Below are 129,126 nucleotides of genomic sequence, written 5' to 3'. Positions count from 1 at the left end.
TGCTGACATTTTCGCCAAATTTTTTTTTCCTTGTAAAACATGACAGAAAAGCTAATGCAGTTTGTGTAGACATCAGAAAGCCACAATGGAATTACAGCTCCGCAGTGCAAATTCATCAAGGCATGTGTGTGTGAGGGTTGTGAGGGAGAAGGGGGATGTAATGCAACTCCCTGAATACCTCTCTTTGCCACTTTGGTCGAAAACATCTTAAAATATCAGCTGCTTCCCCACTGCTGTCTCCCTTCTCCTGCAGGAGACTTCTTGACAGATGAGTGGCAGAAGAGACGCTGTTATTTATAAATCGCTGTAAACATTTATGAAGTGCCAATCACACATCCTAATTCAGCGTGACTTGAGATTTTACATCCACAATGCTGTTTATTTTTAACTTATGCACTTAAAACATCAATCTGTAGAAAGATTATGAGGAAAGTAATATTATCACATCAAATACATCCACACTATGATAGAGGAGTTGCATATTTAGGTCTAAAACCTATCAGTCAGGCTCCCTGTTTAGACCTCTCTGTTAAATCCTGCGCTTTTGCCCGTGCAAGTGGCGGTGCTGCCACAGAGCGCCATGTAGGTGAGGATGCCCTCCTTCAGCCTGCACACCATGCAGACTTCTTTTCAAAAAAAAAACCCACAAACAATCCAAAAAACCTTCAGTTTCTGCTCCTCTGCCCTGCTAGCCTTAAATCTGGTTAAGGTGCATTGGCTCATGCTTGCTGTTGAGTAAAGCCAGACACACAGACAGTTACGGTGGCTCAGCTGAGGTGTGGTGTGTAACTTTCTGAGGCATGACTCCTTGGTCATGAATCCCAGGGCTTTCATACCTGAGTTCTGCCAAATCTCACTGCATCTATTCCAGGTGCTAAAACTTCTGGTTTCTCATTCATCTTCTCACAAGTGCTGCTGGCAGCGAAGAGGAGGCAGAACAAGGTGGTCTATATTCCCACCCACTGTGCTATCCCCAGCCCATCTTCCTTGCTGGTGTGAATTAAAATGCCAGTTCTGATAATGGAGATGCCCCAGCCAAGAGGGGACAGCAGCAGGCGGACACTGCCTAGATTTCTCAGTCAGTCTGTAAATCTTTACTTTGATAGTAGCTTTGAGTCAGACTCAGATTTGTAAAACAGCTAGATTGCATTCATGTGTGGTGCCAATTTTAACTGCAACATGTTGAAAAAGTCTAGTTAAGACGTCAAGCGAGTATACAGATTTCTAGAATTTGATACACTACCAATCATACAAATTTTTCATATATGGCTGTATTTCAGGTTATGCTGTTTTATTACAGTGGCTGAATATACGCTGGCATTACCTGTCATCTGCTAACCTATTGAACTATGTATCTTCTCAGGAGCAAGGCTCATATATAACACCTCATCTTCTCCCCTCTCTCCACACACACTTTAAATCCCTTCCCTAAAGACCAAATCTTTGCCCACGTGGCTTTCAAATCCTGCATTCTCATTTTCAGGATCTACTCTAACCCTTCTTCTGCTGGTGTCACACATCACCTGCCAGTCACCTGCCCCGCCTAGGCTCTGCTAATTCCGTTCCTCATGTGCTGTTATCCCTCCTAAGTGCCTGATTTCCTATCCTGCCCCTTGTAAATGAAAAAGCCCAACTTTGGCCTGCACATAGTATAACTTTCCTTCTCTAACCCATCCTCTAAAACATGAACCAACCTCCTTTACTCATAAACCAAAACCTGGTCTGAGTGTCCTCCTCTGTTTGGTCTGCATTTTGTCTTTTTATGCTGGATAGCTCTGTAAAGAAAAACATGAGTAAAGGAATATGTAGAAAACTATGAAGACTGGATGAAACTGTGAAAAGGAAGGAAGGCTTCTATTTTTTTATTATTATTGTTTTTTATTATTTTTTTTTCAGCACAGACACTGTGTAATATGCATAGAATAAAATGAATTTTCCACTTGGAAGGGACTGCAAGTTCCCAAGAGCTGTAAGTACATCTACTCCGTGTATGTACTGTTACAGGGCTCCAGTGAAGTGCTGGCACAGTTCACCACCACCAAACAAGAAATAACTGTTGCAGCAGCAGTGTTGTACGTGGTGCTGTGGAGATAACCTCAACCCACTCCAAGTGTGCTGGCATGGGCACGAGAAAAACTCCAGCCACAGCACCACGGATTTACTGTGAGTTACATTTTCCTCATGGGCTTTCTCTAGGCAAAGACAAAGCAGACACTTGCTTCTGGCAGCGGATTCCTGGGAACAGCGACATAGCTGTGGTTCTGCTGCCTGCTTCGCCTGTGCCAGAGCCCTGGAAAGCGAGAGTTGTTCCCGTAGCTGAGGGTGGAGCCAGACGTGCAGGGCAGCATTGCTGAGAAAAAGAAGAAGGATGACTCCTTCAAGTAGAGGCAATCACCATCCCTCAGTGGGTGCATGAACAAGATCAAACCATGTCAGGATGCTTACCTCCACTCCTTTTGTTCCCCTTCTCTCTAATTGTAGGGCTAGAGCAGCCTCAGCCCCTCATCCTTGGATTTTGCTAAGTCTGATGTTGCTTGTGTTGTCGAGAGGCTTCAAGCTTGCTCAGTTTACCCAGTTTTTCACAGGTTGTTTGAGGATATCACTATCCAAACAGAGGTCTGAGCAGCTTGGGCACATCTGTATCAGGTTTTAAATAAACACTTGAACCATCAGGGAGTCTTCTGCCACACATCTTTTCCAGCACCGGCAGAATAGGACACTTGTTCCGTACAAGCATGTTTCATGCTGCTCACATCAATTTTCTGCATGTTTGTGGTGTAAGATGCTAGTTCTCAGAAGAAAAACAGGTGGAAAAAGCAGCTGTTATCTTATGCAACAAGTTGGTGAATGCAGCATTGCAGAGACTGTGCTGGACAGCTGGTTTCTCTGTTCCCTCACAGCAAAGATATCAGAAATACTATTGTCTCACTATGCTTTGCTTCAGCCCCTAGAAGTGAAGCTACAGATTCAGAGAAGCTGAAGATGGAGGCAGGCAGACAGGTTTGGAGATGCACGACTAAAGGGAGAGAAGGAGAAAAGGGAATCAGTAGAGTGGACGCTGAACAAGAAGCACCTGAGAAGACTGTATAATAATAGCAGACTGTATAATAATAGCACAGAAATATTGCTGTGTAATAATAGCACAGAAATAGCACCGAGATGAACAGGCTGAGTGGCTTCACGTAGTGCCACCAGAATGTGGATTCTGTCCTTTTTTGGGTCAGACAACCAGCAAGATCCAAAATTTGTCATTTAGCTTCATGGCACTTTTCATCCAGATTCAAAAGAGGTGTCAAGAGGTGAATGAGCAGGCTGATACGGACAAATGAAGGTAAACTTTCAGTTACCAACCAAAAAAAGACTCAGAAAAACATTTAAACTGGCTGCAACTGAACTTAATGCAATTTGTAGAATTGGAAAGGATGATTTTTTCTAGCCAGCACTGTAATTGAGCTAAAGATATTTGTTCTTCTGTGTATGCAAGTACCTGCTGAAGCAGCTGCATAAAAATGAAGTCATATTATTTGTGATTAAAGATTTTAGGGGCAAATTCTACTCTGAGCTACAAGGACATAAATTTGAAGTAATTCCAGTGAAAGTTGTCATCATCTAATTATATCAAAACTCCATAGAGTCCTTTTTTTTCTTTCTTTTTCTTTTTTTTATCCACATACCAAGACCTGACTTTAGACCACCAAAGTTTTTAATGGATTGAGGTCCAGCAACCTGTTTTGTTATTCGTGCTGTGTTTCTTTTCTGCTGCAGAAAGTAAGACTCTGAGATGCTCAGAATGATGTGTTGTTGGGATATCTTTTTATTCCAAGAGATATGGCTAAATCCCAGACTACAAGATCTTCCTGTTGATGGTCTTTTTCATCCTCCTCAAAACTATGAGACCATGTGGAGGAAGAGGACAGAGACATGCCCCTGTGCTGCTGTACTGGACAGGGACTGCTGTACTGTACTGCACTGGGGCTCCAGACTGACCTCAGGTCAGGACTGTGACCTGTGGATGAGTCCTCACAGGTGCAGGTACACCCCTAAGCATCTCTGGCCATGAATAAGTCCACTCCGAAGCAAAGTGCACCTCAAAGCCTCTGTGGCCACAAATAAGTCCATGCCACAGCAGGTATACCTTGCGGTGTCTGAGTCTGTGGATAAGGCCGTGCCAGAATACCTCAAAGCATCTGTGGCTATGGATAAGTCCACGGCACAGCAGGCAGAGCTCTGAAGGGACTGCGGCTCATGGTTAAGGCCATCCCGGAGCAGGCACACCTCTAAGGGGCTGTGGCCAATGGGGAAGCCCAGGCTGGAGCACGGGAGAGGGGAGGAGTTCACTGCAATGTTAAACCGTGTAGCCTGGTCTGAAGGGACCAGGGATGGAGATTGTGATGGATATACCTTTAAATTCTTGCAACCCATGACCTGAGTTGCATATTACAGGAAGTCCTACAGCAGGAACCACTCAACCCAGTGGAGGATGAGCCTTGCAAGACAGTTCAAGTGCAGCAGTGACCCAACCTGAGCTGGCTTTGGAGCTCCATAAGTCCATGCAGCTCACTGCCTCTCCTGCCCTGAGCAACCACCACAACAGACAGAAGCTCAGTCATGGATTAAAACAACTCAGTGGACATTTTAAGAACCTTTCACAGGGGTGGTCCTTAGACTAAGGGAATGATATCGGTGTATTAATTGAAGGGTGGATACATTGGAAAGTGTGGGACCTGAGCATGACATAAACAGTATGGAATAAGCGATGATTATTGCCATGGTTTGTCTGGGATAGAGTTAATTTTCTTTGTAGAGGCTCACACAATGCTGTGTTTTGGAGTTTTATAGAAATAATGGTGATAACCCACTGATGTTTTGGTTGTTGCAGAGCAGCACTCACACAGAGCCAGGACTGTTCTGCTCCTTGTGCTGCCCTGCCCGCGGGGAGGCTGTGGATGCACCAGGAGCTGGGAGGGGACACAGCCAGGACAGGTGAACCAAACTGGCCAAAGGGATATCCCACACTGTTTGGTGTCATGCTCATAAATAAAACTGGGATAAGGAAGGGGGGACATTGGGAGTGATGGCGTTTGTCTTCCCAAGAAATCACTGTGCATGCTGAGCCCTGCTTTCCTGGAAGTGGCTGAACACCTGCCTGCTGATGGGAAGTAGAGAATGAATTCCTTATTCTGCTTTGCTTGTGTGTGTGGTTTTTGTTTTCCCTAGTGAACCGTCCTTAACCCATGAGCTCCTGAACTTCTACCTTCCCAATTCTCTCCCCCATCCCACCCGGGGAGAGTGAGCAAGCAGCTGGGTGGCACTTAGCTGCCTGCTGGGGTTAAACCACAACAGCTACCTTTGGATTTGTTGTACATTTGCATAACAATGTTGATGACTTAGTAAACCTTAGAAGGTAAATTCTGTAAGGATTCTGTTTCCATTCCGTCTAGCCAGCAAGGGCTGAAATTTGTAATCAGAAATCGCTTCCCTGCAGTTTGCCTGACCTGGCTGAAGTCTCAGTCTCAGCTGGCATTGGTTCAAGACCCGGTGTAATTCCTTGCTTTTACTTCACCTTCCGAACATTATGCCTGATGTTGGGAAGATTCAGAGGAACTGTCAGCCATTTCACCTGATTCCACTCTTTATCCTACTAGTCTGAACAGTTTTCTTGTCATTGAAAATTTGCTTGGAAGAAAAGAAACAGTATGTAAAGATACAACATATAAAGATACCCAAACATCCAGAGGCAAAGTGAACCTCTGACTCCACACATACCCAGAGATCCTGAGACTTCCCTGAATTTTGGCTTCAAAGCCAATGGCTATGGATGAGCTAGAGCAAATCTTCTGGAAAAATGTAAAGATTTTGAAGTCTTTAGTGATGGAAAATCTATTACAAGCCTTGCTGAATTGTTCCATGGTTAGGTTTATCCCTCCTGTAAAGAACAATGGTTATCATTGAATACCTTGCTGAGAAGATGCCCAAAAGCTCTAGATTCCAGGTTAGACTCCCCATCTTCTCATGCGTCTGCCTACATTATTTCTTGCACTTCACCTTACTTTTAAGCATGCAGAAACATGCACCGTTTTCTTGCACCAGGCTTACAGGCAGATATTGGAATAAATTCCCTATCAGTGGGAGAATCTCTCCCATAGAAGAGCAGATTAGCTAACAGTCTGTTATCCTTGGAAACAGGGTGGGAGAGATGGAGTGGTCCGGAGGTCCTCACCTGCCCTATTTACAATCTGACTAAGTTGTCCCCTGAATTTTTTCTCTCCCCTTTTTACTGAAGCCATAATTTGTGTCATTAGCAAAATTTTCAATATCAACTTCATAGTTAGTTCTGGGTCATTGTTAAAAACATAGTTAAATACTGCAAGGTTAAGAAATGATCTCTTTGGGCCCTCATTAAAAACCCATCAGGTTGATAAAATTTTCCCCATTTATGGTGGCATTTTCAGACCTAGGAGCTAGTCAGTTTTTAATCAATTTAGAGTAATACAAATTCAATACAGCTTACATTAATTTCCTAATTAAAATGTCAGGTAGCATGAAGCTGAATACCTCTGGAAAGTCTGTAATATCAGACCCATTTCCTTTACCAGCCAAACTTGTAATTCAGTTTTAATTTCACCAGATATTTTTTGCTGACTGGTGTTACTCACATTGTCCTCCCTTAATTTTAATAACTAAGACCTGTATGAACAGTTAATCACATCACTCATTCCATCTATCTCCTTAAAAATGTTGATATGGTATTAGCTGTCTTCCAATCTAACATTTCCAGCCTTCCCAAACCTGTTGAAACAACGCGCATGTGTCAGAGAGCTCCTCGGCCTGTACATTTAAAATTCTTGAGAGCAAGGTATAAAGAACTGATGATTTCACAGTGACTTTTGTTAAACTTTGCTTTTTATCATCATCTTCAACCACTGCTAAAAGAGAAAATATATTAGCTTGCCTAATAATACCTAATGTTTCATGTAATGATACCTAATGTATCAATTTCAGGGTTTTTTTTCAGATACTTTTTGAATGGTCTTTGCTCTATTACTCACAGTTCTATCATTTCCAGATAGTAGTACCATTTCCAGCAACAACATTAGTTGTTGTTCAAAGGACTTAATTTCTGAGATGCTTAACTCATTCCTTACTGTTAATTCTGCTAGCCGTGGATTTCTTTTCTTTTGATTCGCCTTCTTGTTTTTTGGTTTTTGTTTTTTTCCTAAAATCTCTGTTTCTTTTTTGTCTCCCATGTTTTGTAGAATCACAGAATCATAGAATCATTCAGGTTGGAAAAGACCTCTAAGATCATCTAATCCAACCTATATTTGCATTTATACCCCTTCTGAGTCTGTCTGTTCTCTGTTAACTAGAATTGCCTCCATTCTCAGTTGGATTGTGGTTTTTAAAGCATCTCCCTGAATGTTTTAGGCACTTCCTAATTATTATTCCCTTTGCTATTTATTTTCTTTCTTTTCAGCTGATTTAGCTTTTAACTGTTTTCAGCTTTGTGAGACTGGCTTTTTGCTTTTTGTTTTTTAAATTACCAAGTACATGTATGGCTGTCTGGTTACATGTCACAAATAAAATCAAGTCATGATACCTTGCACTTAAGCAATCTCTTTAACTTCGCGTTAGATTTCTCTACAAGCCAAGACTGAGTCTAACACATACTCGTTTCATGTTAGAGACAGAATTTTTGGGGCTAGGAAAGTAATCTTTAGTTAGCAGAACTTTTCACGTTACGTTATTAACCTGAGAGGATATCCTTCCCGACCCTTCCTGAAAGTACGTTTAAAAGTGAGACTGTAGACATTTGGCCATGTTTTTAATGAAGTATAGGTATGAAGAAGACCAACATGTTTTGAAGTATATTTTAAGAGTGTGGTCAGCTTAACCTACTAAGTTCTGTTCGTGCTGGGCTTTTTCCATTTGAAACTCAGCTGAACTCGTTCCACCTACAGAACTTTGGTGCAAAATAGATAGAAAATGCTTTTGTCTTTATGATATTAAGGGATTGGCATTTGGAGGTATTACCTTAGTAGCCTGTGAACTTCTTAATATTTCTCAATGTGTTTCATCTTTATAAACCAGCCATACTGAAGCAGTGATCCCTAGAAAATCCTTGTGTGTTTATTTAGGAGGCATGGTTATTTGGATCCTCAGAAGCTCATGTGGTTTCTTCATATTTTTGCTGTAGAAAGGAAAAAAATACCAGTCATGACAACAGGTTGGTATGTTGGTAACATTCTGCTTTTTTTTTTTTTTCCCCACCTTCTTCTGAACTTACTGCCTCATTAACAAACGTCTCAAAATAGAAAGGATAATCTCTGTAAAGATATGCAAAGACTCATTTTGGAATGTCATTTGAGACTCTCCTCACTAAATGCTGTCCACAGACTTTGCTCTCCAGATGAAAACATGAAAAGATGTTCACAATTAATGTTGATGGCAAGCATCTCCTTAATAATGTTTTATTTTAAAACACTCCCATGTTTTAAACAAAGACAGTATATATGCCTTCCAGGGGAAAAAAGACATCTCTATAAACTACCCTATTTAAAACTTAAAATATAATGAGAGGGAAAAAAACATAGTAATATTTGACAGACAAGAACATTTTACTGATAAGCACAGTTTATTTGTGCAGTGTTGGCATTAAAGCAGGATACAGTGAGTAGAAGGGAAAATGCCATTTGTATTAGAAAACTCACTGTATTTTAATTAAAAACTTGATTTATGTGGATCAGATTTATCTGTATTTTCACTATCTGGCAGAAGTAAAAAGAGTCTCGTAAACTTATAGTTGCTTCAAGCAACAGGGGTCAAGCAATGCACCATTTTACCATGTGGTTGCTTTAAAACAAGTTGGGGACCGACTGAATATTTTGCCTAGGGGCTCCAAGAAGAAAATTGTTGCGCTCCAATCCACTCCTTGGAAATAAGTTAACAGCAGTTCTCTTGGAGATCATGATGTTATTTCTACTCTGTAGGACCATTAGCAGTGGTCTGTTTGAAGGTCTATGCCTTTCAAAGGGAGATGCAGTTGGTAATTTATACTCTGATTTTAAAGTTGACTGCAGTTTATGGGCACTACCACCATTTTTCAATAAGTTATAGATCAAGCAGTTATTAAGTAAAGATTGCAAGATTAAGCATGTGATAAATTCACTCCCCTGGGAATCACCTGGCAGCAAATACCAGGCCCCGCATTTAATCAAGTTATCAGAGAAGCTGAATTACATGAAAATCTTTTTAAAAGAATATCAATTCAATTAATATTTTAGACAGCAAAAATATACAAATCATAATGAATATTTTTATACCTACAAAGATTTTTTTAACCCACTCAATACCTAACACAAAATACTTTGAGATAGCACACTAGTCTTACAGTTTCTGGTCTTACCATAAAATAATAGTGGGAGAAGCAACTGTTTTCCTATGTAGGAAAACAGATGAACATTTAAAGATGTGTCACTAAAAATATACTTCCAGATATATCACTATACGAAGTTGGGACAAAAAAAGTAAGTATCTATCCCTTAATTCATGAAGCAGTTACTTACATTCTAGAATCTTAACATGTTTGCATGACAGGGAGGTACAGTGGTGCATATACTGTTGTCTTTTTATGTCTCTTCATCTTTTTCTGCCTTCCAGTGCATATTCCAAAAATTCTTCTCACTCCTTCCACAGGTACTTCTGGTCAAATGCCTATAAAACGAAGCATTCTCTTTGTCTGTTTTGTGGCTTCTGAAGTTTTATTTCCCTCTATCACAAGACTTAAAGGCACCATATTCTACAAACTATCACATTTAGATGCAGTGAAACCCCATGTTACTGCGCACTAATGTAATAATGAGAAATGTAATTAAAGTCACTACTATAATAACATCTTATCGGAATGCACAATGAAGATAAACTTGCTTATTCCAGAGACAGAGGGCTTATTGCATAGGAAGCAGTTTGTTCTGATGGATTCTTTGATCTACAACCAGTATCTTTGTTAACTGGGAGGGTGGGGAAGGGCTTGGTATATATTGCTACATTTTCCTTCAGCTGCCAAGCAAAGAATAATTAAAAATAAGGGGGGCTTCAGGATCAAAGAAATGGAAAAAGTTACGTTGCCTAGTGGCTGAGGGAAAAAGTTTTTAAAAAGATCTTCATTAGTAAATATTTAGATGGCACAGATGCTGAATAAACACCTCGTTTAGCTAGACTTCAGCAGAACAATTACTTTGTGAAAAAAAAAATATCAAAAGACTCAAAAGAAAAAAATAAAACTAGGTTGGTGGCAAGTATGTAAACTGTATATAGAGATACCGCAACTATGCACAAGGTATCAAGTTTTCTTCATAAAGGGCAAGAAATTGCTCTGACTCATCTCTCCATATTTTGTACACAAATGAGACTGGATGGCAACTGAAAGCCTCAGAGACGTTTCAGAAGTCATTCCTGGGAATGGGGTGAGATAGTGTCAGCCCACTGGCCCTTGGCACCATGTATCTCAAACACGTAGGGTCAGCTAGCTCCAGTCTTTCCCAAAGGGGCCACTAAGAAGCTCAGGGAAATAAAGAAGAAAAGGAGTGATTTCTTTTTCTCTGCTTAAGGCATGCCAAAGCTAGAGCACAGCATTAATAGTTTATTCCAAATGCTTAAACACTCGGTGCATGGTTCCATGTTTGCAGAGTCCAAGTGGAAATGACTCAGCACGAAAAAAAAAAAAAAAGAAAGAAAAAGAGCAGGCTGCCCTGTTGTAATTCACATAATTAAAATATTCTGCCTAAATGCATTACATCTCCCCACACACATCAAAGGCTTGTGTTTCCTCAAACTCTCCATTTACATTTAGGGAAGCCAGAGTTCTTAAGCTCTTAAGAGAGAGTAAATATGATGTGGCCTGGGCACCTCTGCCTTGGTGTGGATAACAAATCACAAGGCTGTGTAAAATACAAGGTCCCAGGCAATGATGCCTCATATTTAATACGTACTGCAGCAGTGCCACAGCTCAGTTACCCTTTGCTGTGCTAACAGCAGTGCACCTAATGCTGTTTGCATGTTAGCCTGTATTGACATGTGCCTGCAATAGGGCACCTAGGTCCCTTAATGATCTACACCACCACCAGTCCCACTGCGTAGGAAAACGAGGTTGTCAAGGAATCAGCACAGGAATTTATATCCTAGCTGGGGGTGAGTGATTTCTGTCTTACTTGGGTTTTGAAGGGTCGGTGGGGAAGAGCTGGGAACTGGGAGGCTTCCTAGAGGGGTGGCACTTCAGACAGGACAAGGGCCTGCTGTGCCACTGGTGGTGGTAGGTTGGGGCTGCCCTTCTTTCCTCCTGGATTAGATAAAAATCAGTGAAGACTTTCTGCACCAGTTTGTGTGAGGAATTCACTTTCTTACCTAGCAGCCTCCATGTTGTGGAGAATGCAGGTGGAGAGGCTGCAATATAGGGAAATAAGGACTCGTAGATCCTGGTGTGAGGAGAGCAGCAGCCGTAGGTTTTGGTCCAGAAAAGAGAGTTACAGTCATAGCAGGCCATATCAGGTCAAGGAGGCCAATCGATGCAAGCATGGAGAATGGATAGAAAGGCAGCAGTCTTAGGAGAAAAGCTGGATGCTTTTCTCCTTCTAAAGCCTTCTATAGCCCTGTTAGCCAGGCCTAGGCCTAGGTCAAAGACACTGGGGATGTGAGAGGAGTGAGGTAGGGGCCAGGCTGTGGTGGTAGTACCCCCTGTCTCTAGGTGTCAGGTCAGATCTTTGCCTTAGGGGACAGTTTTCTGGCTCCCTGTGTGACTGACAGGGTCAAGAGCCTTTCCTGGTGGGGTCAGCGACTCCAGAAGCTGGAGTCTCTCACCTGGCCCATATTCCCCATGTCTGATGCCTACAGAGTAGCCTCATATAGGGTTAGTGACGTGGCTCTCTCTCTATACTGATGGTAGGGAAACTGTATGGCAATTTCTGGATTCATTTTTATGTTTAGGGGAGCAAAGCCATTTGGAGTCAGCTGATAGAAAACACATGTTGTGGAGGTGTGTTTCAAGAAGCACTTGACTTGCAAGAGGGCTTCACAAGGGACTTGCAACCTCGTTGTAGGAAAGTGAGCACCAAACCATCTTCTGAGGCAGGTAGGAAGTAGAGGCTGTGTTACTACAGTAATGTAATGGTTACAGCAAAACGGAGCAGAGAGGCTCTGGGTTCTCCTTAGCTTAAAAAAAATTAACCCTTGGTACCACTGAGCTATTGTTTAAATTGGGCTGTTTTTCAGCAGAAGGTGCAAGACTCTTGAGGACACAGACTAAGTGGAGAAGTGCAGAAGTACTTTTTTTTTTTTTTTTTACGGAGGGACATGTTTGAAAATGGAGATTCTTGGTTCTCGTCCATGTGCTGGGAACTGCTTCACAACACTTGCCTGTCAAGTCATTGAATAAAATGCATCTGCAGCACTGGAAACAAGACCCAGGACTCCTTTCCCAAGAGGATATTTAAACTTTTCATTGGAAAAGATTTAAACTTTTCATTGGACATATTTTGTCAGCAATGATTTTATTACTCAGTGGCTATTAATCATATGCCTTACTGTGGCATTCATATTTCAAGTCATTAGCCTTTTACTTTCTGGCAAAAATGTAGTAGATCTGTAAGACTGACTGTTCCCTGCTGTTGAAAAATCCATGGCATCATAAAACTTGAGAAGTCTTGCACTAATACAATCAATTTACTAAATGACATCTATATTTGAAATGCAGTGTGCATGTATATTGCTTCACAACAGAAAACAAAACACTGGTGGCAGTGCCTGTTCTGGCAATTGGTGAGTTTCTTGTATGTGAGGGTCTGTTCCCTCTGACTTAGTGGCACCTACAACTATGAAGCTGTGTTGCCACATAACATTTTGTTGTCAGGTTTGTATCTTAGCAAAATTATGATTACATCTTTTTTTTGTTGTTGTTTTTTAATTATTATTACATTATTTGTTGGTTATGAAAGATAATGTTTGCCATTGACTTTACATCCAGTGAATGTTTCCTATAAGCCTTTTTGCTGTGTAAAGCAAAGGCATAGGAAATGTAAGCCAATTTATTTTGAAGCTCTTAACTGTCTTACTGTCTACAGAGAAAACTGCCACCGTATGTGCATTGCTTACTTTGATCTCGTCTCTTCCTTGAGAATGAAGAATTAATCTATACAGGATACAGTCCTAACTGTATGGGATTCAATTGTGAGTGAATATAAATGCAGATCACATTAGGAGTAACATGTTGACAAGTCTCCAGAAGAACATGGAATCTTAAATGAAAGAATGAAGCTTTTGCGGAGCTAGGAATGTGAATTTCCTAAGAAACTTTCAGCATCCTTGTAAATTACTGTCCAGGCACAGTTGAGAATATCAGTCTACATGCTTTCTAACTTTTCCTAATTCTGAAGTTATCTGACTGAGCTTTATGAATGACCACTCTGCAAATGTTTTCCCAAAACATTTTGCTTGATGGAAAAATAAAAGCTCTTGCACATTGCTCAATCTGGTGCAACTGTATTATGCATTAGATTTGCACTTAGTAGCAAAAGTATTCTCCCCAAAGTAATCACTGCACATAATAAAACATCCTTAAAGTGGGGAGTTGGTGTTGGGAATTGACTGGTGTTGACTGTACACCTACTGAGCTATATGCATAATGTTTATATTAATAGAGAGGAAAGGAGCTAAAACCCCAGGATTTTTAGAGCAGCCTGCAGAAAGGGTAAATGGGGTCAATGAAATCACTTCATCCCCCCTGTGAGTGCTTGTTATTCACTGTGAGGAGCTTTTATTCCAACATATTCAAATCTTTTGCCCTAACACTGGAAAATTCAGAAGTCTTTTTTTTTTTTTTTTAGTGTAAGTAAGTTATCATGCCCTTCTTCCAGACTAGGGATAGATTGATGTACTGTGTAATCTTGAATAAATCAGAATTTTCCAGGAATAGAAAGAATGCTTCATTATTTTATAACCCAGAGAAATCAGTAGATGTAAAATCAGATTCCTTTAAACATGCAGGTCTGTTCAAGCCACTCCTGAAATTCCTTTGTAATGGGGGAGGGTGCATGCAGCAAGAGCAACCTTCCCTCACTGTTTTCTCTGAAACGGTTTCAATATTAAAGGTACAGCATCCATGGTTTGGGGGAACGGAGTGGGCCTTGCACTGGATTTTTCTTCCTTCCAGTCCTTTCAGTTTTCTAAGTGTAAGGTGCAGTCCCGTTCTCTCTCCTTTGCATGGTTCTTCAGGCGGAACTCGTTTCTAGGGTATCTGAGCAGTGACTCTGTATTTGGGACTTTATCATTATCCTCTTTTATTATCTGGAGAAGGCAACATACAGGGTAGGAAGTTAGCTGTACCATTAATTAACTCCTTTGATAAGTGAACCAAAAAGGTCCATATTTTTTTTGCCACGGGATCACTCGCACTATATGCAAATAGAGGTGTGGGTGTAAGAATTTCAGACATATCATGTAAGTTGAGGCAATGCATGAATCTATGAATAGTGCACACAAAAGTTGCATAAATCTTACATATTCCTGTGCAGTCAGCTGTTTCTTCTGTAGCTTTCTAGCAAATACTTGAATGAGATTGCTTGCTGTCTCCTTGATGAGACTAATTGGTACTTTTTGTAGTCCCACTGCAACACTCCTACAGAAAACTGGTCATTTTTCTTCTGTTCCTGTTCTTACGAAGCATTTTATTGAGAAAATAAATTGTCAAGAATAGTAGAATTAGACATAACACCAGAAAACATTTTTCTTAGACCAGAATTTTATTGTTTGATTGAAAAACATTAAAGGCTGCTCTAACCTCATCTGTGCTTAAACTCTCATTATCACGAAAGCTTCTACCAAGCAGAATCTAGCCAGACTTGTAAAACTACTAAGGAAAAGCTGACACAGTGGATTAGCACTTCCAAAACTTATGACTTGGCTTAAAGACTGGAAGATGGCCATGGATATGGTTTTGGTTTTTTGTTTTTTTGGCAACAAGATACAAAAGTTATCAGCAGTTCTGATGTTGAGACCTTAAACGGCATCAGACCTAGTCAGCCAAAAAGAGTTAGAAATTCCTTGTGGTTTTGACCTGGTTCCTGGTTTGACAGCAGATGATTGAGTGCATGCAGCAGGGTAGCTCATGACAGTCTGTGCAACTGAGGTTGCAATGTGGCTACAGGATGAAGCCTGTCCTTGACATAATTGAATGACTCCCATAGCTAAACCTCTCTCTACTTAATGAAGATAGGAAGATAAAGATTTGTCCCACATGTGGAAAGCTGCTTTCCAGAGACCACGTAAAGTGAATTTGCCAAAACTGTTTGCAGAACTGAATGACTCTTCATCATCCTGTGGTTCAAACAGCTCTTCTGATCTCCAGTCCAAAAGCTGACACTCGGTATTTCTCTTTGTTTTGTAACGGGATCTTTATACAGACTCAGAATAACCCCAGATGAAACATTAGAACATGGCAAAAAACAGATGGGAATTCCAGAGTTAATGTCACCTCATTCTTAAAGAATATTGTACAGAACATGCCAGCAACAAAGGCTTGGATTCAGTCTAGATTTTGAAGCTCAATCTACTAAAACAACAAACTTCTGAAAGTTCAAAGGAGGACAGTGATCTTAATCTTGATAGCAGAATATGAAGACACAAGGAAGGTAGAGACTGACAGGTGGAAAGGCATAGACCTGAGAGGGACTTAAGGTAATGTAGGTAAGAGGGAACACCTGTGGCTATGCCATTTCTGGAGGACATGTCTGTTCTGCAACTGTTTCTTGAATACTAAGTGTGTGCATAGAAAGAGACTGTTTTAAATTATTTGTATAATTTGCTGTTTGTATGGCAGTGCTGGGAAGAGTGGTAGAGTTGTAGACAACTGATAACCACCCACAGTCTGTTAGAGAGGTTATGACCGAGCAGTGTTTATTGATGGTATAACAAGCCCTTAGAAAAGGTATGAGAACTGGGAGGCCCGATGCAATACCTGGGAGCTGCTGGAAGTCTATTCAAGTGGCTTTCCTCATGACTTGTCTGAAGCATTTCCTAGGGGCCTGCTGTAAGAACGCTTACAGAATCAGAATCACAGAATCACAGAATCATCTAGGTTGGAAGAGACCTCCAAGATCACCTAGTCTTGACCTAACACTAACAAGTCTTCCACTAAACCATATCACTAAGCTCTACATCTAAACGTCTTTTAAAGACCTCCAGGGATGGTGACTCAACCACTTCCCTGGGCAGCCCATTCCAATGCCTAACAACCCTTTCGGTAAAGAAGTTTTTCCTAATATCCAACTTAAACCTGCCCTGACGCAACTTTAGCCCATTCCCCCTCGTCCTGTCACCGGGCACGTGGGAGAACAGACCAACCCCCACCTCGCTACAGCCTCCTTTAAGGCACCTATAGAGAGCGATAAGGGCGTTACATTGCAGGTGGCCAATGTGCCTGGCTGACCCACAAGCTGTGCTGCTCTGTGCTGCTGCAGCTTGACTGCTCCCATTTGCCTAAAATACATCAGGTTATTTCTCATGACTGCAGTTAGGCGTCTGCAGTGCATTGAAGAGCTACTGTGCTGACCAGTTTGCTGGTTTGAAATGTGCTAGGCAGTTTAACTTCTTTCTTCAAAAATGAATGTGCTGCTGTTGGCAGCTATGGAGTATTCCTACCCGTGGATTCCACATCCAGCAAGAGTTCATCTTCTGCAGAAAGGGAGACATGGAGCATATTGCTTTAGCAAAATAAAATCTACCCATGGCACTAATTAATGTGTACATACCAAGGCTCTGTGTGTGTGTGTGTGTAGTATGAGAATCTGGCAAACAGTCATCTTACAGACTGATTCACTGTTACCTGCAAGTGTATTAGTACTTGGACAACTTCTCCAAGCAATCCAAACAAGGGGGAACTGGATTTCTTTTTTTGTTTGTTTGGTTTTGTTTGTTTGTTTGTTTTTTAAGCCAGGGAAACATCTGTTTAAGGGAGTCAGGACAGATAAACAGGTCTATGAAATGAATGGATGTATGAAAAGCAAAATGGATTTAAAAATATTGAGGAAAATGGAGAGTACTTAGCTCTTTCCCTTCTGATAGATCTTCAAAAAATGAAATCATATTCCAGCACACCCTTCTCAGCTATGATCTCACAACTATTATAGCAGCACGGTCATATAAAAATACCATCTGTTTTTCCAGCAAGAAACAAAGGTTTGTCTGTATCTTCTCCCCTGAGCCCAAATGACCCCCTGGGCTAGCGTGGTCGAGACTCCCTTATGTGCTGTTGGCTAACGCAATAGGCACGACAGCAGCATCCAATTCTTAACCTCTGAATCCCTGTTCCAAAGAGGTAGATAACTTATGGTTCAGCTGGCAGGGTGCAGACTTCAGCAGTGCTGGAACACTACTTTAATTCATGCCCCTTGAGCTATAACAGACGTGCCACTGCATCCCTAAGTAACATACACGGATCATAAATAAGGTTAGATGTTATTTTAAGTAATAAACACTGAGATACAGAAACTTCATTGCAGTCTTCTGTCTTTGCTTGTCTCTTCATTTGGACTATTTTTAGTTTGCAGTCAGCGTGATGACTGTGAAGCCAAGGAACACTTGGACAATAGGTACATAAATAATTATGGATAGGTCTCCAGAGCCTTAAACATTAGCAGAGGGATTCAAGTTAAATACTGGCTGGGACTAGTCAATGCCTTGGAGGTATTGCTGTGTATGCTTATACATATTAATATAATTTCATTCTCCCTGGTGAAACACTAACCTGGACTTCTCCGTAGTGGTGGTGCTTGGAAAGTCTGCACAGGAGCTTTGGGAGTTGTAAATCGGTACCTTATGGAGTGCAGTTCTGCAAAACGAACTGGAGTTGTCTTCTGTATTTGGCTGTTTACACTCCCCAGTAGTGATCTCTGAGTACTATAAAGTGGCTGAAAACTGATTAAAATTGTGTTATTATTCATTTCAGAGTTACCCTGCTTTGGGATAATGCTAACCAAAATCAGTTAGGGATACTGAGCAAACCTCTAGAAAACACATTGCACATCAGCAGGACACGTCTGAGAGCAAAAAGAGAAAAATTTTGTTTTTCCAAATCAAATTTAAAACATGAGTTAACAAATGGTTTTTAAGGATAAAAAACTAAGTGTGTGTCAGGGGATTTTGTTACTATTGCTTTCGGTTGTGATAAAAAATGGTAACGGTAAAGAAATCTTGTGTAAACTACCGAACCTTTTTAGATAACTTTTTTTTTGTTGTATGTTGTTCAAAGACAAACTCTCTGATATGAAGTAGACTCAATGAAAAAGTCCCTTATGAAGTGTTAGTAAGTAGTGCAGAAAAGTGAGTTTTTACGTAGGTATATTAAAAACTTTTCTTAAGAATTGATATCTGCATTTGTTTAACGCACAAACTAGGAAAGCATTGATGTTGATAAGAATGTAGCAGAGTCTCTGAAATTACTTTGTTCTGGCATTTCTTTGGATGGCTGGATCATGCAGGAGCCCATGAGTAATCTGAAAGATTTGTGTCTGCATGGGTCAACCCTACAAAAGCAAGGACAGGAGGAAAAAGTAAAGGTTCAGATTCCACTGAAATACAAATTGTGAGACTGTATCTCTGCAAGTCTATAAAGAGAATAATGAAGAAAAGTTAGGCACGATTTGAATGGCAGGCTTTGTGATGAGGGAAGCAATCTACTTAGGCTCAACTTTGGTTCCCTACACAACCTCTGCAGTTGAGTAGGACTACATCAAACTGGAAGCAATCAGCCTTTCTCCCACTAGGAACAACTTGCAAATGTTCCACCAGAGCCTCCCATCCCGTGTTGTGGCACTACATAAAACCAAGCGGTGGCTTTGGGATACATCAAGAGGTGGTGCCAGGACTTTTTTTGCTGGAGGTCTGCACCTTCAGCTCTTGTCTACGCTTGAAAAGAGAAAACAAAAAGAAATTTAAATTTTTATTTCTTACCTCAGAAAAGAGGTCTCATCAGCAAGTGACAAATCATTCTTTGAGCTTGTGGTGAGTTCAAAGCTGTCAAAAGGGGAAGTCCTCCTTTTGCTGCTTTTTACCGTGTGCCTGCTGGAGCACACAGTGAGTCATTTTGAGTCACTGAAATGGCAGAAAAGGATCTCAGAAGGCAAACAAATGGAAGATGGCACCCTGCCATTCCAGTGAACTGAACTGGCCTGAGGGAGTCTCCAAGCAGCCGCAGAACAGGTGTAGAGGGAGCTGGAACGCTCCTCGGTACGGCCGTGTGCAATTAAACCAGCACAGCTGCTTCTGAAATAGTACCTAGGAGCATCTTCTGCTGCTTCTGGGGTTGCTGCACAACAAAGCTGAAGTATGTTGTGCCTGAAAGAATAGCACTCGCAAGAAACATATCCCTTGATTTTGATGTAAATAGTAAATACCCCAGAGAGAAAGACTGGCACCCGGATCTTCCTCAGCCTGAGGTAAGCACTGTGATAAATGAGGTCGAGTCATGCTTCCCTGCTGGGCTTTATGCACAACAGCACACGGTGGAACAGCTTCAACAGAAGGCAGTTAGAGAACACCCCCTGGGACAGATGGGTTTGGTCTCCCTCCAGTGTGGGAATTTGCTTTTGGTCTCCCGTTCCTTAGGTGCAGATTTGGATCAGTAGAGCAGTAGGCAGGCTCCTGCTCTGCTGAGGGAAAACTTCAGCGGGATTTTCTAAAAGGCTTCTACTCCTCCCTACCCTAAGAAAAAGGTTCTGGGCTGTGCAATGAGCCGACAGATCTCCCTGCGTGCTGAACAGGCTGTTATTAGACAACTCCGACTAAAGCCAGCAGGCTGCTGGCAGGCTGCACGCGGTATTTCACGCAGGTAAAAGGTGCCTCGTTTGGGATTCTGGATTCCAGTAACCTCGAGGGCAGACACCCACCCGGGATCTTGATGGTTAACTTCTGAAGTCATGTGTTGGATCTGGTCCAAAAGTTGTCACCTGATGTGATCTTCATGGGAAAATCAAGATACATGGTTCCAAACGTCCCATTGGCTCAGGCAGCTGCACGCAGATACTGGAAATAAACTACACTGAGTCACTAGCAAGAATCTAAAAATTTACAAGATTTAACACAAAAAAAAATCCTCCTTTTAAGGTAAATGCTTGGGGAAGATCAGGGTGTGAATGACTTTCTATATTTCATACAAAGAAAAAGCATCTCTGATCTCTGACAGCTACAGACTTGTATTAGATGTATTAACTTTTAAAGGATCTGGTTTCTGACAATTCTAAATGAGTTATGTTTTCCATCACTCTGCCCCTGACATTTCTATAAAACTTTTAGGTTCGTGTAAAACGTTCTGGTGTCACAGACTGTTGCCGTTGTGTTGGGATTATTAAATACTGTAATTTGTGTCTCTGCTACGTGGCCATCTCATGTAAAAAATCCATAAGCCAGTGTGTAGCTTCTTTTCAAAACATCTTATTATCCTTCACATTTGCTTAGAAGTGAATACTTGTCATTGTGCTTCCTTTTCTCTGCATTCATTAAATATATGGACTAAGTTAATGATTATCTGTATGTTGATATGGGTCTCAAGATGCATGGGGACTTAAGAGCGCTGACCCAAATCTGAAATTTGCCAGTATTAAACATCTTTGCCGTGCTGTAGCCTGATCTGAAGACATGGATAAGCCATGGTAAAATCTTCTGTAAGTTCCTCATACACACTAAATTTCATTGTGAACAAGCTCCTATGCACTTTAATTTGCACAGTGCAAAGGCAGTTTCTGCTCATCTTTTATTTGCTCTTTGTTGGGTTTTACAAAGCAGGCACACCTTTGCCTCAGAAGTGTGGTATTTATATATGGCTGACAATACATGATTAGAGGAATGCTGATAACCGAGCAAAATCCTAAAACCAAGCATGAGTCTAAGCTTCTGTTATAGCACTGCTGGAGTCCTGAGCTCCTGTGACAGCCTGGGCTTGGGTTCCCTTAAACAACAGAGCAACTGAACCTGTATCGTACCACTCTCTTTGGATGCATTGACCATTCCACCAAGAGGGAAAAAAACCCAAAAACATACACCTGTTTTAACTTTAGCTGATAAAGGAGAGCATAATGTCCCTCTTTATCCTTTGTCTCGTGTACACTATCCAAACTTCCAACTTATAAACAGAAGGTCTATCAATCAAATTGCCTTAGCCACACAACTTATTAATTCCTGAATCAATCCAATGAACTAAAAATACGTATTTAGGAAAAATAGTCCTTATATAAGCAAATATCTCCTCATAGCACATATACACAATGTGGGAAAATGTCAGAAAGGCGGCTACTTTTTTCCTATGTTCTTCCTACTTGGCTTTCTAATTCTGAAAAGTGAATTTATATTGAAGCTTGGTATGTATAGTCTCCCATATCTTTGTGATTCCTCCATTGCTCCTTAATGCTGTTCAGAACTGGGACCAGGAGGCCTACTGCAGATTTCAGTGACCAGGGGTGGAAGAATAATCTGCCTGCTAGCAGGCATTTATGGATTAGCCTGCTAGCAGGCAGTTATGGATTAGCACATAAAGATGAGATACGATTTGCCAAAGGGTTTCGTAGAGGTTAGATAACAACTGAGAATCTTAGAAAGGGAACCTGAGTTCCAGACTCTGAAAATTGCTCTGTCCCCAGTCCCTACTTGTTTTAAACCATGGCATTTCTGTCCTAACCTTATTCTTGTGGTGGACTTGGCTTACTGAACCCCTTAAGCTTCCCCTTCCCTCATTAGTAATGTTTCTTTTTTCCATCCTTAACTGATCTGTCTCCTTTCTCATTCCCTTGCTCTACTCTTTTTGCTGAGTCCACTTCCACTGCTGTTCCTTTCCCATTCCTCGTGCAGTCTCAGTTTCCCATCTTCCATTTCACTCACTGGCTTCCAGTCTCAGCCCCAGGCTGGCCTCCTTTTCAGTTTCTCCCCACACTCTTTCTGTCCCAGTTTACTCTTTTTTTTTTCCCCCCTCCCAGTTCAACTTTTCTCCCCACTGCAATGGAGTGTGTCAGGCTACACCTGCACAAGTAAACTAAACCTGTGCCAGGTGTCCCCCAGCTGCCCATGCCTGTCAGCATGCTCTCAAAGTATTTTTCAGGCACAGTTTGGCAGTCAATGTGGGTCCAGAACTAACTCCAACGGATGTTGGAGTTTGGATGTGGCAAGCCTGCTTTGAAAGGCAGCTGGGGAGGAAGATGTAGGTGTTTGGATGTGACCTGTGCCATGTCTGTTGACCTCAGAGACAGAGAACAGACTCTGGACTACTAAGATGTGTAGTGACCTTTATCCAGGGCTCAAATTTACTGAGATAATTCCCATTTCTCCCTTAAAAGAATTCCCTGCCAACAAGTTCCAGTGTCCAACCCCAAAAAGCTCAAATATGGTAAATCTAGCCTTACCTCTGCATCTCTCAGGTTGGAAGATAATTTTTTTTGGTGTTGTTGGAATGACCTATGCACAGTTGCTAAAGGAGACAGCTCAATAAAGAGAGAGTTACTGGAGCGTTAATCTGCATTTTTTTTTTTAAAAAAAGCTTTGTAGAATATACTATTTTTTTTAAAATTCATAAACTTAGCACCCCCTTTCCAAGTTTTGACATCCAACACAAAAGCAGAATTTCTTAAAGAAGAAGTCACCAGATGTTTACTTACCATGCAGAAAACAATGCATGACCTAAGTCTCATCATTTGAAAAAGGTGAACTATGTAGGTTAAAATTTAAAATAAAGTCAATTTTAAGATAAGACGAGGGAAATTTTAGGAATCTGCTTTTGAGAACTGCTTTTGGCAACTTGAATTAATTATAGCCAGAGCTGTTACTGTCCAAGCTTGATCAGGGCAATTTATTTCACCAAAACTGAGAAGCTCGTATTCTATTCAAGCAATGTCAGCAATGAATCATGATTGATTCCACAGAAATGACAGAGACGTATGTGAACTAAGACACAGTAAAATCTGCAAAATAAAACCAAAGATATTTTTGAGAATTTATTCCAGCACTTAAATTGACAGAAAACTGAGGTAACCCTAACAAAAGCAAAAAATATTGCAGTACACCATTGCAGAAGACATAAGAAGAATCACCAGTTAAAAATGTGAAAATACAACCATATGCCCTTCATTCTTTAAATCTGTTCACATTTGTATTCGTCTTTCTTTGTTGGCAGTCCACAACTGTTCTGAAAGCACTGAAATTGAGTACTGTAATAAGGTATGGCACTGCTAATAAGACTTGAGATCTTTCTCTCCCTCTCTGATCTCATTTGAAGTACGAGAACTTCAGATTGGCATTGTCGATGCACAGGCCCCCAGTGTGCCTAGGGGCTCATTTTTGCATGCTCTGCATTAGTTTTCCATGCCCTTTTCACTACACTTTCGGAGATGCCAAGGACTCCTAGCCTTCAGCATTATTCAGCAGTATTAATTAGTGTGTATGAACAAAACATATTTATAAAAGACAACATTTTAGAATGAAATGTGCTTTCTTTCTCTTGGAACTCCTATAGTCTAGAGGCGATTTGCAGTTTGATCTCAGACAAACTATTTCAGCTTCAGACAACAACATTTGGAATGTCAAGAGACTACTGAAAGTCGTTAGAACAGCCTTATGAACATTACTGTTATAACTCAGTAAAACCATTTAATGTTTCCCATAACACTGAATCTAAATACACATTAGAGCGAGCCCTGATTGATCATTCCAAGTTGCAATATGGCCGTATATTTCCAGATACTACAGAAATAAGTGGCTGTGGTCATTTACAACGCAGTATCACACCTTGTAGAATAGAGTGCCTCTTTTTAATTTGTATAAATTTCACTAGGAGAAATTCCAAATGTATGATGAGACAAGAGCAGACATATCTCTGTGAGTGAGTTGATAAGACATGTTAAAAAAGTACTATTTAATAAAATAAAAACCTGGCTACCAGATAAGAAAATCTTTTTTGGAAATGCTTTCTCTTTTCAGAACATTGTAGAAATTCCCTGTTGACAATCTTACAAAACACGTACATGCTGCAAAAAGGAAACATACAGCAGGAGCAATGAAGAATTACCTCAGCTTTCATCACCGCTTAACTTGATTGAAATTGTTCTCATGTTCCATTAAGTATAATAATACATTTGGAAAATGTAAATAACCTAATTACATTTTCTTGTTTCAAGCTGCCAGGCACCAGTCATATATCGCAGTCGTATAAAAAGAAGATCCCTGCCCATCTGCAGCCAGCTCCAAAAGGGAACTAACTTAGAACCTGTGATTAATGAAGAAGAAAATCAGAAGGACATTGTTAGAAAAAATGAACAATGGCAAAACATACTTTTACTAGTCACAAACCTCTGCATTCTCAGCACATTCAGCACTACAAACTACACCTTAATTGTCATAAAAAATATTACAAAAATATATATTAAAAATATATTGCCTTATAGCAATTACGTTGTACAATGAGTGGCAGCAGCAGTAATTCAATGTATGCCACAGGATGCACAGTATTCTCTGCGACAGGGCTTTGTTCAAATAAATAGGAACCTGAATACCAATAGTTAAGCAAATGATTTCTGAACGACTTTGGAAAGTGTTTGGAAATTGTCTTTGAAAGACAATAACCTCCCTATCTCTTACAGCAATAAAATGAATTTGCCAGTCTTCAGGCAAGGTAAGGAACACACACCATGAAATCAATTCCTCTTCCATCTCTGCCAACATTTGTGCTAGGTGGCACAAATGGAACTGTATTGAAAGAAAATATTCTCTTTTATAGTAAAGTTGGTTTAGGATGTTCTCTACTTGCTTGCACCCTTTGTCACCGTCACAGTTCATTATACTTTTTGTTGTTCAGGGGTTTTGTTGAGGAGAAAAGATTCAGCTTAAAAATAAAATGTTATAGAAAAGAAAAGGAACTGCATTTGATCAGAGGAAGTAAGCAAGCAGAAACGAGCAGTACCTCTTAAGTTGTTTTTTTTCTACTGAGAAACGTATAAAGCTATTCTTTCTAGTACCCTAGTAACAGAGATCTCTGTGTAAGTTTCAAAGAATCAAACAAAATCTTAAGAAGAGAGGGTGCTCTAGAGGAGACCTTAATAGACGGGTTGAGAATTTTGGAAGGAGAGACAGAGAAACAGAGCTGAATCAATAAACAATGATGGTCAGGCTTCCTGCAGAGCATTTTACAATTGCACTATTTTTATTAACACATTATTGCAAGAGGACTTGCTGAAGCAGTACTCTATCCTAGCAGTATAATTACCTATCTTTGTCTCCAGTGTTACCCATTCACCTACTCTTCCTGTGCCTGTGCTACCATGCCATATCAGAAGGCGGGCAAAGACATGAAATTCAAAATTTTTATGGAAAGAAGGCTGTGTGCTATCAAAATTGGATAAAACAATCCACTCTGGGAAGACCCTCAGATATTTTATTTGGGAGTGACGCTTAAGGAATCTTACCAAGAAAAGAAACCATTTCCTTACCTTCAATTTCAGTCCAGTTGACAGCAACTTCTGCTATAGGTATTCTCAAGTGCTGAGCTATGTAAAGAAGTTCTACATCAAATGCCCTGAAATAGAACAGGAAACAGCAATATAGAGTGATATATATTTCCAGAAGGAATGTGGTGGTACTGTTAATTAAATCCTTAGCGTAATTTAAAACAGGTTGGTGCTCAAGTTATGAAGTTCGTACCAATTCCCTACAGGTCTGATGCACATGAAAGGGAAAATAACTTCCTTGACTGAATGACTAAGAAAATAGCCAACGTACAGAAAACAATACTTCACTGCACTCTGTTTCTGAAGGTGTGTGTCATGCTGAGCTCAGACCACTGCTCACTTTTCATTCTGTCACAATCACGATTTAGAAAATTTTGAAGACCAAGCAGTCAACTGTGCAATGTCAATCTGCATCTCTACTACTTTCATCAGAGGACGACTACCCACTGTGTTTTTATGCTGATATGATACTTCCTCCTTGTACTTTCTAAGTGAAGAATAAAGGCAGTAGCACAGAAGTGATTTGAGAAGGTAGTGTACATAACAGAGCCTGAACAACAGCTGTACGTTACCCAGTGACCATTTAATGTACAACATAAAAACCCTAAAGACCTGTCTTTTTGTTTTTTTCCTGCACAGTTGTTCATAGGCTGTGCAGCAAAATGAATTGGGGAAGTGATCCTACGCTAATTAAGTCATCTGACCCCCTTGTCTAGTTTCTCCAAAATAAGCTTTAATCCTCACTGTTCTCTGCACAGAAAATTGTGAGCTTCATTCTTACAAGTATATGCTCAAATAGTCCCTCAGAACTGAAGCACTGAGGCTATCAGTATTAGAAAAGTGCTTTGGCAATGGTAGCTTATAATGCTTCTGTAGAAATCAGCATATAAAGTTACCGGTAGTTGCTGTTGACAAGGCTGAATGCAAATCACAATTATGAAGCTTTTGGTGATGCTGGTTACATTTCTTAAATTTATTGATTGCTAGGTCTTTATTTTCTCCCATTGCAGTCTTCAGTTTCCAGTAGGGCTGTTCTTGTTCCTTGCTGGTCATTGAAATTCAAGCTAAAGACTTCCTCTCTCATAAAAATACGAAACAAAACAAAAACCACCACCTTTTTGATTTTTAAAGACATTAGTCTGTATTAGAAGAAAACTATTAATGGCCATCCATATCTGATTTCTGTTAGATTCAAGATATATTCAAACACAAGTTCATTTCCCAGGGAACTAAACCTTGAAGGTCAAGGAATTGGAAATGTTCTAGCCAAGCTATTGGTAAGGTTTCCAGTTTGAAGCCAGTGGAACAGAAGTTGCAGAACAACTTACATAGGTCTTCAAAATACTGCTGTGAGGCAGTCAAATACGATTCAACACTAACCCATATTTTTTCTCTGTAACTTCATACTTTTAGAATCTCCTTAAATTCTCCTTGCTAACTCCAAATCAATTGTTTTTTGAAACGAGAAAAAAATAATAATCTGTTGCCATTGGAGAAAATGTATGCAATAAAATAATTAAATAATGTAATTCCTTCGTGCTTCAAGTGTTGTTTGAATTCAAGCCACTAGTACTTCCATTTATACAACAGCTGTGGGACAGAAAGGTGGTCAAGAGCAAGCAAAAAGACATACTTTAGCAGGTGGCTAGCCAAATTCAGACATTACTTCCTTGTACTTCGATCCACCCTCTCCTTTCATGCAGTGCAGGCTATTTCTGCAAAATTATTAATGAATACAACAAGAGAAGCGACTTTGAAGTAATTATTCAGGTATGACATGTACACATAAGTTCCCACTGAAGCACACAGGCCTGCTGGTGAAATTGTTACCAAACACACATCAACCTGAATTCACACGGTAAGTACGTGTAAACAGAACTACTGATACCACTCTGAACAGCATTAAAACATGCAAAGGCAGCATAAACAGAAATTATCTAGAGACTAGATATTTTATATAGAGAATTTAGAACCATTATTCAATTTTGATTAGGACGCAGACCTTTTAATTGTCACAAAAACAGTTACAGGAATAAATTTATGTATTTTTTTTCCTCAGTCAACTGAATCTGTGCCGAGCAGCCTTGCCATTTTGCTGTTTTCTTTAAATTAGGGCTGAATATTATTTTATTAATTATGCCATGGTCTCTTTTACTGAAATTGTACTACTTGATTTTTTGCTGACATTTTATATTTGTAAGCCAAAAACCCATGAATTCACCTTTGAATGTTTATGAGTCATATGTATTAAGAGTCAATCTAATTTTGCAATACATACTACTTAACTGACTAAAAATCTTAAGAGACACAGAATAATTGTCTGATGAATTATACTATATGAACTGCTCTAAAAATATTACTCCATGAAGTATTAGCCTGGTGAACTAATGGTTGTTTGCAACAATTCCTATGGACAACCAATTACCGGAATGTCAGCAATATACATCAGAGTACAGCAACATTAAATAGTTTGGCGAACTACAGTGCTCAAAGTATAAAAGGACAGGAATTAATCAGGTTGAACGCTAATATTGTTACATGTGGCTGTCATTTGTGTGACAGTGAACATATCCTGAAATATAAAGAACTCTATTCGAGGCTGAAAGGAGAATGACTTTTGTAGGATGCTGCTGGGGTACTGTTTTCCTTCAGCTGTTCCCCGCCATCTTCCAGCACAAACCATATGCGTGCTAAAAGAGTTAATGAGGGAATATGGGTTGTACTGTACTCAGTACACTGATGATGCTACGCTCAGACTGCAGACCACCAAATCCAGGCAGCACAGAAGTACTCAGTTTCCCTAGCCAGGATTTCGGCGTGGGTATATTAGCTGGAGCCAGCTCTAGAGATCAAAGCAACACCAGTGGATGAGCCGATGAGTGCAATACACGCGCTTTGACATGAAGCAGCACGTCAGCCACTTGCGAGTAGTTAACGTGTGACAGAACCACTGTTGGGAAGAGCAGGGAGTTGTTCCCACCGTGTACTTCAGGGGATCCTCCTGCAGAGAGCAGATGTAGGCGCCTCCTGGGCGTGGAACACAGATCAGAGCACCTACGTTTGGCTCTAGCTTGAATGAATTCCTAGAAGTGCTTAACACTCTTCCTTGATCACGTAGAAAGTTCAGGCTCTAATTTAAGTACCTGAAGTTACCCCAAAATACACGGTGTGAACCATTTCCCCACCTACTCCTAATAGTGGCTCCATTATGTGTTAATTAACACAAACATGAAGTATAAAACACAGAAAAACTTTTCCGTGTGGTTGTGTTTATGCTAAATACTTTTGATTAAGTTACAATTTAAGGCTATGCTGGCAAAAACTCGGTTGAACACCAGGTTGGTAGGTGTTTAGCTGAATTCAGTCCCTTTTAAACCGAACCTGCAAAATGTTTCAACTTATATCTATCCTGCAAATTTAATCATTATTTTGAAATTGCTGTTTGGCTTTGTTGGTCTAATATCAAAATTTGTTGTTTCAAATATCAAAATTTGGCCTTCTGATATACCATTGCAACAGAAATTTAGAACTTTTCTATAACTAAGACGACGTGTTGTTCCAGCAAACTCTTAAAAGGCAGACAAAACTTTCAATGGCCAAAGAAAGAATGAAATATACTGTCATGCTCCAGCTGTACTGGGGCTTTTGAAAGCCCACGTGTGCCTGCTTGAAGCAGGATTTTTTTTTACTTCTACAAGACAAAACAGAGATAGTTGTAACAGCGAAATATTTTCGTGTTGATTAGATGTCCATAAACAATTCTACTTGTCATGCATAAAAACAGGAAAAAACAATTCATTCCACTGCTTGTGTTCGTCTACAATGCTGAAGAGGTGGAAAAAAGTCCTTCCATACCAGTATTTGTGTGTTTATCTAAGCAATGAACGCTTCTTTTTCTGTAAATTTTTTTTTACACACTCACATTTAGAGGTTAGTGACAGACTGAAGAAGCGAACATGACTTTTTATACTGAATTTTTGTGTTTTAAATGTGAAAAAATGGCTTGTTCAATGCACAAGGCATTTTTTTAGACAAAAGTAATAACATTTTCATCTATTGTATCAATATTCTAATCAATTTATCTAATCAATGATCTTCTAAGTTGCTTAATATCATTATAAATTGCTACTTTACAAAATTATGTCAATCAAGCCAGAACAAAAACTGTGTTTTGAATTTCCTCTCATTTTATCAATATTCCAGGTAGGATAATAACTGCTGCCATGTCTAGCTCTTCTGTGTAAGGAAAGAAAAAATTCTGGCTGGAAGAAAGTTTTTTTTTTCTTTTTTGTAGTCAGAAAAAATATCAACGATCAAATTTTGGATAGGAAAATTCTGCCAGTGAGGCAATTGAATTTCCCACTTCTCCTCTTGCACATTATAATTTAACATAGAAAGTTACACTTTTCCAGGTCAAAACTACAGATGCAGAAGTAAAGCTTCTTTTGGAATCTGAAAGTGAGTAATTCCAACCATCTCTATTACGTTTTTAAAATACCTCTTTTAATTTTCTTTTAAGTTTTAATTTAAAAAATGTGCTCCATCCATTTGTGAAAAATAGATTAGTGGTATAATCAGATTCAGAACCTAAAACACAAAGCATATGCTCTCTGTTCAAAAGCTTGCTCTCATTTCAAACTAATGTCAAAACTTTGCTATGTAGAAAGTAAATTTCAAGAATGTTTAGTTTGCATTCATATACATACAGCCATCTCTCCAAAGAACAGTTACACACAAGAAGAAAACACTCGCAAAAAAAATATTTTGTGTACAAAATAAGCATGACTTCTCAGTATCAAAAATATAAACAGTTTCCAGCATCTATTAATTTTTCAAATGCTTTCTGAACTTTAGAGTTCGAGTAATAAAATATTCCAGGAAATATCTTGGTCTCTTTTGAAAAATTGTTATGATTCTCATCACTGTAACGATAAAACAGTATCTTTCTCTGTATATTTCAGTTTGCTTTTAAGATTTCCTAAATATAAGCATCTATAAATTAAATTCAGCATAGCAAGAAGGCAACTGTGGTCTTAATTTTCTAGTATTTTTAACATTAAAGAGGTGATACACAACTCAGTGTCAACTGGAAGAGAAAAGCACGATGAAAGCAGAAAAATGTGGAGGTCTGAGCAACTAGCTTTTCATTTCTACTGCAGCTGAAATTTGTTTATTTCCTCGTGATTAAATTAATACTGAAACTGTCAAAGGCAGACACAGGATCATATAAATGAAGATCATGACGTCCTGTCCTGTTGCTACCCCCCTTCCATTTTTTTCCTGTGACAGGTGGATATGGAAACACAAGGCTCCATTTAAAGGTGGTGCTAATCGAACACTAAAAACACCATCAGCATTTGTTTTTGGTGTCTCTGATAACAATCGAAGTATGGAAACTTAAAAATCTTTCGTTCTCTCCTGCCTAGCAGCAGGATAGCTATGTTGCTTACATTGAGCAGAGTGCGAGACGTTCAGTTTCCAAGAAAGAGATTGTGCTCCTAACACTCGCTCTCTGAGTGAGGTGTGTTATCAGCCTGCTGAGAGACATGCAGACAAAACACCTGTATTATTTCTTGGGTAAGTGTTGCTCTGCCTTATGGCAGTATTGACAAGATCCAGCACTTCAGTGCAGTCTACTGCTACCCAGTGCTAATTCAGCACTTAGGCTCCCTGGTATGCAAAGACACTTGAATTCCTTTTTCTGAAGGGAAGAATTCTCTGGGCTTTTTGTCTACAGAAACAAGCAACATTGCCCATATGGCCCAGAAATTGACCTGCCTCAGATACAAAATTGGGTTAGTAGTCTTCACCTTAATCCACAATGTTCAGGATTTACTGAATAGTTTTGTATTTTTAATGCAATTGATGCACAAGCAACTTGACATTTTTCCTACATATTGTGACAGCGTGAGTGGAATTTACCCTGCTGAACTCCAGTTACCTACAGAGATAGCTCCTTCAGTACAAATCGTCCAGCATCCCTCTGTAGTCAGAGGCAGGAAATGGGCACTTGTTGGCCACACTTCATCTGGCATATTTTAGAGGCCTACACTAGAAAGAAACGAGTGATACCCTAATATTGTCCCTTGTTCTTTTGCTTCAGATGCTAGGTGACAAGCAGACGCACTCTAGATGAGATGGAAGGAAATCCGGTCCTTTGGGTGCATGTACTTATATTCTAGCTGAGCAATAAACTTAATTCAGGAAGGGACTATTAGAAAACCAATTTTATAGCCATTTTATATTAACATCTTATTAAATATGTCATATATCAGCGTTTAGTCTAAATACGACCTCCTGTACGAATTCACTCAACTCCGTAGCACCTCCAGAAATTGGAGCCTGACAAAACTTGAGCAGGAAGGCTCTTGCAGAACCTGCAGTCATTCTCTTAAACAGCTTACCACACGCTGGTTCAGCAGCAGGGAAGCCCGTGACAGACTCTATGACCATGCTGCTTGCTCTCGGATGGATACGATCCTATTAAATGCTGCTTGTTTGCTGCATTCTCCAGCACTCTCCTCCCTTATTACCAGAGCATCTGAGCACTGAACTGAAATCTTCTTTCAGTATTTAACTAATGGGATTTTAAGATTCAAACAGATTTTAAGATTCAAACAGAATCAACTGATTTCTTTAGATACCAAGTAACACCACCGCAGTGATGGAGGGGTGGTAATAAATGTAGATTTCAGAGCCTTTTGTCCAGTATCAACATGGAGGTTTCTCTCCAATTCCTTGCCAATGATCTAAGTACTAATGAGTTGTTCTGTGACCCAGTTAGGGATACTATATAATACTGAATACTGAGTTCATCAGGCAGCTGTAGGAAGAAGGCTCCATAGTCCTTCCTCTGACAGCTTCATACTCACCAGGTGACAGAACTTCCATGCCACAGCGTCTAACCAGTTTTTATTTTCGTTTTTACACACCAGCTATATGATGGAAACATATCAGAAGCCAGTTTTATTTAAAATAAGGAATTTCTACTACTGGATTACTTCAGATTATTACATTATTAAATACAAAGAAATCCAGTGCATGGTCCTGTGAGATGAATGGCTGATGTCTCTATACCATTTCCTACTGCAGCTGTCCCAACTGTCTGTACACCACAGACATTTCACTTAAAACAACCATTTCCTTCAATATACTCGCTTTTCCCACATGCTTATTTCTTTCTCCCCGAGTTTATTTCCAGATCTTGCAAATACTGACTGGGAAAGGGACAATAATCTGTTTTGTGCACTGAAATGTTAGCTTCCACTTGCGCAAGCTGGATGTTAGCTATGGAGCTGATGAGTAACTTTTGAGTCCATATTGTAGTATTTTCTTCAGCAGTGGCAAAGCCTTTCATCTTGAGATCTTTACTGTTCTGTCAGATTTGGTTGAAATTAGCCAATAGGTATGAAAATAAAGGGAGGGAAGCACAAGAACTGCCTGAAAGACAGATGAATGGAAAAGCAGACAGTATATTGCCTGTTTTGGCAGAAAATTAAAGGAAATAAATAAATAAATAAAAGTATTACTTTTGGCAGATTTGTGACTTGGAAGTATCTGAAGAGCTGCTTTTTGGAAGAATTTGAGCTGTTCTTTTTTTTGACTAACAAAATATTCTTCTTCATGAACCAGCAAGTTTCAGATAAAAAGGAAAACATTTATGGGATTGGTTTATGGATTATTGTAAATAAAAAAGCAAGTACTGAAGTCTAATTTTATAACAGCACATAAAAGCACAATGTATTAGCACACCAAGTCCTGAAGTGCTGGTGTGTTCCACACTAGCAATAAAATTACTATAAAATAAATTAGCAATATCCCTTTATCACTGCCTGTATTCTTGGATAGTGGGGTACAGGTGACAGCATACAGCACAATTATTTTTATTCTTTTGTTCCTTTGCTGATAGAGAATACAAGTGGCAGAACAAATCTTAAAGCTCTTCTTTAAGAAGTTGAACACATTTTGTATGTCTGACCAGTAAGTAAAATTACATTCAAAACACTCAGTTTAAAACATCATAAAATTGATGATTGCATTTTCACAGATTAAAATAATTGTTTTAATTCATTCCTTTCAGTGTTCCTTCTTGAACCGCTTAAAGAGTAAAGTTAAATAGGATAATTTTGAGATGTGCACTTCTGGGCCATGGATACATGTTTAGCCACGTATTAAGAAAATTCCTGAATATGAAATTTACACAATTTTATTGGTGTTGGAGTTAGCAGCACAAATAAAGATTCTAGCTCAGCTATGGTTTTCTTTATGGCAATCAGGAAACCTCTCAGCCAGGAAAGCAATTTTGCAGATGCTGGACACACAAAATTCCAGATTCAGTTTAAGAGAAGCTGCATCATACGCATCAAATTTGTGTGCTCAAACACTACCTTCGCAAGCCCATTCTCTACGAGTGATAAAGCGTGACTACCACTGCCAAAACTCAACCTAAAACTAGATGTAATGGATTTTACTGAGACTGTGGGATTAGGCATTTTTTTGGGAACACTGGTCAGCAATTCTGCTCCCTGTAGCAAGCAGTAGCCTGTGAAACATTTTTTTGGATGAACACAATAATTTGAAAAGATTGATTATAATTAAACTTGGGGACTGTCGTGATGCTTTTGAGCAATAACTGTGGACTAGGAAGTTTACAGAAACTCTGGTATTTATGGGGAAACAGCGTTTCAGTCTCATAACAATAGTCACGACTATAACTCTCATAAGGGAACTGTTCTAGCTAAATTATAAAGAAAGTTCTAAAGTAATTCAAAGATCATACATCATTTTCTAGTGCCTTAAATTAATGAGATCTATCAGTAGCCCTCTCGTTAGATATTCCAGCCAGAAAATAAAGGTATTTCCTTTTTCTTTGAGCCTTTAGCAATTACCAATATCTTGTCAGATATGGACATTAGGAAAAATGCTTTGGTTAAGGAACACTCAATTATGAGGTTGTATTGCATAAAAATAGTTTGTTAAAAGTTTTGAATAGGATTTATAACCGTCAACTTTCCACATCACAATATCAGCTTCTCTCCATTTCTTACTCAGCCTTTAGGGCTCATATCTGTAAAAGGAGAGAGGACTCTTGGAAATAAGTAATGGAATATAAGACCAAAAAAAAAAAAGTCTGTTTGGGTTTTCTTTCTTTTAGACGTGAAGAGAGAGGAGAAGAGTCCACTCTCCTAATCAATCACCTATTGGTCTGACAAGGCAAAACCAATTTGTACTACTTCTGAGTACTACAAAACTCTTTCTACACCACATGTCAAAGTAAAATGGACTTGCAAGGCATCAAAGAGTCAACTGTTATCCAAAATCTCTGCAACGTGGTCTTACAATTCTTCCTGCAGTTTACATTGGATGCTATTTTAAAGTCAAAACTTAGTTCAAAACTCAGCAAGTCCATCTGTTTCCCTTATCCCTATCTTCACAAAAAGAAAGAGTGAAATGAACTAATTCCTGAAGTAGATCTTAAGAATAAAATAGAATTCCTAGCAAATACCAAGGTATTTTTACTATACAAGTAGTACTGTAATTCATCAAGAAACTGGGCAGCTAGGATTTATGCACAGACATTGTGTTTCATAGTAGCTGCAATGCTGGAATTACTTTTTCAAAACCACGTTCAATACGGAAAAGAAAAAAACACAACAAAAAGAGAGTTTACCAGCGTTCTACATGAAGAGTTGAGAAAGTCCGCAAGGCAGCTTCTCTGGTTAAGAGTTTAAATCCACACTGCGTATCCCTGATTTCTTTGACACACAGAAACCATACAAGGAAGTGGAACCCGTACATAAGGAGAGTTCGAAAATATGAGCGCTGTGAAAAAAAGACAAGAAGTTAGATGGCTTCATTTATGTGATGAGTGAAGTGTTTCAACAGAGCTGGCTTTACAGGACAATAAACATGTTTTGTGACAGCTTTCAAAGGCTGTAAACTATTTTTGTTTAGCACTGGAAGCAAGCCAGAACTTTTTGATTCTTACAGTGAAACGAAGTTAGAGCTGAAAAGGAACAACTTGCTGGTCAAGTTCACGCTTAGAATATAGGCACAGGATATGAAAAGTCCAAATTCTTGTTGCTGCTTTCCCTAATTCAGAGCAGCTTTCCATTCCGTACAATAACATACCAAACACAGCAGAAACCCAAACCTGGATTTCAACTCAGATTGAGTGATACAGTCTGTGATTTCCAGGGAACTGGGGGTACCAGGAAGAGGAGAGTGAAGGAGGAAGGTGGAGTGGCATGCTACATTGCTACTCCACTGCGTGTATCTGTCTGGTTGGCTGAACAAGTCCAACAAATTCAAAAGTTAACACAACCGACACTGGAGAATAAGCCAGCAGGGCTGCATAAAGACTGTTATTCTTAAGGATATACAGTAAAAACTACCCAGGTTCCAGCTGCTACTCCAAAACATTTCTTTTGAAAGTTTATTGTTATTCCTAAAAACCAAAACCAAACAACAATAAAAAACAGGAGCATCCGTTGTTTGCAAAACACTTCTTTCATTAAAGATTCAATGATCTCCAGAGATTACACACAATGTGTTAAGGCACTTAAAGGAATGCAATTAAAGAATGGATGTTTTTTTTTCAGCATGTGATGGACCAAGTAACAAACAGGACAGAAGTAACAGCTGCTGTGTAAGGTAATTTTTCATTTTATATTTCCAGCAATGTTCCAGTCACCTCTTTTGTTCTTTTGCAAATATATTTTATGTTCCTGCTACAAGTTCTCACAGTCTATTCTTTGGTTACACTTTTGCCCTTGACATAATAATCACACAAATGTGTTTGTCCATGGAATCCAGAGGTCGGCCTCTGGGTTTGCAGAGATCACTCCTAGTCTTGTGTTCAAGACAGCTCCTAAACAAACAGGACTCAGACCCACAAATCACTTCTGAACTCACTGCTGAATTAAGCTGAATTTAGATTATTGTATTTAAGACAGCAAGCCAAATACCACGCAAAATCTTTATGAGCCAACAATTCATCTGTTAAACATCTCTGGGTGATAAGAGATGCCTTTAAAGCTAATAATTGCAAACCTCAGTTGAAAAATGGGAAGATGTTCAGCTTATTATGTAACGGCTTTTGGCTTAAGGAAATTAAAGTTCATACCTTATGCCTCTTAGAAAAGAGCTCTCGCCCTGAGCTAATGGTAGATCTGGTGTGGATTTTTTGGCTCTGTTGGTGAAGGTGAGCCACCCTGTGACCAAGAACACAACACCACTTACTAGTCCCAGAAGGAAAGCTCTAAGAGGCTGCGTGACTGCCATCCTGTAATAGCGTGCGCTTACTTTGCAAAAAGGAGCTCCTGGGTTATGTTCATTGCTCTCAGGACTATTTATGCCTTTATTTATGGACTCATTAAAGTGCATTAACAATTCTAGAAGCAGAACAGAAATCTTGATGTCTTGAGACTTAATTTAAGGGTGAAATTCTGGTCTTAATAAATCCCACGTGGCTTCTTATCACAGCTTCATTCTACTGTCCTAGATGCCACTATGCCCAGAGAGAAATCCCAACTTCTCAAACATTATTTTGCATCTTTTTATTTATTTATTTATTTTTAATACCTATTGCCCTACTCAGCAGTTTTTTCCCAGTATGGTTGTCTCTCATTTCCAGACTGGGGACAGCTGGGGTGATGAAACGTGCTACATATTTTAAACAGAACATTGCTACCTAATCAGTTGATGATTCCCTCATCAAAAAGTCAGAAATAGGGGGAGAAACAAGAAGCAAAGGAGGGATACTTTCATCCTGCAAACTCTATTTTTGCATTAAAAGATGAAGTGCTGTTCCAATTCTTCTCCCTTACCTAGCAAGACCCTTCAAAGATGCTAAGAAATATGAATGCACTGAAGAAAGTTCATGGATATTCAGTGCCTCAACACAACAGGAAGGAATTCTGTGGGCTCCAATTTATTAGCTACATGGTCTCCATCTAGCTACATGGTCTTCACGTAGTAGCAACATTTCTAGGACTCACAGGCTAACTGTAAATGGTGTATTCTGTCCCACAGGCATGCAAGTTCCATGTCAAAGATTCATTCTTATTTGTGAAAATTATGTGTTGGTTTTTTTTTTCCTCCTTTTTTTTTGGGTGAGGATGCTGACATACACACACCAGTATTTATAAGAACTCTTTTCAAGTGAACTGCTCCAATGCTACCTGATAAACCGGAAGAAAAAAGATCTACCAGGTGCTGCACAACTTCTTTTGGACTTTTTTAAGGATTTTAGTATTTGGGTATATATATATTAGTTTCAAGTATCAAACATCAGCATAAACAAAGCTTACTCTTGAGAATATTCAACACGATGAGCATATCTAACGATGCTCAAAAATATTAGTCCAGCAATGCATCTGTTGCAATACGAGTTCCATGCCTGTGCTTTGTCAACTATTGTCAGCCAAGATATCAGAAAACCAGATGCAAGATAAGACTGTGCCTGTGCATCACTGTTTATTCCACAAGAGCCACGCACTGAACAGGACTGTTCAGAAGATTGAGTACAAACTCAAAAATTTTACTATAATACAGAAAAATTACAGTACAGTACTTTCCCACTGATTGAGATACTCTTCAAAGTTTATTGCTAATTATCCCTAACTCACTTAGAACAGGCCTCAAGATCTGTAGATAACAAGCTCCTGCTGTGGAAGAGAATCAATGAAAGTGAACTCATCAGTTGCCTTCCACTCCACCACTACTGGCAGAAAACATACACTTGAACAGAGACCATTCCACTGTAGGAGCTTTAACTCATCAGTCGCAAAATGTTAACTTCTGCAGACTGTGCCTAAAACTTTACTTCCTAATGACAGGAAACCAGAATGGTCTCTAGCAACCAGTTAAGTCAGGAACTTGAAGCTCTGCTTGTAAGATGTTCTCAACTAGAAAAACCGAATCCTTCAATCGTAACACTAACTGAAACCAGTTCAAAGTTGGTGGTGCCTGAAATCTAGAACACATCCATCTTATGTAAGGGAGCAGCATATGCTCCACTCATGGCAAGCGTTTTCTATTTTTCAGCTTCCATTCTTTTACAGATCTTGCTTATTTAATTGTAAAACCTGTAGAGCAGATTCAAATAACGGAAATATTTTGAGTACTAGTACACAGAAAGAAAGGGAAACAAACCTTTGCTATTGAGTCCTTTTCCAGATGAGCTCTAGAACCACAGGAAATAGCCATCTGGTTCTGTGCAGGAATTCAAATTAAAGAATTAACAGTTAAACTAACATTTTCTGAATCATTGGAATTTTCTGTGAATCTCCACGTGAAACCTCTATGAGTAATGATAACAGTATAATAAAAACTTCAGAGGCGTATACTCTCCTGCTTCCTGTAGCTGCGCTTTTTCTACTGCTATATTCCAAGGCTAAAATAAATCTTTTTTACAACTAACAGATCATCTAAAGGTTATTACATTTTGTATACGGTACATACAGATTGCTACAATTTATTCATATCTGGCTTACTTTATATCATTCCTCTGAAGTATGCATACAGTAAATGTACTAAACACAGATATGCAGTGAGCATTGCAAGGCTCCTAAAGTTATAACGTATGTTTCCCTTAGATATTACATTGTGAAGGGATAACAGAATACTTGTTGCCCTGATCTATCTTCAAACAAGTAGAACACCCCGGTTTCAGTCACAAATATAACCCCAAATTAAATCAAAAGAGATGATCAAAACAGAATATTTAAAGTTATTCTCACACTACTACTTCTGACATAAAATCCCCCAAATCTGATGTATTTGAGTGTGGGATTGATGATGGAGAACCAGCAACCCAGCTCGGCAGTGAAAAGCATCAGGGAAACACTGCCACCCGGTGGCCCCAGTGCTTGCGTTCCTACACTCACGGACAGCTGCTGCCCTTAGTACAGGTGCAGCCATCAGGGAGTTCCCACTGGAAGGCTGTGTATCATTCCTTGCATATTGGGAACCTAGCTAGATGTACCCCCTTTGTTCTGCACTTAAGCGCTAGGCTCATGAAAAAAAACTCAGTTCTTTCAGGTCAAGCACCTGAAAGACAATGACCATCCAAGGAGAAACTCGTTCCACAGTTTTTTGAATTGGTATTTACAACAAGAATTCTTCCAGATACTGTCATTAAACAAACAATACTGAGAAAATAAAACCTCTAAAAATAGAATGAAATTAAGATGCACCCTTAAAGTTATATAGGATGACATCAGATAAGAATACTATAGTTAACTAAGCAAAAACAGTATTTTTAAGTGAATAAAACATGGTATTTATACAGAGTGTAACAACTTCAAAGGAAAAATGGTAAACAGAACATTATGTGCTGCGTTAAAATAGGCACTGTGAGTGCCAAGGAGGTAAGAACTCCATGGATGCTACCTCCTGCAGCCCATTCTCACAACTTCTAAGTGCGAGGTCTTCAGACTGATACCTATGTCTTCAACTGGATCTCAAAGAGCTTAAGTTAAAGAGAATTATAAAAATTTATCTACATGCATGTGTATTAAACTAAAATACACAGAGTTTATACTCACAGGCCACGGTTGAAGATTTTTTAGACCTTCTTCTACTTTTTCAATATCTGCAAATTTTGTAGCTCCATCTGCATCTGCCATAAGAATTTTTTTCCCTCGAGAAATGAAGACACCCTGCAATCAAAACAGTCAATAAAAATCCACACCTTCCAAATGAGTATTTGTCATAAGCTAGCTGCAAACACTAAAAACACCTGATGTAGCAACCAGAACAGTGGTATCTCAAAGATTCAACGCAACAGGCGAGGCTATATAATATTCTGCTACTAACAACAATTTATTAATTTATATTGTAACAACATCTAAAGACTTCACACACTGCACTGTCCCAAAATGACGGGGAATGCATAAACATGAAAAGTTAGCAATCCCTCTCCAGAGAAGCTTGCAAACTAAAAGCTTTACAAACTGAAATTGTGAGACATGACATGTTGCTACCGTCAGCTAAACAGGGGAGCACAAAGCAGTAATTAGCAGTTGCCACCACACTGAACAGCCTTCCTTTGTCATTTAACTATGGAAAGGAGGATGCAGTGCTATTTTTTTCAGGAGAATTCAAAAGAGAATCTTATGTTAGTTCTGAGAAATAATAAGTCTTAAGTCACAGTGTCACTGCAAAACATATGTGATGCTGCAGGTTTTGTCATGTTCTTGGTCAGAGATCTTTGACAATGTTTGATGGGGTTCAGACAGGGAAACAATTAACGGTGGGTTTGCCAAATATATTGTCATAACTGAAAATGTGTGACTTTGGGAAAAAAAAAAAACTGTCAATGAGGCCCCACTACACACTATGAAGTGCAAAACTGTATTGCACACAGAATCACCATATAAAAGAGTTTTTTTGTAATTGTTCTTCTCAGGAATAAAATACAGTTTCCAATATCTAAAATAAGCTTCTTTTATAAAGAGTTTTTGTTTTAATTCATGGAACCTATACTCATTTTTCTGGCAATCATTTTGTCAATATATTGAAATCATAATGTAGATCAGCACAGCTCTACCTTCTGCATATTTGGGCACAGGTAGTTCAGATAGAGAAGGAGATGAAAGTACAAATTACCATCCTGACTGCTCCTCCTTTCCCTCGATTTTTTACCAAAGAAAGAACTCGCACTTTGTCGCTTCCATATTTCTTGCAGTACTTCATTGCAACCTGATAGACATACAAAAAACGAGCATAAAACAAAAACAGGAATCAAGGTAGAAGTTTACATTTGCTCACCCTTTCTTTTTTTTAATTTAATAGCACATAGCTATAATCACTTCAGTCTCCACAAATACATTGCCAGTGTTTGCTGGAGTCTGTTTGGGGAAATAAAAACCAGTTCACAGTCAACAAAAGAAGAAGACTGGAGATGCTAGGCATGTTCAGTAGAATAGGATATTCCTCCAAGCAATTCTAAACCCCATTCACTCAAGTCCAAAAGACTCACAATACCAATGTAATTTACATCACACTATTTCAGACCCTTTATACTAACACAAATATTTAATCAAAAAATATGTATTTTTTACTGCTGCTACCTATTTCTCACTTGTCTTGCCGCTCTCTGTTGTCTTAAACAAACAAAAAAATCAGTGATATAAAATCCTATTCACATTGATGTGCAGGCTCCATGCTATGGGAGAACAAATAAATCAGCTTTTTCCTCTAATCTTTTCTAACAGCTGCCGCAAGTCCTTGCAAGTCCAGAGGCCCATGGCCACAGTGCACTCAGTTAGAAATGATACTAGAAGGAATGCAAAGTCGATAAATATATATGAACAGTACTTAATGGACAAGCTTAAGCTTGAGAAACTTATGAAGAAAATGAAAAAGCAGCATTCATGTTAATACCTGACCCAAAAGTCTACCAAGCAGTAGTTAAAAATAATAATAAAAAAATCCCAAGTTGGCCACCTTTCCTTTCCAGTGACATTCATCAAAGTAGGAGGAGAAGAATGCAGAACTATTTTGAAAACACTGTTACTGTCACTGGGATTTTAAAATGAACAATGCCACAAAGGATACAGTAAAGAGCTACGCAATATGTCAGCCATTCTGTCAATTACAGTACGAATCTGCTATTTTAAAAGGCTTCTAATGTTTCCTTAAGTTTTTATTCACATCACTGTGCACATATGGAATATTTTTGAAGTCTATTGAAGCTAAGATTTGAATTTTTACAATTTCAGCAGCAGAAAAAACTGTGTGGCCAGCACGTCAGCCAGTTAAGAATACTGGCATTCAGAAAATAATTATATGTGTATGCTCATGCATATGTGACATCCATAATGCAGGTAGGACAATGATAGAAAGTATTCAGAAACTTGAATTTGCATTGTCAAGTATTTCAAGTAACAAAATGTAAAGGCAAAACATTATTCCACAACTGCAATGTAAAAATCCATACCTTTGATTTCTTGGAAAGACACTTCTTTTTCTTACCTTTGTGGTTTGATCTTTACTTCCATCATCAACCACTATTACTTCATAAGTGAATGAAGGATCTCGTTTCTTAAAAACAAGAACAGAAAAAATGCATTTCATCCAATCTCTGAAGTCCATAGTAGGTGTTTTCAACATCAGCATACTTTACCTCTGGCAGTTTTCAACTCATTCATGTTGAGACAGGCACCAATATCATGCAGTACATTTGCTACGGTAGCAATTTTAGTCAAAGAATTTTGCCACATTTGACGCCTGTTCCATCATATTGGCTGTCATATTGTTCCTCAACTACCATTTAGAACTAAAAAAAAATTAATTTATAAGAGATGAAAGTTCAGAACAACATCACTGCTAACACAAACAAACCAAACAAAACCCACAAGGGGCTTCTTACCCAAATAACCAACCCTAATGAAGAACACGTGTTTGAAAAACTGTTTGGGACAAACAATTATATAGTTTAGAATGTTAAATGTGTCATTAATCCTTAGTCTCCATCTTGGAGAGATAGCATGCATCATACAGTAGTAATTAAATTTAATTAAAATGCCTTCCAGTATTCAATCTAAAAACAACTGATAAGAGACAGAAGTGTTACTTCCAAGTGGCTAAAATTACGCTATTTAACATACAGCAAAAAAAACAAAGTGAATAGATCACAGACTTATTACATATGGTAAATAAAGATAATATATTTTGAATGCAAAATGAAAATACCTGTCTTTTTTCCAGAAAATCCATAGCTTCATCCATCATAAGAGGTACTAGACAAGAAAAACACAACAATGAAGTTAGTAGATTTGAACACGCTAAACACCAAAAAGCATCTGTACATGCAAGCTGACAACAACCCCAAAGCTAAGATGAGCAAACTGCTTTCTTCATACCACACCAGCTTCAGTAGACAAGCTTAGCACCTGCAATTTTAAGCCCCATTCTTTCTGAGTGCAAGAACAATGAAAAAAATCACAAGTAAGACAGAAACAAAAATTTGTTTTAAAGATTAGAACCCACTTTCCATTTTAAAATGCAATTCTCTAAGTAGTATTAAAGAAAAAATTAGAATAATCTCCAAGACTGACCCTGCAAACCAGCACTGACTTTCGTCTATTTAAACCAACTGACAGAGAAATTCCTAATGCTACTTAGTCCCATGCCTTCTCCTACTAAGGCTGTTGGCTGTGATGCTTCAGCCAACAAACTTACGCTACTTTTGCAGCTGATTTATCTGCACGTTAGAAAGACATTCGATGTTACGGTTGTCTTTGCAGGATATGCTCATTCCTGAGCACATCACCAGCGCTTATTCTGTCTCCAGTGAGACAACTAAATGAAAAGCACATGAAATATTTATGTTCTTGCTTACTAAAAGCACACATATGAGAACCAGAACTGAGGAATGCACTGGACTCAAGAAAGAGCCAGGCCTACTTTGTGTCCAGACGCACGTTGTTTGTCAACATCCCTCAAAAGAATCCCAAACAGCTTGGTAGTTTCACTCACCAAGAACAGAAACGTGCTTGTGCTATCATGTCAACCACAACTACAGCTCGACAATTTCTGTCACATTGGAAAGACTTCACTTTTTAGTCTTATGTCCTCATATATATGGCCAAGCCAAAAGCAAAACAGCAGAATCAAAACCATCAGATCATCCCTTTCCTGCTTGTCTGAAACTGCTGCTGTTGCTTACAGCAAGTCTGAAATTAATTTTAAAAGTCTGTTTATGCACCTTGCTTTACAGCAACTACAGGGGCAATGAGTAGCTATCCTGCTATACTTTATCAAAATAAAGCAGATTCCTACAAGTGCTCCATCCTACTTTTAGCAGCAGCAATCAAATTACACAATATCTTAGTTTTGAAATTCAATGTACTTGGACTGTTTTCTGGAAACTGTGTAGAAAATCAGATACATAATCTGGAGTGCTAGAGTCTACTGCCAACATAAACTGACCTCTGCATTATCAGAGGAACAACAGATAGATTTTCTTCTTTTTCTCAAAACAAGAAAAATCTTACACCGGTCTTCCTCATTGTATGAAGGCACAACAACAGAGAGTTCCTTTGTGGGGGGATCATGTATACTTGGTACAGATTCTTTCCTGCCTTCAGAGTTTATGAAGAATTTTTCTTCCTCATATCGGTGAAGGGCTGGCATTTTTACAGCAGTTATGTGAGCAATCACACAAACCTGTGATGAAAAAGATAAGCAAGAAAATATTTGAGCATTGTTTATATACCAGCAATGTATTAAAGGTTTATCTAGCTGCTAAATACGTTACAAGGGGCAACGAAACATATTTCAGTAATGAGATGAGTCAATAGTACATTGCTTCATCCACCAAACTGCAATGGACCTAAACTTTCTTGTGCGAGTGTTGATCTGCTCGAGGGTAGGAGGGCTCTGCAGAGGGATCTGGATAGGCTGGGCCGAGGCCAACCGCATGAGGTTCAACAAGGCTGAGTGCTGAGTCCTGCACTGGGGGCACAACAACCCCAAGGCTGGCTATTAGGAGAAATTTCTTCACCGAAAGGGTTGTGCGGCATTGGAATGGGCTGCCCAGGGAGGTGGCTGAGCCGCCATCCCTGGAGGTGTTCAAGAAGCGCGTAGATGTAGAACTTGGTAGCGTGGTTTAGCGGTGAACTTGTCAGTACTGGGTTAACAGTTAGATGAGATGGTCTTAAGTCAAGACTCCGGGCGACTCCGGATGCCCTCGAAGGGTTGGTCCAAGCCTAGCCGCACCTTGTCCAAATAATCTGTCAGCCAGCTGGCGCTGCCTCCGGTCCTGCACTGAGCCACTGGAAGCGGCGGCATTACTCTGGAGCGCAGCACGCCTCTGTCAGAGCACTTCTATGCACAGCCGAAATACAGCTGGCACTTGTCTCCTCAGGCCCTGGGGAGCACCACAGACGTAGCAGAGGTGGCGTGCGGCAGAATTTCGGCTTCCACGCGAAAATGCTCAACCTTGCTCCCCATTTTCGCAGCAGAGAAGCACACCCCTTGTCCCTGAGCGGCTGGGACAGGAGCCCCACTGCGGGTGCCTTCAGGAAGCGTACAACCCCCGGGACAAATCACACCCCTTGCGAGCCCCCCCCGCTGCAAACACCACACACCCCAAACCCTCCACGCCACCCCCGGGTGCTCTCACCAGGAGGAGGAGGAGGAGGAGGAAGGCGGCCAGCAACGCGGCGGCCTCGGGCAGGGGCAGCGGCAGCGCCATAGCCCACGGCGGCGGGGGGGAGGCAGCGGCTCGGCGCCCTGTGGCGAGGCTACAGCCACGCGGAAGCCGCCATCTCCTTTCCTTTCCCTTCCCTTCCCTTCCCCGCCCCGCCGTGCTGGCAGCCAGCCGGCAGCGGAGGCTTCTGGGCGCTCTAACCCCGGAACCACACCCGGGGAAGGGAAGGGAAGGGAGGGGAAAGGCAGCGGCATGGCGACGGCGTTCAAGTAAGCGCGGGGCGCCGGGGCGGCCCCTCGCGGCTCTGCCCCGCCTGGGCATGGCCCCCGGGGGTTGTAGGAGGATCGGGGAGCCCGCGGCTTCTCTCCTTGTCTTGGGACCGTGGGTTCTGCCTGCTGCGCGAAATGGGGTGTCGCGAGTGATCGGGAAGTGCGGTGTCGCGACTGATCGTGGGTGGGTGGGTGCGGAGGGGTGCTGGCCCCTGTGGCGGGGCTGGGGGTGGGATCGGAGGAGCCCCCATGAGACGCGGGGGCTCCATGTGCCGGCTTCCCTGGGGATAAGCATGCTGCTCCGGAGCCCCCTTATTTCCTTCTGGGTACACGTTATAAAACGTGTGTGTGTGTGTAACAGCGCCGCTGTCAGTGCCTGCATCTTAACACGGCTGAGTGCGGGGTCACAACAACCCCATGCAGCGCGACAGGCTTGGGGCAGAGCGGCTCAAAAGCTGTGCAGAGGAAAAGGATCTGGGGGTGCTGACTGATGGTCGCCTAAACACGAGCCGCCAGTGTGCCCAGGTGGCCAAGAAGGCCAACGGCATCCTGGCTTGGATCAGGAATAGTGCAGCCAGCAGGAGCAGGGCGGTGATCGTCCCCCTCTGGTGAGGCCGCACCTCGAGTGCTGGGTTCAGCTTTGGGCCCCTCACTACAAGAAGGACGTCGAGGCCCTGGAGCGTGTCCAGAGAAGGGCTACGAAGCTGGTGAAGGGCCTGGAGCACAAGTCCTGTGAGGAGCGGCTGAGGGCACTGGGGGTGTTTGGTCTGGAGAAGAGCAGGCTCAGGGCCTCAAGTTGCGCCAGGGGAGGTTCAGATTGGAAATGAGGAGACATTTCTTCTCAGAAAGAGCAGTCAGGCATCGGGACGGGTTGCCCAGGGAGGTGGTGGAGTCACCGTCCCTGGGGGTGTTCAAGGAAAGGTTGGATGTGGTGCTTAGGGACATGGTTTAGTGGGTGACATTGGTGGCAGGGGGATGGTTGGACCAGATGATCTTGGAGGGCTTTTCCAACCGTAATGATTCTATGATTCTAAACAGGAGAAGGCTTTGTTCAAATACTGAAACAACACTTATGAGTTCTTTTTATCTGAATGTTGTGTACTTAAAAAAACAATGCACAAACTATGTTGGCAATATCTGAGTAATAATAAACATAAATTATTTCTCAACTGAAGCATGAAGCATTTATTGCAGTTTTTATTTTTTTGTAAAGATTCAGAGAAAAATGTAACATTTCATGTAGTTGTGTTAAACTGTTCTGTGCATCTGAATGCAGTCATTGAGCTACCAAATATTTCAGATACTGTAATAAAATTACACTTTCTGCAGGTCTTCAAAAAAATTCTATATCCTTGCTTCAGTAAACATTCACTTTGACCTTAAAACTAATAGGTATTTAATTAATATTACTGAGGTGAAAGCTAGTAGCTTGTGTTAGGTGTATGTGCATGCAGATTCCTTATGGAGAAGAAGTATTTTGGAAAATGAATGAGAAAAAAGCTTTGTGTCTTCATCTTTACTGTTTCTTAGATCAGTCTAGAGTTTCTAAGTCTTTCATATTCGTATTTCATATTGCTAAGCAGCTTTGCAAGCCATCTTGATTCTTAGATTATTTTTTGTTGTAGGATAGCGCTTGCTTTTTCTTTTTGCTCTCTCTCCTTGGAAGCTTGTGTGTAAACATCCTTTCCTATTTATTGCAGAACAGTGGAACCGTTGGAATATTACAGAAGATTTTTGGTGAGTAAAACATGATGTGCATGTATAAATTGCTTGCAAGCAATTCTTCTTGTGTACTCAAGCTTTTTTAATTTGCATGGAAACTTGAAACTGTAGGGGAGGAACAATTCATTGAGTTGGGGAAAAATGCTTGTAGCTCTTCAGAACTTGTTTTTCTTCCTGTCTCTGTCACTGTTTCCGTGGCAGGTTGTGTTCCTGTTTAACTCCAGATGTGAAAATGCTTTTGTTGGCCTCAAAAGGAATCTGAGTTAAATTTGACCAAGGTGGTGGTGCAGGCTTGTGTCTAGTGCAAAGCGACTTGGCTTTTAGTTGCTACTAAAAGTAATAAAAAATATTGCTACTAACTGTGCTCACTGTAACTATGAAGGAGAGCCTTTTTTTTTTTCCTGTATGCTTTACACTAAAATAGTATTGACTTGGAAATGAGCACAGCATTACTGCCATTAGTTTCAGTTCTTGTAATTGAACCAAAAGTTTTGATTTTGAGAAGCTTGAAATTGTGATGAGTAATAGTTCAGATCTAACGTGAATCATAACAAATTGGTGCTGCTTTTAATTGAAGGTTTAGGTTCTGTTGAACAACTTCTGACTGACAATATTTAGAAGTTTGTTTTGTTTTGTTTTGTTTTGTTTTCACTCTAATGTTCATTTTGAGAGCTCCGCTAGGCAGAGTTAAGGGATGGGAATTGCCTAAAAACTCTAAACAACGCATACAGGTAGAAACTCTCAGTTCAAGTTTCTGAATCTAGCCTGTAGTACTTATCCTTGAAACAGACAATCAATCTATTGTTACATTTATTTTCTAAATCAGTTACAATAAATAAAAAAACCCTGAACCTGCAACCACAAACAGGGCATCTGTTGATGAAAAACTGTCTGGATTGTGATCGAGCTTTTCCTAGCAATTTTGTAGCTGTGCATTTCCACCAAAATGGAGAATGCTTTTTATATAAACTTACTGATGTGTTATTTGATAAAATATGTCTGGTGTGTTACTTGATAAGAATATGTTTTCTAATTTGAAATTTGTAATTTCTGTGTAGAAAGAGAACTGTCGACCTGATGGAAGGGAGCTAGGTGAATTCCGGGCAACCACTGTCAACATAGGTAAGTAGAATAATAATGATAATGTGGGTATTATTAATCTCTCACTGCAATAGCCAGTACCCTTAATGACTTGCTGATCAGATTTCTTGGTGCTTGAATTTTGAAACAAGAAAGAGGAAGGATTTTTATTTATAGTTCCAACAAACACTGAAAAGAACGCATGGTACAGTAATATTTTTGAGCATTGTTCTCTGGTCCTGCCCCGGGCTGGTACGCACGGCAAAATTTAGGTGGTCTTAGAAGTGTGGCTCCTTCTAAGACCAGCAGCTTCATGTTCTGGATGCTGAAGGCAGTGTCTGTCCACATCCTGACCAGTGCACAGCCGATGCCTGGCATCTTGAAAGGTGCTGACTCCTGGCCTGCGCTTTGTTCTAAGCTCGATGAGCAGCTGGCTCAAGTAGAGGCAAGATGCCTTATGTGCAGTGAGCAGCAGGCCTTAACTACCTTTCTTAGATCTTGCTGTGGTTTCTGAAAGAAATATGCAGGTTAGCATGTGCCACCACGGAATGATTGCTGGTTATTCCTGAAACAAATGCTGCAGATTTTTTCCATTGTACAGTGTTGCCTTTTCAGGAGGTCTAGCTCTAAGTCAGTGAAAAGGTAATCTGGTGATAACCGTCCTTGATTACTGGCTTAAAAGTTTTCCATTGATAGGATCTGATCTAGAGCTGTTTTACCTGTTTGTGTGGTAAAAGGTACGTTTTCATCTAGTAGAGCATTGACTGCTATTAATGTCAAGGATATTATTAGTTCAAGTTTGCATCAATGTACAAAACACAATCTGTTGTACATGAAAAAAATTGATCAAGCTAATAATGAGGCAAGCTTAATCTGTAATATTTTGGGAGAAAATGCTAGTAGTAAATTTTGGATAATGGATTCATCAACCCTTAGCTTGAATTTTAAGAATGCTAATAATCCAATATTCTGACTGTTTGATAGAGAGAGGGGATCTGTTCCCATCATGGATTCATCAAGACTTTGCTTAGCCTGCGTTTAGTTTAAAATGACAGAGATTAAGCACTTTATAAAGGCAGATGTTAATTAATTTGAATGAAAGAAAGATTTGTATCGAACTGCACTTTTTCTCTTCAGGTTCAATTACAACAGCAGATGGGTCTGCCCTGGTGAAACTGGGAAATACTACAGTAATTTGTGGAGTTAAAGCGGTATGGTTGGTTTTGATTTTAACTTGTCTGTTAGCTGAATTTGTTTATTTTTCTGTAGAATGCATCTCCTGACGAATTACAATAATATGCCAGTCAGATACAATTACATTATTTCATGAGTTACTTTCGGGTCTCAGAAATAATATTATTTCACTGTCTAGTGCTACTTGTACATTCTGAGAATGTGTATTTTTGTGGTGTGTACTGCATATGGGGAAAGATATGCACAAAAATACAGAGCTTTTATCTAGAAATAACAGACAGCAATTGAAGAGTTTCTGCAGACTGATCAATAAGTGGATTGGTAATTAGTTGGCTGGACTGTGAAGTGCCTTGTAGCCTCAGCTTTACTGGTGGCCTGCCATGAACCCTGAGATGAATCACTTCACACCCCTGCATGCAGTGAGAGGTTTTCCCATTGGCAAAATACAGACGGTTTGCTACCTATGAACTTGCAACTGATGAAAAAGAGCTCTTGTAAATCTAACTGCAATGATAACTGGCAAGAAAATGACGCTTCATACTTAGAATAGCTGGAGAATCTTTCTGAACAAAATTCAGCTCTTCATTTCTTCCTTTTTTATTCCAGGAACTTGCTGCACCTGCGGTAGATTCTGCTAATAAAGGATATATTGGTAAGCTTTTTGGTGTTGTTCTTACTCAGATTTTTTTATTGCTTTAGCTAAAAGTAATGATGGGACAGATGAAGCGTGCTGTGAAGGCCTCTTTAGGGAAAGAAATTGGGTAAAGCTGTATTACTTTCCATAAAATCAGTTTTCAAACTGACATTCAGGAAGTGGTACTTCAGAAATTTCAGAATTTCCCTGCTCTGCTTGTGAGTTTTCTATGCAAAGCTACTTTCTCATTCCTGTTTCCAGACCGGGATGAAAATAAACCCTCAGTGAGGGATGTTTGTTAAGGGGAGAAAGGTAGTTCATCTATGAAAGATTGGGCCATGCAAGGTTGTGCAAAGGCACGTTATCTTTTGTCTTGAAGTTCCAGCAGACAAAAAAGGCTACACAAACTGCTTATTTCTCAGGGAACTGTAGAAATCCAGCATCCTCACTCCTGTGCAGAGTTTCTTGTGAAATAAAATCATTCAGTGGAACAGAGAGCTTATGTGAAATCCCCTTTTTTATAAGGTACCTCCAAAGTATTTTGTTTTCAGTGAACCTCATTATGGTCTGTGGATTTTTTTTTCCACAAAAGTTTATGCGTGTTTTTGCTTCCAGTCTAAAGCATCAAGTTTTAATGGTTGATGAAAAGCAGATAGCATACCAGTAAAGTCACGCAGTGGGACCAAAATGGTGCTGTTGCTTTATCTAGTTAAGAATGCTTAACACTAAGGGAAGGGTTTGTGTGAGGTCATGATACTCACAGAAGGAATCCAAACAGAAAATGGTAAGTACAAGTATTTGCTTTTCTGTGGAACATACCTTTTCCAAGTACAGACTTCTACAAGCTCTTTAGTACAAACTCAAATGTAAGTAACTATTTTTGAGGGGAGAAGTAGGAAGGCTTGACTGAAGAATTCTTGGTCTTGCTTTTCATTTGAAGCACATAAAATGGTATTAAAAGTGCATATTGTCTTATTTCTGTTTTTGATTTCCCATGCCATGATTTCTTTAGTTTATAACTGATGATTTTTGTTACCCAGTTCCAAATGTAGAACTGCCATCCCTCTGTTCAACAAGGTTTCGCTCTGGACCTCCTGGCGAAGAGGCTCAAGCAGCAAGCCAGTTTATCGCGGATGTGATTGAAAAGTAAGGACCATCTTACTGCAATTACACCACAAACAACTCTGCAAGACAGTTTTCTATTTGCTGTTTTACTTTCTCGTTTTATTTTAGTTCACAGATAATAGCAAAAGAAGATCTGTGTATTGCAAATGGCAAGGTAAGTTGTATCTCCATATAAAGAAGGGCATACTAGCAAGATCATGGTGGTTAAGACTTTAAAGAAGGTATTGGGGGTTGTAGTTTTGTTGTTTTTGTTGTTTTTTCAATTTAGATAGCTTGGTTTAGGTCTAAAGTGTAAAATTTTGTTCTTATGAAAGAAATAAGTATCTTTGTTTGTGTGGCCAGTGTTTTCTTAGATATTGCACCATTTGCTTAGCTGCTGTAATAATTCACGTGTGCAAACCTTTTTTGATAGCTTGCTTGGGTGTTATACTGTGACATCATATGTCTGGACTATGATGGAAACATCTTGGATGCCAGTGCCTTTGCTTTGTTAGCAGCATTAAAAAATGGTAAGTCTTCTCTAGAGTAAGAAACACACTCTGATTGCTGTTGCTTGGAGAAATACGTTAGTTTTTAATCATGAGGGAAAATAATTGCTTCACAATTCCTTAACTCTGCTTTTTTCTGTCACCTAAATTCCTAAATTGGGAATACAGAGTGGAACTGATGGTAAGGATTCCATAGATACGTAACAGCTGGGCAGTAAGATCTTTTTGTACGTATGTTCTTGCTGTCTTGTAAGATTAATAGCCATTCTGTGTGTTCTGTCTCAGAAATCGGAATCTTTCAGCAGTGGTCACAAACGACTTTAATGTCTAGTAGAGCAGCTTACCTTGTTCATCTGTGTTGTGTAGGCAGAACAAGCTGCTGGGAGCTTAGCTTATTTTGTCAAAACACAATGTTTGTAGCTTCATGCGTTATAGTTTGAAAGAACTGTTTTCATGCATGCTAGATATCTATGATTATTCACAAGGTGTGGTTTATATGTGCATGTAGGAGACAGCATAAAGAGTTAAGAGAAAGGCTTCCTTTTCTAAGCATGAATTGCTTGCTTTGAGTTCCCATAGCTAATTTGCTCTTGATTTCCCTGTCTCCATTACTGGGTTGTTAGAGTGAGAGTGATCTTAAGATTGGATTGTGCTTTTTCTACGGATGTATAAAATACATCAGATGAGACTATATATATATGTTTTTTTTTACATGTCCTGTAGGCATTTTTTGGGGAAAAAATGCTTTTTGTTCAATTGAGACTAAAGGTGTTGTAATCGTACAGTATTCTGGAAGCAGAAAATGCTTCCATGTAGGGAGGAAGGTTACTTTCAAGAGAAAAGTGAAACAGTTACATGAACAGCTAGTTTTAAGCTAAACACTTTCATTGAATTCAAAAAATGTAACGCTAATAATGTAACCAAAACCCCCTTCTCATCTGCTTTCAGTGGCTTACCAATATGGTAAGAGGACAGCTTGAATATTTCAGTGGTCTAGGAAATCTGTAGGCCTATTGAAAATAGCAGTGTTTAATATTTTACTATTGTCATTTTTTCATCTCTTCAGTCCAATTGCCATCTGTTACTATAAATGAAGAAACTGGTTTGTCGGAAGTTAATTTAAAACAGAAGAATCCTTTGGTTATCAGAAAGCATCCAGTTGCCACATCCTTTGCTGTATTTGATGAGTAAGTTCCTAACTGTTTTGTATTTATGAAAACAACTGTGAATCTAAAAGAAATAGTGAAAACGTGAGGATGCTACTGGTGTTTCTGCACTTCTCATCCACTGCTGCTGGTGAAGGACACGAGGGTTCAGGCAATGCTGTTTCGCTTGCTCTTATATCCAAGGTGTGTCTCGCTGAACTGATTTCTAGTTCTGCAGTATAAATGAGTATGCAGCAAAAAAAACCACCAAAGTTTGTCCAACTTCCTCCTGTGACTTCAAGCAGAACTGTTTCCCAGCCTAAAGGACAGGCATAAAAGTACTCTAGGGTTGAAGGTTTTGGAGAAGGTATTGATTTATGTTTATGCAGTATCCTTGAGACAAATGAACGCAACTAATAGAGTTAATCTTGTAAAATTTTATGTACATAGCTTATATAAAAGACAGTAGTTTTTTGAACAGATTATATGAAGGGTTTAGTCAACAGAGGAAGTAAAAAGTACCGGTCCACTCAAAACAATAAAACCTCTGGATAACTGAAAACATAATTACCCAAGATGAAGTATGACCAGCACTCTTAAGTCATTGTTCCTGTACGTAAAGAATCTGATTATAAGAAGTCAAAATAATCCCATCTGATAACTTGACTCCTCACCTGAAATTGTTTATTGGCTCTTCATTAGTGTAAGTATGTTATTTAAGTGTTCTGTTGCTGCATAGAAGAAAAGTAGAGAATCAAAAATACGGTATTTACTGTGCTATCAATCCATTTAAATATTTAGAGACGTCAGGCGTTTATGGCACATTTAGCTGTATTCACAGAAATTACTGATAGGCCCTTTGATTCAACTGTGGGATGGGGTGAGGGGAGTGCTAAGCTCCAATGCTGATCAAGCGATTACCAAATGAATCAAAGCACAAAGTTACAAGCGCGCTGGTGCAGAGCACTGTGGAGCTCCACAGCATGATCCCTGCGGAGTCAGCCTGTACATAAATAAAGAGCCAGGTCTGATGCATCCAGCTCTCGGTGGGTTCAGGCTTCCTTTGTCATGCTGCACAGGACTGATGCTGCACAGCCTGTGTGGGTAGAATAAAAAAGTAGCATTTTTGAGTAGCATAGCTAAGGACTGTTATTTTTATTACACTGTTGCACTGAAAGAGCAATCTGAAACTGTTGGTTAAAGTGTAAATTACCCAGGAGAACTTTTTAAAAATTATGCATTGCTGCATGAGTTTAAATCAAAAAATTATTCCAATTATTTAATGGGCATATAGCCTTACTGCTATTCCCCCAGAACTTGCCATAATCATCCAGTCTAGGTGCACTGTAGCTGGTAGGTTGAAGTCGATTACATCAATCTCTCACACAAAATTTAGTTAACCCACGTGAACTGAGGCTTCATGAAAACTTCAGGTATAGTCCGTTTGGCTATATCATAACTCAGAAGCGAAACGTTTGTAGTACCATTTTTTTTGTTTGTTTTGTTTTTGAAAGAGAAACTAAGCCTGACGTGTTGTTGTTTGGCTTTTTTAAGTTCAAGCTCTTGTTGTGCAAAGTTGTCTTTTAGTTGATATCCTTTTTTTCATTGGTTTGCTCAATTTTTAACTTGAAAACTAGTATTTTCTCCTTTAATGATCTGCATTGTCTGATGTATTTGACAGCTTATTTTGATTTCCTTAAGGTACCCAGTAACCATTTTTGAACCATTCACAGTCTGAGTGATGTTAGAGCTCTCTGACAAACAATTGAGAGCTACTTTGGTGAATTTACAGTAGGAAATGTATTTTGCCTTAAGGTCTGATATAGATTAATGAAGGCTACACCTAAAAACATCGTCTTTGCTTAACTATGAAATAAGTGGTTGCGTACTGCAAATAACAATTTTAACGGTATTTTCCTGCAATACCACAGATCTATAAAACTTGCACATAAAGATGTATTTTGACAGCTGGTATTTTAACAGACATATACACTATTTCCCTTTTTTTTTTAAACTAGTACATTGTGGTAAAAAAAACGCAGATGAGTTTGAACACTAAATCAATCTAGAATTATTTTATAACACTACATTAAAATTAATTAGCAAATGTATTTTGCAGCCATGTTTAAGGAACATCATGTACTAATGTCCGCATATATTTTCCTTTCAAAAGCACCTTACTCGTAGTCGATCCAACTGCTGAAGAAGAAGACTTAGCAACTGGAACAGTAACCATTGTAACTGATGAAGAAGACAGACTCTGTTCCGTCCATAAGCCAGGTACTTCCAGGCTCATTGCACAGTAACCTATGAAGAAGATCGTCTTTTCTTGACCTATATGCTATATAGCCGCTTTTCTTTGTAAAATGTGTGCGTTTTATGACAACAGATTGCTTAAGTAATGATTAAACCACTTACTCTTGAAATTCATTTTGAAAGAGGTGGCATGACTGACGTTTAAAAGTCATAGCTTATCCTACACATAGAAAAGGACAAATCTTGAGCGTGCCTACTGTTTAGCTTCAGCGTGTTTGTTTTCTGTGCCTGAGGCTATAGTTGAAGTTGTATACTCTCTTAGGTGAAAGTTAGTTGAGAGAATTACTATATTAATACCCTGACTTGGAAAACACATGTAAGGATACTTAACTGAAGCATAAGTGGAAAATCAAATTTTTCCTTTCGATTCTTAGGTGGAAGCCCTCTGACAGGAGCCAAGCTTCAGGACTGTATCACCAGAGCCATAACAAGACACAAAGAAGTAAAGAAGCTGATAGACAAAGTAATAAAAAGCATAAAGCCGAACTGAACAAAAGGCAAGATCTTTTCAAAAGTGGATTTGTAAAAATTGTATTTGTTACAGTGTTCACAAACCTTTTTATACTAAATAAACAAATACCAATACTACATTTACAAAGTTCATTTTTTCTAAAATGCTTTTCACCCTTATACTATGTACAATGCTGCTGAATGGTAAAAAATACAAGATAAAACATTCTGTTAAAAAATTAAGTGACTTAAAAGGAAACCGGACCCTAGCTGCTTTATCAATGAAGTCGCCACGTTATATAGGGGTAGCTTCCAAAACCAGTTTATTTCAGTGTAATGTCAAATGGCCGGTTTCCCACCAGTAATATAAAACACTGATTTGTTTTTAAGCTTTCTCCTTTTTGAACTGGAAAAAAAAATCACCTTTGAATCATTTTTATAGAGAAAAAAAAAAAGCAAGTCTCAGGATTTTGGAGGGGCTGGTGTGCCTCTTTTCCTTTTACTTTTTGAGTGGCTGCCTGAATGCTGTTGATGTCGCAGGTGAGCTGCTTGTGCTGCTGCTGCTGCCGCCATAGCCATTTGATGCTGCAAGAATCGCAACTGCTGCCACGAAGGAGAAGGGGGAGAAAAAGCTTGTTAGTGTTAGCTATGAAGCTATGTTTCACATCAGAAAGAATGACAGGAAGGTGGAAAAAAAATAAACTGAGGAGGCACTAGGTTAACAAAAGGAATACATCATGTACTGGGGCAATGAGTACAGTCAAGCAGCACCAGTGGCACAGAAGCCTGCTGAGGGCATATCTAACACTGTACACGTTCTCAGACAGCTGTTTCTTTGCCCTTTCTCTCCATTGCAGTAACTGCAGTAACTCAGCAACTTCAGTGAACATTTGGTGACAGTACATTTTTAGCATCGTACCTTTTCTGTGTATGTAGTGTTTTCTTTGTGTATCACAAGAAGACCGTGTGCTAAAAGTTTTTTAATATTTTTGTAAAGCATCTGAATAACAGAATGCTAAAGGAATGCTTTGTCAGAGATGTTGTATATACTGACTGTAGCTGTGCTACACTGGAACTTACAGGTGCTTCAAGTGTCTTTATTTTGCAATCCTAATGGCACCTGGCAGAGCTTATTTAGTAATGTGCCACAAGCACTCCTTGAATGTTATCAAATCAGGAAGGTGGATGGCTTAAATGAATAAAAATAAAGGCAGTGCTCCAAGCTGAGAAAACTACAGATTTCAAGTCTTTCATGATAGTTTGTCTGAATTCATTTTTTTTTTTTTTTTTTTTTTTTTAGTTTTAGACTGTAAAGACAGTTTTTAAAAAAAGGAGATTTTTTGTTTTGGAGCTGAGAATTCTTTTTTTTTCTTTTTTAAACAGAGCGAAGTTGCTGGATTACTTGTATCTGTTGCTGCTGCTGCTGCAAGGCTTGTTGTTGTTGCTGTTGTAAGGCAGAAGAGAGCTGGAGTCTCTGCTGAGGAAGGCTTTGCCCAGGTCTGTTCACGGCAGAGCCAAGCTGAGACAACACTAAGAAAGGAGAAGGGGAAAGCAGGCAGGTCAAAGAGGTCAGGTTGAGTTTGTCAGGGTTGGGAAAGGAAGGCATAGGAATAGAGTGTAACAGAAAGGGAGGATCAACAGAATTAGTTTAAGTAAAATTGGAAACAGTGCAGAATAAAATATACATGATATACATACTTGGTTAGTTAGAACATAATTAGATTATGAAGTGCTCGTGGAGACACAAAGAGGTTTCTCATACTGGATGTTAACCACACAGTTAAAGAAACATTCTTCAATGAAGTCTGGCATGGAATTTTCCTGTATTTTCTTATCGTATCAAGTGTGACTTACTCATGCAATATAACCAATTTATTACACTTAATTGCCAAACAAAGCAGAGAAGTGCACGCGTTGGTAGTGGAAATCAAGTATTTCTTGTATAATTCATGTGCTGATAATAAATAGCAAGTTGTTCTTTAAGACTTCCGTAAGACCAAACTTCATTTCAGTGTGAATTTATCAACATACACACTTAAATACAAAAGGAGGCTCAGCAAGCACATACCTGTGGCTTGAGGTTGCATAAAATTCCCTACTCCAGTCAGGTTAATAACAGCAGCTTGTTGGGCAGATAATGCCTGATCTTGATTGGATGGACCTTGGTCAGACCCCTAGCAAAAATGAAAAGCTTGATCCTTATTACCAAACTCAGTACCAATAAATAAGTAAAGCCAGCGTGACGACAAGCTTCCGAAGTGCCATTTAAAAACATTTAATTCTACGTTTTACAGTGCATGTAGATACAGGCTACAATGTAGCCCCTACTGAAGTATAACAAACGGATGCCGAATGCTTCCAAACAGCTGTTTGGCAGAAACGGAATTATGGCAGTGACTCAGAAGTACCATGCAGATATCTGCTTCCCTGCTGTCAGTCAGTAGAGATTACAGTTTATGGTTGTAATCTTAGCGCATTTCCTCTCCTGCTCTCAAAGCCTTCAGGTGACACCTGAAAACCATCCACATGCAAAGGTCCTAATCATAATCAAAACGTGAAAAGTCTGAAAACTTACATTCACATGTTCAGATTGTCATATATGCCTTAATGTCATTAAAAAAAAATATGAACCCTACTTTTAAAATTTTGCTTTCAGAACAAAGTAGCCCCGACACTAAATGGAATTACTGGATTCTGATCTAGTGTTTACTGACATTAAGAGTGCTGAATTACGACCTTTTCTTGCATTGATCCAAATAGCAGGGAAATAAAATATTACACATGATTTAAGCAAACTGCATGGCTTATCAGTCATAAGGAGGGAAAAAAAAAAAACGAGTTTTTGAGCTGGTGCATTTCCAGGAATTGCAATGCTTCTTTAGAATGACCACATGAAATAATACCGCTAAGATCTAGGTAAACTCTGCCAAAAGACTGAACATCAAGACATACATCATCATCTTGGTGAAGACAATGAAGACAGACTAACAAAGTCATAGAACCAGCATCTGGAAAAAAACAACTCTAAGTACGAACAAAGTAAGTATACTAGTGGTAGCACAGATTTTTTTTTGTCTTTTGGTACTAAAGTTTTTTCCACTAAGCACTTGGATTACAGCACTGTGAACATACCTGTTCTTGTCCTTAGAGTGAGTTAAGGAATCTAGTGTTCATAATAGCTCATTTTAACCTAACAACCTTAACCCTGAACTATAATATGTAGTAAGAAAACCATTCCTTATGGCAAGTTAGCCAATACAGAGATTGATTTCTTCCAGAAAAACCTTTCTGCCACAGAAAGGACTTAGGCTCAAATCAGCCTTTGTGTAAATGTCCTTAAAGTTAGCATGTAGAAAATAAAACACTAGAATATGAGCTTGAATTACATATATGTATGTATATAGTTTGTTAATCCAACTAGTAACTGACATTTGGATTCTGAGAATAAGTCTGGAAGTCTCCTATTAAACCATCACACATTTCAGAACGAGGCCTGTGACACAGGAGACTATACACCATGAAAATATTTTAAAGAGTCATCTTATTTATGAACAGTCTACAGCAGCACAAGCAAAATTATGACAAAGCGAGTTGTGTATCCACAGAGACAATTTGGTAAACAAAAGTCTTGCATGTTTGGGGAGATGAGAGCTTGTGATTGTAAAGAACACAGAAGCTGAGCAGCTGGTTTTCCCAAATTGCTGCACCAGTGCTGGAAAGACCTTTAGGCACAGGTAGAACTAACCACTTAAAATTTTTCATTTTGAGAATAAAGCGGTTTCCATCAAGTCTTTAGACTTCAGAGATTAACACCTTTAACACTAATTACAGGCAGCAGATCAGTAAGTGTCTTAAGATAACTTTAAAGCCAACTGATGTATTTATTTCTCTGGTGCAGAGAGAGCAGTTTTGTTACACTACAGGAGTGAAGATCATACACCAGCTCATAGCAGTTGTGAGCTACAAGGTTTTAGTTACTCAGTGCTAATCCTGTCTGTGTTTCTTCTCTGTTTGTCTATGGTATCTGCTAGTTATGATAAACAGAGCAAGACTAGGCTAATTTTACACCACTCACAGTGGGCTGGCTCTTTTAATGTTGGAGTGAGGCAGTGCTTAGCTGCTTTGTTACAGCTCTTCTATACAGGATAAAAATAAAGGAGTATAACCCAGCTCCAGCCACGGCAACAAAGCCACTGCTGTCTTTTGCAGTTCAACAAGGTTTTGGAGGAAGACTTTCCTCCCTCTCTGTTACAGATCTGTTGCATAAAGGCTCCTTTATTGTTGAGATGGTGAGAATAGGAGAAACTGATTCCTCCATGCACCCCAGACTGAGGGCTGTTAGCAACACACCTCTTCTCCCTGAGAAGAGCTGAGGGCTACAGGTTGTAGGCTGCTGAGACTGCTGCTGCTGCTGGAGCAGGTTAAAAATAAATGAACCACCTGGAAGCTGTTGAAGATTAAAAACAAAAGGCGTAATTCAATCAAACTGCTGCATTTCCCTCTGTCCTAGGATGAACGTGACATTGATAATGATGTATTCCTTGGAGGTTTTTTGGAAATCCTTTAGAATGAATTGGTTTGCAACAGCTGTTTTGTGAGGAAGCCTCATGCTCAAAATAAACCTGCATCAATTGTAGCTGGATTATTTTTTTTTTAAACAGGAAAATACTTTTTAATTATTCTATTTCAACTAAAATAGCAGAGATTGTACCGATACTGGAAATGTCAAGGATGGTCTTCAAAAGCACTGTATAGTAGTTTCACATTCTGAGTATGTCACTGAAGTTTAATAGATGCTTCCAAAAAATAAGCTGAAGGTCTGATGCAAGAACTGTTAAAGTGAAAAAGTCTCAATTCCTCTCCCTTACCCCATTTTAATTGCAGTGATTCCAGCCAGATTATTGTTGGCTTTTGAGTATCAGAGGTAGCCTGACAGGGCATACTTCAATTTGGAATCGCATAAATACAAGCAGTTCATTTTAAAGAGCTCTACACTGCCTCCTGTGCCTGTCCTTTCCCATGTTTCTGGAGTGTGTACAGGAGCGGCAGGACGAAGCAGCAAAGCTACAGATGATCTTTTACTGGTATCAATTTTCTGAAGCATGGTGCAACATCTGTGGCATTCTGAAGCTGCACCTCTGCAGCTCTAACTTGCAGGCAACTTCAAGATCCAGGAATTACACCCAGTTCCACTCCCTGTTCTGCTTTTTAATGGAGCTCAAACGTAATAAGCACCCTCTGCTCAAGTTTCTATTTGTATGTATGCTTAGAGCAAATGAAACATTTAAAGCCTTTTTGAACATCCTATCTTATGCAAACCTCTACTTTCATTACCAGCAGCTCTTTAAAGTTATTATTGCACCTACCTGTGCATGTTCAGCTTAGCTTTTAGGCCTTGGATGTGTAACCCTGAGTGATTCTGCTGTACTGTTTTGTGCTTTTCATATCACAACTTTAGTTTCAAGAATGATTTGCAATAAAAGCTTAGGCAAATCCAGAAAACTGAAGATGGTATTTTACGATTAATCTCTTGAATTCAAATGTCAGCATTTTTACACTGTTACTGAAAACTAGCTGCTTTGTTGTGAGCTGAGAATATCATTTCCACCTGGTATCTTTATATAAGTAACTTCTTCCTCATTTTAAGTGTTTTAAAATAGCAAATGAAATTTGCAGTAAATGGTTTCATCAACTGGCTTCAAAGATCTGTGGCAGCCAATACTGTAAGCAGTGCTAAGCATGTCTCTAACGAAATGTAAGAAATTATTATTATTGTGTCCAAGTATATCAATTACCTGTAGAAGATTTAAGGGCCGAAGATTTGATGCATTTTTCAAACCAAAAGGGCTGCCTGTTAAAGAAAACATCTTTTTATTAGTAGGAAGTCTTTACTTAATTATATATGTGTATTGCAATTAATACACCTTTCCACTGGGATTATTTCAAACATTTGGAAGCTGGAAAACTGGCAAGCTTAAATTTTGTACTTTAACACAAATGCTGCATTTTCCATGAAGATGACAAGTTCACAGTTATCCAGATTCAAAGTTAAAGAGCTGACTGAGCAGAAAGAAAACTATCACTGTCAAACATTGTATATTGTAACCTGTAACTTGTGTATGCATTTACTACAAAGATGAACATGGAGAATTTCGTGGCAGTTATTTTTTCAGCAATTCTTTTTCTGGCTTTGAAAAGTTTTACTGTTTGTTCAGTAAACCTAGAAATGTCCAAGGACAGAATGAAGTAGCAGGTTCCCAGTTTCTTGATCATTATAACAAACAAACAACCCTGTCCAAAATCTTAGCAACTGTACTCCCCTACAAGGGCGCCTGCAAAGAGACATCTGACTTGTAGGGCTTTTGGCATTATTCCACACAGCACTCCTCCAAGACACACCAAAAAGATGTATATGTAATTATCTGTGAGGTGGGTACAGAACTGATTTAAATGCTCCAGTAAAACTGTAGCTGTCAAACAGAATCCCCACTGAGGTCTGCCACAGACCTAGATCAGCTCTCTACTCCCATTTGTTATGTGGATGACAGTGTGGAGTAAAAATCTGTGACAAAATTGGTAAGGGTTGATAATGCTTGAAAGGACAGGATTAGAACTAGAAGTGCTCATAAAGAATTGAAGAAAAGGTCTAAAATCAAAGACAGTGAATTCCAAAAAGACAAACAAACAAGTACAAAACTGAGTTAACTATCTTTGCATCTACACAGCAAGAAAGGATGTGAGAAATTACAGAAGTCACAAACATATCTGAATCACCCATACCACAAATTATAGAACACACAGAAGAAAAGAACTTCACACAGTTTACATTTATAGAACTGTCACAAGATGCTGCAGATAATAAAAATACAAAAGGGCTCAAAAACCAATTAGACAAGTCCCCAGAACAGAAGTCTAGCAAGGGTTATTAAGCAAAAAGATCCACATGGGTATTCTTCAGCTGAGAAAGTCTCAAAGCTGGAGACTGCCAGAAGAGGTACAGCTGTATACCAAGGGATGTACTGCTTTACATTTGCCTGGACTTAAATTCTCCCCTAAACGTCCTCTAATGGGCCACTGTGAGAGACAGAATATGAACTGGATGGACTTTTTGGCCTAAACCACTATAGCCCTTCTTAGGTTCATGTAATGCTGTTGCAAAAAAATATGAATAAAAATAGGCAGACCTCACTTGGGGAAATGTTAACAGGAATGTTGTGAAAGAGATGAGATGCAGTTATTCTGCTGTGCTCCACAGTGGTAAATCAGCCAAGCTCAGGCTTGTGTCCAGTTTTGGGTATCACATTTTAAGAAGGATGTGAGCAAATTGGACAGTCTAGAAAAGAGTGACAGGGTTATGAAAGGTTTGAAAAATACAACCTATCAGAAAGAGAAGACAAATGTGGGACATGACAGCATGTTTCTGATACTTAGAAAGTAAAGAGAAATAGTGAGCAAATACTTTTCACGTCTGCAAGGAATAGGAGAAAAAATAATTTAATTTGCAATTAAGGAGATGCACTGTGATTAGGGGGAAACATTTTACACAGATAATGAACTACTCCAAACAGCTACTGAAGGAGACTGGAATCTTCTCCAGTGAAGGTATTTATCGAGAGTTTAGTATGGGTATAGACAGATTTGACTGTCTCAATGTAAGGGATGGATACCTTGATGTACCTTCTATCCTTTTGATTCAATAATCATGTATTAGGGTTCTCTGTCTTAGTTTATTTTTTTCTGAAAATGTAATAAAGAATATAAATGTTGCTTTAATGAATATTGAAACATACAGATTAATATACTCATATTTAAAAGCAATAACAAACTAATTACTTGTCCGTCTAGAATAAAGGAGTACCAGTGGTAGAATGAAATACCCTGCACATTTTAAAACAGAGGCCTCCTTCTAAATTCAACCATGTCTTTTCTGGCAGTCATCATTATCAAAATTGCATCTGAATTTGGAGTTTATCTCAAACATCCTGCTGGGCATACCAAAGGTAATCTGGGTGCAGAGTACATTTCCTCACTCCAGTTTCTCAAAGAAACAATCTCAATCATAGCTTACAGTTAGATTGCAAAAATATTTATGTTGTTCCTAAATTCACGTCATCAAACAATAATCCATTCACACAATGGCCACTTTGGTCCATTGTCCTCACAGTAGGTTTTACACTGTCCCTCTCTGAAGGATGGCTTTTCAACTTATTCACACTAACCTGCTTGAGAGGCAGACTGCATTGCAGCGGGCAGTGCACTTGGTACCAGACCTCCTGATGGTAAAATGCCACTCAGATTTATACCTGCAGGGGCTATGGCACCAGTGTTGCACCCCAACATAGGGTTTGAACCACTCATCAATGTCTGTGCTCCACTGTAGAAGAGGAAAGACAACACATCAAATCCAAGTGGTACAAGCAAACCTGAGTAACTATGTTTTTGTCCTCTGTCTTTTGCTAATTAAATTAATTGTTTTCTGCAAGTAGGATTGTGGATAAAGCATCAAAGCAGCTTAAAAGATCATTATGCTTAGTGTAAAACGAATATGTACATTCATATTCTCAAATTATTAGTATAATCCACTGAAAATAAAACTTAAGTGGTTCTTTTACTCTAGAAACACTGAAAGATCAGTCTTCAAAAGAGGTGTGCTACAGTAATAAAAAACTAAGGAACAGGTTGGTGTTTTCCTTTTGCGTCATAAAAGTCTCTTCAATTAACCAACAGAAATCAACTGCTGAACATCTTAAATAAATCAAGTGCCTGATACCTGCATTGAAGCACACCACGTGTCTTACACTGAGCATCTTATACTGACCACAGAATTTTATTTAGTCTAAAAGCAGCTCACTTTATACCATATAATCTACACCTGCCAGCAGCATTATTTTTTAAAACTGCTAAATGAGTTTTACAAAGAATATTTAATCTAAGTATTTGCCTAAATTGTTAGAAAACATATTTGCTCTTTTCTTAAATTTCACACACCTTTATTCATAGCACATTTATAACGAATTTCTTTCCATTTTTCATTTAGTGGTCTGCATACAACATTCCACCTTCTCTCTGATTAATAAAAAGTTTTCAACATTAAAGAGCAAAACCTTAAAACACACTTATATTGAGGCACATCTTATGGAATTAAATTATATGCATCTGAAAAGCTCAAAGTACAATTTTCTTTATAGACTTCTTTCAGTATTCTCATACTAGATGCTTTCAACTTTGAGAAATGTAAGTAGCTTCTAGTGGCTTTTCAATTCAGAATTACAAGGTGAATGGTCTTTTTGTATTGCAGATTCTGAAAAATATCTACCCTACTGGCTGCTGAACAATTCTGTACAGCCAAAAAAAAATCCAGCAACCAACCACCAACCCACCCAGGACAAATTAAGAAGCCGTCGTAACAAAGCACTTACCACACAGAGCCCACTACATTGATGAAGTTAAGTCCTGCAGGGTTTGCCATGACCTGGGTGGAGGTTGTTCCTGTAGTAATGGATGTTACCATGGTGGAAAGAGGAATGGTCATTACAGGCAATGCCTGGCTCAGAGACATTTGCTGCTGAGCAAACGGGGTTAACAAAGTGGGCTGAGGGGTGAAGCCTGAATCTTGGGGAGTAGGGGTGGCAGAAGGGGTAATAGGAGTTGAGCTCTGAGCATCAGGAGGGTGTGGGGTCGATGAAGGGGTGTTGGTTGGAGTAGGAGTAGATGGTTTAGGAGTTCCAGACCCTGCTCATTGAGAAAAATAAAAAGTGCTAGTTTCTTATAAAAGGCCAGTCCCTTTCTGTATAATAAGGTTAATGGAATCTTATTTAGCACTGACAATTTGTCCCATTTCTCAAACTGCAAGTGTTAATTTCTACACGACACGAGTGTTGCAGCACGCACTCATTGTTAAGGATGCAGTACAATCACACAAAAACCCGTTCTCCAACCTTACTTCTTTAAGCCAAACACTGTTCTGCATCCTCCATTAAGTTCTTCCATAATTTATCGTACAGTAAGTCATAACTCTATATTCAGTAATACTTAACCCAAAATAAAGCCATTTCTTAGTGACCATTTTACCCTAATTAATGTTTCTGTCCTAAAATGTTAAACACATAGTCTATATGCACTGCCTGCACAATAGCACCATGTTAAAAAACATATCATGGAAAACAACAGATTCAACAAAGAACAGATACTATTTCAGTAATCATAGGGGTCAGTCTAAATTTTATCAGATAACTAAACTCCCATTTGCCAAATTTTGATCAAATAAAAAGAATAACTTTTAAAAATAAGAACCAGAGGATAATACTGCATCTTTAAAAGCTACTGTGTAGTGCCGTCTACTTAAATGTAGTATGTATAGCTGTATTTGTTGTGGATGCAGTAAGCACAGCTCATCAATACAAAAATGAAACAAAAACAAAAAAGCAAAAAGCTCAAAGTGTTTTTCTCTCTCTTTTTTTTTTTTTTTTTTAAGCTTTCATGTCCTGCAGAAAGAAAGGAAAGAAATGTGAATGTCCAGCTGTTGTGATAAGGGCCTTACTTAAAGGAACAACTGTGAGCAGTAGATTTACACAATCCATAGCACTAAAATAAGCACTGAGTAAATCTGTTAGAAGAAAACTTTTGTCAGCTTTCTATTTTTTCTTTGTGCAAAACAAGAAGGCAGAGAAGTTACACCTTTTGAGCTATCCAGATTTTGAATTATTTAATGAAAAAAGCATATTATAATACTGTGCAGGATATTGGAATGTGCAGTACACAATAATTCATTAAAAATTGAATAACTGCAGCTGTGATTTCTTTGTACAAATCTTTTCACAAAACGTCTCAAGACACATACATATTTTAAAGACTGCATATGATCTATAGCTACGATTACAACGATCCTGTCAGTGTTAATGAAAATAATTAAACTAGGATGTCATTTATTATTGAAATTTACATTTTAACACCTGAGAATATGGTGCTATCATCAGCAGCATCACCACCACACTTGCAATCAGCAATGATTTGTAAAACAGTGCAGGAGTGTTTTAAAAAATCATCTTATCGTTTATTGTATCACCACCTTGGGACTAATCAGATTATATACATACATAGAGATACAACTGCACCAGCTCCTATAACATTTAAAAAACCAGATGCTTAAATTATGTAAAGGCAAACTGATCTAACATACTGTTTGTACACTGGAGGAAAAATCTACACTTTGGAATTTTATCACATCATCTACCAGCCTTTCATAAAGAGGAGATCATACTAATTGCATAAAATGTATTAAAACGTATACACAAAGGGTGCATACATATATACAGAAAAACGAACACAATTACAATAAACATAAAAATACATACAGTGAACAAGAGACCTGCCTAAAGCTGCACAACTTATACAATTTAGGGTACACTGTACACTTAAATTTCATCATTCCACAGGTTAAGAAGTTTTATCTCAGGAAGCATTTAAGCAAAAGCCTAAGATTTAATGGAGAATTTAGGTCGTGACTCACTTTGTGAAGAGCTCGCAGGAGACATGGCAGCTGGAGAGAGCATGCTAACTTGATTAAGATCCATAGATTGCTTCCGAGAAAGACCAGGTGGCTTAGAAGGAGGAGGAGGAGGAGGAGTTGGGGATTTTAGATGGCCACTTGACTGCTGTGGACTAAAAATATTACCTGAAAAAAACATAATTACAATACATTATTGTTCTGTGAATACAAGTTAACTCAAGTATTTTTTAGGATACGTATTCATACAACAATACAGTCAGAAATTAACAAAGTGATACTTTGAAAAGCTCTTTTCACAGATAAAACACTGACTTTTTTAAAAATAAAACTTTACTGAAGGGTCAGCATATCACTTTACAATAAGCAGAACACAGAAAGGAGATGCTCAAGTCGATAAATAATTACCTGAAGAGCTACTTCCTGAACTTGAAGGTAATTTGATGGGAGGAGGTCGGTGTTTTACACCTTTCCCCAGTACTGAAGACTGAACAGAGCCTGATATACTTTCTGGCTGCTAGGAGGAAAGAGAAATTAACACTACCAGAGCAACAATGTGAGCTTCCATATATTTGACAGAAGACATCATTCAGTTAATTTGTGTTATAATTCTCAAAATCATAGCAAAATTACCTTGAAATATTTCAGATTTGTACATATCTGAAAAACAACCTAGGACTAACTCTTTTTAGATCACGACAGTTTATGAAGAAATTCTAAAGTTCCAGTAAAATTTAAACTGAGAAAAAAAAAATTAAGGAATTTGTTTTTCCTAATTCTGAAGTCCTTCTTAGTAACTTTTCACAAATGCAAGTGACAGATGCACTTTATATAACAATTTGGTCTTGAAAAAAATACATCATTCCATTCATTCACCAACTGAATCATCTACTATTTCCAACCCTGATTCTGGGAGCAGGAATTTGAATACATTCAGGAAAATCCTCAATGCATACAAATCACTTTGTTTTCTCATTGACTTCAATGGGATTAGAATTTCCTTAATCTCTTTAATTTAAAGGTATTCCCTTATTGTTTGTTCTTATAACATACTTATCAGGATGTTTAAACACAATTTAACTTCAGCTAATCAAATCTGTAAATCTTAGTCACTCACAACAGACCCTAAATTCAACATAATTTCATAATTTCAACAGCTGACATCATCAAAAGACTCAGTGAAACACATTTACCATTACAGACTATATTTTCACATATAAACCATATATCCCATAAGTGAAAATAGTGTCTAAAGCATGCAGTCTACAGACTATCTGAAACTAGAAAATCAGGCTCTCTGTATAGCAAATAGAATATTTCAGTGCTGAACCTAACTTAGATCAACATGAGCTGGCAAATCAGAGCATCCACTATTGTGCAGAATTGATCTTTCTGGAGAGCTTAGCCTCCACTGACTCTCAGTAATAAGAGAAACTCCTTCCACGTGTTTGTAGTTGTTTTCTCATAAAAAAAGACTCTGAGGACTAGCTCTTTCTTCTTCTATGAAAAACTCTTTTCTTCATTTTCAGAATAAAAACGAATGCCCCATTTGAAAAGAGACAAGATCATTAAACAAAGTAATCTAAGTAACTTTGGTCCAGCTTCCAGTGGGGACTTGCACAGCTGGACAAGATAACTTTTCGAAGTATCCTCCCAACCTAAGTTATTCTGTGATTTTACAGTGTGTGTGTGTGTGTGTGTACACAGTGTACGTATGTTGTGTATACTATATATAGACATGCATGCAGATGCGTGTACTTGTACACACACATTCATATTCCTCTCTAACTAGTCTTCAACGTACTGTTCTTCTGGCTGACACAAAGAACCATCTCCTTCAGAGCAAGGTTACAGCATTTCAGAGGATGTATTTACAGCAAAGACACAGCAAAGCAAATAGCCCCTGCTGTCACAAATTCATTTACTAGTTGGAGCTTAAATACAGTTGACCACTACAGTACTGAATCTGATCAAGAAAGCCAGCAGAAGTAAAACACAGGGCAATGAGAATTCAAGCACAAGCATGAGAATTCAGGAATTTCTACCACATGCATACGAAAGCATATACACTTCAAAAGTTTTTTTTGTTTTGAAAGTTTTCCTCTTGAAATTAAGGGGAAAATAAATTATAAGGGTAAAAGAAATGCTCAGCTATTACATCTACTTCTGTTTTACTGATGTGTATTATAAAATGCATGGCTGCATTTTACTATACTGCTCTGTGAAACGTTTATCTGAACAGAGAAAAATGCTCTAACAAAACCCTGGAGCTAACTGTACTATACAGGGCCCTAAAAAAGAAGTCATGGCTAAAAGATACAACATCCCAGTAAAACATACAGTAAAAAGAAAAGTGCTTTCCTCTATCTTTTCTGATATACTCACCCTGAATGATTATGACAACGTGTTTAAAAATTAATTCAGAATGAATTTTTAGGTTATTTTACTTTCAAATATGAACAACAAGGATTATTCTAATAACTCGACAAGTGCAAATAAAAGAAATACATAGCTCAATAAACTCACTTCCATTTCCTTCCCTGGAGAAAGATGACTGAGATTGACTGATCCACCTGAATTATGAAACATTTTCACAGGACATTTAGCTTCGTTTTGTACTAACTCCTGATACTGGTTCACCACTCTGAAACAAACAAATACACAAAAACAGTTAAAGATCAACAACTTTGAACCTATATATGTATGTACTAACTACAGATATTACATAAACATATATATATATAATTATGCATAAAATATTTATCTATAAATATACATCTGTATAAAATCTAGATAAACACACAGAACATATTTTTATATATCCATCTTTCTACTTTATGTTCCCGGGTTCTGTGCTTGGATTTATTCTGTTTTAAAGTTTTGTGTTTCTTTGTTTTTTAAACCACTGATTTTGATAATGCCAACTGCAAATGCTTAGATGAAGCAGTTTCCTGCAGTAGGCTTGAATCAGTCAAACTACTTTATCTAAGTTTAAGAAACACTCTTTTAGAGGAATATGCAAAACAGTAGACCTAACAGTTCCCAAAAGGCAGTACAGTTCTTTGGGATGTCAGCCAGCCATTTCCTCCACGAGTCCAGAATCTTTTATAGAGCTGCGTCCCCTCTGCTATGTTCGTTATAGAACAGTCAACCCTCCTTTAACTTGAAGTCTATGTCAGATGAAGACTCCTTAGAGCAGGGGAGGTTCATAGTGAAGGTATATCCAAAAATCACTTATCACAGCACAAGTGACCACACTTTCTTCTTTGAGCACTGGGACAGCAGAATTTTATTACAGGAGACTAGCAAGCAGTGACATACCCAGGAGTGTAAAGCATCAACAGCATCAGACAAACAAATGCAGAACTGCTCTAAGAAATCCAATGCTACATCTCTAGTAATTTGAGGGAAAACTGTATACTTGGCTCACGGCTGTGGTAAAGTAACCTAGCAGACCTGAAAATCAAACTGAACCTTTGAGCTGGTGCTTATGGCCTGAAGAATTGCTGGAGCATTTCCATTAGTCTGTACCTAAATATGAGTATAGCACTGATGTAATATGCTGCCGTAGGCAAGGGTCCCAAGATGTGCCTTTTCCAGTACATAGGATCTAGACAATTTAAAGTTACAGTGGAATCAGAGCAATAAAGTGCTGTGCGCTCAGAAAGGTGCTGCTGCCCTCCTTCCTCCTCTGATACGTCTTGAACTAGACCCTGAAACCCACCTACTTTTCCTGACAGGAGGACTTGTGTAGAGTGGCAAATATGATCAGGAAATGAATCTCAGTTAAAACTAAACCCCATATTACCGTTGCACTGGTTTTCAGCCAACCAATTCCCTAATTTAGCTTACAGCACAAGCAACAAAAGCCTGTATCACCACAAAGAAAGCAGGAGAAAAAAATAAGCATGTAACTTATTGATCAAAATTATCTATTAAAACGGAGAATATTGATATTTTGACCAAATCAAGGGTTCATCTCCCTGCCAGGCACACAAGAAGAGAGAACCACATAGTGGGGAATGGCTGTGGCATGTACATCACCTCAAAGTCTCCTAAGAAGGCATAAACATGCGAGCAGCTTTGTGAGAGTGCTTTTAACAGGTTCTGCCCTCATGTGCAGAGGCACACGGGTATCTGTAACATGATGCTTACAGACAAATATTTGAAGAAATTTGCCATCACACAGTTATGACAGGATTGCTAATCCTAATTATTCTATGACTTAAATATACTAGAAAACTGATTTGTTTTTTTTTTTAAGAAAGCTGAGTCAAATAATGAAGAGCATACCAAAAAAAAAAAGTCCTATATCACACTGAGCTCAAATTAACAATTCCACGATTGCCAATTTACCGTACAAAATCTCAAGATGAAATCCCTCTTACGTGCTTTCAGAATTTTTAAGTACTTGTATAATCAAGAATAACTGTGCAGCTAAGTAACAACATGCTTAGGACTTAAGTAGTGGGACAAGCTGTATTTACATACTTGCTTTCCTATATACTTCCCTGCTTGTTAAATATAGGAATTGCACATTATCTCCCACTTCTTATTATAATAATTAACTCCTCTTATTTTTCTTATCTGTTCAGCATCTGTTTCCATAACCACAACATTAACAGTCATAATAGCTAAAAGGAACAAAATTCATTATTTGGCATTAAGACAGTTAGTTCTATATCCTGTATTAATTTACCTTTCAGCATCAGTCCTGGAACCAATGAGGAACCTGAAATTTAGAAAGTATAACACATTTTCAGTCATGGCTCATACTAAAATAATGTTTTTATAATTACAAACTGAAAGAACATCAATGCTGTTCTGTTTTCAGATCTGCCCACTGAAAAGAGACACCTGATTCATTTGATAGACTCAGTATTTAGTACTTGAAATAAAAACTTGGTTTCATAACAGTGCACAATATACATGTTGTCTAATATAGACTCCTTTAAGAGTAAATTACCTACAAAAGGCAGAATATGGAATTCTTGTATTTCTATTTTCAAAAAATGGAAGTGAATAACTGCTACAGCATTGCTACTGTGAAAAGTAGCAATGGTAAAGTTATCAAGACGCCAATCTGCTCACCCACAAATACAAACGTAAGCGTCCTGTGGGTATGTCAAAACCAGCCCTACCTGTATTACTTAAACATTTAGTTTCCATTGTTTGATTTCACTTGTCCAAATTCCAACTCCTCACGCTTTTCCAGAACTAAACATTTCTCTTTTGCTTAATGCTTATGGCTTGCAAATTATCATCATCGTTTTTTAAACACTACAGAACTTCTCAGTTTCTCCAGCTCAAAATGTGTATTAATTTTTAGTAAGACAATAACGTCTTCTGCACTTTTCACTTCCTATGATATGGTTTTATAGTGAGGAAGACAAATTTTGATGTACATCAATGGGTAATGTCTTAAAAAACAACAGACTAGAACAGTCACCCCCCCCCCCCGAAAAAACAAAACAAAAACAATAAAAAACAACTCCTCAAACCAACAAGCAGCTAAGAACTTTATATTCCTTTTAATCCCCAGCCTTATTACAACTGTAAGCTAGCACTGCTGTTCTAAGTAGATCAGTAATAAGTACAGAAAAAAAGTAAAATAGCTCAGACGCTAGGGATAAGATACTCTAAGATCCTTAGATTTTAATAAGAACAGTATATAAGAATTACATACCAGACAACAATAAGAATAATTTTTTGCTAACAGAACTACAGTTTGCTCAGGCTAACTGCTTCCCGCCTTACTGAAATTTATAGGGTACACCCTGCTGCACAGGTTCCTCCATACAAAGAAGTGGCAGACACAACAAAAAGAGTTAAGAATAGAGAATCTTCACAGAGTTGCAGCCAACAGTAGCTGATTCAAAACAGTAGTATGAACAGGAGGTAACTTTTTTGCACCTCTTGTTTTCCTTTATTTACTTAGCCTAAAGTTCTTTACATACGGGTAAATGCAATATAATCAAGTCTATTTTTTTTACAGCTTTAGGCAGATTTTGACGCAATGATCAAAATTATGAGTACCACTGGAAAACACATGCTAACAATGTCTTGCAGTATGAGACACTAAGATTTTCACAAGATGAGATTTTCTTAAAATATTGCTTTGATGTAAAAGAACATTTAGATTTACTGTAAAAGAACATTTAAGATATGATGTTGGTTGAATGTGTCTTTTTTCTTGTTAGAAAAAAAATTGAGGTTTATCACCTGATTTTTTTTTTTTTTAAACAAAAAACCTCTTAAAATCAGATTTATAGCTCCTGCATATTCTTATACCTGAAAATGGTAAGTAGTGGTTGTCTTCTTTTATCTACTGCATCATACCACATTTTAAAAGAACATATAACTTACTGTGATGGAGTTAATAGGCTGTCACTTTCCTCATCACCTTTGAGTGTCTGAATTTTACCATAGTACAAAGGATTGCCAAGAGACTGAAAAATAGTCAGCTTTGTTTTTTGCAGCTGATTACCAACTTCACATTCAAACACATAATCGTCTTTTATTTCCTAGAAGAAGAAGAAAACCAAATAAGTCTTACAAAAGCAGTAAGAGAAAAAGCTAGTAAAATATGCCAGTTCTATACAATACAAAAGATAAATAAAATAAAAGATGGGGTGTATTTGCTAAAATGAAAATTATTTGAGAAGAAATTATCTGAAGAGATGGGAGGAAAAGAAGTTTACCATCTATTAAAAATCCAAAAATATTGCAAAACTTAAACCAATCATGTTAGAAGATACCAAAAGCCAGACTGGGTAAACATATATAGAATTCTATAAGTTACAGCAATACTAAAAATGTTCAAAAAAGATGTCAGATGAAAATTGAGTTCTATGGGGAAGTATTACTTTTTGGTAATACGAAACTACAGGGATATCATGATACATGTTGTTAATAAAAATGATAAATCAATTCAGAAATTACAAAGAATTAACGAACTAATGTATGTCTAATTATGTTAAAATGACCTCTCCTTATCAAATCATTACATTTGTGTGAAATCTTAAGGTTTGACTACAACAATTTAGAAAGGGCTTTCTGTATTTAATATTTCATGATTTATTTCAAAATTTACCATTTTGATTTTGACAGAAGCCTTTTTCTGTTAATCTTTATATAAGTACCTGCATGGTGAAAGCAATTTATTGATCGGAGTACTTGCTCCCTGTAAATTATTGTTTTATTTATTATACAGTGACAGCACATTACTTGGGAGATTAAAGGTGTTTTTCATCACATTTCTGGAAAACTTGATGAAATTACAACACTGATCACTGCATGAAATTACAAGTTTCTGTAACAAACTTTCTATGTCTATGTAATACATGGAAGGTTAATTCAATTGATGGAAGGAAGACTATTCCCTATGTTATTTAGATTTTATTGAAATACAAGACATTCTAACTAGAGATGGAAAAGTTTGGGCAAAGGTCTAAATTACTCACATGTGCTGGCCAAACAGTTGGTTGTGAGTCGTCAGGCTTGATAGACTTTTCCACTTTGGCGTATTTTTCCACCTTAAAGAAAACAGTGATTGAAAAAGAAAACAAAAAGTAAGTAATAATGGTCATCTTGGGCCAGAGTTAATGTCAACCTAGTCCAGCTTCTTGTTTTAAACAGTGGCTAACAGGAGAGTCTTCAAAAATGAAGAAAACCTCATCTCTGTATGCATTTTTCAGAAAAAGTAAATTGGAGAACCTTCAGGACTTTACATTTACTCTGTTACATCATACTTGATGTATGAAACTTAAGCTACGTTTCACACTTTTGTTAAGAGTACAGATTTAAACCACTGCCTGCAGTGTGGAACGGCTATAGAATTTCACAACAGTAGTTAACTCCAGACTCTGATTAGGTCAAACACAACACTGCTGAAGCACAAAGGTAGAGAAGGCATATGCAAACTTACAGCATCATTCGATGTGTAATGTACACTCCTGCCACCCACTATTAAGCCCAAACCTACAAACTCAGTTAATCCACTGACCCCTACTGTCTGGTAGCAGTATACGTTCTGACAGTGCCAAAAAACGAGAAGGTGCACATCCCTGAGATGTGAATGCACACAGACTAATCAGAAGAATTCTCAATTAGAATTCTCCATATAAAAAATTAAACTATTGAAAATAGTTTATAGTATAGTATCCTATAGTATAGCATGTCCTATAGTATAGCATGTCAAGAAAAATTTCTACCAGGCTGAGAAGTAACTCCTTTTAAAACACATTCCTTAACTCTTAAAAAAAAAAAAAAAAAGGAATATTATCAACAGAATTTCATATGGACATTGATCCTACAGATCAACAGTCAGTTTGCCCTGTTTGTCTTATCCAAACTATCACACTGCAGTTGCAATGTATTCCAGTGTAGCTTAGCTTGTGTTTTATCTTACACTACAGAAAATTCATTTCAAATGTTAAAATCTTTAAAATTCTTGTTGTTTGATCCCAGCTAGTCTTCAGTCACTTCCTTCTTTATGCAATACAATGTTGAATACAATTGCTAATAAATTGCTAAAGATAACAACCAAACTTACATCCACTTCAGAAGGTGCAGTCAAGTAGCAAGGGTTCTGTTTCCACATATCTACACACTGGAAGACGAATAAAGTGGTATTAGTGTACTAAATTTGTAAATAAACAGTTAACAAGTTCACCTACCTATGTCTCAGAACACTTACATTTCCAGCTTTAGAAATTTTGAGGTCATACTGCTGGGTGCCTTTCCTCTCCTTCCTTTTCTGTAAGTAGTCAAGTATTCTGAGCTGTGGTGGCGTTGAATAGTGACCTACTTCCTGCTGCCTGTTCAAAGATGACCTTGAGTACCTTTTGAAACACCTAAGGTAGAATAACAGATAAGACTGTAAAAACATCAAAACTGAATTTCCCACTGCCTAAGTACAAGCACAAAAACATGCAGGGAAATGCTATTAACATTGAGACTAGAAAACAGCTTTTCCATATTCATTTAAAATCACAATTCTTGACTGTACAACATAAACTCGATTTTGTATTTTTGAGAATAATATACTAGTATTCTGTTCATATGTTTCAGTGCTAAGAATGGGGTTATTTTTGAAATGCATAATTACATTGTCAAAATAATTAACTATATAAAACGCTACTGACCTTATAAGATTTGTATATTACCAAAGATTTTAGTCCTGCCAAAAGATCCATGTACTGCTTACGTGACTAGGAAGTTATAAATACAGGAACTACTCTTCGTTCTTTGTCTCAAACCCAACCCTTTGGCACATTAATGCTATCCGGGACATCCATTTAACACCTCTGCGTACTTTTGTAATGGAATGCTCGTTGACCACTATGCTCTAATTTTTAAGAGCAGCTTGATCAATTTGTCTATTTACAATTAGCACCACTAGTTGTACATTAGGATAATACGTCAATGCGTTCTAGTTTTAAATATATTTTGGTAATTCTAGCAGACCATTAGTACTTTTCATTCCACAGAATGAACGCACCTCTTTTACTAAGAAAAATTAAACCATTTCAAGCTTTTGTGGAAAAAAAAGTGAACCACCAGGCACAGAAGTTAAACAACTTCGACATTTTGTACATAGCGTGTTCCACATTACTTATAAATCTATTAAGATTCTAATATGTCAACACTTCTGTTTAGCCTATAAACCTCAAAAAATAAATAATTCCTTTGATTTCCTTGTTTAGCGTTAAAATTTTACATAGTTTTTAAAGAATCAGACAACATGCAACACATCCATTTATATACTTCATATTGAGATGCCATTTGACTCATTTTACATATGAATTAAGCAAAAGGACAAGATCGAAACTGCCATATTATGTCTTATGTTAAAATAACATACACGCTTTTGATATACAAAAATAAGCATACTGCAGTTTCTATTACTAAGTGAAACTTAGTAATACATACTTACACTACAAAACTGAACATTTGAAAATAAGATAATCTCACTAGTTCCAATATTCCAAGTATTTAAGCAGATATTGAGCAGTGCTTATGTTTTTCTTTGAAACACCCCCATAAAAACTTGAAAGAGTCTCAACATGCTTCACACTACGAAATACCTTTTCATGGGGCGAGTATTCATTTTCTGCTTGTTGTACAGGAGTCTGTTTGTAGTACAGGTCACTGCTATTGAAGGATCAAGACACAAAGGCTCTGCTGTAGCCAAAATAAGTTGGCTCTCAAGTAGAAGTTTGTCCTCCTGTAATATATAGAATTATTAATAAATGTAAAAATAGGAAGACTTTTACATTAAGTTAATATACACCTATGCATAACACGCACGTTATCTTAAATAGAAGAAATTATTTGCTGATACTCAACAAGAGAAAATACTCAACACTTAAGTATCACTAACAGTTATTACAAGTTACAGAACTTTGTTTGGGGGTTTCTAACAGAAAAAAAAATATTTTTCAGTAGGTTCTATTTTCCTTTCTGTTTTTTAATAACAGTAATGGTAACAAAGTTAATTTTCTCTTAGTGATTTATCTTGATGGACTAGCAATAGTGTCATAAAGATTATCTGCCTGGAACTTTAGATTACAATTTGAAATGGATTTGAGCAAGATTGTGGGTCTGAAAGACCAATGAGTACGCTGCCAGCACCATGCTCTTTAGCATTTAACTAACTCTAATTTTCCAAGCCTAGTTACCAAGATTCTCTTTACTATAATAATATAATTAGGAAAGTGCCACTAGAGGAGCAACTGGAGGACTAGAAGAGCAATTAGACAATAACTGCTGCTCTGGAGCTTTATATTGATGACAAATGAAGTAAGGTAAACTATTTAGAGTACCTGCAACACTGTCATTCTGCATTACCAAAAAATAAGGTCTAATTCTATTAACAACTATTGTTTTCTGTGGCATCTCAGGGAAAGATACTACTGACAAACAACTCTCTGGTGCATGTAGCATGCACCACTGCGCACATCACTAGCAGTTTGAATAAATCCAGAATATCAGTTTTGCTTATCAGATTTTATGAAATTAAGTACATTCACCACATCACTGTAAATTATTAAAATAACTGTTGACTCACCTGTGTCCATTTGTGGTTGTCACTTGTTATAGAATGCACATCACAAATTAAAGTCTGATGAGAAAGACATAATTGTAGTTAGCTTTCAACAAAGTAGGAAGAGTTCTTAATATATATTCAGTAACAGCTCTTATCAAGTCTGGGAACTACCGTAACACTGAGAAATGACTTAAAACACTTCTCACCTGCATTGTAGGACGCAAAAGAATGTGCTTGCTTTGGTATGTTGGAGATTTCATGTTACCAGACTGCCTATAGTCACGGATTTCTGCTATGACACATCCACAATGAAAAATATTAACCTAGTTGAAACAAAGAGCAACTTGTAAATACTCAAATATTTACTCATCTGCCTCAGCCCTGGCCTCCATATAGTTTGTTACATATTATATAGTATTTATTGATACTATGGATAAAACTACTAATTTTGACAAAATCATAGGTCTTGGCAAGATCATAGGTCAACATACCTAAACAGACCTGACATACAAGCTTCAAATGTTTTGTTTTCATGTATCAGCAATGTAGTTTTAAGAAATTCCCATGCCAAATATTTCATGACAAAACAGAACAAAGGACATTTTGCTAGAACACAGAATCCAAGTTGTCTGGCAGCCTAAATAATAGCAACTCCTTCTATTCCTTTCTCCCCAATATTTAGGAATTACCTTTTTATAGTTATCAATCAAGTATTTATTTGGGGCATTAAATATTTTGGTTCCAAATGAGCAAGTGTTTCATGTTTTGTTGCTGGAATCACGTATGTGAAGGATTCATAGTTCAAAGTCTATCTAGGTACAAAACAACTTATTTTTTAAAAACAAAACTTTCAAACCTGAGATTTTTCTAAAAGATCAACCAGAATTGGTGGTAGCTCCTCTGCATCCAAATATTCAAGCAGTTCGCCTTCCTCATAAGGCAGCCGTATGGTCTCAGAATCTGGATTTGAACAAAACATATTGCTTTTCATTTGCCTTTCAAGTTCAGACTATAACAATGTGAAATCTCAAACAAGCTTGCCACAGAACAAAGCAGGGCTTATGGAAACTTATTAAAATTGCTGCTTTTTTTTCATAATATTAATTTTTACATCCATTTCTGTTCTCAGAACATGATTTTTTTTTCTTACTGAGCTAGATAGCAATGCTCCTTTATAGCTCAATGGAACAAATTTTTGCTCCCAAGTGAGACACTATAGATTCTTATTGCCTACTACAGTACCAGGTAGCGTGAAGACGCAATCAAAATGGAATGTCTATCCTTTCACTAGACTTAAATAATTTCTTTCACTCTTCCTTACAGAAGGTACATGAAGTGAGAGAAACTCAGATAAGGAACTCAGGATGAAATGGGAACAGATACAAAGCTAGGTGGAAATAAGAGAGGAAAGCTATCAAAAACATTCATACGTATGGATTTATAGTACACTGCTAGAAACTGTTTACAAGCGCCTCACAGCTGTATGCAGATTTGCACTTCAAGTACAGGTGTTTTATTTTTAAACAAGGAATTGCATTATCAACACTTAAATATATGCAACAGCAACACAGTCCAACTATTTACAAAGTATTCTGAATAGTTTTAAAAATTAAATAGCAAAAATATTACCTGAACCATTTTTTCCCCTGAGCATAAGTGAGTAACCCTCATTTCCCGGATAGAGGTTCACTACCAGACATGACAACGTCTCCTGCATAACCAGCTTCTCAAGTAAATTCACATTTCGCCTCAGCTTCTGCTTTAAAAGTAAACATTGCTCATGAACATAATACTATCAAGTAATTAGAAGCATTAAAAACAGTTGCCAGAATCTGAGTAATATTTATTTTAATGTTGAAGTATGTATCAAAACAAGCCCAGTTAAATTTAGTTTAGCAGAATTCAATACAATGTATTATGTATTATTGTACATACTTACACACCTTTTTTTTAGAATCACTCCTTTCAATTCAAAAAACTTTAAGTGCGCACAAAACAATTAGCAAGAATGGTCCTTGGCTAAGATTTACAGTGTTGCAAATCTATGGTGCAACTTTATTTGGTATCATTATTATACATTATACACTCCTTGATAACAACAACAAAGTATTTACTACTCTCAAATATTCCTAACAAGCAAATACTCCTTTTCCAGACTAAAATCTTACTGCCTTTTACAGTTTAGAAATAATGCAAACTACCACAAAGGAAAGCACGATATCCTTGTCTCTAAATTGGACAGAGATAGATTTGATGGATGGACCACTCCATTCATCCCTGGTGGATAAGGAATTGGCTGGATGGTTGCCCTCAAAGTGTTGTGGTCAGTGGCTCAACATCCAGGTGGAGACCAGCTATGAGCAGTGTTCCTCAAAGGTCAGAATTAGGACTGGAGCTATTTAACATCTTAGTCATGGACAATGAAGAAAATTGAGTGTACCCTCAGCAAATTTGCCAACAAGCTGTGTGGTCAACATGCCAGAGGAACCTGGACAGACTTGCGAGGTGGACCTGTGCAAACCTCATGAAGTTCAACAAGGCCAAGTGCAAGCCAACAGTATCCTGGGCTGCATCAAAAGAAGTGTGGCCAGCAGGTCGAGGGAAGTGATTCTCCCCCTCTGCTCTGCTCTTGTGAGACCCTACCTGGAGCCCTGCGCTCAGCTCTGGGGCCCCCAGCTCAAGAAGGACATGGACCTGTTGGAGCGAGTGCAGAGGAGGGCCACGAGGATGATCAGAGGGCTGGAGCACCTCTGTTATGAGCACGGCTTCAATTTTCAGAAAAATCATTGAGCACAGAGTAGAGGTATTGCCTTTTCACTTACACCTAGCATGAAATATCCTGGGATACAGTAACTGCCCTTTGAAAACAAAGTCAACTCTCAACTCCTCTGATATCTTCATTCTTAGCAATTGAGATACTGTCATCTTTTGATGGAAACGTTTCGATTTCCATGTTGGAAAGATCACTCATTTCATATTTAGTTGTGCAATGGCATTAGGAGGGAAATAGAAAGGGACTTGTGAATTATGTAAGACTTGATTTAAAAAAGATCACCAGGTTATGTAAGGCACGTTAAGAAAATTATTTGTTGTAAAATTACATTTAAAAATTAAAAAGCAAATAAAAATAAATCCATTTGGATCTCATTGGGACAGAATTAAAACAGCCTCTAGAAGTTATTAATAATACTGTTAATATTTCTAATACAACTTTATTTTCATGAGCTTAATAAAAAAAGATTATTCAACTAATGACATTATTCCATGAAATCACAGGCCCAGAATTATTTAAACTTACTAGCAATCACTAAAAAATTCTATAGAACAATTTACCTTTTTTCCCCAGAAATTTGTTCACATGTACAAGAAATAGGAAAAAATTATTTTTACAGGAGGCCTCTGCTCATTAAACCTAAGATAAGATAAACCTAAGATAAAATATATAATGGTAATTCAATTGTAAAAATTATTACGTTGACCTAATCACATTACTCAGTGAACAACATGTTAGGTTTGTTTTTATTTTATTTTTATTGTTCAGTAACAGTTAGCCAGTTATGGCTTGGCAGGTTTTTTCTTGCCTTTGGGGGGGGGGGGGGGGGGGGAAAGAATGGCAGAAGACCAGAGAAAGGAAAGGACAATCAAACAGACCTGAGAACATTTTTGGCACTGCACTCATATGAACTAAATTTCTTAGGATGGATGTTTGGCACGTTTTAAAATAATAATGCCTCTCCAAGACTTTGGAGTAAATTGGTGTTTTTGGTGTACAAAAAAATGGCATACCAAAAATAATTAGCAGGTAAAATTACCTTTCAGTAAGCATGAAGATGGCAATAGCCACAAAAGGACCTTTCTCCTTTGAGCTGGCTTTTGGAGGTAGTAGCTCAGAGCGGGTATTAAGCTCAGATCTTGTCTGGAACCATTTTAAAGATCAAGAAGTGGATTGAGGTGTATTAAATTTCTCAAACGTTCACCGCAGTATGTTGCAAGGATTCAGACACAGAGGCACAAGGCAGTTACACTACCTTGGCTGCATCAGCTAATAAGCTAACACTCCTAACCCTCTCTGAATCAGCAGAAAAGCAGCACTCCTCCCTCTGTGAACACACCGCAGTGACTGTGTAATGGGTGGGAAGCAGCACAGAGAAAGCACAGGTGCTGTCTTCCTCTTCTAGTGACTTATGAAGACTACCACTGAATAAAGAATACTGAGCGACTCCTCTCTAAGACGACTGAGACAGTGTTTTTATGCTATGCTTGCTATTACTCCATCCATGGCTATGTTTGTATCATAGCTTTAATTATCTTATCCTCTGACAGTACACCATTCTTGCACAAAATTCTGATTTTATCTTTATCATGGCTGCTGTTCTTGTCTCTCACTATAACATCTTAAGTCAATTTTTCATTGCCTGACTGTTTTACAGCTTCTGACCAATTCTTCAAATTGATCATCTCCATAGTAAGCTCTTGCGGGTATTTACCATCTTTATGAAATGCAGGCCTAAAAAAACCCTCAAACCCCATCACCCCTGGTTCTTCCCTTGACTTCTGACATATTTCATTAACCGCATCACTTTACAAACACATAGAACATGCAAGAACAGATTGCACAACATCTTTTATTCTCTGCAGGGCCTGACAAGTGAATAACTTGTCTATTAACAAGAGATTGTCTGTGCTCACCATCATAATCTTCTATAAGCTCATGAGTTCATAGTTTCTCTGATTTTTCAGTAATTAGAGAAAAACAGTTCAAGGTTTTTCATGTCTGTTATTTTTACTGCACAGAGTCATCAGTTTATGGCAAGTTTGCTGAACAGCCATCATAACTTTGGTGCCATCACTTTTTCAAAATCTTAGAGGGTTACAGATGTCACTGTATGTACCTTGTCCCAGGGAAGTGGTGGCATCACTGTCCCTGGGGGTGTTCAAAGAAAGGTTGGTCATGGTGCTTAGGGGCATGGTTCAGTGGGTGACACTGGCAGTAGGGGGATGGTTGGACCAGACGAACTTGAAGGTCTCTTGCACCCTTTATGACTCTATGACTTTTCTATACTAAAATTTAAAAATTACTGTCTTGTTCTGTTCCTTTCAATCTGTAGCACTGAGGAAAAAAACAGACAGACAGACTCAGGTTTTTGATTTATTTTTTTTTAAGTGAGTATCCAGCATTTCCTATTTTCAGGGAGCAGATGCCTCCTAAGTGTTTTCTTCTGTTAGATAATTTAAGGAAGAATTTTGAGAGGTCAAGATTTGTTCAAAGTGAAATCACAAATCTTATACTCAAATTATTTCAGAATACTTCCTTTAGGGTAAACATTTAAGAATTAGTTTTCACATACATTTCTTCTTATGTCATAGATGTTCTTTTCTCAGGTACTGAGAGGCAGTGGTGGCGGTGGGTACGGATTGAAAAACTCATTCCACAATTATGCAGTTCTGATGGCTTTATATGAAGTCTACCATTTTCAAAATGCTTAGAATAACCCATATACTGAAATCTACAATTATTCTTTAAGGGAAAAAAGAGTAATCATAAGATGCCCAACCCTGGAGGCGTTACTTAAAGACTTCCTAAGGTATAGCAGCAGCGTAGCTAACTACAAGTCAGTCTCAGTGCAGGAATTACCAGGGGAAATTACATGGCCACTGTTATACACAAAGGAAGATTAAATATGACTGGTTGCATGAGACAAGGTTCTGATCTAAGAGCAACAAGGATTATTTAGTATTTTTGTTCTCTTACATAAATATGCAATTATATATTTTAATCAGAGAATTAAGCATTCAACATAAAGAAATTAAGTATAATATTAATTATAACCTAAAGATTATCACAACTTTTTAAACAATTCTTTAAAATTTAAAATTTCACATTAGTAAAACATACGTGATTTCTTCACATCTAAGAACATATGACTATTTTTGCTTGAAATTCAGAACCAATTTCTTTCCTCTCTTCGCATGGTTTGTTCAACAGAGTCAAAGAAATCACAATTTTATTTTCTCTCAACCTCAACAGAAGTATCAACTACGTGAAAATTAACTGTGTGAACCGTGACAAGCATTGTTCTTTCAGAAAACTGAAAGAGCAAAGCAGAGTTTTGTATATATTGACAAAAAAACCCAACCCTACAATTCAGAAGATGCCTCCTTTTGCGGAGGCATTGTTATTTGGTTACAAAACACAAGGAGTATACTGAAGCCTAAGGATGTTTGTGACCTCATTGAATCTAAATCAGATTCTTAGAGAAGACTGCAACTACTAGATAAGTGCAGAGACTAGTATTATTGTAGCTATTAAAGACAAGACCCACAGAGTCTCCACAAAAGATTTCAGTTTCATAAGTAACACCTAAGATAAGCTTTAACAGATCAAACTTGAGGAATGCTGTGATCTAAAAAGGCTGTTTCACACTAATGAGGTTTGGTTTTCTTCAGAGTAGATTATCATCGCCAAGTGTTACATCACCTCACACGTGCTAGTTACATATAAGAAGATAACATTTTACACAGCTCCCCAAATATATCCAACAGTGTGCATCATTATCATTAGAGACTAACCAAGGAAAAAAACAACACCAAAACAAAGAAAAAGCCCTCACCATTATGTGGTGAGGTATCATATTCAGGTATCATTGTTACTCATTCCCCACATCTGCCAGCGTGGGGAACAGTCCCCAGGAACCCTTCTATAGCAAAGTAGCAGATGTACTATTTGTTATTTCTGTACTAGTCCAACATGGAAAATCAAATGACTTAATTCCAGTGATTTTCATTAACACTGTTCTGAAACTTTCATTACTTTGAGATATTTTCATGCTTGCTCACTGATGTTGCCCTCTAACAGGTCCACACAGTAGCAACTACCTACCTAGCCTAAATCCTTCCAGCCCACAGCCCAAGTCTCTTTCCACATTTGTGCCTACAACAATTCCAAAATTATTTTATATTTATGTCAGCGTTTAGGTACAGCAGTACTGCACAGGAATCTAAAGGACACAAATTGCTCTAGAGAATCACTTCAACATAACTACTACTCTCACTAGCATGCATGTGAACAAATGGGAAGCCTGGACTAATAGAGGATGAGTAATTTATTAGTCCTTTGTGAATGAGTGTGGAAAATTTGGTGTTCCCTATGCACACCAAAAGCAAACAAGAACATAAATGACCAAACTGCAGGCTAGGAAACATGAACATGGGAGAAAGGTCGCATTACAAGAGTTAAGATACAACTGAAAAATAACACTCAGTATGAATGAAAAGATTGCTTCTGAATGGACAACATACTTCGAATTTGTATCATCAAAGTGATGCAGTAGTGGAACAGAAGCTTTGACAGTTCTGTATATCAAAACCTGTAAGGTCATTGGCCAGTCTCTAGTCAGAACACTATTTCCTTGTTGTAAACTGAGATGACTGAGCAGTCCTGTACTCATGGATGAGGTTTCACAACAGCACTGTCTTCCAAACTTTGCATCTCAATCTTTGAGCTTCTCATTTTCAGTAATTAGAATACACAACGTACGACCAAGATAACTATCTTGGTTGGTTAACTATCCACATCTTAGTTCTGTGAATAAGGGGTCTAAATAGAAACTTTTGCTCTCATAAGCTTCCAATACCTCAATAAATAAGCCACTAAATAAAGATTAAGCAAGTTTTAATTCAGATCTCTATCAGCAATTATCCACTTCATCTACTGTGGTGCTAAAACTTTCCTCACTACTTTAATTTTATTAGAGTTGGGTAAGTTTGCTGAGCGCCTTCTGATTTAGCAACAACTATAGTATTAAAACCCTATGTTTTTCCAAGATTCCAGTCTAGCAAGCCCAATCTTCTCCCTGCTGCTCAAATATCTCGTTACTTATTTGCTGTTGATGGTTTAATCTTTTCACCTCTGTATTTTGCTTAACATCTTACTCACATTTGTGATATGAATCAGCATCATACCCTAAATAAAACTAACTACGTCAGAACCATTAAAAGAACTGCAGCTGCTCAATAATTGTAACATTTCATGCCCACTTCTCTTCCGATAGGTTTTTACTTCACCATGGGAAGCAGCAACACAACAGATTCCACAGCTGATTCTTCTCATTCCATTTGATATTCACAGTTCAGCAAAGTAGCTCACAGATCTTACACCTTTGATTTACTGTAGCTAAGCACGTCCAAGCTTCCTTGCTTAAGTTAAGATTTCACAAAACACTTCACCAGTTCACTGGTAATCCCAGGAAACAAACAAAAAACCCAACTGAATTTACAGCAGAGCACAGATTCTCAAGAAATTGTCTGCACATTTTTTCCACAGCAGTCATGCTAATCAAATGATTCAGAAACAGTGATACTGACAACAATGCTTGACATTTGCTTGCAACTGTGTCAGTGATGCACGACTGAAACAGAATAAACAGGTCACTCAAGCCAGACTAGGTCTTACTATTCACATATTACCCAACTACTTTAATAGCACTATCTGTTGCCTAATAAACTTCCTACACCTCTCCATTCTAGACTGTTCTTTTGAAATTTCTTTTTCACATAAGAAAAAGCAACTCAAGAGCAAAACTGTCACAAGCCTATGCCAGCATTCTACTTTATTACCTTTAGGAACAGATTTAGGTTTATCAGGTAGTCACCAGCCCTCCCAGCACCATGTTCTTATTTCAAACTGAATTATGATGCTATAAAATACACAGTCAGTTTAGTCCACAAAAGTCATTAATTGTTGTTACTGAAGTCTTAGCCTTCACTAACTACTACAGCCACCAGCCTTCATTTTTTTTCAATAAAGGAATTAAGTGAAAAAGTCTATTCTGAACTTGCCCCATTAGACAGCAATGAAAAACCGTTCAGCAATTTCCACTTACCTTTATCTCAGGCTCTTTTTCACATTCTTCTATATATAAATCATAGAGTTTTTGAAATACAGATTTTCTGGAATAAAAAAAAAAAAAGCTCAAAACGTAACCAAAATCAAACCAAATAAAAACTATTTAAAAATTAAATACCAAAACTCTTACTACCTTCCACTGGATAAATATTTTCTTTTGGGAGGTCTCTGACGGGCACTTTCAATGATATACTAAAAGAAAAAGAAAGAGATAAACTAAAATATAGTACATATATTACAAAGAAATGTAATTCTAGCTACCATGCAACTTTAGATCATTAATGGACATTGTTCTATGCATACAGTAAATAATTAACAGGGTAAATGACTAAAAATGTACTAAATGTGATCTACTGTATGCTATACTCAGTAACAAGGAAGAATCTCATTTTAGCAGTGAAACACTGCATTTCATGGCTGTAGCACGGCTTGCATGCAAAATCTTGATTTTACATCCACATTTTATATTGGAGTAGCTAATATTTGCTTAAGTTAACGTGCTAACATACTGAAGCTAACTTGCTCAGATATCATCAATTTCATGTGTACTGGCTTGACAGTATTTACGTATCAAGTATTCCCCAATATAACTAGCTGAGGGAGTTTTTTATTTTATCCTTGTCTTTTGCACTTATGCCAGGTTTCTCTATTTTATAGACCTGCATATTACAAATATAATTTTAATTAAAAAATACTAATAGTGTTCAAAGCAGCCATTACATCAGATGCCAGCATGAAAAGTAAAGGCACTTGCCTTTTCATTCCAACTGGGCTACCCTTAAAAACACAAACAGGATTTTACAACTTACTTCTGCCAGCTGTCTCCGAATTTAGAGCAATCACCACTGTACTGCTCCGTTTATTTCACAGCACACAGATTTGTTTGTTTCAAAAGGGGAAAACTTAAGTGCTGCAAGGTTTATCATCACTGTACCTGACAACATTCTCAGTTCAATGGGTAACAGACAATGACGTGACCTACCAATTTTAGTGAGAATTTTGCAAAACCAGTGTTACATATATGGGTTATTATTTATACACACACCACACACATTTACATGAACACACCCCCCTGCTTTTCACAGCTGCATTTTTATATTTCTTAAGTGTGAGCCCAACACATTATATGCAAATAACTATTCCTTACCTCTGCACGATCCAATGCCAGTTCTAAAGCTTGTTGCTGCAAGAATTATAAACAGGCTTTTTTTAGAATGTTAGCTGAAAAATCTCGTACATAAAAGCCACCACAAAAACCTCTATTACTACTGATATGAATTAATAGAAGATGGGCTCAAACATTTTTTCGCAGATACTAAACCTAGCAACTGAAACCTCTTGTAACTACATAAGCAGTAATTAATCCCGCTACCAAGCATCCACACTTGCAATGTTTTGGCTACATTATGAAATGTTAGAACAATGAAAGGCAGCTAGAATTAAAAGTGGGAATAGGAATTATGCCTAATAAAGATAACGATGAATATTAATCAAAATAATTACATACAAAAAATATAAAATCTGTTCTCGTTTAAGCTGGCTGCTATCTCCACATAAAGGTTAGACCAAAGTTTTCCTGAGCGGCAGCTCAGGAAGAAAACATTTAATGCATAGGCACGGATGCCAAAGATCAGGCATTTTTCTACAAGACATAAATGAAGATCTTGCACTCAGAACATTGCAATTTAGGAAGAGTTTCTTATTACATACTGTTAGGTGGTTGAAAACAAAGTCTCCGCTCCGAAATATCCTCCAAGAAAGAAATATCCGCTAAGAAATATGCCTAAACCTAACACACCAACATCCCAGCAAAAGCTTCCCTATATCCCATGGCATAGTATACTCAACAGCATTTATTTTAACAGCTTTAACTCCTTTGTGGTGTCTTTGAAAAATACTTACTCAGGCTTTTTTACCATTCACCTACAGTATCTCTAACACAAAATTTCCTCCCCATCCATGGAGAAAAAAGCACTTAATGATGTGCTATTACTCACTGCAACCTATCACCACAGGGCATTTTTAAAGTGACATTTTCATTTGAACACCTAAACAAACATTTGCTATATAAGCCCATCGGATAACTGCATGATTTCAGGCATTCTATTCACTGACTCTTAACACCAGGTAAAATCCATGGTAATACTGGTATTTGTCAATAGAAGAATACTAAAAAACAGTAGTGTGGAAGAAGGACGTGCACTTTGTACCCACTGTCTAACACTATACATGACTGAAAACACATCACTTTATGTGATGATTCCTGTGATGCAATGGACAACGAGTAAGTATTTAGGAAAAGTATTCACAAGCTATGAAAGAACATCACCGAAAAAAATGACAAAACTCTGAAGCGATAATTAAAATCGGAATTTTAAGAAAATCAAACATTAATGGCTTTCTTTTCATCAGGCAGACAGGTAATAGGCTACAAGGAAAAGATCTGAAAATACATTCTCTGAATCATAACTTACCATTGTAGTTGAAGCCAGGTGACCAAGTGGCAAAAGAAGTACTTAAGAAGTTTGGTGCAGTTGGTGAAGAATCATATTTTATGGTCACACCTGGGGTACTGAAAGATCAAGGAGAAAAAAATATCACTACAAAACTCATCATTTTATTCAAACACATCTTAAAGGGTTCATTGCACTTAAATCTCATCTGTATAGCACCTTCTCCTCCAAAAGCAAGAAAATTCTGTTCAGTCTAAGTGCAGAGGTTCCTATTCTAATGGCTGCTACTAATTTACACAACCATTTTATGCTAGTTATACTAAAGTAATAGCAACTAATTGAAATTCCATAGCCAAGAACACTTTTCTGTTGTAGCAGTCTGCCTAGACACCCCTAACATCAAATCCAGAGATGCTTGACTCTTTAATGACAACTGGCCAGAATATTTAGCATACCCTATTAGTTTTTTTGTTTTGCTTTTATGAAGGTATTATTCCACAGACAACACCTCCACCTGCAGTGCCTCCTAGCACTGTTTTGAGATGTTATTTTAATACTGACTCACAGTAGGCTGTCAATTAAAAAGCGAATCAAATTTGCACAGCACCAGTGTGTCCCTTAGATGCCTTTGCCCTCAGATACTGTCCCTATGCCATTTCATTTTAAAGTATGAAGAAAAAAAAAAACAGGTCACAAACAGGATTTTTAAATCCTGTCTTTAGCAGCACTGTAAGTGAAGAGATGGGGAAAACTGAAGTCAATTTTACTTTGAAATTTGAACGTTACAGCGCTCCAGTATATGTGAAACGTTTACTTAAGTAATCCCACCATACATAATGTCAGTTCGGGGAAATTCTTTCTGTCACATCTGCCCTCCACATCAGCCTTGGGTTGGGCGGATGCCCTCAGGTGCCACCGCCTGCTCCCTCCCGCCTCCCCGAGCCTTTACTCAGCTCCTTCGCCGCGGTACCGATTCCTCCAGACAACACCGGCGGAGTGACTCAGAGCTGGGCACGGCTGGGACCTGCTGGCAGCCGCCTCCCCCCATCCCCGCCGCTTTCCGAGCAGCCTCCCGCCCCCCCCACCCCGCCGCACGCTGAGCCCAGCCCCCAGGCCGGCGCCCGGCCGGCACGGGCGGAGAGCGGCCGGGCAAGAGCCGGGTCCGGCCCCACAGACGAGCGGGGCCAGGCCGCGCCGCCCCCCCCACCGCCCCCCGCGGCCCTCCACGGCGCCGGGGGGGCCGCCCCCGCCCTCCCGGCCGGCCTCAGCCCCCCGCCGCCCCCCCGCGGTGGCGGTGCGTGCGGCGGGCCCGCTACCGGCGTGCCCGTTACCTGCCGGCCGGCCTGCCCCGGGGCCTGCCCGCCGCGCTGCGGCCCCCGCCGCCCGCTCATCCGCCCCCGCCTCAGCCCCCCGCGGCGCCCCCCGGCCGCTTCCGCCCCGCCGCTTCCGGGTCGGCGCCGGAAGGGGAGGGAGCGGTCGCCGTGGAGACGAGAGGGAGGGGGGAGGGAGAGGGAGGGAAGCGGCTCGCGGCGTCGCCACGGAGACGGGGGCGGGGGCACGGAGACGCCCCGCCCCTCCAAGGCGGGCCGTGCCCTGTCCCAGCTCCGTGCCGTGCCCTCGGGTCCTGTCGCTGTCCCCAGAGAGCAGAGCTCAGCGCCTGCCCCTCCGCTCCCCTCGTGAGGGAGCTGCAGGCCGCCATGAGGCCTCCCCTCAGCCTGCTCTGCTCTGGGCTGAGCAAACCATGGGGCCTCAGCCGCTACTCAGGTCTCTCTGCAAGGCTTCTCTACCATCAAAGGAGTCAGCAGCTCTTCCTAATTTAGCGTCATCTGCAAACCTACTTAGTATGCATTCAAGTCCTGCATCCAAGTCATTTATGAAAACAGAGAGAACTGGTCCTGAAATGGAGCCTTGGCAGTAACATGCCTGAAAACCTTTGTAGGCCAAAGGTTTCCAGTTGGTATAAAGATCAGAACAGATTTCCTTATGTCCCAGCAGCCCCCCCTACTACCAAATCCTTGTCATGTAAACCCAATACATTCCTCCCCTTGCCTCTGTGAAAAGAATACTTAAGAACTATCAATAAAATATACTCTTACATCACAATCATCAAAATCTTCACAAAGTTCATTTGCATCAAAGAAAGAGAGAAAGAGAGAGAAAGAGAAAAAAGAGAAAAAGAAAAAGAGAAAAAAGAGAAAAAGAAAGAGAAAGAAAGAGAGAGAGAAAGAAAGAAAGGAAGGAAGGAAGGAAGGAAGGAAAGAAAAGAAAAAGAAAGAAAGAAAAGAAAGAAAGAAAAAGAAAGAAAGGAAAGAAAGGAAAGAAAGAAAGGAAAGAAAGGAAAGAAAGGAAAGAAAGGAAAGAAAGAAAGAAAGGAAGAAAGGAAGAAAGAAAGAAAGAAAAAGAAAGAAAGGAAGAAAGAAAGAAAGAAAAAGAAAGAAAGAAAGAAAGAAAGAAAGAAAGAAAGAAAGAAAGAAAGAAAGAAAGAAAGAAAGAAAGAAAAGAAGGAAGGAAGAAAAGAAAGAAAGAAAAAGAAAGAAAGAAAGAAAGAAAGAAAGAAAGAAAGAAAGAAAGAAAGAAAGAAAGAAAGAAAGAAAAGAAAGAAAAAGAAAGAAAGAAAGAAAGAAAAAGAAAGAAAGAAAAGAAAGAAAGAAAATGAAATAAAGAAAGAAAGAAATAAAAGAAAAAGAAAGAAAAGAAAGAAAAAGAAAGAAAGAAAGAAATAGAAAAAGAAAGAAAGAAAGAAAAAAGAAAAGAAAGAGAAGGAAGGAAAGAAGGAAGGAAAGAGAAAGAAAGAAACTCACAACAAAATAAATATAACATCATCACAACACCAACAAAATGGACAATTTACACACATTCTATGTCTTGTCCCTTCACCACATTACTACAACACATAGTATTCACAATTATTACATTGTAAATTCTTCACAGTTATTTCATTCTTAGACAATGTCCGGTCCATGTTTTGCCCATCACTACTCTCAGTTATCACTATTATCTAAAAGTCATGTGAGGGCTCATGTTCTGCGTGTCTTTTGTTTTTTTTTCCCCATTTCAGTTCAGGCTGGTATGAAGCAATCTAATTTCTCAAGAATGGTGTTATACACAGTCATGATCTGCAATAACACTCCCCAAAATAGCTTATATCCAAGGCAGAAATTTCTTCTCAGCCCTAGGCAGTTAAATGTGCTATGCTGAGCCCTCTGGAGGGCCTACAACCTTCCCCCAGCACTGCCTCCAAGTTAGGTTATATCTGGACTCGAGGATCTGGCCACAATCTGGCCCCATCTGTGTGTGGGTTTCAGCTTGCCTAACATAACACTGCTGTGGGTGAGAACCAGCACATTAATGCTACTTCAGGGTGAAACTTTGTTTACAAAGGCATCTCAGTGTTTGGTTTGGAAACAAGCTTTTTTCCTAAGAGAGGGGCTAGATGTCTTAGAATCACAGAAAGTTTTGTACACTCTCTAAACATATTGCTCCTTTATGCTCTTTTTGTCCCATCACCAGAAACAAATCAGTATGTATTCCTTATTATACACAGATGGAATAAATGATGAACATATGGGGAACTGTTGTACAATGATTATAATGATAAAGACTGTTGTAATTGTGTAGCAAGAATCCTTTGAGAGTTTTATCCATGTTCAGATCCTCCTGAAAAGGTTGCAGGATTTGTGATGATAGTTTTGGGAGAGAGAAGGTTGGTCATGGAGATAAAAATCCTGCCATATGTTTCTGGCATTTGTTACACTTGTTTAGAATAAGAGATTTTGCATTTAGGGATATTTTCCAGAGTTCAGTGATTAACTGTGGATCACCAGGCCTGTTTTCTTTATCATTTAGCCATTCATTGGGCTAGGTGACCACCCTCTTCCATTCTGAAGCATTCTGAGTATCAGGCTGAGATAATTTGAAATGTGAACTTCTGAATAGTCTTCTCCCACTTGAATGCCCTCAGTCAGATTCATCATGAAGCCTGTCCTCCCCAATTACTTGAGCCTTTGGAGTCATAAACTAAGATGTCATACATCAAGTCATGTTTTCTTGATTTCCTTTAGCTTAATCCAGTTGTCTTTGTTTTCTCTCTGTGCTCTCTAAATCCATGTTGAAAAGCCCAAAGATTTTGAACCTAGGTGTTCAAAGAAAGCTGGAGGTATGGAACTGATCTAAAAACCTACAAAATTTTCAGTGAGAAAACTGGAAAATTAGTCCCAAGGGTTGATAGTCCATCCACACTGCCTTCCAACTTGTTCCATCGATCTTTAAATTTGTTCATCTTATTTTCTCCTTTGTGCACCATGTGTCATTTAAAAAGCCATCTTTTAAAACTCCTTGATTACCATTCCTCCTACGCATCCAGAGCGTTTGAAGACAGATGCTGCCCAAGAAATTATGCTATGAGTCATATTACAGTTTACTGGAACTTTCATCAAAAGTTCTTGCTACCAAATGATGAGTTTTCTTTCTCCTTCAGAATAGGGAATGCTGATAATAAAAATTAAAGTTGTTTCCCCCCATCCCTTCATGCTTTAATTCAGGTCTCCCTTTTTAAATGTGTGTTCTTGTATTCCTTTTCTCTGGAACCAATTAGCTGAGAACAGTCCCACAACATTATTTCAGGATGGGCCATTTCAAACACTGTGGGCCTAGGTTAGGCTCTAGCTTTGCTTTGCAGTGTTTATACTGTAAAGGGAAGGCCTTGGGGAAAACAGGCATTCTATATTTCATTTGCTGCAAGCCCTTTTAGCACTGATTTTTCTGTACTCTCACATCTGCAAGATCCCACCATTTTTCTATACTTTTTTTTTTTTTTTGGCTAACAAGGTCTAAGTTCAAATTTGTGAGGTAAATGTAAGGCAGTAGCTGAATTTAAAGACCAGGCTTTCCAGGCTTTTCATGTTTGGCATCTTCAGCTTCTGAAAAGCCAGGGTAAGGTTCTCCTTCAGATTCAGATCCTCCAAGTTTGGTTTGAAACTAACCTTTATTTATGTTGGATTCCACCTGCAATTTTACTTCTCAGTCCCTTTTGAGTAATAATTTGGTATTATATATTTTTGCCACCTTGCTATTTACTCACCTACCCAACTTGTTTATGAATGTGTTGAATACCACAGATTCCTGCGAATCCCTAGTGGTTCACTGTGGAAAATAGCTATTTTCTCCTTCCTTTTGATTCTTATTTACTCTGAAAAGTTCATGTTAAGGCAATCCAGTCATGAGTCCTCTGGAGTCCTCTGTAGATGGGCGCAAGCAAATGCAACTTCTGCAATCTTATCTGTTGCTCTTAGGCTCTAGTTAACACAGCAACTTGAATTAAATCCAACTGAACAAGAGTTGTTGTCCACTTAGTCTCCCAAATTCCTTCTCCTTGTAGCAACATAACCCTTTCAGACCTCAGCCTTTCATCTGTTTGAGTCAAGTACCTGTCTGGTGTAACAGATAAGATGAACTGATTAGTCTCCACCTGCCCATGCTTCTACAGACCAATTTGTTTGATTACATAAAAGACTCTGCAGTGGAGATCCATCACTTAGGCTGACTTGTGGAATCTGGAATGATAATACAGGTTTGTTGATCATTGTTTTTAAGTTCTCATATTTGAACAGACTTCCCCTTCAGGTCTATCCCTCCTGCATTCCTTTCAGCTGTAGTGTGGTATGGTTTTTCTGCCTCGGGTCTGCAAAACTGGTTTTGTTCTGTCATACTGACAGAACTTCACATTTCACACTTGACACTTCTAAATTCTCTCAGCGTTATTTCTTCACTGAATTCAGCTTTGAAATCAGCTGGTCCTATACTTATAGCCCACAGGAGGAACAGGAACAGCTATGCTGCTGCAAGGCTGTTTTGGAGGGTGATCTGTGATAGAAGTATTTGCAATGTCTCTTCTGTTTCCTTCTGAATCTGAGGAAAAGTTAATCCATTTACTCAGAAAGATAATTTCCTGCACTTGCAGCTTCAGGTACCTTCCTGGGACAAGATCCATAACTCTGTCAATTCGCTTTCTTACTTACCTGTTATTCCAGATGGACAAAGCCCTGAGCCCTGGTGTACCCCCACTGCTGACCATGCTTTGAATGGGAGGTTGGACTCTTCAGGTCCCTTCCAGCCTGATTTATCATACGAGCCAATGGCTTTCACAAAAGAGACCAACAGCAGCTCAGATATCTATAATAAAATCAGTGAAACACTCACTCTGAGTCTGTGATGTCTATCATTAGATTTTAAAAATCAGTGTTTTTCAAAATTTCTTAGACAGGAACCAACTTTTAATATGCACGTTTCACTTTGCTGACTGTGTATAACAGTAAAAATATAAGCCAGAAAGGGACAGTTCAAGAATTTTCAGATCAAAATATGGGAACTTTTTTTTAGCTTTAAGCAAATCTGTGTAGGTGAGAAGTCAGTCTCATTGTTCATCTAGCTAAACTGGATTATTCTTTAGCGATAACAAACCTTCATTCATAATGTTTAACTGTCTATAATCAGATTTGCTTGATTTGTGTGTTTGATGCATGCATGGGAATAGAGTATCTGACTTCTGTAGCTATAGTGATGCACTTGTCCCAACAGAAAATTGGAAAGCTGTTTTTCATTTTCCTGTGCTGTTTCAGAGAAATGGCATGAAGGCGTATCAGTCTGAAACAGATTTATGTGCTCAGGCTGAGGCACTTATTCAAGTATGGCCCCTCTCATTTGAGTACAGATGTAAAAAGAAATGACAGCATGCTCATGAGTAGAAACTCTTTATTCAAGTCAGACAGACTGTGGGCATGTAAGTTAAACTTAGGGCAAAGAGCCACGAACTCCTGAATTCTAAATCAGTTATGTCACTGACTTTCTGTGTGAGCTCTCATAAATCCCCATGGCTAACATTTCCGATCCTGGGTATGTACATCCTTATTTAGGACTCAAATGATTTGCAGACATGCTGAAGACCCACAGTTTCTATTTATTTTTAAAGATATATACACCTTTCAAGTACAATCATCCATTCTTTTTGTAGGCAGATATTTGTAATATGACTGTTAAAATAAAATTTTACAGTTGGAAAAAAGAGATGAACAATATTCTTATGCAGCTTATGTTCAATTTGTTGTCCAATCATCCATTTTTCCTTCATGAAAGCACACACAGAAAGTTACAGAGAATCCCTGTATTTGTTTTCAGACAGTAGAGGTGAAGAAAATAGGAAACACTGTGAAAAAAAAAAAAGTTTTCACAGTGACCAGGTATAGGATTATGTACATAATTAATACACAAAAAGTAACTATTAGTGACCAAGGAGGGTAGGCATCTATTATACTACGTAAAGCCTAGAAAATCAATCCAACTCACTCTAAAGTAGGTATCTAGTGCCTTTTATGATGCACCTGAAGTATCTTAGACTCTTTTTCAGGACTGGCAAATATGACACAGAACTCAAGTGATATCTGTATTCTTCAGCAGGAGACAATGAGGACGCATAACAGAGTCTAATATGGTATGAGACCCAGTCAATGAGCCTGAGGCTGGTCGGCTGAGTCACTCTGTTGGACTTCCTTGGCTACTGCACTGACAATGGGAGAACTGAGAGATGCAGATACCTAAAATTAGGTGTCTCCTTCTCTGACTGTCTTCCTCCGTAACATTTGCTGATGACATTTGCTCCATGACAGGAGCTCTGGTGCATCAGTTTTGGGATGCTCAGCCAGAAACACCTTAAAAACAGACCTGATTTTCAGAATATTCTGATTTATACTCCAAATTAGACATCACTGTTGGTTCTCAGATTTGATGACTAAAGAAAATGAGTTATCATTACAAATTATTTGTGATTTCTATCAGAAAAACAAACACACACAAAAAAAAAACCAAAGAGCCGATGCTACTCAATTCCAAGTACATGAGTTATTTTGAATTTGCTCTTCTGATTGCAACTGCAGTAAGGCTTCTTAAAGCTGGACCGCTCTGTCTATGCTGCAGGACATTATGGTGGCTTAGGAGAAGGAATAGGACATTCACACTGCAGATGTATGGGACACTTGGAGACAACCTCTATTCCACAGACCACTTTAACTTCTCCAACATCTCCATCTTACTCTGTTCTTGTCCTGAATTATTTTCATTTCTAATACTTTACTTCCCAGTCCTACACAAAAGACTGGCTCACTTCTACCAGCATCTCACAAAACAAAGGAAGGTCAGGCAGGGCAACCCGGCCCAGATTACCTAATTACTATCCTTTCTTCATTGCTTCCACCTTGCTTGAACTTGGCAGCTCTCACGGGGCACAGCACAAAATGGTTGATAGGAGATGAAATCATGGAATCATAGAGTGGTTTGGGTTGGAAGGGACCTTAAAGATAACCTTATCCAAACCCCCCTGTCATGGGCAGGGATACCTTCCACTTGACCAGGTTGGTCAAAGCCTCATCCAGCCTGGCCTTCAACACTTCTAGGGATGGGGCATCCACAGCTTCTCTGGGCAACTTGTTCCAGTGCCTCACCACCTTTATAGTAAAAAAAATATTTCTAATATCTAATCTAAATCTGCTCGCTTTTAGTTTAAAACTATTAACCCTTGCCCTACCACCACACTCTGACAAAAAAATGGTTAAGGATATGCTGAGATTTCTGTATACCGAAGGCTGGAGAGCAGAGACTGAATTTAGGAGGTAACATCATCCTCAAAATAGCAAATAAAGCAAGAATGTTTAACAGCAGACCAGTGGTAAATCTGAAATGTCATGGGCCGGGGACAGTAAGACAGAGGCTGATGTTACTACGAGTAACCTCAGTTTTGGATGCAGTTTTTATTTATTTATTTATTTTGAGAAAGGGGGGAAGAAAGCAGTGGAAACTGGAGAGATAGAGCATGGTCAGAGTAGATCAGCTCCCTGATCATCTGGAGGCAGGCAGGCAGGGTGAGCTAGGGGCAGAGAAAGATATGCAGTCCAGACTATATTTTATATAGAAAGGCCGCTGGCCTTCCTTTTTTTTTTTTTTTTTTCATTCCCTTTGCTTACATAGAAACAGTTAGGAGAATGACAAAACATGCTTTTGATAGTTGATGTTCCAGGATTCTGTCTGAATTCTATGTCAAAACGGGCTACCAGGCAGCACCTTGCTTTCAGTTGGAGTTGGGACAGCCATCTTTCTTTGTCCAAAAGCCAAGGAACCTGTGGATGGAGGTGTGTGGTGCCTGAGGATTTGTGCTGGAAAGCATTTCAGGGCCCAGAGATTATCAGGCTGAGCTGACTTGTGCTGTAGAAACAAGCTTGTGGAGAGATGCAGAGTTTGGCATTGAGGGCACTTCAAGGAGGACCTAGGGCAATGTTGGTACAGACAAAAGTTTGAGTCTATGATGCCAGGCTTACGCAATGGACATGCTAGCATATGAAGGGAAGAATGCATCTAAACCATCTCTTTACTCTTTGAGTATTTCAAGGGAAAGAATTTGTCCAGTACCTGTTGGTACATCACGAAAAATCATGGTATGCACTTTGGCTTTACTAAACAGTGAGGTTGCCATGATAAACCATATTGGAATAATAAAATGGGGCCCTCTAATTGAGGTGATGATGTTTGAATGCAAGATTTTCACCGCAGCAAAATCTGGGAGAGCCTCAGGAGTCCCTAGAAATTATTGTCAAATTATTCTTCATTTGGCAAAATAGATATGCATACTTCTATTATGAACAAAATTAATGTGGATATTGAGGTAATTAATCTATAATAATGATAGAAAGAGGATGGTTTCTTCTTCAAAGATTAAAAAATGCATCTTTTATTGAGCTGCTTCTGTATTAAATAACCAAAGAAATGCACCATTCCTACATAATCAATTTTTGGATGAAGTGTTTTGGCTTAGTTTTCCAGAGTTCATAAGCAACACATTTGTTGGTCTTCTCTTGCAACACTCAGAGTCTGGAACACATATCTGCATATTTGGATTTTGATAACATACAGATGATGTGAAAGTGTGGCACATTTGTGACTCTTTGGAAGAGTTATCTTTGTTTTATTTTTTTATTTCATAAACGATGCTCTTGTTATTCTGTCTGTCTCATTTGACTTAATTCCCTTCTGCTTAGTTCGTGGCAAATCAGAACATTATTTACATTAATGTGGCTGCATATTGTGACCAAGAGAATCAGGTGTATGGATGCTTTCATTAGCACTGCTGTGCTGGGGACTGAAGAATACAGATATAGGCACACAGTTCAGTAACTATGGCTATCCTGTTAGTACCATCCATGTATCATTTATCCTGTGTCAGGAATTTGAAAGAGGCTGCCCTCATTCCTATTGCTTTGTGTCTTTCTTTTGCCTTCTATATGAAAATAGCGTATCTTGCATATTTTCTGCCATGTTAGTATAGAAGCCTCCCATATTTCATTGGAAAGTTATTGCAGCAGTCATTTCAGAGCTCTGGATTTAATTTTCACTGTGGGACAGAAATAGCAGGAAGCCTAAGATCTTTGAAGTCTGGTGTGTATCAGGGAAGTGTTAAGTGCTATCAGTTTTCACTGAATGTAATAGGGGTTGATAATGCTTCACAGCAATCAGGTATGCTTAGATTTAAAAAAATTGCAATATACTTATCCCTAACCTGCCTTATCTGTTTTTCTGAATATAACGATAGATACCTCTTTGGCAAAAGATAAGTGAACTGGAAAAAGATAACCAAACTATGCAGATAACTAAGAGACTAATAATGGGCTTTACACAAAGCTCCCAACAGGAATCAGCATTCATCTGCTGAGCATCATAAACACCTCATCAATCAGATAGATGTTGCCATAAGGCAAACACAGTACTGCTGTTGGCCTGTAATTAATTTTCATCTGTTTAATAAAATAGCTAGTCTTTGGCTGCTCGTCGGGCTTTGTTGGAACTTCTACATTTTCCATCTTTAAATGAAAATATTTATGGAACCAAATTAGCATGTTATTCTGCTTGCAATGACTGTTTCACTCAATCCACTAGAGGTCAGGGATGTACTGCTATGGTAGATGGTTAAAAATCAACTAGAAAGAAATCTCTTAAGATGTTGACAGAAGTGAAAATTCTGTCAGAGGTTTCTAAATTATAGAGATTTATAAGATGATATATATATTATTCATTTAATATTAATTAATCCCTCATATTTAATACTGGAAAAGCAGTCCATTCAGCAGATCTATGGTTATTAAAAATTTATACAGATCAAATTAGCAATAACAAAAAAATACTAATATGTCTTGTAACCCATAGATCCCCCCCAAAATTGATTTCATTGCTGTTGAAGCTTTATTTCCAGATCTGTGATTGCATTTTATACACTAGTTATTTAAGTATCTACTTAAAGAATATCAAAGACAGATATCAGGAACATTTCTTACTTCTGTAGAGCAGGGGCTAGTTCCAGGCATGTAACCTTCTCAGCTGCGTTTTGAAGGAATGGGTTAAAATAGTAATGGTTTGTAATCAAAAGAATGGGCAAGGTCTTTGAAATAACCTTTCAGTTTGACATCCAGTCCAGGGAGTTTTGCTCTTTACTTGCCGGTTATAAGAACTTATTGTATCTTAGTATAAATGAATAAAGCATAGTACATGATATAGCTTGTTAATATAATTATATTCTGCTCTCTAATAGCATCTTTCTGTTAGAATTCATACAAATTAATGTAAAAGGAAGCCCGAATGCTCATGGCAAATCTATACAAATGGTTAATTACACTGAACTGTGAGGGAGAATCAGTATATATCCAAACCAAGGGAAGACAGTCAGGGGAGCTCGCTATTGCGTTTGGTATAAGAAAGGGGACATTCTTTTTCCTGCTATATTGACTAGAAGTCTGAGATCCTGGAGGACCGGGACGGTGGGGATGACAAACTCCCAACCGACCCTGAACGTGTGCGGGATTTGCTACTCCACCTGGATCCCTACAAGTCCATGGGTCCGGATGGGATTCATCCCCGGGTGCTGAAAGAGCTGGCGGACGTCATCGCGGAACCTCTCTCAATTATTTTTCAACGATTCTGGGAATTTGGAGAGGTCCCGGTAGACTGGAAGCTGGCAAATGTTGTGCCGATTTACAAGAAGGGTCAGAAAGAAGACCCTAGCAATTACAGGCCTGTCAGTCTCACGTCAGTGCCTGGTAAAATCATGGAGAAGATGGTTCTCGAACTTATTGAGGCGCACCTGGGGGACAAAGCAGTCATTGGTCCCAGCCAGCATGGGTTTGTGAAGGGCAGGTCCTGCCTAACTAACCTGATTTCCTTTTATGATAAGATCACCCGTATGATGGACCAAGGGAAACCAGCTGATGTGATTTTTTTGGACTTCAGCAAGGCTTTTGACACGGTTTCCCATAGGATCCTACTGGACAAAATGTCCACCATACAGCTAAATAAATACATCATACGATGGGTGAGCAATTGGCTAACGGGCAGGGCCCAAAGGGTTATGGTAAATGGGGTTGCGTCAGGCTGGCGGGCGGTCACCAGTGGGGTCCCTCAAGGCTCCATTTTAGGGCCGGTACTTTTCAATATTTTTATAAACGATCTGGATGTAGGAATAGAAGGTATTTTGAGCAAGTTTGCTGATGACACCAAACTTGGAGGAGTTGTGGACTCGAATGAGGGTGGAAAGGCCTTGCAGAGGGATCTGGATAGGTTGGAGAGCTGGGCGATCACCAACCGCATGAAGTTCAATAAGAGCAAGTGCCGGGTCCTGCACCTGGGACGGGGAAACCCTGGCTGCACGTACAGACTGGGCGACGAGACGCTGGAGAGCAGCCTAGAAGAGAGGGATCTGGGGGTCGTGGTAGACAGCAAGTTGAATATGAGCCAGCAGTGTGCCCTGGCGGCCAGGAGGGCCAACCGTGTCCTGGGGTGCATCAAGCACGGCATCGCTAGTAGGTCAAGGGAGGTGATTGTCCCGCTCTACTCTGCGCTGGTGCGGCCTCACCTCGAGTACTGTGTGCAGTTCTGGGCACCACAGTATAAAAAGGACATGAAACTGTTGGAGAGTGTACAGAGGAGGGCTACGAAGATGGTGAAAGGCCTGGAGGGGAAGACGTACGAGGAACGGCTGAGGTCACTGGGCCTGTTCAGCCTGGAGAAGAGGAGGCTGAGGGGAGACCTCATCACAGTCTACAACTTCCTCGTAAGGGGGTGTCGAGAGGCAGGAGACCTTTTCTCCATTAACACCAGTGACAGGACCCGCGGGAACGGGGTTAAGCTGAGGCAGGGGAAATTTAGGCTCGACATCAGGAGGGGGTTCTTCACAGAGAGGGTGGTTGCACACTGGAACAGGCTCCCCAGGGAAGTGGTCACTGCACCGAGCATGTCTGAATTTAAGAAGAGATTGGACTGTGCACTTAGTCACATGGTCTGAACTTTTGGGTAGACCTGTGCGGTATCAAGAGTTGGACTTGATGATCCTTAAGGGTCCCTTCCAACTCAGGATATTCTATGATTCTATGATTCTATGATTCTATAGTTAGTTCTTCCTTGTGTCAAGAGAAGGAGACCTGAACAGATGAGAAATTAGTATTCATCCTGAGACTAATAGTGGCACTCACTCCTTTGTCATGCTATGACATCAGTGTTTAAAATATCTAAAACATCTCTCTCAAGTGAGCAGACTTCAGACATACAGGATTCATTTGTCCGAGAGGGGTGTCTGCCTCTGTGATGGATATGTGTCTGCAAGTGGGGGTGAGCAATAAAAATGAATACATAAAAACAAAAACATAAATAAAACCAGATCAGGGTGACACATGGCAACCTACACATGGGGCTCTGAGTAATGAAGCTGCAAAAACACAAACTGAATGGGCCATGGCAGGGCCAGAAGAGTGAGTGTTAAACTGGCAGGTCTGCTAGTACTGACATTTAACATTCTTAGGGTGAAACCTCCCTATTTCCCTAAATTTTTGAAAAAAAAAAATCAACAATTAAAAATTTCATATATGCAGTTGTGTATTTATCCAGAACAACTAAACTATGTTCCATAATATTTGGCTTAACTATTTTAGAAATCTCACGTCTACAGAGCTTGATTAAATTTTACCAAGGAAGTTGTATTTCTGAGCAGCTATGATGACAGTATTTGTGGGAGAATGCAATTCAATGATCTTGCACATTTAGTAGTACTCCATAGCAAAGGAAATCCTTTTGACTGGGATTTGTCAGCCTTCTTTTTGCACCTTGCCTCAGAGAACTGAATTTGGGAAAAGCAGTGTGCGTACTTCTTAATTCTTCACAGAACTACAGGATGGTGCAGAACAAACACACCTATCTCTGTCATCAGGAAGGATAATATATACTGTGACAAGAAAAGGCAGAGACCCTTTTCTGTAAAGTTTGTGAGGAGCATTGTAAAATGACCTGCAAAATTTCTAACACCTTGAATTCTACCAGATTCGGTATATAGTTTGCTATGCTGTGCGTGGAACTTGTTCACTACAAGTTCACATTGTACAGCATTATCTCTAGAAGACATTTCGCAGTTTTAGAAGGCAGGGAAGACAAATAAGGTGATATAAGAGTCACTGACCAATTGATTATTTTGTATCATAGACTTAATTCATTTTTTACTATAGCACATTATAGTGCTTTTCTCTGGGGTTTTTCCTCAACATTCTTGCTTGTTCTTTTCCCTTGTCTGGTTTGAAGAACACTTTATGAAGAACGCTCCAATTTGAATGGGACTATCAAAATTAGTATTTCCTCCAGTCTTCCCTCATTCTGTCTTATGCTATAAAGCACATTTTCCTGAACATCCTAAAGCTGTGGGGAGGGGACGCTCTGGGAGAGCAGGAACAGTATTTTTAGTCACCCAAGCAAGGACTGGACTTAAATGCCCATCATCCCCATCTTTGGTAATTGCACTGACCATGAAGGTAATGATGAAGAGAAGGACACTTCATTTTCCTTTATGGAGACATTGATCAGAGTAATCCACTGTGTGTGCTCTGAACATACAAAATGAATTGAGCTCGTAAGGTAACAGGCCTGAGACTGGACGACCGCCTTATCTGGTGTATGCATGAAATAGGTGCTGAGCTTCTCAGAGCTGTCAGGATTGCATTTCTTCTGAGGATTCACAGAGGCAGCATTCTAGACATCAGTTGAACTCTGCTATCAGAAACTTGGCCAGCTATGCAGTTTCTGTCCCTCCAAACTGAATAGATACTGAATGGTGATTTTGCTGGGCTTCAGTTCCAATTAGCACATCAAAAAAGGCAGTCAGGCCTCATCTACAAGAAGACACAGGCATTTAAGGAAAATCTCGATTAAGCTATTTGTTACTTATTTTAAGTGCAGTAAAATTAATTACTAATCAAAGAAATATCTGAAAGCAAGGTCCTTCATTTTATTTTCTAAAGCCCAGAAAGAACCCCATTATTCTATGCTTCGCTTTGTGTGCCTCAGAATGACAAAATTTTCAATATGCCTCTGGTTTAAGTCAATTTAAAACATCATTTGGTAGGATTAATATATTTTTCTGAAGAAATAGTTCTGAAAAGAAGTCAGATTGAATATTGCTAAACTGATGTAGCATGGAAAAAATCACCTGGTGAGAAGGCCAAGTATCCTTATGATGTAACTTTGTCTTATATATCAGGTCATAATTTTGTTTGAGAACATGTTTCTTTCCAGCCATTGGCAGTCTCTGCTTTTCAGCTTTATGAGCCTCAAGTGTGTCTATTAAGAAGAACATTGGTTCAAAGCCATTTTTGTTTTGTTACTTTCCAGATAGAATACAATCACTGCATCTTCTTTTTGTGTAGATAATCCAGAAAACTTTCCTATGGGAGTTTGCTTCCTTTTCAGTTTGGCTTGTTATTTTCATTCTTTCATTTATTGTTTTTGTTATACAGTATGCTGTAAATGATAAAGAAATCCAAAGCCCTGAACTGATACTGAAATCAAGAGTATTTGGCCCTCTCTTACATGAACAAAGCCAATTTATTCCATTAGGGTCATGAAAAGTTGGTTTGTAATTTTTGTTTATGTATTAAAATAAATGTCTTATCAATTCACACCCACTCCTCGTGATTCTAAAGATTTTTTCATATTGAGTTCAACTCAGTATTGGAAGACTGTATGACCAGGTAGGCTAACTGAAGAAACTGGGCAGCCCAAGGTCTGTGGCCCTGAAAGAATCACAGAGCACCTTTCACTATCTTGGGATCTTCAACAATTTGAGGTCTCTTTTGTTTTGTCTTTGATATATTTCACTAGGAATGTTAATTACTATGTGTAGGACAAACTGCTGCCTGGGGAATAGCATAATTTTTGTCTTTGTATGTCATAAATGTTTGTATAGTCTCCCCTGGATGACACTTTTAAGTATTGCCTAACCCCTTGTTATGTTTTGAGGGCCACAACAAGTGCTTTGGCACGTTCATTTTACTAGTATAAACACACCGTCAAGTCCAAATTAGGAGGCGATAATCTAGCACACTAGATTTTTGGATACTTTTTGTCTTTTGTATTAATAGTATCACATTTGATATGGAAAACAGGAAGTGTGTCCTGGTTTCTGGTGTGTATAAGGAATGGATGTTTCTTGCTTAGGTCTTGTTGGCTTACAACTGTGGTGAAATGGGCTTGATACCTGAGAACATCCCAGAAGTTCCTACCTTTCTCTGCACTTGCAATCTCTCTGGAACTCCAGACAGGATGTGCTATTTCTATTTGAAAATCTTACATGTTTGCATTGTGTTTGTATCTTCAGGAATCCAAGACAGGAATCACGTTCTGACTATAGACACCTAGGTTTCTGTGTTTCAGAAGTTTCCACATACCTGTGAGATGCCTCAGATGCCAATACAATAAACAGAGATCTAACCAATACAACGAATGGGGTAGGATTCAGTTGACTACATGCAGCCCAACAGTCTTAGAAGATTGTTCAGCTGATCACCTACAGGTACATATTTTAAAATGAGCAGCATCACTCTCCAAATTCAGTTGATTGAATAGGCTGTGCTTAAGCATATGACTTTAGTGTCCTTTTTGATCCTAGAGGTACATTCACAGACTTCATCTGCTGTTCTACAATTTCCCTGCAGGTCCTGTGATATAGCTGCAGATACCTGCACTGTGCAGATATTTTAGATAGTCCATGACACTGCAGATCTCTTTAGGCCATTAAATCCTAGCCTGGACCTGGTATGTGAACACCAAAATGTAGTTTTAAAAATCTGAAACTGATTCCAGGCTTTATCCCTCATTGTCCTGCTAATCACCTCACTGTTAATCTACCTCAGATTTTTGTGTTGTGTCCAAAGAGCTGGGTACTGGTTCTGCACAGATTTTTTAAACTTACGTCATGCAAATAACCTTACGCTAATGGTACTACTCAGTATAATGTTAAACATACTGAAAAAGTTTTAAGTCAGAAATTTGAATCACGGATTCTATAACTGCATGTTCTCCTTTTCAGAATTCATTATGAATAGTACAACATAATTTATCAAAAGTATCACTCTGTGCTGTATTTCAGTTATTTGTGAAGTGATTCTTGCAATTTTGGGATCCTACTGAATTAGTGTCATCAATGTCATTGTTATTTGCTTTAAATAAAGATTTTACCACCAATGCAATTTGTGTGATGATAGGGATTATAAATACTGGATGTCCTTTCTCTTGACTCCATAACCTCATCTTTTAAGCAACTCCAGCATTATTCTGATGTAGACGGCAACTATCCAGTTCTGCAGATGCTATGAACAGGCTTAATTATAAAACCTCATTCTTCTTCTCAGCAAAGAATATTCTGAATTGCTAGACAAAAAATCAGCTTTTGAAGTCAGTCCAGATGTAAGCTGGAGGAGTCTCTGGCATAACTACTTCTGTCTGAAATTAATACCTTCTACAATAACTAAGCTTTATATCATTTCAAACAGATACCTCTTTCAAATGCAGCATTTACTATATATGAAAAGGTATACAACATTTTAAAACAATAAATGAGGGAGCCTAAGGAACTAATAGAAATGCCTCTGTTGGAGTTTATCCAGGTTATCCAGTCTGCATTCCCAGACTTCAGAGACAAGGGCCGAGGTTTGCGCTTATTGACAAGGAAAAACCACCTTTGGATTCAGTTTGTATTTTAGCATTTTGCTGAAGATTTAGTTCAGTACTTACTGACTCACCCCAAATAACACTCAAATAATGTCTCAGAGCTGTGTCACTCACAGTCCAAGATGTTGTAGGAAGACTCCTGGCAAGACAAACAGAAAGACTGAAGAGACACCACTCTCACAGGAAAAGCCATAAACACAAGAAATAAAGGTTTAGTCATTAGCTGTCCCACTAGTGTCCCAGTGGTCTCTATTTAATTAGCTTTTCAAGTCTAGTGGAACAGACTTTATGTGTTGTATATCACTAATTTTCCAATGTTTTCCCATTCTACTTAGGAAATTAGTTAGGTTTATCTGCAGGAATGTGCTGGACTCGTAGCTTGTTACTGAAATTGGAAGGTTTCTCAGTAAATATTTCCAAGAGAGACAGTTATATTGATTATATGCCTACTGTGGCCCTGGGGAACCCTGTGTCTCTGTCATGGCTGTGCTACATCACGGCACAAGCAATTTTCTGGTGGCTAATAATGGTCAACAAATGGCTGAGATGCCCATTCTGATATCTTATAGATAAATTTGCAGAAGTGCTGAGGACACAGCTGGACGGAAGTCAAGGGGAGCCATCCTTTGAAGTGTCACTTAATGCTTAATACACCCAGGAGACAGATACAATTTCAGTTACCATAAATAACCGTGAAAAATTACCCAGAAGCATACAGTATTTTCTTCAGAACAGTGTTGAATAACCTACAATAAATAATGCATGACAGTGACCAGAGAGTAAACAAAGCACTGAACAGTTGGTCATTGGCACAGAAGTCTGTGTGCAGAGTGAGTGACAGAGAATTTGATGGAAAATGAATGGTTACATGATCTGGTAATCAGAAATCATGTTGTAGCTGAGGTCACCTTCACTGCCACACCGACTGTGGTTTTTATCTCAGAGCATTGTTCCTGCAACACAGCGGCTCTGGCTGAGGAAAGTCTGTTCTCCAGATGTCAGCAAGCCAGCATCACTTAGCGCCAGGTTTCTCTTGTGTATAAAATGTACTTTTTTGCACAGTGTGTGTTTTTCTCCAGAAGCTTTTTGAAAAATATTCCTTTCTGGATTGCTTGGTCAATAATACATTGTTTATTTCCATATTTCCTCATAGTTTCACTAACCTGGTACTCTGTTAGTTTTATCATTATTAATTATTAGAGTCAGGAAAAATTGCCAGGTAACTGAATAAGAAAACATTGTTTAGCTAAAATTTCTTGCCCTGTTGGGAGTTCCTCATAATAATTTTTATTTCTTCTCCTCTTGATCAATGTCACATGCAGTGCCTCACAAAGGTTGTTAGCCCAGTCTTGATCTAGCTGCTCCCATGTAACAAAAAGTTGAAGAGAGAGAAGCTTTTTTTTTTTTTTCTTTCAGTTTAAGGTATTTTATTTTTACAGATAAGTGGTACTGAAATGACTGCACTGAAATACAAAGTAAAAGTAATATGATTATTGCAGCTGATTGATCATACATACAGCACATAATCAAATGGAATCAACCAGTAAAATTTGTCTCTTAATTTCATTGCTTTGGAGTTATTCTAATTATCCAAAGAAAAAGCAGTTGAAAATGTACCCAGTAAAGAACAATTGTTTCATCTTTCCAGGTGTTATTCCAGAAAAAAAAAAAAATCACTTTCTCATCAGTCCCACTTAAAGAAAAAATCACTACGTAAATGTGGAGAGAAATTAAAGTTAGCCAAGCACTTAAAAGCTCAAAATTGCATGAAAGAAGGGGAAAGGTTTCAGTAAAGAGCAGATTATGTTGTTCCCTCATTATACGTCTGATTTGCCACTGATAGATTTTCCTTTCCTGGCCTCCCAAAAATAGCACAGTGCAAATAACATGTGGCTTGCATAGCAGATACAGTTATGCTTTGGACAGATAAATGATAAAACTGCATAGCTTGGAACGTAGTCTAGCTAAATTTTCCAACTACAATTATCTTGCAAACCCAGCAAGAAGTGGTCTAAGTGGTTTAGAGTTCTTTTTCAACACTACTTTTGCCTTTGTTCTTTTTGGTCTTAGAATGAAATGTTTTTGTTTTGTTTTGTTTTGTTTTGTTTTGTTTTGTTTTGTTTTATTTTATTTTATTTTATTTTATTTTATTTTATTTTATTTTATTTTATTTTATTTTATTTTATTTTATTTTATTTTATTCCTTCTACTCTTCTGTAAGTTTTAGAATGTCTTCGTTAGAAAAATGATAAAATTGCAAAAAAGAACAGGAAGAAAGAAAATGTATCTCTACATCGGGGGAAACTTCTGAACTTCACTCAGTTGTATTCAATGTTGGAAAGAAGAAAAAACATTTCCAGGCATTAATTTTCATGCTTTCTGAATACCTCTTGGTAGAGAGTCTGAGTACAGAATGGCTTTTTACAATTTCTCTTTATACAAAAAGAGCAAAACTGAGCATTTCTGATGAGTAAAACGGATGAAGGATGACCTGTGTAACTGTTAGAAATGGTGGTCTAAATACAAAGTGGCTCAGCGTGTGCCTGATGATTCTGGGAACAAATAAAGTGTTATTAAAAGATCCTTATATATTTATGTTTTTCCTGCAGTTTTCCTTAAATTAGGTGCTAGAGGCCACTGTTGGAAACAGGTTAGAAGGTTAAATGAAGCTGTTTTCATAGCTGGAATGGCAATTCTTATATTCTTAGATTCCCACACTGCTCTCATTTTCAGAGTATTTTATTTGTTCGTACCTGCTTCAACTAACATTACACTTTTCATTCCATGCAGAGTGCATTATGAATGAAACATCATTCTTCGTTGTATATTTTCAGCGTGAGAGTAGGACGGGTCAGAGCCCACCCTTTGACGTATCTGTCCCAGAGAGACAGGTAGGAGTCAGTGCTGTCAGTGAACCCTCCGTGTCTCTGACTCACGTTCATCTGTGCATCATGTGTTTCCTGCTGAGTCACTGTATGGCTTTCTCGCTGCATTTTCATCTTCTGGTGTTTTCATGTTTGAGTGGGAAATAATTTTGGCTGCAGGCCATATTTTTCTCTATTTCTACGTGCTATGTGTGATGAAGAAACTTGATGTGAAAAACTGGGGAAAACAGCCAAGGGATGATCACAACAAAGACTTTTTTGAATGAAACAAAACATTTATTTAAAAATTAAGGTAAAGCTGTTAACTAGTCTTCTTGTCATTGACAGGGCACAAGTTGGTGTAGTAGCTGGAAGCAATTAGAAATCAGTCTGCACGTTGTCATTTGGACAGAAAGATCCCAATGATCTGTAGGACAGTGGAGCTATCCCTTTCTGAACATTGTTACCATGGATTACTTGACAGCGTTGTGCAAGAATTAGGGCTGAATGGAGTAAAATAAATTCTCCAAGAAGAAACCATACTTTCCAACCTATACAGTTGGGTTATTTTCTTTCATTGCTTGTTTAAATTAATTAGGTATTCATATTTATCTATACCGTCAGTGTTTCTTACCTTTAGATAAAGCCCTTAAGACACAGATCTACTCAATTTGATGTAAGTAGAGAGGCAATTTACTTTTTGATCTGTTTCACACCAAGTCATGGAAAGATGTTCCCACTCATGTCTACTATGCTCTTAGGAGAAATGGAATTAAGAAATGATGTGACTTTCTTTCGTTGCCTACCACTTCTCCTATCTAAAATGTTTGTTTCAGGATGGGATCACCCTTCAGAGATGCTTTTCTTTCCCCACTGGGTGTTGAATGCATGTGGCTGCTCAGTTCAAATTTTTGAGTAGGTGAAAGACATGAGATGAGATACATCTCGTCTCAATAGTATGAAAAAATCAGTCCGAAAAGGGATCAGTCATCTTGGATTGTTCATCAAAGACAGAGCAGATAAATCATGCCACAGAAGTATCTATTTTTCATCATATGGTGTTTCTGTATAGAGGTCTGAAGTTAGGTGAGATGGATCCCATATCTAGTCTCTATTTCTGATGCTCATATTTATTACAAAATCAACATTCAATAAAGAAAGTCAGAGTAAGTTGTTGACACCAAAGTCCGTAGGGCCAGAGGCTGAGAACATGGACAAATGTTGTTCAGAATAAGTGATTTCAGTATTAAAAAAGGTATTACAGAGCTTCTGTAGCTTTCTTCACTTCTGTGAATGCAGTTGTTTATATTTCTGGCAGGTAAGTGGTAACAATTCTGGTAGGATTGTTTTAAACTCTCTTTTTGCCTTCTCTTTGAACAGGAATGGCCTTTGGAGAGAAAGTTTTGGAAACCTGGAGATACTGGTTTCCTGTGTCCCTTGCATTAGGGTGACTGTGTGTGTATCATAGATTTGTACCCACGCAGCTGGCACTTCTCTAGGATTTTTGGATATGCAGCAGTCGGTAGGTCACCTCTTTGAGCAGTAGAATGGCAGGGTACTGCTATAAGCTCTGTTATGTGTAACACTGAAAGCAAAGGCTGAGAAGTAGTCTGGATATTCACAAGCAGTCTGTTTCTCCATTGAGTCATAGCCCCAGTGCTTCCAGCGTCAGCTACATTGATTTAATCTGATCTGTGGAAGTTTGCAGCTGTTTCTTATGACTGATTCCTAGTAATTCTTTTATAGTATTTTATTTTTTATGCCACAGAGATTTTGTTATGGAAGAAGCTTAGCAATATTCATTGGCACCCTCAACCCTTTTCTATGTTTACTAGAATGAAGTCATTGACATATGGAAACATTTAGACGGTTTGAAGACAAGCTTGACTGAAAGCAACAGACAGATGTCCAATGAATTAAATATGTAAATCTTTTAATGAAAATGTGATTGTAAATGATGAAGTGATTAAAGCAATGAACTGATGAAAAATGACCATATTAAAATGACAGGGATCTGATCTTATTCCTTCTGGGAGAGTTGTTGTGAATCATATTATCATAAATGCAATGTGTTTATGTTTTAGTATAATTCTTGATGGTTTGCACATTCTTTCTTATTATTACACTATGCATGATTATACTTTTCTATGCAAAAGTGAAACTCTTAGGCAAGTACTTTCTGAAGATTCACTGTTCACATTCATTTTTATTTGGATATAGCACTAGGCAGATCCCAGTAACGAGAGTTTTGAACCATAGTTCCAGTAAATTTAAAATATCAACAACTGACCTCAAGATACCTAAGCAATGTATCAATAGTAAAATTCCACCTTTCTTTTGTGCACATATTTTCATCACTGGGACTGTGTGCAGGTATACAAGACTTGATGTTTAACCACTGAAGACTGCAAGGTTTTGCCACTGTCTGGGACACAGCTGGATTTGTGAGATTTAATATGAAATGCATTTAATTACAGCAGGAGGGATTAATTTCCGTCTAGTACACAACCTAGTCTGCATTAGTGTTTTAAACTTCCTCTACAGTCTGTGGAGAGAGGTAGACTGAGGTCACGGTCAGAAGCCTGCTTTAAGCTAACACGCCTTTGGGCTGCTGCTGAAGGAGGTGTCCTCTCATGCCTCATTCATCCCATTGCTCCTTCTGTGTCTCTTAGCAGCCACTGGAGTGAGTAGGGGCAGAGTCCAGAATACTTCATGCCTCCATGGAGGGATGCTGGAGGTTGGGGATTGTAGAAAAAAATGCTTTTGGTGGCAGTTCAGGTTTCTGTTGCATGAAAGCACCCATTTAGTCACAGTTAATGATGTATGGAATGAATTATACTGCCTATAGCAGGAGCCCAGACAACTAATTTACTTAGTTACCTAGAGAGAGAAAGCTAAGTGTGATGAATCCTGGTCTTAGTGTACTGAATACTTACCGTCAACAAAAATGAAACAATCAGTTTTTCAGTATCTACGTGGCGGGTTGGTGTGATAGTGTGGTCTGATAAACTTCTTCAGTACTTCATTCTTTACAACTACCCTATGAGATATGAAATAATAGAAGATGAAATGAACATGCACTCATAAATGTTGTTGATATAGTTGGTTATTTTCACAGCATCACAGAATGGCTAAGTTGGAAGTTGGACCTCTGGAAGTCACCTGGTCCAAACCTCCCACTCAAGCAGGGACACCCAGAGCAGGCTGCCCAGGACCACGTCCAGGCGGCTTCTGGAGATCCCCAAGGAGGAGACCCCACAGCCTCTCTGGGCAGCCTGTGCCAGGGCTCCGTCACCCGCCCAGCACAGAAGTGCTGCCTGGTGCTCAGAGGGAGCCTCCTGGGTGCCCGGCTGTGCCCATGGCCTCCTGTCCTGGCACTGGGCACCGCTGAGCAGAGCCTGGCCCCGTCCTCTCTGCGCCCTCCCTTCAGGGATTTAGGGACACGGATGAGATCCCCCTGAGCCTCCTCTTCTCCAGGCTGAGCAGCCCCATCTCTCAGCCTCTCCTCAGAGGAGAGGTGCTCCAGTCCTGTGACCATCTTGGTGGCTCTCTGCCAGACTCTCTCCAGTACGTCCAGGTCTCCCTTGTACTGGGGGGCCCAGAACTGGACCCAGCACTCCAAGTGCAGCCTCACCAGTGCTGAGCAGAGGGGAAGAATCACCTCTCCGTACCTGCTGGCAACACTTCTCCTAAGGCAGCCCAGGAGACCAATGGCTTTCTTAGTGGCAGGGGCATGTTGCTGACTCATGTTTAACTTGGTGTCCACCAGAACTCCTTTTCTGCAGAGCTGCTTTCCAGCTGGGGAACCTCCAGCACCTCCCCAGGTGCAGGACTTTGCAATTCCGCTTGTTGAAAATCAACAAGAAAAATATTTATCAAATATTTATTTTAAACTGTTGTAACCACAGTGATTTTTTTTTTCTGAAGCAAACTACTTCACTCTGTCAAGTTTTCACATATTGCTCTTGTTTAGTTTGCTGTTTTTGTTTATTTGTTTGTTTGCTTGTTTGTTTTTGGTGTAGTTTTCTGAGGAAAATACAATATAACAACCTGAAAAGTGTAGTTATGGTGTACTCTAGTTTGAAACAATGTACGTCTCTTCCCTATATTACTTATAATTCTAAATGAGCTGAACTTATATTACTATCAACTGATTTATGAGGTTGCCATATGCTCTAGGAGGACCCTCCCTGTGATGCTGTCAGTCTAAAAACCTGTGTTCAAAACGCTGCCTCTAACCACTGACACTGTCCAGCTGTGAGTCTGCAGGAAAACCACCTTCCTTCCCTTGTTTGTCAGGCTGTTCTACTTTGAGCCTCAATTAATAAGGGAAGGATCAGAAAGCAAAATGTCTAAGGAGGTTGCCCTCCCTCTCCTTTCACCTCCTCTGAAGCAAGGACAGCTAAACTTGTTATTTTTCAGTTGCTGGAGTGTTAAAATTTGCAGAGTCATGTTTTAAAGTAAAGCGTCACTAGTTTTGGTCTGTCTTAAGTGTCACAGCATTTACTGGAGCAGTTCACAGGGTGATTTGTAAGTGGCTTAGCACTGTTTATTTTCCCCTCTGCTGAAGACAAGGTGGAAGTTTCACCAACAGTCCTCTTTTGTGATGTCTCCATCGAGGAATCAGAGCACTTAGATCCTAATTCAGCATTCAGAGCAGGGTTTTTCTCTCATAATGTACTTTAATGTATCATCTACCATAAGAGGCCCTTCATGTTGCCTGGGACTTCCAGTCACTATGATAATACAAATAATAACAAGCTAGTGAACATCTGTACACGATTACAAAAAGGCACTATGTAACTGGGTTATTGTTAAGAGATTCCATTAGCCTATTTTCAGAATAAGCAAAAGTGCAGGACTTGGGAGTGTCCCTGCTTTGTGGAGCTGACTCACATGTGAGTACTTTCACCATCAAAATCTGAGCTGGGTTTGTACCCTAAAGACAGGATGTCTTCCAAATACTCACTTTCCAGTTGTTTGTGTTAACCAACAGTGTGGAATGATGTGGCTTTAGATATGGCCCATTGTACGCAATGTCACACATGTTTTGGTCCCCAGAAGACCCCCTGGGAGTTGCTAATCTACTTTTGTGGCAAAAATGATGCTACAGGAGCAGAGAATATAGCTGTATCTATGTGTATAATACAGCAGGAGCTTTATACTGGGTAGAGGTATTGATATGAACAGGAGTTTTAATTTATATGATTCCTTTTCCAGTTTGTTTTCATCATGTAAGCAAAAGCTGTATATATGTTGTGATGTGCTTTTTTTCCTTACAGTCTATTAGTCTGTGTTTGAAGGATTTATGTTTATTCTCTAAACAGAGAGGAAAATACTGGTTTCATATAAATTTAAGGGACATTTGCAAAAAGTAATTCTTCTCAAATTCGGACTAATTCCAGGTTATATAAGTTGTAACTAAGAAATGATTGTGTCTCACAGATGTAATATTTTGACTTTACTGTGACAGACAAATGTGAAGTATACTACAAAATATTTACCAGTGGGGAATAGTGAGCCTTGATGACTTTCTAGACCTTCCTAAAGTAATGTGACTCACCCTTATGTATTATTTTTTCTTAAATGATTTCTTTTGCATTGTATGACCTTGAAAATAATTCTAGCCAGTGAAAGCATATGTCTGCATTCTTAAAATATTTATCTGCCTAGGTAAACTGTAGGGGAAAAAAAGAAACAAAATCAGTCTCCATCATTTCAATTATTCTTTTTTTACAGCTAAAAAACTTTGCTTACTTGCGGTGGTAAGAAATCAGTTTGTCTGCAGGACTGATTCAGGCACTAAGGAAGACGGTGAGGTAGGGAAGGAGAGTGGAAGTGAACTATTTATACAAGAATTGGTCGTTGTAAGTTAAATGTCAGAATCAATCCAAATGCCACTTCTTATGAACAGAAAACCACATTTTCCAATAAAACACGAAGTTCTGACTAAGAAGTTTGGTACCTAATTATAAAGTTATTCGCTGTCTCCTTTTGTATTACATAAACTACTTTGGGGCCTAGCCAAGCAATAGCAGTGAATCCAATGTTAACCTTTTATTAAGGCATCACGAATACCACTTTTCTTAAGGCATTTAAAACACTACTAAGATAGTCAACTATAAAGCCTTAGAAAAAATACTGAGAGACTGTCAATAGTAAAACTTAATATCCTTTAACTTAAAGTAAACATTTTGATTTTACTAACCCATTTAGGTATGTAAGTTTTTAACAATTATTGTGTAATTGAAATAAGGGGAAATGAAGAACCAGTGTCAGTGCTGAAATTTCAATCAGCCTTTAAACATGTAGCCAATTTTAAGCTTCTTTGAAAATGAAGGAACATATGTATAGATTATAGATATAGATAACCCTATGTATAGATTTAAGTATTTTGTATTGAGGTCAGAGAAGTTCAGAAGCAGAAACTTTGACGTCCTGTCCGACACTTCAGGAATATGAATTTGTCTCCTTTGTCCTGATAATATTCTGTGTACTTCTATGTAAAGCTCTAGCTTTATTATGAAGGAGCTACCCCTCTATTTGCTCACACAGTCATATACATTGTGTGTGTTCATGTGATTGGAAGAGCCTGTACTGCTCTACTCACCCCATATCAGTATGACAACTATTTCCATCACAGCATAGTCTGTCTCATTTACACATAAAATTCTTTCTGGGTAATTTCTCCCTAGTTTCTCTCTTCTGGATCCAGGGAAGTTACAAAACATAAATTCTCTCCAATGGCCAGATTTCTAACAGAAAAACTCTAAAGCCAAATTTAGGCAAGCTTTATTTTATTTCAGATCTCCAGGAGCTATACATTCTCTACTAAGTCTAACCTGAAATGTATAGTTGGTATAGCTTCTTAAATTATAGCTGGTTCAGAATTAAGGCAGGAATTTGTGGAGAAAGTTCTTATTTTCAGTTCTTTTCACAAATAATTCTGGAAGAAAAAAAAACCAACAAAGGGTAAAAAGCAGAGAAGCAATAAAAGTAAAATAAAAATGCCAAACATATTTGTAAATCTGACATCTATCTACAGCCATTGGCTTAGAATGACAGTAAGTGGTGCCAGGGACCAATATAAAACAAGTTCATTACTTGCATATGAATCTTTAAAGGCCATGTGTTAAGTTAATGTGCTGCCGATAGCTTATCTCATTTTCCGTCTAGACATCCAAGCTAATGGAAATGGGAATATTTTCATCTGCCACCCCCCTGCCCCCCGCTCTTTTTCAGCTTCTGTGCTACTAAGAATAATAATGGTAATTTTCTGTTAAAAAAGGCAGAAAGATTCCCCCCTGTGGTGGTTTTACTCAACTGGGCACCCTAGATGCACCACAACCACTCTCTCACTCTCCCTCCTCAAAGAGAAAGGGGAAAAATATGATGGAAAGAGCTCAAGGGTTGAGATAAGGAGTGGGAGATCACTCATCATGGGCAAAACAGACTCAGTATAGGGAGAGTAGTTTATTACCTACTACAAACAAGCTAGAGCAGTGAGAAACTAAAAACAAACTAAAGACACCTTCCCCCCCCAGCCACCTTCTATGTCCTCCCCCCAGGCAGCACAGGGGAACGGGGAACGGGAGCTGCGGTCAGTCCCTGACGCTTCGTCTCTGCCTCTCCTTCACGGTCCCTCTCTGCCCCTGCTCCCCGTGGGGTCCCTCCCACGGGATGCAGTCCTTCCCGAACTGAGCCTGCGGGGGCTGCCCACAGGCAGCAGCTCTTCAGGAACTGCTCCCACACGGCTCCGTACCACGGGGTCCATCCCCCAGGAGCAAACTGCTCCAGCACGGGTCCCCCACGGGCGGCAGCTCCCCCCAGACCCCCTGCTCCTGCGTGGGCTCCTCTCCACGGGCTGCAGCTCCGGCCCGGGGCCTGCTCCTGCGGGGGCTCTCCATGGGCCGCAGCCTCCTCCAGGCCACATCCACCTGCTCCACCGGGGGCTCCTCCACGGGGGGGCTGCAGCGTGGAGATCTGCTCCGTGTGGGACCCGTGGGCTGCAGGGGGACAGCCTGCTCCACCAGGGGCCTCTCCACAGGCTGCAGGGGAACTTCTGCTGCGTGCCTGGGGCACCTCCTGTCTTCCTGCTGCACTGACCTTGGGAGCTGCAGGCTCTCACTCCTCGCTCTCCCATCTGCTGTTGCACACCATTTTTTCCCCCTTTCTTCAATCTGCTCTCCCAGAGGTGCAAACAATATTGCTTATTGGCTCAGCTCTTGGCAGCAGTGGGTCACTTTGGAGCTGGATGAAACTGGCTCTGATCTGACCTGGGGCAGCTTCTGGGTTCTTCTCACAGAGGCCACCCCTTGCAGCCCCTTGCTACCAAAACTTTGCCACATAAACCCAATATACCCTCCCAGCTTTTCGTGGTGTACTGTGGAGTGTGGAGCTTTAGGCACTGAGATGATGATATGTTTCAATCTGAAAGCAGTCTTTTTTTTTTTTTTCTCTCTCTTTTTTTTTTTTTTTTTTCCATTCTGATAAAATGTGATAAGCTGTATCTCTTTAGACTGATTGTTGAGAGAAGACTTCGAACATTTAGGTCTTGTTTTGCCTCTGCTGTATTCCACCTGGATTACAGATGTGTTATTAGAAAAGAAAGGCAATTCTCCTGCTCTCACAGTAGGTTTGTATACTGTCTTGGAACTTCTCAGATAAAGTCCTGTATCAAGAAGAAAGGTCTTGAATTTCTACTGATTTAGCCACTCCAGCAAGAGGTTTTCCCTGAACTGTGTATAAAGACTCCTTCAAAAGTTCTTTCAGCTAGTAATGTTCCCCTGCCAAAAGATTAAAAAGTGACAGGACTGTGAAACATCTAAAAACACTATGGAAACCTCTCTTAGTTGTATCATTTCTAGCTGTCTGACAACATTTATAACATCCTTTGCTCTTTAACAGGTTTATAGGGTAGCTGTCTGAGTGCCGTTTACATATCCATGTAATATGTGCTTCCATTTTAGCCCATTGACAGTTTGGCTCATGGAATTGATTCCTTCTTTGTGGAATTGACTGATAAATTTTCCTAACAATGAGCAGCAGACAGAGCCTGGAGTGAAGGGCAAGAGCCTCATCCCATGGTACCCAAACGGAGCAGAGCAGGTATGCAAATGGTAACCAGGGCAGCCAAAGTTCCTGACTGCCAGACAAGTCCATGGTGATGCACTTGGTCTGAAGCCAAGCTGGGAAGGCAAGTCCGTGGGTCAACTTTCTCACATGGATTTTTCCCAGCAGCTTGACCCAAGGTTATACCCGCACTGTGCTAGAGCTGGTCATGAGCACCAGTAGCCGAAGCCTTGGAGGAGGGAAGAGGCTGCAAAGCATGTTGGTGTACTCAGGAGGCTGAAGCTGAGCAGGAATAGGTCAGGGATGAATGGAAGGCCAAGACCACTGGAAAATTCACAGTGTCTCTATGTTTTTATTTGTCTGAAGATAATTAGCCTCAGTTGGTCAATTCAGTCTGTAGTTTAAAAATAGCCTTGCCTTCTTCTGCCATGTTAAGGTAGGTGATCCTATCAACTATAACACGAAAAAATATGGAGAATAATGAAGGTTAAAGATACAAAATTGCATCTCTGCAAAGATAAAAGACTAGAACTCTTAATGTTGAAAAAGGTGTAACTGGGGGGCATTTGATAGCAACCCATAGACTGAATGTTAAAGAGAAGGTGAGTAAAGAGTGATTATTAATAATTTCTCACAATTGATTTTGTTATGATTTTTTTTTTGATAAATGGTAGCTTCAAAATAAACAAAAGGAAATAACTTTTTATATAATGAACAAGTAAATCATGAAATGCTTGAGGCTATGGAAGGGTAAGTTAGAAGTAGTCAAAAAATAATTCAACTAGTTTGTGGAGGATAAATTGGCAGATGGCAAGTAAACTTCATAATCTAGATGTGACTTTTGGCTCAGTAGACCCTAAGCCATTGTCTATTAGCAGCTGGAAAGATATGCTGGGGAAAAAAAATCTCTCTGCATCAGACATATTTGTTACATAGTGTAATAATGTTAAAACAGTTGAATGTTAAAGCAGTTAATCATGACTTCATTGTATTTTTTATTCACTACAGCAGTGTAACTTAGCTGAACATGTCTTTTTAGGTCTTAGGATGTATGAAATAATAGAGTTTACTACTGCATGTCTTCTCAGTTATATAGGTGCCAACATCAAACTTGTCCTTCAGACAAACTGGCTTCCTGTGGCATTTTTCATCAGTTTCAATAGTTCACCAAGATACTTGGTGACTCAGGCCAAGGATAGCTAAAAGATGTCCTAAATCTCTAGGTTGATGATTTGCTTCTCTGCACAATGCAACACTCACGAACTTTTCCTGGCAAAGTCTGAGGATTTGGAAAGAAGTCATTGGGGAACTAAGGATCATTACAAATCTCAGCATATTTTGTTCTTTCAAACCATCTTTTTCTAAGATAAATACATGTCACTATGTATTTTAAAGAATAACATAATGCAATATGAAAATAAACAACCCCCTCAGAAAATTCAAACGTCAAACCAAGTGAAACCTGAATTCCAACAGGACAAAGCTGTCCTGTTTCTGGCTCTGCTCTTTGCTGCTCCTGGAGAACTGATGAGAAAAATACAAAACAGTGCCTGGCCCCTTTCTGTCCGAATGAATATAACTCAGATTGTACTGTAGTAATCACACAGGAGAACAAGTATAAAACAGGACAGATGTCATAGTTTATGCCAAAATAAGTTATTACATTGCATTCAATCAGAGAAAAAGGGGTAACTTTTTTTTTTTTCCCTTTTAAGCAAGAATAAGTGGAGAGATTTGGAAGTCCACTGTAGACCCAAAATGCATATGTAGTAGTTCTGTGTGTCATTTAACTTTTACTTATGATTACTCATGAGTTGTCTTTACATTCTTATAATCTTGTTCACAAGTATATATATCTCAAATTTCTGTATCATGAAATAAATACAAAACTATTTTACTCTTCTAATTTTGTTTGTAGATGGAATGGTCTTAATGTTATCAGGCCAGATAGACAATGAAAGTGACCTGAGGATATATGTAGGTAGTCCAATACTGGAACATGCAAAAAACCAAAACAAACAAAAAACCTAAACAAACAAAACAAAACAAAACAAAAAAACATAAATCTGTATCATATCAGCTTACCCTGAGGATACACATTCCTTACACTTGAATCTCTCTAGCAGTGAAGCCCTGATATCCCTTGGAGGGAGAAATGGAGTCTGCAGAGACTCGTGATCTAGCTATGGAATTTTTAAGTTCCTTCTGGCCTCGTAACTTCTTGCTGAGCCACATGAACCTGAATTAATCCAGCCAGGCTAGCAGCTGCACAGTTTGCATTTGTGATAGGGAAAACAAAATGAAACAAAACAGCAAAAAACAACCAACCAACCAAAGTAAAAACAAACACCCCCAGCATCCTCCAAACTTATATACACGTTCAGTACATGTTCAATGTACTTGGTCCAGTAAGCATGGACTTTGTGATGCTATTTTACAGTAGACTTTCAAAGAGGATGGCCACATATTTAGAAAAGAAAATTGTCAGCTGGAGCTTATTTGATAGTTTATATCCTTAGTTTATATCCTACTGTCTCCTAGATTCTTTACAATAGAAAGAATTTATGCTGGAACACTATGTCAGTATCTCAGTATCTTCTCTTCTTCATTGCTACCTCTCAAATAAAGTCCTGTGATCTTTACAATGACTTTTGTCACACACATTCCTGTGATGAAGATCTCACCTCAAAACTGTGGACCAATCTCCAATTAATTAAAAATGCTGGAAACAGACGTGGGTCTACCACAGGTGTAAGATGTCATTTGTCCCTGTTTTAACTTCCTCTAATTTTTAAGCTGCTGTGTTGGCTACGCACAATCTCTTAACAGCTGTGTGCCATCATAGTGTCTCTCTTGCTTCTGCTACACTAGGAAGAATGAATAGCTTTGTGCAGCAGATGGAAAATGTCTACTTGTCTCCAGCTTCAACCTGTGCCCACAGCCATGATGTTTTATACAGCTGGGAGAAGCAAATACAAACTGGATTTGCATGATGTGTGTGGCCTGATATCGGGTTACGAGATATGGGTATTCATACCACAGCTTCTCCCCTTGGATGGAGCTAGTTAAACAACATAGACTATGTGGGCTCCAAATACTTGGTTATGAACCTGCTGAGGCTGATGGACCTGTTTTGAATTACATCTAATACCAAGCATTCTTGCCATGAGGTATTTGGTTTTAGGTTTAGGTTTTTGCTTTCTGTTGATACTCAGGTCACATTCCGTTGATATTGTTTATTCCCTGCCTTTAATTTTCTCTAAGTAGTCAGTAAAAATTTCAGGGTTGTGTGTTGATGAAATGAAGTTATATCTCATTGAAGTTACATCTCATTTGAAACATTGGTTTTCCCTGAAGATTTCTGCTGTTTATTTCTATATATATATTTCAGGTAGAAAACATTTCTAATAAAAAATTGTCATTAATAACATAAAGCCAACAGGATATATCTTATAAGCTCTCAAACTCCTGTGTTATGTTGGAAAATACTGAGATAGCGTTAAATAAAATAAACAGCATCCTGCCCTAAATATCTGCAGTATAACCTCTGATTAGGATTCTATCATTTCAAATTTATGTTAAAAACTGTATAAATTTGCTAGGGCATTACTCCCAAAACATAAATCATTAGCAGCAAGGACTGAAGTGAATGTGAGAGAATATGAGTAGATGTTTGGCCTAGGCAAAAGAAACCTGATGTTAAACGACTGTAACCTCACTGTATGCTCTGTCCCAGAACCCACCATGCTCTGACTAATAAAATTTAATCTGATCTGACCTGATCTAGTGCTGCTAATTGAGAGCTAAGACAACTTTGTGGACTCTTAACATCAGTGGAGTAGCAGAAAACATGTAGGGCTGATTTTTAAATTCAGCCCTAATAAAACAACTATCTCTGTCTTGTTGCAGATTAGAGGAACAAACCTGGATCTTACTCATCATAGATTCTGTGCTTTATACACATTGCAGTTTAGCTGGGTATTGATACAGCCATTTTGACTTGAAGTGAGGGCATATGATGCTGGTTTTGCACTTCATGTGTGTATAGCTGGGCATAAAAACTGGCGTGCAGTAACTGTGCTGGTCTGCAGAAACACTGAGGTATCAGGAGATATTTATGGACTTAGTAAATGGAAAAGAGAAAGGTGTATGTGTTGCACATATAGAATCTATATGTTGCACATATAGAATCACAGAATCATTAAGGTTGGAAGAGACCTCCAAGATCATCTGGTCCAACCATCCCCCTACCACCAATGTCACTCACTAAACCATGTCCCTAAGCACTATGTCCAACCTTTCATTGAACACCCCCAGGGACGGTGACTCCACCACCTCCCTGGGCAACCCGTCCCAGTGCCTGACTGCTCTTTCTGAGAAGAAATGTCTCCTCATTTCCAACCTGAACCTCCCCTAGAGCAACTTGAGGCCATTCCCCCTAGTCCTATCACTAGTTACCTGTGATAGGACTAGAGGGCTCCCCACACCTTCCTTTCAGGCAGTTGCAGAGAGCAATGAGGTCTCCCCTGAGCCTCCTCTTCTCCACACGAAAAAAAAACCAGTGCCCTCAGCCTCTCCTCACAGGACTTGTGTTCCAGGTGAAGTTACAATCAAATTTCTTTTCTGTCACTGACAAATAATTACCAGCTTATAAGATATGGTTTCTCCAGGAACTTTGGGACATCTCCAACAAAGATCCCAGGAACACCGACTCCTTATACAGCCAGTGCACACCCTAAAGGCGCTACCAACTGTTACAGCCCAAACCACATTGAAATCTATTCAATCCATTCAGATGGGAATCAGACCAAGACCTGAATGAGACCAGAACAATCAAGTGTTACTCTTACAGTGAGTATGAAGAGGTAGTGTTTTGGGGTTTTTCCCTGACTCCATAAGGGAACTTTGCAGTGATGCCAGTCCTAAGGATATAATAATACTTCTTTCAATCAGTCCAGTCCAGATGCCTTTCAGTCTGGGCGGCCCTATGAAAGACACATTGCGTTATGGCTAAGCAGATAAGGTCATCAAATTTTTCTGACAATTTTGATATTTCAATTTTTTTGGGGTGTGTGTGTGTGTTTTTTTTCTTCTTTTCATTTTCTATTCAGCATTTAACAAGTCTGAGGGGTGCTAGTGGACACTCTTGCAACCAGGGATCCAGGATGATCCAGGGACCCCACAAATGCAACCAAACCCCAGGATGCTAAGTAACTAGCGAAAGAATGACGCCCAGAAACTTAGAAAGCTCTAGGCAGGATTTCACAAATTGTTTTCCTTCAATCTCCAGCAAAAGCTATTCTCAGCTGAAGTATTCTGACGTGACTATGTGATTTGGGTAAATATTTCAGCTGAATCTGTCTAACCACTTTTAATTTGTACCTTTTAAAAAGGGCTGCAGAGGGCTGGTGTCAGCCCTGTCCCTCAGTGTCTAGGCAGCCTGATTCCATCTCTACACAACTCAAACAATCATACTGAGAAAGGTAATGAGTTTCATTGAAGCTGTAGTTTCTAGTAAGCAGATAAAAGATTTGCTTTTCATTCTTTCTAACAAGTGAAATAGGGAATATATGTTCTTCCCCTGTAGCTAAAGAAATTTGAAACAAGTCCAAACAGCTTTTCTATTGAATTTATACAAACAGCAGCTATAAACTCATAAAAATATATCACTGTGAAACTTACAAATATGGCTTCATTTTATTACCCTTACAATGATAATTTAGAGCAGTAAACATTTTACACAGAACTTGTTTTATGTCTGCAACTTGGGTCATGTAATTTCCTTGGAAGTGATGGTGAACTATGGGAGAATTTTATTGATGAGTTTGGGGCGTTTGTTGTAGGAGCCAAGATTATGCAGCGAAAGTCAACACAAACTAGTGGAGATAAGACTCTGTTTTCCACCATGCCTTCTGCACTCGCTGTCAAAAGAAAAAAAAAAAGGTGTCATTTCATCTTTCTCTACTTATGATATGACTCTGAGTGCCTTAGTTTAGGTGTGTAGTACAGTGTCAGAGACCTTGGGTCATTCATAGCCTCTTGTCATATATGCCAGCCCTTTTTCTTCAATACTGTAAGTAATTGAAATTGACAGTAGATACCAGTGTCCAGGCCACTAAATCAGTATTTTTTTTCATACTTCTCGTGAAGCCAGTTTGGTAGCCTTGACTTTGACCACATCAGCTCTCCCCAGAGTCCTGACTTTTCAGTCATGCATTTTCAGCAGGTGGTGGAGGCTGCAAGGCATCTGCCCAGGGCAGGAACTTGGGTTTCCCCTGCAAGAAAAAAAGGGCATGTGGGAGAATGAGGGGTGTAGGTAGGGACACACCCGCCTGGATGAGAGGCTTGGATGTGGACATCTGGGCTTGAGAACTGGGATGCATACCTGTCTGTGGAGACTGGGTATGATCTAGACTATGTCTAGACATGATCTAACAAAAAATACTATTTTTTTGGCTAGGGGAAGACAGCTTGAAATCTGCCCAGGTGGAGCAGTAGGGATGCTGAATCAATAACCCTCTTCCAGCTGCCTCAGAATATATTAGTAAAGGAACATACACAGATATGGGAGTTTTCATGGCTGTGCTGGTGACCTGAGCAGTCTTGCCACTGCTGTGTGCTGGTAGCTTTGAACAGGATTTGTGGACATGAAATGAACTATGATAATTTATTGTGTAATATATAATTGCTGAATTTGGTAAGAAAACTACAGTTCTGACCCTTTATAGAAAAAAAGGAAAGCATGTTCATGTGTATGTAAGTTTTGCTATTCAGAAACAAATATACACAAATAAACTATTCCTCCCCCATACACCCCAACCCACCACTTCCAGGTCATATTCAAGCTTCAGATGATACAACTCAATTTCTTTACAAACAAAGTCTGTCTGAAAGAGACAACCATCTTTTGTTTCAGTTCAGCTTATCACACCAAAGCAAACCACTGCAATAAATCTCGTCTTTCAAAAATGAGCTGAAGCCTGATGATGGAACAAAATGCACTTCACACTAGAGAGACTTCAGTTTGTCTTTTGGGAAACTTAAGAGGAATTTGAGCTAAAGGGAAAGAACAGAGGAAGCTATTTAATAATGACTATTCCCTGATAACATTTTTTTCACTATTTTTTCTTAATTGCCTAAGGACCTATGTCAGGATCTCGCTCCCATTGCATTAGTCATCATGCTTTCACACAAGAAGGGTAATTGCTGGCACAAAGAGCCTGCATTTTAATTAACTTTTCCAGATCAGATGTACTTGGCCTTGCACCTTGTAGTGTTCTGGCACAGATTTCTAAGGGTGTAGTGCATGCAGAAAATGCAGGAGCAACAAAATGAAAGTTTTTCAGATCCTTGGACTCCTGGAATGAGGATGTCAGCTCACTCTCTATTCAATTATGCTGATTTAAATCACAGGGCCATTGCAGAATACACTGCTAGATGGAACTTTTCTAAGATCATAGAATCATAGGATCATAGAATGGTTTGGGTTAGAAAAGACCTTAACGATCATCTAGTTCCAACCCCCCTGCCATGGGCAGGTACACCTCCCACTAGCCCAGGTTGCTCAAAGCCCCATCCAACCTGGCCTTCTGCAAACCAGATGAATAGGTCCAGTGTACCTTAGTTTACTGGAGTACCAGAGAAAATTTTCACGTGTCCTTAAATTTCAGGAAATTGTAGCTGTTTTATTAAAGTATCATACTCATTGATGTCTATGTGAGCAGCACTGGTGAGTAGGTCAGGGTGGGCTATGGGAAAATTATGGGAAGGTAAATCTGCTGGGTATCACTCCTTTAAAAGTACGTGCCTCTTTATTTAAGCATCCATGTAGAAAATCACTTTTTCCTGCTAAGAATTTTCAAACCTCTGTTTCAACAATGGTACTTGATGCCTTCCAAGAGAGAGATGTTATCATGAGAAAGTTGTTCACCAATGTAAGCGGGTAACCTGTGATTTAAAAGATAAATGAAGGAGAGCAACCTAACCCAAAGGTTCTGTTGCAGGCCTATGGAAGTATTTTCTATAATCACATGCTCCCTTATCTGCTCTCCTTCTGGCTTGATGACTCTTGCATGCCTGACCACGCTGCAAGCTAACAGGGCTGGAGCAGATCACGTCTCCTGAGTGACCTGCAGTCCTGAAGTCCAGGACAGTCTAGTAAAAGGTATGGGTTTGAGCCTCTTCTGACTGAAGAAAGCCAGTTCATTGCAATGTTCTTTCCAGTAACTTACTCTGAAGAAGGTGGGAGATGTGGCTACCTTAGTGCTCCAGGTGAAAAGTAGGTAGGCAGGATCCAAAGTGGAGGTAGGTATCAATTTATGTGAAGACAGAACAAGGGAGCGACATCTCCCTCGAGAGGTTTTCAGGGGTTGTTGCAACTTTCTGCTGATATTCCAGTGTAATTGGGTGATAATTTTAGGAGGTCTGACTCATTTCCCAGAGAAAGCCACTGAACATTAAGTGAACTGAATGTGTAAGATAGCCAACGAATTTGTGCATTGCATATTGCACCCAAGAGTAACAGAGGTCTTTAAAAGAAACTGTTCAAAACCCTGTCTTTAATGGGGTTTATGTAGAACTAGTAGATTTGTACAATTCTTTCAAGTTCTAATTCATTTAAGAAGCTTCTCATGTTTCAGCTTCAGTTATTTCCTCATAATGACACATTGAACGCTTTCTGCGGCCTACTAAATAATAGTGAGGTATTGATTTAAACAAATTTTAAACTAATCGATATTTCCTTTTTCCGTTTGCTTCTATTTTGCTTGGATATCATTTTTCACAGGCTAGACAAGGATTAATTTGTAGAAACACAAAGGGAAATATTTCCTCTGATTTTTTTTTTTAATCACAAAACCTTTTCATTGTTGTTGTGGTGGTATCTGAAATTCTTTAGAATTAGCTGTTTATTATTTATTATTCTTTAGAATTAGCTATTCTCAAACAGCTCACTTGCTGTATCATTGCTTCCCTTTGATATTTATCAGGTACAGAATCTTCTAGATAAATCATACTGTTTAACTGAAGACAGATAAGGTGTGATAATAAGTGATAGACCTGTGTTACTATCTTTATCAGTGATCTGTAATTAGAG

General features: G+C 38.8%; 3 protein-coding genes across 14 annotated transcripts; 1 reads left to right on the top strand and 2 right to left on the bottom strand.

The window, feature by feature from the left end:
* Positions 1–23,008: 23,008 nt before the first annotated feature.
* On the bottom strand, positions 23,009–45,794 carry ALG5 (ALG5 dolichyl-phosphate beta-glucosyltransferase). Its single transcript, XM_083799356.1, has 10 exons — positions 45,661–45,794; positions 44,531–44,702; positions 43,227–43,273; positions 42,507–42,575; positions 41,139–41,231; positions 40,076–40,189; positions 38,682–38,741; positions 35,197–35,348; positions 25,509–25,594; positions 23,009–24,289 (listed from the first exon to the last, which is right to left on the bottom strand). Exons 1-10 carry the CDS (start codon positions 45,730–45,732, stop codon positions 24,177–24,179), a joined length of 978 nt encoding a protein of 325 aa, XP_083655482.1. The 5' UTR covers positions 45,733–45,794; the 3' UTR covers positions 23,009–24,176.
* Positions 45,795–45,914: 120 nt separating this feature from the next.
* EXOSC8 (exosome component 8) lies at positions 45,915–57,630 on the top strand. Of its 3 annotated transcripts, XM_083799468.1 has the most exons (12): positions 45,992–46,140; positions 47,657–47,693; positions 48,737–48,800; positions 49,896–49,969; positions 50,559–50,604; positions 51,627–51,732; positions 51,820–51,865; positions 52,124–52,220; positions 53,266–53,386; positions 55,518–55,624; positions 56,035–56,157; positions 57,494–57,630. In XM_083799468.1, exons 1-11 carry the CDS (start codon positions 46,007–46,009, stop codon positions 56,148–56,150), a joined length of 948 nt encoding a protein of 315 aa, XP_083655594.1. In that variant the 5' UTR covers positions 45,992–46,006; the 3' UTR covers positions 56,151–56,157; positions 57,494–57,630. The 3 variants fall into 3 exon arrangements, with proteins under 3 accessions (XP_083655595.1, XP_083655594.1, XP_083655593.1); XM_083799469.1 differs by lacking the exons at positions 45,992–46,140; positions 57,494–57,630 and adding an exon at positions 45,915–45,956 and having other exon boundaries at positions 56,035–56,250; XM_083799467.1 differs by lacking the exon at positions 57,494–57,630 and having other exon boundaries at positions 56,035–56,250.
* On the bottom strand, positions 56,176–91,500 carry SUPT20H (SPT20 homolog, SAGA complex component). 10 transcript variants are annotated; one of them, XM_083798505.1, is made up of 23 exons: positions 91,356–91,500; positions 90,046–90,143; positions 88,719–88,754; positions 87,705–87,763; positions 87,549–87,615; positions 80,296–80,425; positions 79,523–79,626; positions 78,873–78,989; positions 78,688–78,741; positions 77,705–77,844; positions 76,315–76,471; positions 76,171–76,227; positions 75,080–75,151; positions 73,983–74,140; positions 72,316–72,348; positions 70,143–70,260; positions 68,025–68,133; positions 67,620–67,784; positions 65,530–65,842; positions 64,330–64,484; positions 61,906–61,961; positions 58,179–58,284; positions 56,176–56,713 (listed from the first exon to the last, which is right to left on the bottom strand). In XM_083798505.1, exons 2-23 carry the CDS (start codon positions 90,046–90,048, stop codon positions 56,610–56,612), a joined length of 2,313 nt encoding a protein of 770 aa, XP_083654631.1. In that variant the 5' UTR covers positions 90,049–90,143; positions 91,356–91,500; the 3' UTR covers positions 56,176–56,609. The 10 variants fall into 10 exon arrangements, with proteins under 10 accessions (XP_083654631.1, XP_083654634.1, XP_083654638.1 ...); XM_083798508.1 differs by having other exon boundaries at positions 56,176–56,710; XM_083798512.1 differs by having other exon boundaries at positions 65,530–65,599.
* Between the last annotated feature and the right edge of the window lie 37,626 nt (positions 91,501–129,126).

This window comes from Anser anser (assembly GCF_964211835.1).
Source record: "Anser anser genome assembly, chromosome: 1".
NCBI classification, from domain to species: domain Eukaryota; kingdom Metazoa; phylum Chordata; class Aves; order Anseriformes; family Anatidae; genus Anser; species Anser anser.
This window is presented reverse-complemented; position numbering and strand designations above follow the sequence as displayed.

Excerpts from the sequence above, each read along its gene's own strand:
- EXOSC8 (XM_083799468.1), top strand. The coding sequence starts at position 46,007 with ATGGCCCCCGGGGGTTGTAGGAGGATCGGGGAGCCCGCGGCTTCTCTC. Across the intron at positions 51,866-52,123 it reads TGTGTATTGCAAATGGCAAG|CTTGCTTGGGTGTTATACTG; the intron begins GTAAGTTGTATC and ends CTTTTTTGATAG. Across the intron at positions 53,387-55,517 it reads TCCTTTGCTGTATTTGATGA|CACCTTACTCGTAGTCGATC; the intron begins GTAAGTTCCTAA and ends TCCTTTCAAAAG.
- ALG5 (XM_083799356.1), bottom strand. The coding sequence starts at position 45,732 with ATGGCGCTGCCGCTGCCCCTGCCCGAGGCCGCCGCGTTGCTGGCCGCC. Across the intron at positions 40,190-41,138 it reads AAGGAGGAGCAGTCAGGATG|GGTGTCTTCATTTCTCGAGG; the intron begins GTAATTTGTACT and ends TTTTGATTGCAG. Across the intron at positions 35,349-38,681 it reads AAAAGGACTCAATAGCAAAG|CGCTCATATTTTCGAACTCT; the intron begins GTTTGTTTCCCT and ends TTTTTTTCACAG.
- SUPT20H (XM_083798505.1), bottom strand. Across the intron at positions 75,152-76,170 it reads CTGCACCTTCTGAAGTGGAT|GTGGAAAAATACGCCAAAGT; the intron begins GTAAGTTTGGTT and ends GTTTTCTTTAAG. Across the intron at positions 65,843-67,619 it reads TCCTGCGAGCTCTTCACAAA|GGTCTGGAACTCCTAAACCA; the intron begins GTGAGTCACGAC and ends CTCAATGAGCAG.